Source organism: Haemaphysalis longicornis, unplaced genomic scaffold, assembly GCF_048455015.1.
Source record: "Haemaphysalis longicornis isolate Haplotype H1 unplaced genomic scaffold, Haemaphysalis longicornis Haplotype H1 scaffold_5, whole genome shotgun sequence".
Taxonomy (NCBI): domain Eukaryota; kingdom Metazoa; phylum Arthropoda; class Arachnida; order Ixodida; family Ixodidae; genus Haemaphysalis; species Haemaphysalis longicornis.
Genome location: NW_027526385.1, coordinates 62,036,926 through 62,181,104, shown reverse-complemented (window position 1 = coordinate 62,181,104; position 144,179 = coordinate 62,036,926). Strand labels below are relative to the sequence as shown.

The 144,179-nt window shown below is 46.8% G+C and overlaps 2 protein-coding genes and 4 long non-coding RNA genes across 12 annotated transcripts; all 6 read left to right on the top strand.

Annotated features, from left to right (window-relative positions):
* The first annotated feature begins 5,303 nt into the window (after nt 1-5,303).
* Nucleotides 5,304-26,010, top strand: LOC144138312 (8.6 kDa transglutaminase substrate-like). Of its 5 annotated transcripts, none has more exons than XM_077670525.1 (4): nt 5,304-5,447; nt 7,473-7,527; nt 8,554-8,677; nt 10,527-10,810. In XM_077670525.1, the coding sequence occupies exons 2-4, from the start codon at nt 7,478-7,480 to the stop codon at nt 10,689-10,691; spliced, it is 339 nt and encodes a 112-aa protein (XP_077526651.1). In that variant the 5' UTR covers nt 5,304-5,447; nt 7,473-7,477; the 3' UTR covers nt 10,692-10,810. The 5 variants fall into 5 exon arrangements, with proteins under 5 accessions (XP_077526651.1, XP_077526652.1, XP_077526653.1 ...); XM_077670526.1 differs by having other exon boundaries at nt 5,334-5,450; XM_077670527.1 differs by lacking the exons at nt 7,473-7,527; nt 8,554-8,677; nt 10,527-10,810 and adding exons at nt 20,661-20,715; nt 24,689-24,812; nt 25,731-26,010 and having other exon boundaries at nt 5,374-5,447.
* Nucleotides 26,011-45,608: 19,598 nt separating this feature from the next.
* On the top strand, nt 45,609-52,761 carry LOC144138310 (uncharacterized). Its single transcript, XR_013315868.1, has 4 exons — nt 45,609-45,767; nt 47,123-47,177; nt 48,055-48,151; nt 52,491-52,761. It is a non-coding gene; the product is annotated as an uncharacterized LOC144138310 (long non-coding RNA).
* A 20,968-nt stretch (nt 52,762-73,729) lies between these two features.
* LOC144138309 (uncharacterized) lies at nt 73,730-82,071 on the top strand. The gene is made up of 4 exons (XR_013315867.1): nt 73,730-73,887; nt 75,235-75,289; nt 76,323-76,413; nt 81,841-82,071. It is a non-coding gene; the product is annotated as an uncharacterized LOC144138309 (long non-coding RNA).
* Nucleotides 82,072-90,562: 8,491 nt separating this feature from the next.
* Nucleotides 90,563-102,834, top strand: LOC144139258 (uncharacterized). Of its 3 annotated transcripts, XR_013316121.1 has the most exons (5): nt 90,563-90,707; nt 95,544-95,613; nt 97,465-97,519; nt 98,432-98,483; nt 102,582-102,834. It is a non-coding gene; the product is annotated as an uncharacterized LOC144139258 (long non-coding RNA). The 3 variants fall into 3 exon arrangements; XR_013316122.1 differs by lacking the exon at nt 90,563-90,707 and having other exon boundaries at nt 95,341-95,613; nt 97,465-97,637; XR_013316123.1 differs by lacking the exons at nt 90,563-90,707; nt 97,465-97,519 and having other exon boundaries at nt 95,341-95,613.
* Nucleotides 102,835-109,381: 6,547 nt separating this feature from the next.
* Nucleotides 109,382-117,718, top strand: LOC144138316 (uncharacterized). The gene is made up of 4 exons (XM_077670534.1): nt 109,382-109,667; nt 114,223-114,285; nt 114,344-114,473; nt 117,383-117,718. The coding sequence occupies exons 2-4, from the start codon at nt 114,230-114,232 to the stop codon at nt 117,527-117,529; spliced, it is 333 nt and encodes a 110-aa protein (XP_077526660.1). The 5' UTR covers nt 109,382-109,667; nt 114,223-114,229; the 3' UTR covers nt 117,530-117,718.
* A 14,241-nt stretch (nt 117,719-131,959) lies between these two features.
* Nucleotides 131,960-137,568, top strand: LOC144138317 (uncharacterized). Its single transcript, XR_013315869.1, has 3 exons — nt 131,960-132,109; nt 133,059-133,170; nt 136,617-137,568. It is a non-coding gene; the product is annotated as an uncharacterized LOC144138317 (long non-coding RNA).
* Nucleotides 137,569-144,179: the final 6,611 nt, after the last annotated feature.

Below are 144,179 nucleotides of genomic sequence, written 5' to 3'. Positions count from 1 at the left end.
TTACACGGTCCGCCATTTGCCGTAATTATTTTTTTTTCTGATTTTTTGTTTTTGTTTTTCAAAATTTCGTTCGACAGATTATCTCCATTTACGTTAATAGAAGTATTGCATTTGGAAGTTTCCCGAAACCTGCGTTATAGTGGAAATGGAGGGCGTTACAAGTTTCGGCATTTTCCATAATATATATTTTTTTATATTCTGGTTATTTTTTAGTTTTTCAAAATTTTCTGCGACCAGTTATCTCCATTTACGGCGTTATTGCGGTTGGTGGTGGAACTGTGACGAAAATCGGCATTTTTGCGGTGGATTGCTCGTGGAACACTCTGGTGGAACTGGTGGAACTCTCACGATTGCTGGTGGATCTGTGACGATATCTGCACTATGTACGCAGGGCGTTCCATGGTCCTGGCTGTGGTGATACTCGAAAAAAAATGCTACGCATTCATATTAGTATCCATTCATTCTGGGAAGAACGATGACTTGTGAAGCTGGACGCAGCCCACGGAGTGTACAAAACAGAACAAAACACTTGTTTGGAATTAGAGATTGAGCATACTTCCAAGCCCATTAGCTGAATGAAACTTGTAACGACTCCAGCATATATTCTAGCGGTCAAACCTGAGGCTTTCCCTTTCCCTCCCATGTCGTATAGACATCTTACTGTCTTCATCAGGGAGGGCATGAAACCCATACACCATTTTTCTTGCTAGAGGTGGGCGCCGCCATTTGCTTTTTCTGACCAGACGCTAGCGCCGTCTATGAAGCGACCGCCGAAACCGCCGCGCTGGGCTGGTAAGTGCTCCATCCTTTCCGTGCGCCTCCTCGGTACCCGTGCATTACCGAGTGAACCGTAGTGGTTTGGCGTTACGTTAGCGGTCGCAGTGCTTGTGTGGGTGTGTGTTATTTTAAGTGCGAATGCACTTTATAAGCGACCCCAAACCATCCACCGCTGGCGGCGGCGGCGGCGGCGGCGGCGTCGGCGTCCGCAGTGCTCCTCTATATTTAAAAAAGAAACAGCATCCGGCGCCAGGTTTCGATCCGAGGACTTTGCGGCCGCAGCGCGACGCGCTACCGACTAAGCCACGGACGCCACGCTGATATCAGTGTGAGTAACGCGCCTTATATCTTTAACGCATTCAAACTACGTCGTCAGCGGCGTGCGTTGGCGACTCAGCGGCGTTATAGCGGCTTGATAACTGCGTGGTGTACACGTGATACTACAAACCCGATGGAAGAGATGGAAGAGAAGGCGGCGAGGCGGTGGGCTGCGGGGGCCGAGCGCAAGCGCCGCAAGCGGGCCGACAACCGTGCATTCGCACTTTCACATTCTCCCCCTCGGGGAAATGCGGGGGAATTTTTTTGTTTTCATCATCTGCGGACGGATTTTAGGTCCCAATCTGCTGCCAGAGCGGGAAATGCCGACCCCGGCTGTTGCGTGCAGCAGTAGCATTGGTGGTGGTGGTGCCGGTGGTGCTCCGCAGTTCCGCGATGCAAACGTACTGGTATGGCACCGACTGACACAGAAATCGATATCAGGGAGTAAATACGTGTTTTCAATGCCACCGTGCTTGTAATGGTCACCGTTTAGTCATGTTTACGGAAGCGCGGACGTCGAATGCGGAGCGCGCACAGCATATGTGGGTCACGCTGATCTGCGCTCGCGATGGACTTTCGACGAGGCGATTGCTACGCTGTTGACATTGCAATGCAATATAATCTTTCTTAACTAGACTTATGGCGGTTACTGACGAAACGAAATTACCTTGGCGAGAAAATAACACGACCGCACACACAGTCAAACTACTATTTGAAGGTTGAGCAGAGGGACCGACATTTGAGCGAGTTTATATTGGTTGATCACGATCGGTATCATGATTGGCCTAACTCTGCGAAGCGCATGTGGCCTGTCGCTTGGAGCCCACCTTTGTGAAACCGCTGCTTGCACCACAAATGCACTACGCGACCAGCAGTAACTGTTTTGTAATTGTAGTACTTTAGGTTCTGTAACAACGCAAAAGGATTAGAAGCTTTTCCTTTGACCGCGTTGTGAACAGGTTGAGCTATTTTCCAAATGAAGCGTTCACGTATCTCGAGCTGCGTTTCCACATTGTGCTGCCTTCTTATCCTGCTATCGACCAACAGTGTGCAATGGAGAGAGTTATTTTTTGATATCGTTTGGCAGTGTAATGCGTTCGCCTTAAAAAAAGTAAACAAAACGCCGTGATTGTAAAGGTTATATTAGATGAAAAGCGGATTGTTTAATGCCAATCGGCTATAATGACCAAACAATATACGGTATTTTAAATTGACTACAAGGAACCAGAAGTTATTGTAATGTATTGTATCGGCGCTCGTACGTGAGAGATCCCCAGGTGGTCAAAATTAATCCGGAGCCCTCCACTACCTCGCGCCTCAACGTGCACCTACGAAGCGCGGCGCGTTAAACCCCATAATCAATCAATTAATCAATCAACCAATGAATCAATGCTGTATTGTAAAGGATAAAGTTACTTCTAAAATTTCAGGGGGTTCCGTTCCCTGTCGCAGCTTTGCATGTGATAAATGAATGCTGCCCGTCTCCTTGCCGTCCAAGTGCACCCAACAAACCCTAGAGTTGGTCGTTGGTACAAAGTCGTTGCGAGTTATCAACGGCGTCCACCGATATCTCAACTCGGTGTCCGTTGGGAAGCGATGCAGCAAAAACACGTCGCAACCGCACTGCATTTTCTCCAGGCAGTGTCGTGCAGATGCGTGCGGTCGGCGACTTTTCTCTCGCTTTCTCTGGTTGTGTGATAACCCACCAACACACAGTGCTCACCAAGCGATGTTTGCGCCTTGAACGGCATCGCAGCATTGGCTAAAACAGTTGAAAGTTACGCAAAACTACGCACATGGTGCGAGACACTCCTGAAGTACGCAGCGGAGCACACCGCGCCGAGCGATGTTAGCAGCCCAGCCCGCACAGGCAACGCTGGTCGGCCGCCGAGAGAACTGGTTTGAGAGTATTTTCCTCCTTTCCCGGCTGCGAATTGAAAATGGTGTATAAATGCCGCGTGATCACCCACTCCCTCCTGTCCACCCGCCACGTGCACGCATAAACCGGCAACCGGTTATGTGCGCGTGCTTAGACGTGAGACATCGACGAAGATGTCGGTCTGAAAGTCACTCAAGCTAACAATTATCTATGGCTCGCGTCGGCCTTTCAAGCGGTTCATCCGGGAGGGATTCGCAGCTACTCAACACAAAATCCTAAATTTCTCCACGTACCCAATGCTACCCTATGGGGAAGGCGTTCGGCCGACTTTACCGGGGAAGTGCAAATGACACTGAACGCGCAGGTATGGGCCTGTCGGCCATCCCGGGAGCTCCTGACTAGGGGTTTATTGTGAAAATAAGTTCCTTTCTCCTTCTTAAAAGAGTTGGAACTTGTGGTGGCGACGGCGGCAGCAGCGGTTTTTCATTGTTTTCAAGCCCATTCGCGTTTCCGTTCGGGCAAACGCTTCTTTAATTCCCGCTGTCCTTCCTCCGAGTGAACGACATGCGTCCGTCCTATAGCAAGGTAGAACCTGGAAGGACTCGAGCTTTATTCTAGGGGACAAAGATCTCGCTGTACGTTGCCCTTTCGCGTCATAGGCATCTTACTGTCTCTGTAACACACTAACCCAAGCCCAAACCGCTCGAACACGGAGGAGACCTGACAGTTGGGATTGAGTTGTGAGACTTTCGCGTTTGAATCTCCCACCAGCACAACGAACGTGTCATCGGTACCGGCATGAAGCCTGGTTCTTCGTGCATGCCCCCCTCCTTCCATCCCCTACCCGTGCACGCATACACCGGCAGCCCGTGAAGGGCGCGTGCTTAGGCATGAAAGACACTGGCGAAAATGTTGCTGGAAAGTCTTTCAAGCTGAAGAAAAACTATCGGCTTACGTCGTCATTCAAAGCGGGCGAGTTGCTCTTCATTCGAAACGGAGTCGCAGGTACTCGACGAGGTGGCATTTGAGGCAGAAGCTGCAGCGGGTACTCCTTCTATGGCAGCGGCCTTTCGTCGCTTTAACGCTCATTCGGGCTTCTGGTGTATTTTCGCAACCATCTGATTACAGTGCTACGGTCGTTACCATCCGATTGCGCAAGTTATGAGAGAATCAGCGTTGGTGGCGAGGAGAATAACAGTTGTGAAAGAGAGGTAAACGGTGGCGCGGAAGAGTGCCGGAGAAGTGCGGAATAAATCGGCTTCACCGGATTTGAAACTGTGGTGGGGGGTTGGGGGGCTTTTGACACTGCTTCGCAGTGAAATAAAAATGTGCAGACATTGTTTTTGTGACATTATCAGTGAAGAAGGGCCTACCTTACAATTTCTAAGTGAGTGGCGGCAGTGTTGTAATGACAGTTTCATTCATTTGTTTTCGCGGGTTTTGTGCACTTTTTGCGGTTTGTTGTGCAGTGATCTGATGAATAATTGTGGTAAACTGGACGGTGAGTAGACCTTGGATAAGAAAGTCCTTTTAGAGCTTCAGAGCATCCAGTAAGGATGCGAAGTTTGGACGGAATGGCGAAGTGGCAATCGTAAATAAAGTCGTTGAGGGCGTCGTCGATGACGATGAGTTCCGCGTCTGTCGAAGTAATATTGGGGAGACGTTGATGTTACTCGCATTGATCTAATGAGCCGTGTAGGCTGCTCCATGCTCTGTCGATACATATTATGGATAATGTGGTTAGCGTTTGTATGGATATCAATTTCACTGGTTTCTTGGTTACGGCGAGGGTCGGCAGCACTGCTGTCGAAGCTTGGGCTTCGCGCGTGCGACGGGCTCTGACATGGCGGGTTTAGTGAAAAGGAGCCGTTGAACCTTGCCGAAAAAGTATCTGGCTCGCTGGCTAGAACGCGAGCGTGCTTCGCATATAAGAATTTAAGATCCGCAAAAAAACACAGAAAACAAAATGGGTTCAAGGGCAACAATTCTACAGCAGCGACGTAACTTAGCGACACAGAGTTGGGATAACAGCGGCTAAAAGTAAATGCACACGATTGTGTGCAGCGTTTGTAGAACCGAGCTTGGTTCTATAAACGTTGATTGTGTGTAAGTGACCCCGAAAGGAAGCGTCGCCCTTGTATGTATATACCGTAGGAACGCATGCGCTGTTCGGACTTATTTTTAGTAGGGTGAAGAGGTGCTTTAAACAGGTCGGTAATTAGACACAAGTGTTGCGCGGCTTGCACTATCTGTGTGCGAACGAACCCAAACATCTCAAGTTGCCTTTCGTGGCTCGTAAGTATATACGCTGCAGATACGCCTCTGACCTCGGGCTTCAAATCTCGCGTGGTGTCAAGGCTGTTTGAGCGCTAGTATAAAATAGGCTGCTCGCATAGTTCTCGGCAGAGTCGAGAAAAGCGGCAACTACCAGAAGGAGCCCTTTGAACAACGACAGCGCACATCGAAAAGCAAGGTGGTAAGCCTTTAACTTTTTGTCGGGAATTTGGGATAGAGAATCGTTTTTTGTCATTGCAAGCAATACTGGGATGGTTTCAAGAAGGTTCCGCGGTTCTGGAGTCTAATTTCTCGTGTCGGATCTTGTTTTCTCTCTAAGTTGACCTTGGACTTAGTATACACGCCGATCAGCTCTTTTTAAAGCCAACGTCCACTTCTGCGGCTCAATAAAACATCGAAGAACAAAAAGTGCTGGAATAGAACTGCCGCCTAAATGGTGCGACGTCACAGGTAGTTTCAGAAGCCAGACGTTTAGGCAAAGACGACCCTCGTTAGGCACGACTGAAAGAAAATGAATTCCCCTACGAAGGTTCCTTCAGGTATTGTGTGCCGATTTTGCGCTGTAAAATTTTTGTTGGCATTTTTTATATACGTAACATATGAACAAGGCAGAATTATTAAAACAGAGTGTAAAACTGTAGCCGAAGTCAGCGTTGAGCGCAAAGAGAAGTCTCGAATTTTTGTTTAGAGAGAAGTAATTTAAACAATGATTTGAGCGGTCCCGAGCCAATTGCATTATAGATGTGCGAAAGACTGCCTGGATATAGCAGTTCGTTCACAGCTCCTCAATTTTTTGTTTTGACCTGCTAATTCATTGTGTCTGATTTGCAATTTAGAAGAAACATTTGGAGCCTATGGGGCCGAGCTGCGACAAAAAAAATTCCCAGTTTTTAATTGTTAATAGTAGCCTAAAGCTTGAATTTTGAATGTAATATATTTGTTAAGACATGCATGTGTCTCCTTAATTTGTTTTGCCTTTAAATGGAATAAAGCACCTTGGCAGATGCGCGGTGGTCTACCGCTGCATATAATGTCGAACAAGAAGTCATGAAGCTCTAATATTTCGAGTTACTTTTTATATATAAAAATTAGAACACCTGTTCAGATTTTCATGTTCACGTTGTAATTTTCGATGTAGCATTATCAACTGTACGGAACTATTTTCATGTACTCTTCCAGTACAACTTATATGGAGGTTCGGCTTAACGGGGTGTTTCGGAAACATGCTTTTACTTTTTACGAAGTGCATGTGCTTTGTCTTGACATCGTTCGTGTTAAGGAAAGCCGCTAAATTAAGCCAGCTATGTAAGGTTTTCTAATTGGTGGCATACAATGGCGTGACTAGAAATACTTTTCGAAGGGTGCTATACGCCACAGGTAACAAAATAAAATAAGAAGGGCGAGCGCCCGAACAGCACCTTAGTCATTTTTATGCTTTAATAAAGACGAAGGGTCGGTTGCTACTGTAACATCTACGTAAATACACGTCTGCACCATGGAATTCAAGGAACTATTTCTGTCAACAAATAGAGACTTCTGAGACAGAGAGAGAGAGAGAGAGAGAGAGAGAGAGAGAGAGAGAGAGAGAGAGAGAGAGAGAGAGAGAGAGAGAGAGAGAGAGAGAGATTACTTTATTTGATGCCCGAGATGGGTTCTGAAGGGTAGACGACACAGACGGTCTCCCTCCCTCATCCGTCAGCCAGGATTCCTTGGATCCTCGCGGCGGCTTCGGCCATCCGGACTGCTGTCAGTTGTGCCTACGGTGTGCAGCTGAGCAGAACAGTCTCCCATTGTTCTGCAGTGTTATGAGTTTCATCTTGTTATTTTAATATTTGAAAGAGGTGTGTAACTAGTATGCGGGAAAAATGGCGAAAGAAGCGTGTAATAACACTCCCAAAATTTCTGGAGGTGTTTTGACATCCAAACTCCCCCAATGGCCCTTGGTGGAATGCGAAAGATTCTGTCCCCGCCTTTGATTTTCATCTTGAAACGTTACTTGAATGGCTTCAGGCGGCCTCTTGCCCTACGGAAGCGTTAAGAAAAATTTGCCAGGTACGTCTACCTGGTTTGTGCATCTCTGGCAAAGAATGAAACAGTCATTCGTATGCCAAAAGATTTTCTTTGGCTTCCACACGTTTTTTCAACATGAGGAAAGAGATGTATGACTCAGAAAAGCAGGTAACAGCCTCTCTCTCAATTGCAGGAGACATGAACGGGTTCACGGTGATTCTTTTGATGGTCGGAATCGCCATCGTCGGGTGAGTACTCATTAAAAGTCTCGGTTAGGCCTCTCCAATGGCGACGGCCGCTAAGAGAAGCAGCATGTTTCGACTGTCCGCGTGTGATGCTGCTGTGCGTCGGGCGCTAGAGAAACTTTTAAAATGCGCGCACGGAAATGCTTCTGGTGCCCTGGGAATATTGAGCCCGGCATTTCTGTGTTGCAATAAAGCGGCCTTGTTCAGGTTTAATGTTAAACGGCTACTCCTTGTTGAGTGTAGGGGCAAGTTGAAAAACCTAGTGTCAATATAAAATGTTGGGAAATCGGCCAACCACTTTTCATGAGGATATTGTGCCTAGAACCCCACACTCGAAATAAAGGCGTTCAGGGGAGTACTTTGAATTCTATAACTGAAGGGTTTAAATAAAGTGTGGAATCCGAGATTTAAAAAGAAGGTATGATCGAAAAAATTGTGTTTTATCAACAATTATAGCACTGTATTACATAAGCGCTCTACTACACATGTTAGAACATTTTTGTTTCGTCATTATTCACGCTTCCGTTCCAGATCTGTAGAAAATGTTACACCGATGTTAACGGCAGCCGTTATTTGTATACACATCACTACTGAATGAAACGATCGTTTGTTGTCGAGGGCAGATCGCTCCAGAGGAGATGTTTTTGTCGATGGAGGCGCAGCAATAAGTCCGATCTTTCCGACAATGAAGTTGAGGCAGTGCTAACTCACCGGTGGCCCACCAAAAACCGCAGAAGTGTGGTAGAAGTAGACCCATGTTCATTTCCTCACAGGGAATAGAGCGGCTTCGGCGCGTAAAGACCCCTACATGAAATCAAAGAATAAAAGCGCTGAACTACTTGCAGCGTTTAAAATGATGCCATAGCACTGTCCTGATCTTTTTTCCGAGCGTTTTACTAACCTGCGACCCAAAAATCCGTAGAAGCATAGGACCATGTCGTCTACATGAAATCTATAATACGTTGCGCTGCAGTTCTTCCGCGTTTCAAGCCATGTTGTTACACTGCCTCCATATTTTTTTTTCCCCAGCGTTTCTGCGACGTCTTTGCCCGACTGCTCATCTTACACGTGCGCAGAAGTAAATTGCGCGCAGCCACAATGTCTTTGCGGAAGCTACAAGGACTACTGCGGATGCTGCGACATTTGCTACAAGGTGAGTGGAGGCTAAGTATCATCACATAACTTCGATAGCCCTTAATATGAGGGGCTGTATCACCTGCATTCAGGAAAAGTAGCTGCCACAGTGCCTATAAAGGCGCCCTGAAGGAGGTTAAGCCCACACATGGGTGTTGACATTTCCAAATAATTCAATGCTCCAGTAATCACTTCCTTCAAGAATTTTGTTAAAGCGATAAGTATTAGTCGATATATTGCGAATCAAAACGTGACATTTACACCCGCGCCGAGATTCTGCCTGGTTTCGTCCTCCACCATGATGCCTGGCTTCTCAGTGACGTCTGCAATAACATCCTGTTGTGGGCGTCGCCTGCTGCTGCGATTTTCTGCGGCGCAGCCTTTGGGACGGGGCCGTCTGCATTTCTGCGTTGTGTTTTACGCTGGTTTTTATCATTTGGCTTATGAATCCTGCCCTCCGCTCACGGCCGAAAAAGCTGACGGAAAGAATGGAGCGGGACTGATACGCTTCCACAACACGCCGAAAGATCGTGCAAAAAAAGAACGACCCTGTCACTGCGCTTACGCGGCGACAACTTGTATTGGCCATGGGAGTTTAAAATATGTGAGCGAATGACTAAAAACTTGCCTAAAAATTTGTTACAGCGACCACGGACATGCGTTCCTAAGCGACCCCAGTTTATATATCGCTAATTTGGCCACTCGTTAGCACCGATGTCGAGCTCGGTCGTGCTGGGGTCCTCGCTTGCGAAATACTAACGCTGATATCTTCTCCGACCACACTCTGGCGCTAGTAAAGCTGTTGGAGCACTATAGGCCATGTGAGCTGCCATGGTACTTTCTGTACCACGTGATAAAAACGTGCTCGGCTCTATTGAGACATGCGCCTTGAAAGGCAACATAATGAGCGGCCATATACTTTTAATTTGAAATAAAAGTACTCCGTCAGTACCCGCTCAACTAAATTCCAACACCCTTAGGTACTTCCTTCCCCCGCTTAATAAAAATGTGACAAGTAATGGAGATCTTTAAATTTCCTAGGACGCAGCTATAGCAATGAAAAAGCAAAGGCACGTACCAACAGACCAGGGGATAGAAAAAACTACTGCCAGCATTCACGCGGTGGAGTCAAGCGGAACGAGAGAAAGGAGGAGGATGAATGCCTCTAATGATGAAGAGAAGTCAGCCTGGAAGCGAGCTTGGGTTGCTACTCCCCATGAACATGAGATGTGCGAAACTGAAAGGAAGGGATGACACAAAAACTCATACAGACACTATAGGCGCAAATAAGCACACAGAAACTGACAGACGCAGGATTACGTACGCAGCACACGCACAGTAGTAAAGTTACGGCAAACGTTCATACCGGAGTCATGGAGAAATCACACCAAGGCTCGTGTACTCCGCCTTGCCGCGGAAGTTGAGTGGCATGGACCAATGGCGTCACAAAGTTTCAGTGATGCATCAGCACGCAGTCCCAAAGTCGCCTTCATGGTTAGCCGCGAGGTGTCATAACGGTTAAACACACATAGTACACCTTCTATGTTCTCACGAACACTGCAAACGTGGCAGTGAGGGGAGGCAACTCACCATTACAATGGCGCAATTCATATTCATCGAGGGTAGCTCCTGTCAGCGGCCCATAACAACCTGAACTATCCCTGTGACTAATTTATACAGTGCGAGGAAGTAGCCGGCGGGATGGTAAGCCACCATTTTTTTATTTGACTTTGAACTTTGTCAGGATCAATTTCGAACTGACAACGCGGTATCGTGTGTGGCGATCTCTTGAATAAACCGAAATTGTATTTCGTTTTAAGGACATGTTTACAACCCGGATGACATCCATGCACTTTGTTCCCTTACAGTGCGCGAATGATACCTGCAACACATGGATTCAAAATCGGTGCGAGGAAGGCTACAAATGCGTCCTGGACGACGGGTCAACATCGTTCCCGACCGGCGGCATTGGTCACTGTATACCTGATCACAACACCACAGCAGCAGTGCCCGAACAGCAGTCGCACGTTTAGCGTACAACTGTGCAACTCAGGGGCAATCAAAGCGTTGCAATAAAAGTCCGTTGTAAATTGCGACAAATCAGGATATGTTGAAAGGGCAAAGGAGAAATAAACATGCTTTTTGGTTACAACGTCTGAAGTGTAATGATACGACCTATCCCTGGCACGCAGTGGTCCTGAGTGGGCCACTGAGTGGTCCTCAAATTGCCTGAGTGGTCCTCAAATAACCGAATAGTTCGCCTCATCAATTACCCGTCCCGGAACGTCAGGCGACAGTCCAGGACATGACCCGCTGCCCGATTTTTCTATGACCTCTGATGGGACAATCGGTACAGACGTAGTCTGCGTAGTGGCCGTGGATTATACAGGACTGGTAAATCGAATATGGTTAGTAGACTCCACATGGGAATTAGGTGCGGCACACCGATGGTCGCGCGGAGAGCTCGTTGGAAAATTATAGGGCATGTTTCATCGCAACATTCATTGCGGTTTGTTGCGTGGGCTAGGTGGTTTCTCCAGTGGTATGGGCTTCTGCTTGGTTGCGCACAGATCCCCGTACATCACGCCCTGCAAGGTTGAATTTCTGCTCAGGTAATAACGAAGGAGTCAAGTGTGAGGGCTTGCAAATTTTAGCCCCAGTGTACTACGGTTGAGTTCTTGGCACTAAGCGTGTGCGGGAAGATGGAAAGAAGTATGACGTCGTCTGAAACCTGTTAGACTGCGGTAGGCTCGTAACGCCATACCACCAGGTCCCTCCCTCGTGAAATGGGGTGTGTCCTCCTGTCGAATGGTGAAGCCTGCTAATCAGGGTCACAAAGCGAAAGAATTTCGCACAACCAGGATAAAGGGTTAGTTGGGAAAGAATTCTTTTCCCCTACACTTTAACATGAATTTACTACTTCTCGTCCAGTACGATTCTCCATGCAAATTTTGTGGAAAACCAGAAACGCTTCCTGGGAGAGCAAGGACAACCCAGGTCTACCATTCCATGCCCCTTTTAACTACCTTCGAGGAGTGGGAGGTCATGCTGTTTAGATCGCACCCTCCCGACCGGGCTCTTCTAGTGCAAAAAACTGCGCTGGCGTAGACGGCACATAGACTCCTCAAGTGCGGAGCTACGGCCGCCGAACACCACGTTGAATAAAAGTTTTCCTCCTTCTCCTCAAGTAGCGTCGTGCATGGTAAACAAAGTGTATCCAAATTAAAGACTTCGTATCTGTACAGTAAGCAGAGAGGCCGACAGTGTGAAGTGGAGGTTAGCGCCTATAAAACCTAATGACTGATTACCGGTTCTTAATTCCTCGGGTTTGTCAAGCGTATCGGTATTCTATCCATTATGATTCCTCCCTGATTTCGGAAAATGGACGGGCCAAATTCTTGGACTCATGTTCATGCTCAGCGTCACCCTTGTCGGTCTGACTAACAGTGTAAACGACGCCAAGCTCAACGTGCCTAGTTTAAAACAACGTATAGGTGGGTTTATGGAGTGTATTGAGACGTATGTTGTAATACAGCAGCAGGTACAGAAGATACGAAAGTAGCCTCAGTGGCACATGAAAGGGAGTACAACAGTATTAAATTTTAAGATGGATGTCAAAATAAAAGAATGATGAAAAACAAACGAAATTACGCAAATCTTCCTTCGAACAGGTTGTAAGCCAGGTTGGGCCATCAAGTCTACACTCCTATAACAGCCACGGACACGTTCGTTTACAGCCTTCTAGAAAGAGACTCCGTTACGCGAGAAGAGCCCGTAAGGGAGAAAGAGATAGAGAAAGAGAGAGAGAGAGAGAGAGAGAGAGAGAGAGAGAGAGAGAGAGAGAGAGAGAGAGAGAGAGAGAGAGAGAGAGAGAGAGAGAGAAACTGTATTGTCTGCCCGGTGGGAAAAGGAAGAGGTTGGATATCCTCCTCAGTCCTCTTCTCCCCTTTAGGCGGCAGCCAGGAGTAGTTGGACTCCGGCGGCATCTTCAGCCATCCTGACGAGTTTGACTTGAGAAGTAGCTAATATTTAAGGTTTGTGGGATGGACCGGTTGTCGTAGACATTTTGAATCCTGCTGTACGAACCGATTCCTTCTTCGCACGCAAACGTAGCACGGGGAGCCCAGTTTAGGGTTTATTTTGTGGTGTACTGCAACTGGCGGCAGTGCCCAGGAAGATATTTTTTAAAGGAAGGAAAACAAGCTTACACCTGGGGGGCAAAATACTTCCGACGGCTGTTTTGCAAGACGGAGGGCATAAAAAATCTAAGAGTCAACCATTGCTGGCCGCGAACATGAAAAATATAGGTGCAATATAGAAACAACGACGGGAGAGATGGCAAATGTACATGGCGTGCAGCATAGGAATACAAAGCAGCTCAATGACATCCAAGTGTAGTTTGCGGTTTCCAAAATTCCTGAGGCAGCGATGCTTCGCAATCGCTGGCGCTATTCGTCCGTATTACAACAAAAGATCGCTCTTAAAACAATTTTGTTAGCGCGCATTGGCGTTCGGGTAAAGCTCAGAGAATTCAAAGGTATCATCGTTTCGGTCGATCGGTGATGTTGCGTTTTCAATTAGGTCATCGTGTTTCGATTTTGGTAGAAGTGTTTTCGTTGTTGTTTTGCTGTCATTGCGTTTAGATTTTGGTTGTTTTCGTTTCTAGTGAGGTCAAGTGTTGCGTGCATCCGTTTCCGGTAAGAAGGGGTAATCTTGCTAAAAAAACGGAGCGGAAAAATTGGACGAAGCACAACGAGAAGCGCTGCTCGTTGTATTCTATTTATTCCAAGCCTTCAGCGTGGTTTTTAAAGCCAGAATCGATACGCGAACACTTTCCAGGACGGCGGCGCATTTAGCACCCGTTTCTCCAGCCGGACGCCTGCGTGGTACTTTCCGGTCGTGCTTCCCCTGGTCCTGGTTAAAAAAAATAGCACTGCTCGCTGTGCCAGGATATACGTAGCGTGAACTAAGGTTCAGATGGTTATTCTTAGGTTTCCTGCTTGTCTAGGATTGGCTGATTATCATGCTTACTGGTGGTAAAACGATGTCTGATCCAATCCAATCCAATACAATCCAATTTAATCAAATCCAGTCCAATCCAACCCAATCCAGTCGCGGCGGCGGCGGCTCCAGCGCGCTAGGTGTGCGCCGTGAGAGGTTACTGCTCCTCGCACATGCGCAGCACGGTTCTCCAGGAGCCACGCGAAACTGCTCAACCTCGGCCAGTGTAGCTCACGCTACTGCATGCGAAGAGCGCATCCGCCCGCAGCGACGCAGCATGAGTACAGCTTCCCTCCTTTACGTTTCGCCAGGGTTTACTAACCACCTTTCCGGCAATAAAAAGGGGAATAAGGACCTTAAGCTATTTGGGGATAGTTAAAATGGCTTTGTCGTTAAAGGAACTGGCGGCCTTTGCATTATTTTGAGGTACCAGGGTTAAGCCACGTCGAGGCATTAGAAGGGCTTCAGTAACGAATTAATGAAATTCAATAAACTCTCGCTGTAACAAAGTCGTTTTATTGAAAACGTCGCTTGATACGAAGTTTTTCCAAGGGCGCCTCTGCAATGCTGGGCGGTGACAGTAGATCATACAGGCTTTTAAAGAAATGTCGCTTATAGTGAACTTTGCTTCTTGTAACGAGGGGCTTTGATATAACCAGGGCTTAGTGCGCTTTCAGGCAAGGGACAGGAATTCCATTTATATTCCCACTACCGCTAAGAATGAACGTAGTTGAGCGATCATAGTTTTGCGTCTCGTGAATCATGTCGTGATTATTTCCTCGCTCCTGGCTAACCTCACAAGACTGAGAAGGTGTGGTGTCGTGTTCGTGTTTCCGACAAGATATAGAGGCACGTGCTGAGGCAAGCATATAAGAGCAGACATGTCAGTCATTGTCCCTGAAGAAGAAAGTATATGACAGCTGCATCTTACCGGTACTCACTTACGGGGAAGAAACTTGGAGGGTCACTAAGAGGGTTCAACTTAAATTGAGGACGACTCAGCGAGCAATGGAATGGAAGGTGATAGGTGTCACATTAACGGACAAGAAGAGAGCTGAGTGGTTCAGGGAACAAACGCGTGTTAAGACATATTAGTAGAAATTAAGAAGAAATGGACATGGGCCGGGAATGTAATGCGAAGGCAGGATAACCGTTGGTCATGAAGGGTAACAGAGTGGATCCCTACAGAAGGCAAGCGTGGCAGGGGGCGGCAGGAAGTTAGATGGTCACATGAGACCAAGACGTTTGCAGGGATAAATTGGTCGCAGTAGCACAGGACTGGGGTAATTGGAGATTAATGGGAGAGGCCTTTGCCCTGCAGTGGGCGTAGATAGGCTGGGGATGCTGATGATGACGTCAAAGTAGCGCTGCTCTTAAACTGCTCTCAAAGTTTGGCCTTTAGAGGCAATTTTCAAGTGGGTATGCGGCAAGTGTCCTCCAGTGCTCAATGTTCACACGCGCTGAAGCAAAATGTCCGTCTAAACAATGTGCCGGCGAAAGCTGCAAGGTTATCTGCGAGCGCTACGACTATTGCTACCAGGTGACCGAAAGCTACCTAACAGGAGCCTACTTTCGTTGCATTTGACAAGGGTACTGTGTTACGTGCATTTAGATTGGAAACAGAAGTAGGTGGCACAGCCTCATTCCAAGCACGAAGAAAATTGTTCCGGTTCTTACTACGTTGTTAATTTGCTGCCTAAAACTCTCCCTCACGGTTGAGATCGAAAAGATTACCATTACCAGTGATGGGATAGATCGGTATAGGCAACGTATATTACAAAACCGGGGAATGTATTTGAATAAAATTCATGGAAGCGTGCACTCACGCGCAAGACTTTAACGGCGAAACTGTTGTAGAAGGATAATTTACGGACACTAAGTTGAGTTTTAGTATCGTCGTGGTGTCGTAGTTGACGTCGGTGGCATGGCATCTAAATGACCTTTGGTTGAGGAAGGCCAGAGTGAGCTCTTCGCTTCGGTGGATGTTTTCGTACGCCACTCTTAAAGCGGGACTAATCGCCTATAGCAGATGCTTTGCACGGCGAGCCTATTCAAGCGGGGCCTCTACCTCGACCATGCGAACTATCCTTGGCCGGGCCATGTGGGGTCCATGATCACCTACAACAGCTTCGGAATTCAAGTCGCGATTTTTCTCATGTCGTCCTCATGTCGCATGCTCACGGCGACATGAGGACGAACGAACGAAGGGCGTAGGTTATGACATGTCTGTGTCGTTCCTAGTAAGTGTTGTGTCGATATGGCGAACGCGGGAGTTCATTTGTTGCTAATTAATATCACCCAAACGTCCTAGGTGGGTATGCTTGGCTTGAGGAACGTGCGCGCGAGGCACGTGGAGAACGCTGGAGCTTGTTTTTTATCCAATACGTATTCCCAATCTCCCGGAGTTGGTATGCTTAGTTTGACGAACGAGCGCTTGAGGCACGCGCGCACGAGCGCTCGGCATTTTCTTGGCACTTTTAACTGCGGGCACCATACACAAACTATTTGCTCAACAATTTTGCTCTTTAAGATTACACGCATGGCCAAGCTTTCTGTTTGCCCCCCCCCCCCCCCCCTGTGTATTTGCTGCTTATGCGTTTGATCTCCAACTGCGTCATTACGTTGTTGAGCTTGAATGTAAACCTCACAATGTGCTTGACCATGGTGTCATTACCTGCTTCAGTTAGGTGGACGATTGTTACGTGGTGGTTTTATACTTACGCGATTTTTGAACCCTCAATTGGGTAATGTAATAAAATACGGACACACTTCAACCACGTAGTTCCGTCCAACGACCGGGCTTGTACCACGCAGCTTTGAATCTTAATTTTGAGAATCTATTTAGCCTATTCATTGGTAAAAATTCATTCACAGGCAACCGTAAAAAAAAGAAGACACCTACAGTTGAATAATTTCAGATGGGGTTGCAAAACCTATTCCAGTCACAACAGAGACAAAAGATCCTAAAAGACGGCACGCGGAGAGTTGCGATGGCGGGAAAATTGAATCGCATTGAAGAAACCTCCATTGCACTTATCGGGGCAGGAACAAGCGGGGAAGGAAGAGCGGGCTAGGTGCGTGGGGGAAAAGAGAGGGTGTTATGTGGCGGAAGGCTAGCGTTTGTCAGCGACATGTTGCAGCGGAGCAAACAGATACGCGGGCATTTCTTAACAGTGGAGCTGTTGTAGGTAGACGATTTTCTTCAATCTGCTGTAGGTCTCGCGTCACGCAGCGGCAGGGGCAGGTTCCCGAACCCACCGATAGAAGGACAGCGGTTTCGCAGTTCCGTGTACTCTCCCGCCCGCAAGCGCAGAGAGAGGAGAAGGAACCTCCCACTGCTGACGTTTCACTGCCCCTTTATTTGCCCAAACTGTCCAAAACGTTGGCGTTCGAGCCGACACAAGAGACCCCCTGTTCCACTGCAGTAGCAGATTTCCTACTGGGTGGAACTGGGTTTAATTTTGTAGCGTAAGCTACACTGGCTGGGGTTGAGCAGTTTCGCGTGGACACTGAAGGGCCGTGCTGCGCAAGCGCGAGGAGCATTGGATTGGATTGGATTGGATTTGGATTTTATTGGATTGGATTGGAAATCCAATCCATTTGAAGCACGCGTGGGTAGAGAATTGGGCCTGCACATTCGCCGGTCTGCGCATTCCAGAGGAGTGGCGTCATAGCCGCGGCAGACGCACTGGCTATGACGGACTGGACTGGATTGCATTGTATTCAATTGCATTGCTGAACCTTATCTCACGCTACGTATATCCTGGCATAGCCGAGCTAAGCCACTGGTATTTTGTTTTCGTTTTTACGGCTAAATTGTTTGAATTTGCCGTTAAACCTGGCGCGAGTGTTACTCACACGTGACACCATTCGAGTGAATGTTGCTTGTAGTTTGTCTTAATGACCGGTTTAGAAACAGTCGCTAGCATACCATTTTCAACTTTTTTTCTCTTACAGTGCGCGAATGATACCTGGAACAGCGGGTTTCCGATCTGTGCCAGAAAAACTGCTCATGTGTCGTGGTAGACCTGGAGCTGAATCTATGGATGATATTAGGATTGTGAAGCCGCAGCTACAGGCGTTTGGTGTTGAGAAATACCGGGGTGCACTAGTGCGGGCGAGGTCACAGCGCTCTACTAAAGTGCAACTCTGTCGCCTGTCTTAGGCAATGAGTGCCATCATGCCCTGTCTAAACAAGTACTTGAACCAGACTACAATGAAAAAATTATTGATGACACTAATGTGATAATGACAGAATTCTTCTATTACTAGAGAACTCTATTCCAAGCTCTCAAACAAGTGGTGAATGAGGAGTTTTTTGAAAAATTCATTAGTTTGCTTCCCAAATTAAACCAGGACGAGTGTGAGCCTATCGACCAGGACATTGGCATCCAGAAATTGGTGTCTAGCATTGAATCTTTCGCGAAAGGCAGTACCCCAACACCTGATGGTCTTACTGCAGAATTTTACCAGACATTCTGTTCTTTACTGGCCTCACTTTTACTTAAGGTTTACCGCGAGGCTTAAAAGACTGGATATCTCACCCTCTATAGCCCCACCTGCCCATATTGCCATGAGATCTGTACTTCTACCACATGGTCTGGTCCCGACAACGAAGCCCAAACGTTCACCCACTCTGCAACCCTTCCCATGAGCAGTCGGAGAGAGAACTGGCCAGTACCGGAAGAAAGCTAACCAGTTCAAGCATAGTTTTTTTCCACGTACCATTTCTGAATGAAATGGGCGTCCGGTAACCGTTATTCAGGCCAGAAATTTTCTGAAGCGCTCCATGAGAGCATTTGTCATTGAGTATATGCATTGTACGGTGTGCTATGCCTTTACCGATGTGCCTCGTACATTTTATTTTCGTTTGTTTGTTTTCTTATTTGCCAAAAAGTTTTTGATCGTTGTATGAATGTTTTGTTATTGCCCGTTTGCCACTCCTGCTTGGGCCAGAAAATCTTACTTGCAGTATTAGCAATAAATCAATAAATAAAAACTGAGCGTTGGCTGGTTGAACGCGCGGAGAATGTAGCAAGGTCAAACGGGATCCTGATATGAGGAACTCGACGACGAGCTCTTTTTTTGCACTATCTCTCTCTCTCTCTCTCTCTCTCTCTCTCTCTCTCTCTCTCTCTCTCTCTCTCTCTCTCTCTCTCTCTCTCTCTCTCTCTCTCTCTCTCTCTCTCTCTCTCTCTCTCTATCTATCTCTCTCTCTCAAAGCAATGCGGATAACGGCTGAACTAAAAAAGGGTCTCCTGCTATAGCGAGAAGCGGCGAGGCGGTAGAAAGAGCGGCGCCGTGTTTGGTATTATGGAAGTATGCTCCGCCTAATGGAAACCTAACGCCACAAAAACTTCGGAAGACAGCATTTAATCAACAGCGACGTAATCTGAGCGACCCAGAGAGAGCGGGAATAAAAGCGGCAAGAAGCAAAGGCTTGGAAAGGGCTGTAAATAGCCGTGATAGAAGACGACCTTGTAGTACCGCAACAACACACACGTTTCTGTTGTTTTTTTTAGCGGGGACGGAGCATTAGCCGTGTGGATAATTTGGAAGGCCGCGAGTGTTGCGCAGCTTTGGCTATCTGTGTCAAAAGGAATCCAGGCTCCTCAAGTTGCGTTTAGGGCCTCGTAAGTAATACGCCGAAGATACGCTTTCGACCTCACGCTACCATGCTCACTGGGCTGCAAGACCTTTATAAGCTCTAGATGAAAATAGCCCGCGACAGATTTTCTTGGCGGAGCAACACGACGCAACGCGACGAGCACCAGAACAATATTTTTGACTAACGACAGAGGACGGAGAAAAGAAAACGTGGTATGCCTCCCGCTTTTTGTCCAAAAATCGAGCTAGGGCAGCTTTTTTTTACGGTGCAAGCCATACTGGGATGGTTGTAAAAAGTGACAGATTGTTTAGCGGCGCAAACAGCGTGATATGCAAAAGCAGCACCCACTGCTGCTTCTAAAGTGTTTGCCAATACCCTACTGCCGGTATGTGCTACGCTCTGGCTATGTAAAAGAGTGCGAGTGCCTGTCTTGTATCGTCACCGTGCTCGTATCATTTGCGCTAAGCCACCCATTCATTGTGAACTAACTCGCCTATCAACGTGTTTTCTTGATGTAAAAGTTAAGTAGGCTTTAAAGTAGGGGCACGGATTTATTTTGGCTGGCCCACCTTTGGTGCCTGAGCTCTAAAAGATTGATTGACTGATTAATTGACTGGTTGGTGCATTCCCAAGGATGCAGTCCGGGTGGCAGCATTTGTAGTCACAGTCACGGAAGCAACATAAATTCTTCATATAAATCATTGTTTACCACAGTCCTGTGGGTATGTGTTACTACTAGTATTTACTACTCCTACTACTACTACTACTACTACTACTGTTTAGGTCATCCGATAGTGAGGGAAAGAGATGAGATGAACATGAAAATGTTCTTAGTTTTCAGTGCGAGTGCTTTCTTTGTCTTAACGTCGACCGTTTTCAGCTGCGTCATTTTGTCAAGAGAGCGAACATAGCTTTATTTGGGCAAAGGAGGGGCCTAGGTCATGGGGAGTTGGAAGTAGAATGCAGGGCATTTGTGGCCTGCGACCAACTTCAAAAATGGTCAGTTCTGCCTGTCAGACAGGTGGACCCCTTGGGAAAACCGTAGAGGCTTTGTGGGGCGTAGCGAGAACTAACGGCCCTAAGCTGCTCGTGTATGGGCTCTCCAAGGTATATACACCATCCGAACCTTTATGTTTAGTGGAGTGTAAAACAAATCATGCCTCTAGCTTGGAGTTTACTCATAACTTTATTGGAAGGTCCCCAGTGAGCCAGACGTCACGCGGAGGCCCAGGAAAATTGTCACCTACGTGGGCCCGGTTTCTACGTCTGTGACGATGCCCGAGACAGGCATTCCTCATGACAATACATTTTTCGTCCACCTTCACTTGCTTCAACACGAGGATTGAGATGTATTACTCAGCAACATGGCTAATATTACGCCTCTCAATTGCAGGAGTGATGAACGCGTTTACAGTAATGCTTTTGACGGTCGCCATTGCCATTGTTGGGTGAGTACGCACAACAATTCGCGGATGCCCTTTTATTTGCCCTGCTGCTTCCTGAAGCTGCATGTTTAGTTTGTGCGCGTGTGCTGCTACACTGCATTATTCGCTAGTAGAGCATGTGAAACACGAATACGGAAGCGCTTCTGCATTGTGTTTGGCTTTCCTCTTCTGCAATTTCTTGTCTCCCGACCTCTAAGCTACTGCTAAATGAATTTCAGACCTGGAGTTGAGACTACGGGCATGAAGAAAGGCCCAGGGGTGACATGAAAGACGACAAAATAAGTCGATCTGTCTTAGAGGGACGTCCTGGCGTAGCGATGAAGGAGAATATTCAGTTTGCCGTTGCGTACGCGTCTTCGGTGCTGAATTAAATTTTGCATTGAGCGATTTTACTTAAGTACAGAACCTGAAGACAAATTTCTCTGCAATAATGAAAGTGTTCAGGGTATAAATCAGAAAATTGTCTTTCTGTGGTATTTAGGGCAGTGCCTGACAGCACAACCTCCTTGTGAGGGCTGAAACCTGGCACAAAGGAGTCATTTTAATGGATGGGTATGAACACACATGCCAGATGATCATTCTTTCTTTATAATTCACGCTCGCCTTCAATATTTCTACGGCAGAGCTGTAAGGATTCCGGTAATCAGAAACTTTGTTTATTCAGGCAGCAGCTAACTCAGGAATTGTGCTATCACGCCTCCCGCAAATATGAAATACTTTTAAGTGCGGTATATGAATGCCGCCGGAGGAGAAACGGCGTGAAATGTATTTGATTTCAAGTTGTGGGGGGATCCATGCAACACAATGTTGCATTGCATATTGCTGAAATAGCGAAGCAAGCTGGGTCGGGGGTTTTAAAAGCCACAGTTATTGGGCATCCTTTTGAAGTAATCTAATGTGTAATATCCTTTGCCGCTCTTGCAGAGCTGTTTGAAAGGAAGCAATAGGGTCGGGCTACGCAACTGGGTTGTGTGCATTAGTTCAGTAGCCATAGAACTCGGAAGTGCGTAAACATTTTAAACAAAAAAATAACCTTACGCTAGAAATCAACGGGAGGAAGAGGCGTATATACACGCCATGCATGGGGTTGTTGGCAACTTAAAATGTCTGGGGAAATCACTCGCTTTTCCCTGCTGAACGTTTAAACGAAAATGGGAGTTTATGTCGTCGTTTAAGCTTTCTAGAGCCTGGCGGCTTACTTCTCTACTTATCTAGGTGTATCTTAATAGTATAACACCTAGCTTCGCCCTTATGCGGGCTGAGTACTCTCGATCAACTTTTAGGCAACCATGCACAACGAAAAGTTCGATCCAGTAGATATTAACGCTATACGCTGCGTCGGCACTGAACCATCAGGGACACACAAAAGCAGATAATCACAAAAAAAAGTAACATTTAGTTGCACCTTGTCCTTACAGAATATTTTGGAGCAAACTCGGCATAATTAATGTGCTACAGGCTCTGTGGCCAATTGTTGCACGATCTGCGTCAGTAAATATTCTGGTGGCACACTAATGGCTCACCGGGAGGCCATGACTGTTTGTCCGCCAGGACCAACTAAAACTCACCTCTTACTCACTTGTGGGTCATTGGTGTAGAACCGGTAGAAAGCTTTCTGTGGTCCACTCGTGGCCCACCGGTTTGTCATCACTGGTTGGTCACTAGTGACCCACCGAAAACGTACTCCCTTGTATTCGTGACTCCCTTGTGGGTCACTGGTGTGCAGTCTGCACCGGTAAGTGTTTTGGTGGCACACTAGTGGCCCATGGGCACCGGTGGGTCGTGACTGGTTGTCCCCCAGTGACCCACCAGAACTTACCCGTTACTCACTCGTGGGCCATAGGTGCATAACGCGCCGTAGCAAGCATTCTGGTGGCCCATTAGTGGCCCACCGGTTTGTCATCATTGTTGGATCAGTAGTGGCCCACCAAAAACTTACCCTAGCTACTTTTGTGACCCACTTATGGGCAACTCTTGTGCAACCTGCACCAGGAAGTATTCGGGTGGCACACTAGTGGAACACCGTTTGGTAATCACTGGTGGGTCACAAGTAACCCACCAAAAGTGTACCTGTGACTCTCTTGTGAGTCATTCGTTGATGATCTGAGGAGTCTGCTCGGTGGTGCGTCCCTAAATTATTGTTGCGGCACTGGTGTACGTGACAGAGGTGACTCAGCACTAACCAATGAGTGACCAACATGCGCTTCCCAGAACGAGTTACAGGTAAGTAATTGTTAGGTCACTGGGGCAAGGTAGTGATTGGGTTACTTGTCGGCCGCTGTGCACTTATCACGCTGACTAGTTAGCGTTCTTCGCACTAGTGAGAATCAGGCTGCGAGAATTAAACTTTTTAGCCTCGCCGAGATTTCTATGGGCGTTGCCATGCTTTCTCCCTGGTTTGCACTAGGAGTGAGAGCTTAAAGTAAATATGAACCCGTTCTTTTTCGGCACCTGTTTAGTTAGACAGCAAGAGAGACAAACGTTTTATTGAGCCTTTAAAGGCCCCTAAGGAGGCGTGGGGACCGCCATACAGGTGACCTCAGCAGCCCTCGTCGTGAATACCCGCTGGTGGTCAGGTAGGAGCTGCCCAGTGCTTGAGGCAAGTGGCCACCGTATGGTAAGGGGGATTAAGGTTGTGGGAACAGTTCCAAGGAGCTGGTCAAGCGTTTAAACTGCTCTGCAGGCAGGGCTATTGGGGGAGGGGTAGATGGAAGGATGGATACTGTATGGGCTGTAGCGACAAGGGAGAGTAGGAGAGTATGTTTTTTCAGCAGTGGCCTTAGCCGTTTTTGGGTGTTGGATGAATCCGGGTGCGCAGAATGAAGGGAGCTGGTTGCCGTAATGTGCCGTTGTGTGTTGGGACGTTCAGACTGTCTGGAGCTAATAGGGCTCCGTGAAGGGTTACAGGCTAAGGCCTGTTTGGATGGTGAGCTCTCGGGCGGCCCCATGTGCTCCCCGATTTCCCCCGGTGGCCGGGTTGGCCGATGTCCAGATCAGCTCGATGGGGACTGTAGGAGGACTTTTGAGAAGAAGCCTGAGTGCGAGGGGAAAAGTCGGGCCACTGGCGTAATTTCGAATGGCTGTTTTCGAATCCGAGATGATAACTGGACGACGTGGCCTGTGTGTAAGGGCTAATGCGGGTGCTGCCTCTTCCGCCTCAGCGGGTCGGCTGGTGCGAACCCGCAGTGGTTTGGCCAGTGGGGTGGCTAATTAGTGAGAAAGCGTAGGCGTCCTGCCATCGATAACCAGCCTAACCCAAGTAAACCGCACTGGTGTGGATGTAGTATTCGAACGGTTAAGATGTTCAAATCCCCGGGAACTGGGCCGAGGTGCAAACCACTAGTCAATCTGTACAGAGCGGTACGTGCAACGTGAAGTCATGAACGACGTCAAAGCGGTTTGGTTTTGAATAGGCAATTTTTCAAATACTACTCGGGAATACCACATTGAGCGCGCATCGATAGACACGCCATCGTGACACGCAAAATGAAGTACCGTTTTCCCCCTTTTCCCCCTTTTACCGTTTTCCCCTTTGTGAAGCTCATCCTCCAATAGATGCAAACAAAATAAATTTGCCAACTTAGGCAGTCCTTCCTGGCTGTTCTAGGAGGCGAACCCGGACAAATCACACGGGCCTCTGTAACGAACGACTTATACGGCTTCATATCTTTTTTTGCTAATGTGAACATTTACCTAAAGAGTGTGATCCAATAGGGCTTCTCATAAAGGACATTGAAGCTTTTTTCTCCCTAACCCACACCAGGGCATCAGGCCTCGTCCTAAATAAAGGTCATTAATTCATCATTCTCACTCCCAACTATTCTCACGAACGCGATAAGGATCGAGGTCTTGTCCCGTTCCTCATACTGCCTGCTAGAGGCGCGTGCAGACTGAGACATCTGTTTTAACAATTAGAGATTTTACTGACCCTAGGGTTTAGAGTTATTTCATAGCAATGTCCCAATTCCTTTTTCAGCGTGTCTGCGACTTCTTTGCCCGATTGTTTACCCGTACCGTGCGACCAATCAACTTGTTCGCCGGCAGAATGTCCTTGCGGAACTTACAAGGGTCACTGCGGATGCTGCGACATTTGCTACAAGGTCAGTGGCCGATAAATAACCTTACGAAACTTCGGTAGTGTTTTAGATGGGCAGCTGGGTTACCTGAATTCAGCTGGGCAACAAAAGTACCCACCACAGTGCCCCGATAAGCACTCACGAGATGTTTTGGTTTTGACAGGAGCGGTAACTTGCTGTCTTACATTTCTCGCCTACAACAGGCGGTGAAGAAAAAACACCAGAGAGCAAAGATAAAAAAGACGGATAAAAATATAAATGTTGAACATATCCTTGAATGGTACTACACAACTTTTCGTTCGGGTATCCCTAGTGCATAGCATCAAAGGCCTGCTGTTGGAGAAAAGCCAACCTCTTTCGGCGCTGTTGACTGTTATCGCGAAATTGGGGTGAGCGAAAAATCTCCTAGTGCCACCTTGCGGCACCCACTGAAACCACGGGGATCGCTAAAAACTTGTCGCTAAACTCTGCTCCAGCAGTGAAGGACGAAGACCGCGACAAGAAATCGCAAATATTGAAGACATTTCAAATTTCCCGCTATGCGGCGTTAACAGTGACGTGATAGTGGAGGGGAGGTTGCAAGAGAAAAACGATCAGATAGAAAATTTTATTAAGGCATTCAAGCGGTGTGGTCAAAGCAAATCAGAGACACTGATACAGCTGCACAGTGCAGATTCATCGGCGGTAGCTTTTCTCGACAGCAGCCGATCACCCAAACTTACCCTGTTACGACGTAGCGGCAGTGCGATGAAGTTGCTGGCGAGTTGGCTTGTCACAGCTCGTCCACCGGTTTCCCTAGCTTAATTGCTTAACGTTGGCGTTGTAATTGACCCTAGAGTTATTTTGACGGTGCTCTCTTATGAATGAAGAACACTTGTATTTGCGTCTTTATGGCCCCGTTTTAACTGGTCGCATGTTTTCATGCCCCTTGTTTTCTTCCAGTGCGCTAATGCTGAATGCAACAGCTGGATTCTAGATGAGTGCCAGGAAAACTACGAGTGCATTCTGGACAACCCGGCAGAAGATTTTGCGACTGGCGGCGTTGGTCACTGTAGGCTTCATACCAACAACACTGCCCAAGTGTCTGAACACCACTAGCAGCTCCTAGCAGCGCCAGGAGCAATGTAATAGTCAAAAAGGGAAGACCCCGCTCAGTTACGGCGTAGCTGGGTATGGTTGACGAAAAAAGAGAAAATAATAAAGACGTTTGTTTCTCACAAAGTCTAATGTGCAATGATACAAGCATCCGCCGTTATGTATTCGACGCGGTGATTCAGGAAAGACCGGATAAGGAGTTTCCCATTAGAACTGGGATTGACGCGTTTGTGGGAAGGGTTATTTTGTCACAACGTCGTTTGCTGTTTGCTGGTGCAACTGGTTTCGGCTGCTTCTTGGTCACGTATAGGGCCGCATGCACAGCGCCCTGTGTGGGTGAAGTTAGGCTTTGGTTACGACGAAAGAGCAAGTGCGATGAAGTGGGAAAGTTCAAGCACTGTGTACGATGGTTGCGTCCTTTAGTACTCAGGTTCCACACTTTGAAGAGAGTAGGAATCTGAGTCAGACGTTTTTTCTTTGTGTGTAAGGTAGAGCTGTCAGAACAACGACAAGGTTGCCAATACAACATGACATATCTATTCTATGCAGTCGTTTCGTCTTTGTAGTAATTTATCAACACATATTTTTTAAACAGCCGAGCTTTGGAATTCAAGCTTGACCTTGGTTCCGTGGGATCCGAAAAAAAAATGGCAAGAAAAAACGGATGGTGCATCGTAGAGAAGTTTTAGAGAAAAAATTAAATCCGTTCCACTCAATGTAAAAGCGGTCGGAAGTGTATAGCAGTGATTCGCCAAAATGAGATGTAGCGCCGTTATCCGCTCCTTGCTACCACCCAATGCAATTCAAATTTCCCGCCTTCGCAGTGCTCGCGTGCCCCTGCATCAAGATGCGCAAGCGGGAGTTCACTCTCTTTGGTCTTGCTTTTCCTTTCGCACAGGCCGGCGTCGCACTGACACTTTTTTTACATTGCTATAGTAAAACCAACCCAACGAGCGTTACTAACTAAATGACAGCGGGCGCTGCCGGTTAATTACGCATATTTTGCCTAAAAAATACCTCCAGTTTTTTTGCGCTAAAAACGGGGAGATGTATGACAAACGCCTGCAGTTCACGAGTGCCGAGCACATATGACTATATAAACCGCTTGGCTTTCGAAGCCTCTGGGTGACGCCGCGACGACAGCCGCTACTACGGAACGCCGTGTGGCTTTACTTGGGTCCAGCGAGCAAGCGACGACGACAAGGCGATGTCCTAAAGTGCTCTGCACTGGAAAAAAACTTCCTTGGCGCCAGGCGCCCGGCACGACCTTCGTGCATCTGCGTGGGGAAAGACAAGCCTCGCCTAGGTATGACGTCACTACGCCGACGCGTCATCATGCGGGCCTGCACCACTCGATCTTCGAGAACAGTCTGCCCAGCGTTCGTGGCCTGATCTCATGCGTGCTCTTCCCCTTCTCAGTTCACGAGTGTTCGCGCCTCAAGCGGGAAGCACAGGAAAGCTCGAGCTACAGACGCCGAGTTCGCGAATGTGGTTGTCGCCGGGCCTAGCTTATGCTAACGCGGCCCAATGTGGGAGGGATTTGAAAGCCTGTGGACAAAGTGATCTGGGCCTGCCAGTCATACAGAACTGTCACCGGCTAGTTTCGAAAACAGTGTCACGTGCAAAAGCCGGGTCCCCGATGAAGGGAGAGATGGAGCGAGAGAAGAGCGTCACTCCCGCAGAAGCACGACGCGAGAGCCACCGCACTCCTCCTCGAGAGAGGGTGCAACAAATTCGGATGAATTCAGAGTATTGCGCCGGTGAAGGGGCGGCGAAATGTCCGCTGATTGCAGGAGATCCGGAGTCACGAGCTCGCGTACATTGTACATATTTTAGTGACCGAGTGTTCGTTGCTTTTTGGGGGGCTAAGTACGACAACCCGCAGATAACTTGACCGAGTCTCAAAACAACTCCACGCAGGAAACTTGGCTGGATCTTCAAGAATAGCCAGGTATTAACGTAGCCTAAGGAAGCATAAACTAGGCGGGGCCAACAGATTCGTCGTTTGCCCAGTCCTCGCTCCACCATCGCGAAGCTGCCGCGTTTTCTTTTTTTTTTTTTGTTTTTACGTGGCCACACAAGTGTCGTAAACAGTTCGGAAAGACGCGAGTGCTGCCTGGCTTGGACTGTCTGTGAGCCAAGGAATCCCGCCCGATCAAGTTGCTTTTAGAAATTTTCAAGTATATACGCTGAAGGTAAGCCTTTGACTTCAACGTTCGCGCGGTCGCATGGCCTTCGCTATAAACGCTAGCACAAAATAGCAGGCGACACATCCGGTCTTGGAGACGCACGGCAAGGCACGAAGCATCAGAAAAAAAAGCACCTCAAGACAAACTTCAAAGCCCGCACAGAAAGAAACGTGGTAAGCCCGCCGCTTCTTGTCCAAAAATTGAAGTAGCAAAATATTTTTTACGCGTAATCAATACCGAGATGGTTATAAAATTACATTTAAGGCACTTAATTCTGCTTAGATGCTTTAAATGCGAAAACCTGATACGCTTTTTCGTTTACGGCTACACCCTGTTCGCGCCTCTTCCTTCGCTTTCGTTTCCCTGTCTTTTGGCACCAATTCCTTCGACCGGCTTCCGTTCTGCTAAATCGAGCCTGCGTATGTTTCTTCGCTTGCTTTTTAACGTCTTCTATCGACAAATACTTCAACAGGCAAACGTATGACACATCATCATCATCATCATCATCACCAGCCTATCTACGCCCACTACAGGGCAAAAGCCTCTCCCATTAATCTCCAATTATCCCGGTCCTGTGCCACCTGCGACCAATTTATCCCCGCAAACTTCTTGATCCTATCTGCCCGCCTAACCTTCTGCCACCCCCTGCCACGCTTCCCTTCTCTAGAGATCCACTCTGTTACCCTTAATGACCAGCGGTTATCTTGTCTTCGCATTACATGCCCTGCCTACGTCCATTTCTTCTTCTTAATTTCTACTGATATGTCCTTAACGCGCGCTTGTTCCTTGACCCACTCTGCTCTCTTCTTGTCCCTTAATGTGACACCTATCACCTTCTGTTCCATTGCTCGCTGAGTCGTCCTCAATTCAAGTGGATTATTCTTAGTGAGCCTCCAAGTTTCTGCCCCGTAGGTGAGTACCGGTAAGATGCAGCTGTCGCACTTTCTTCTTAATGGACTATGGTAGGCTGCCATTCATTATCCGAGAATGCCTGCCGAATGCGCTCCACCTCATTCTTATCCTTTCAATTATCTCTGCCTCATGGTTGGGATCCGGGGTCACAACTTGTCCTAAGTAGATATATTCGCTTACCACTTCCACTGCCTCGCCACTTTTTTGTGGCACATGCGTCACAGCTTTCCCAGTTCGTATGAACCTGTACTGCGCACGGGAAAGCACGTTCATTTGTAACGGGGCACGAACTGCTTTAACTATTTTTCCCCCACTGGATGAATCATCATCATCAGTTTCTGCAGGCGGTCGCGCTTCGCTGATGCTCCTGAGTTCTTCGCTTGTGTTCGCATTTTTTTCTGCGACGCTGGCCCTAATGCAGTGTTCCATAGCTTTCATGAATGTGTGCTGACGCCATTGAACCGAAAATTCGGCCCACTGGATCTTCCAGCCGCCTAAAACCAAGGCTCAACTACCCCAGCCGGCGGTTAGGCCTAAGCTTCCACCGCCTCTCACAGCCTCGCCCCGCTCGGACTGCAGATTTCGGCGAAGAAGCTGCATGCGTGGCTGTCACGGCAGCTGCGGGCAGCCGCACATCTGAGTTGGCGCTTTGTTGGACGCAACTTCAAGACGACACAGCGTCTACAATGGCCAGCGCGACGATCTTGCAAGATGTCTTACTCAACCAGACCCTTATTACCTGACAAGTTTTTGAAATGAATAACTACGAAGAGGACATCATCGAAGACCAAATGCAAGAAGTTGAAGAGGACGACGGAACTACTGACGAAGAGGGTTGGCAACGAGTTCCCCTAGTCAAAAAAAGGCAGCCCCCGCGCACTGATCCGGTGAGTCGATCCCGCCATCTATTACAATTGAGACCTTTAGCCAAGGTTAAAATTAGTAACATCACCCGACACGCTATCGCTAGCGCAATCGGACTCACAGCCCCAGCCCCGAACTAGCTGAAATGGCAGCCGTAACATTTGACGATGCTGCAAACAGCGCGCATATAACGCTGTACGATGAAAGCCATGCAACCAAGCTAGCCAAAATAGATCACCTTTCATTCCGCCAGATCGGGAAGATCGAAACCATCGAATTGACAATAGAACTCATGCCCTCCAACAAGAACACCATACGAGGTGTTATCCGAGTGGACCCAAATGAAAGTAATGAAGCAATTCACAGCTGGATTCAATGTGAACAAGCAGAAGTGCTTCGTGTCCAGAAGATCGGCAAATCGGACAGAGCCATGCTTACATTTAACTCGACTACCTTGCCCAGAGTAGTGAAATACTACGTGGAACTGGTACGCGTAACTGATTACCGCCCCAAAAGGTTGGTGTGCTTCAACTGCCACAGTCTGGGACACATGTCCAAGTACTGTCCGTCACCCAGCGTGTGCAAAGAATGCGGTCGCACCCACGCTGCTGAAGGAGAGTGCGAGTCCACGACTTTTTTCGTCGCGTCTCTAACAGATGGTCACCTAGCGATTAGCAAAGTCTGTATCAGTCGCCTTCCCAAACAGGAAGACAGTGTCTAAAACGGACCCTCAAAACGATCAAGAAACCAAACGCAGAAGTAAAGCCTTGCATCGCCACGTCGCTAGTGGTGTCTCCTGGGCTACCGCCGTCACAGGGTCCACCCAGAAAGCCGGCCATAACCCCATAATGCCGCTACCGAATGGCCATCCCATAGTGCTGGAAAATTCACAGCTAAAACAAAACCTTCAGGAGCTTCGTTCGGAGCTCGAGGCACTGCGTAAAAAGCTTGCATTCCTCTGAAGAGCGGCTACACGTCGTCAGTCTGTTTCCCCTTCCCAATCTGGAGCTAAATCTGCCTGACAGAGCTGTTCTCGCATTTCACGCAAGAAAGCAGATGTAGCTTCGCAATCGACAGGCTTCAGCTCCACGCCTTTCATTACTCAACAAGTGTTGGCGCAACGGGAAGCACAACTAAAGTTTGAAGCATCCAAGGAATAGCAAAAGGCTTTCAACAATATTGCGGATATTCAGGGCCAATTTACCACTCTCAGACAAGACATACAGAAGATCGTGGAGGAAAGGCACAAAGTCCCGCAAATGGTCCCTCCGCATACTACGATAAGTAAAAATAAGCCGCCTCAATTGATTCCCTACTCGATGCCCCCAAGCCGTTTAATAATGCAATTGAACTGTCGTAGTTTCACTCAAAATGGACCGCTACTCACCTCACAGATATCTCCAATTTGTCCACTCGCCATACTTCTCCAGGAGACAAGGGGCTCATGTAGGATTCCCAACTATGCAACGTACATGAATCCTAAAATCACTTACACCCCCAAAAATGCGGGGAAAGTTCCAAATGCACCTGGTCAGACAGCCTTGTTGGTGCATAAGTCTTGCCAATCTGTTCAGCACGGATGGAAAGCAGCAAGTAATCGTAACAGAGAAGTCGTCGTCGTTCGCATGAAACCGCCGTGTGGAAATGCAACTCAGGAACAAGGAACTCATATGATTGAATTTCGCATATATTTTCTCTAAACTTTAACGGCCCGGTTGTTATTAGTGGAACTTTTAATGCTAAAAGCACACTATGGGTTTACTCCCATTGGGATCTCCGTGGAAAGCTTTTGCTACAAACGCTGGAATTTAGCCCCCTACAACTGTGCAATGAACTCTTCGTTCCTACTCGAGTCGGTCTTCACAGCTCACAACAACATAACACTCCGGATCTTACCATCGCTACACTGGGCATTGTAAAAAGATGGCAGGTCCTGACGTGTACGTGGGGCAGCGACAACTTCCCGATTCTAATCCACCTAAACGGTAAGAAATTACGCACTAAGAATACGTATACTGCCATCAACTAGAATGTATTCCGTTCACAATTTCATACGGCTCCTCAACCTGACCTCTCAGAGTTTATCGCCACCCTGAATGAAGCACGCAGCTTGGCTCTCGAGTCCGTGACTAGTACTGTCGAAGTCGATCTACCGGATGCGCACATGCTCGGACTCCTGTGTACTGCTGAACGCCTCATAAAAAAGTATCGAACACATGGAAAACACCACAAAGGTCTCATGAAATTTAAACGCCACTACAAGAAGATAAATGAATACCAGAAAATTCTTGAGTCTGAAAATTGGCAAAATCTTTGTCAACGCCTTAACAGGAGAGAGGTGTTTCGCGCCTATGGGGCGTTTTTCGAATTATAAGCGGTCGAGAAAAGGCAAGACTGCAGATCGTACAAGAAATGTGCTTGTACTCTGACTACCCTTAAGTTGAAAAAAACTCTTTTAACGACCTTTTTCCCTCATGCAACTACCAACAAAGCGGCTCTTCTTCCCCTGCCTGTTATCGAGATTACTACGACCCTTGGAGACCTCGACTCCCCATTCACTTTGAGCGAGCTCCAAGTCGCTAGGTCACAGGGAAAGCCGAAGTCAGCACCAGGTCACTACCGAATTAAATGACAGGATGTCCGTAACCTACCACTTAATGAGGAAGATATACTTTTGGGGCTCGTAAACCAATCCTGGGACACTGGGGAAGTTTCTGAGCACCTCAAAACGTCGATTTTTCATCCTATACCCAAGCCGGGCAAAGACTCTCGTAAACCCGAAAACCTCAGGCCTATTCCATTAACCCCTGTCCTATGCAAATTAATAGAGCGAATGATCAAGAACAGGCTTCAACATTATCTCGAGAACACTGGTTGGTTTCACCCGGCCCTAACTGGCTTCCGCCATAATTTGGGAACGCATGACTATCTATGGGCTTCTCCGTGGAGTAGTGAACGGAAAATCCCGCAAGAGAACTCCTGACTACATCGTCGCTCTCAATGGGAGGTTCCCGTTTGAACCCATTCCCATTTCACCCTTCCCGCTTGTTCCGTCCCGTTTAAACCCGACGCAAAACGACCTTCCCGTTTCGCCCTTTACCACTTGGCCCGTTCCCGTTTGAACCCGTTCCCATTTCAACCTTCCCGTTTGTTCCTTCCCATTTCAACCCGGGGCGAAAGAACCTTCCCGTTTTGTATTTTCTTATTTATCCCGTTCCCGGAATAACGTACCCAGTTTATTAAACGTTATAAAAACATTTTCATATTGTTTGTCATTTATTTCCGTTTGTTCACACCGCTGCGATAGCATGCTTAGTACATCCAGAGTCCTTGACTGCTTTTCAAACCTGGGCTTCACTTTTTGAATCTATAGAGACGACGACATTTGGTTACAATTCGTCATACCAATTAACAAATCTTTTAAATTAACAAAGCCTAACAAACAAATTAATAATTAGCAAATTAATAAACATCTTCTAAATTAACAAACAAATCTTTTAAATTAACAAACCAAAAATAATAAAATCAAGAAGCCCAGAAAAGCGCCGCGGAAGCACAAAAAAAATCGAAAAAATACCCTCTCTTTGAAAGAAATCGTATTTCGTGGACTAACACATTTAATCGTTATAATAACGCAAGTGCACATCAATGTCGAAAAGAAACATATGAAAACTATAAAAGATAAAAAGACGAATAAAAATAAAGTAACCCTATGTATCTGGATACATATGCCACATCTGGCTATAAGAAATCGCAGTCATGAGAAGCGGCGAAAATTATAAACTTAGCTTTGCGTTTTATTGATTCTGTTTATTCCCACCACTCTAGCGTAATCAATTTGCATAATAGGGCAAACTTTCAAAAACTTAAGCAGCGCACGGTCGACTCTAGCGTAAATTTTCTTTACTTCAGAAACTTGAAATTGTCGCGGGAATACTACCTCCAAGGGCCTTTCAGACGTTCAGCGAGAAGAGATATCATAGTAAGACTATTAGGCAGCCAATCAGTTGAATTACTATTAGAAAGTATTCTTTGTTTCCTCATGCAATTTCTTACTGGAATAAGTTAACTGAACGAACAGTGAACTCGGTATCGTTAGAAGTATTTTCCCCACGTATTGTAAATATGTATTCTGGTTGAATCGTCGTATTTTAAAATTGGAATAGTACATTACGAATGCATATCCTTGTTCGGACCCCTTTGCGTCTATTACATATTTATGTCTTTTATTTATTTGTGTGGGGCGTTTTTAAACTACGCCAACCAATGCTGATGTGTTTTTATGTTCACTCCTACATGAGCCCGACCATGCCGTAAAGTATCGGTAAATAAATAAAAATATCTGCCAACTACTCACGTAGGAAAGGCATTAGCATCCAATTCTCAGATTTCTGCACATGTTTTTTCCTTTTTTGAAGTCTCTCCTACGGACATCTTTGATATATAGATCTCTCGAACCCGAAGACAAAGCTACACTCCAAACAATGAGCATAAGAGCGGCTGATAAATAAATTTCAGCCGCACGTACGAACACCAACTGCAGAAAAATCCAATGCGTGCATTACTCAAGATATTGGGTATCTTTATAGTACACTTTCGCCGCTACAAATTTTGTGTCAAGAGGGCAGTATCGGCCTAAGGCATTCGGAAACTTTTATCGGCCGGAAATATCGGTCGATTCCGGAAAATGTGGTGCATACAAGTTTTTAGTGCATGACCCGTTGCTTGTAAGCACATTTTGGGGAACAGTTTCGAAGACGGTAACGCATATTTTCAGAAATTCAAATGGGTTGCAACGATGCGGGTTCAAATGAGAAGGGCGCTTTGGGAGCGGGTTGTAACGGGAAGGGCGTTTTGGGAACGGGCTGAAACAGGAAGCGCCCAAACGGGAAGGTCGTTTCGGGAACGGGCGCACACGGGACGGGTCAAGCGGGAAGGGCGTTTCGGGAATGGGTTCAAACGGGAAGGGGTCAAACGGGAATGGGTTCTTTCGGGCTACACCCCTCTCAATATTCACAAGGCTTTCGACAACGTCAGCCAAGAGGGCATGCTCCGAGAATTGTCCGCTGCCTTCCCTAGTAAAAAGGCGCAGAAATGGGTTCGTTGCTTTCTAGAGCACCGACCCATTCATCTCAACCCGCGGGACGCAACGTCCACAACCTACTACCTTGACAGAGACGTTCCTCAAGGCTCGATTCTTGGGCTTATACTATTCAACCTGGCTATGAACCGCGTTGCTCGCACACTCGAAACAGACTCTGCTGCACGCTTCGCCATGTATGCAGATGATATCGTCGTGTGGACAGAAGCTGCAAACTATGACTCCAAAGAAGGTATGCAAATTGAGCTTCAAGCTGCTGTGTTCAGCTTGGAGCGCACCCTCGCTATATTCAATCTGCAATTATCTGCTAATAAGACAGAATTCCTCAGCGTGGACAGCAAGCGCGCGACGAACCCGGATCAAACCATCGAACTTCATTTGGCCAACAAGGTTATTACCTCTAAAAATGGCAATATTAACCTCCTAGGGTTGTTAAGGAAGAAAAACAAGCTGACTCATACAGGGGAGAAATACTTCGGATGTGTGTTTTGGCAGGCGGGAGCACAAAAAAAAATCGCGCCAATCCACCCCGTGAATGTGGTTGGAAAGCAAAGCTGTAAACGGTACCCATAACGATTACGAATGCGACGTCACTTAAATTAACTCACATTGCTCTACAAATAGTAAAACCAGAGAGAAGTGAAATGCACTTAACCACACCATTTATTACTTCAAAGAGGTATTCTCGGTAAGGTTAAATCAGTGCATGATGCATGAACCGTATTTCGTTGAGTTGTATTGGTGTAGCACAAGAGTGGAAACTTTTTTATAAAATTAAAGTAAGCTCCAACCCGGTGTTAGACGATCTGACTTCTCCGCCTCTGCGCCGCGGACGGAGGCGACGAGATTTGCGGCAGAGAAGGAGGAGGAGGAGAAAGGAGTACTTCTGTTCAGAGTTCTGAACGGCCCAGAGTGAAGCCCTGGGGAGTGATTCCTTCTGTGGGGCCCATATGCAGTCCGCGTGGCCTGTGTTCTGTCCACCCGCTGAAGCTGGGAGGTAGAGAGGGCCTGGACAGCAGCATCTCCCATTGCTCTTGTTGGGTAGTTGACGGAAAGAGAGGAGTGTGCTCAGGACTAAAGTCGCACACCCCGATTACGGGGCGGAGTTATACTTCTGAGCAAAATTTACATTCAGCGGCGTAGCGATTCGGATGCATTAAGTGAAGACACGTAGGCTGTAGGAAGGAGCCCGGATTGTATGAGCCGTATGGTAGTTTGTTATTCTCTGGAAAGGTCAGGGTAAGGCGAAGGTACGGCCTGTCTCAAAAGGCGATAATGCTGGGTTATCTCCCTGAACGTGACAAGCGGGTGACTGTCCTCGTGCAGCTCCATAGCACGGGAGGTAAAAGCGCAAGATTGTTGGGTGGGCGTATTTGTTGCCCTCCATTGAAGCGTGAGGGGGTGTCCAGATGAGCTGAATGGAACCTTTTGAGGAGTGGTTTTTACACGCGCAGTGCAGGTCAGGACACCCAACCCGACTGTTTATTCCAGTAGGCTTGCTGGGAATCTGTGAATACCCTCCGAACCCTTGGTTGAGAGACCCAAGGTGATGGCTGCCTGTTCTGCTGCCGTCATTTATTGGGTCCTAAGCGAGCTACACGCAAGGAGGTTGGTTCTGGAGGTAGCCACGATGATGGCGTATTGCTGCCCTCCATGTTTGGAGGTGTCTGTGTAGATAACTGCATGATCCCCACCGAGGGTGGTGTTTAGCGCTTGACTCCGTGCTTTTTGGTGACCCTCGTCATGTGAGGGGTTCATATTTCTAAGCAAAGGGAGCATCTTTAGTTTTAGTCGCCAAGAGTCTGGGAGTTCGTCAAGCGGAGTGACATTCTGGGCTGCCCAGCCAATCTGTTGAAGCCTGCGGTTACTCACCGCCGTTCTGAGTCGGACCTTCTGGTTAGAGAGATGGCCTTGTATCAGCTCTTGCTCCATGTTGTGGAGCCCCGTGCTAAGCATCCTCTGTGTGGACGCACTGATGAGAAGACCAATGGCCTGCTCGACCGCCTTTCTAATCATTACATAAAGCACCTCTATGTCTTCCTTGTCGAGAAGAAGACACGGTTTTAACGTAAGTGACTCTGGAGAGGACAAACGCTTCAATTAATCGAAAGGTACCGGATTTCTTTAGGCCTCGCTTCTTGGTGGCAACTCGACGATCATGTGTATGATTTGATTAATGCTGTTTTTGAGGCGCTGCAAGGAGACGCCACTCTTGGTGTTAGCCTAGAGATGTAGGCCCAGGATCTTGATGCTGGGGCTTGGAGTGATGGCCTGGCCATCAAGGAGTATTTCAATGTATTCCTTGATTTGGCGTGAGGGCGGACGAAAAGGAGCTGTGATTTTTTACGTGAACAGAAGTGAGATGCCATGCATTGGTGTGAGCTTCCTTTAATTTTTGTTACTCTTAGCACATGAGCAAGGTGCGGACAGCACCGCTATACGGGCGTGAGTGGTCACTTGACGATTTCACGTGGCATCCAGCGAGAACGCAGGGGGTAAACCCGTAAATGTGCTTTGTGAGTACACCACCTATCTTCCCCGTCTTCGCGTGGGTTCGTAGCTAAATCGGTAAGACAACGGGCTCTCGCTTTGCTAGTCTATTAATTCCAGGTTCAATTCCCCGCGGTGGCAGTAAATTATTTTATTTGTTCGCTGGAGTTTTCTGGTGACACCAACGGTCGCGAAAAAACCCTTGGGGGGTAGAGGTAAAAGGCTTTGCTTTAGTAAGCTACACCCAGGCGTGCAGAAGACGGAGGGAGATGATGGTATGGATTGAGCGGTTGGGGAAAAGGAGGGCGCTGTTTGGTGGCGACGCATTAAACAAGATTTAGGGGAAGCAGTGAGAGAGTGGACGCCAAAGACGCGTGTGTCGCCCTCCTCCTCACACTTTAAAGCACGCTAAAAGTTACCCCTACAAAAGCGCGTCCCGAACTGCGCCTTAAGGTGCTGGCACGTGCGTCATGAAAGCAAGCAAAAAAAGAACAGCACTCCCGCTCGCGTTGTTCCAGCCAGGGGGCGCGCGGGCACTGCGATGCGGGAAATTGGAAGTGCAATCTATTAAACTCCGTTCGATTCCTCAAGGGAGGAGTGAGACACCGAGGCGAAGAACGTGAGGTGGTAGCAGCGAGCGGATCCCACATGTGAGAATTCAAGAGACGCCGTCTTGGTAATTGTGGTGGTGTCTTGTACAGTTTCGCAGTTCAAACTACTTCACAGCGTGGATTGGAGCCAATTTTTTAGATGCGACTGCATCTCATTCACTCACCTTGTCCCTCCATACGGCGTTGTTGTTGTCCGTCCACACCCCTCCCCCATTCTCCTCGCCGCGCGAGCTGCGCTCTCCGGCGCTCACCCCCTCTCCTCTCCTATAGCGAACACTCTCTCGCGAGGGGCATTGGATTGGATTCGATTGGGTTGGCGTGGCTTGGCTTGGTTAGGATTGGATTGGATTGGATTGAAATTGGATTGGATTGGAATAAAGTGGATTGTGTTGGATTGTGTTGCGTCATAGCCGCGCCACGTTGCGTCATAGCCGCGGTCGTTCCAGCACCGGCGTTCCGATTTCCATCCATGCGTTGAATGGAGCCTAACAATTCTGCTATCGCCCGCGCAACCGTAACAAGCACCGATCACTGTGATAACAGGAAGACAAGGCGGCGAAGCGGCGTGAACGTGATGCTGAACGCAAACGATTGAAGCGAGCAGCCGATTCCGAACTTCGTAAGCGTGATACCGAACGCAAACAATTGAAGCGAGCAGCCGATGCTGAACAAGTGAACCCCCAAGATGCCTCGCATCCCCACAGGGTTCGCCTCGCGGGAAGGTGGGGTAATTTTTTAACCGCGGAGCTCTTGTTGGTCGAGCCTTTAATCGGAGCTGTTATGGATCCGCACGAATACATTTCACCCTGTGAGGGTGAAGTAGGGCCTAGGTAATGACGAAGGGGTCAGGTGTCGGGAATTATGTAGTACCGAAACGGGGTACAATGCTGCCGTACACAGTACGAAGCTTGTGTGAGAAGACAGAAAAGACTTATTATTGCCTGCCAGCTGTTGAAGTGCGACATAGTGGCTCTTTTACCGAAAGAGCACTAGGTGACCACCACAAAAAATTGTATCTGTGGTTCTGCCGCATTGTAAAGCTTGTACGATTCAATGTACGGTGCGAAGGCAAGAAAGCGCATTGCTAGAGAGCACCCAGAAGGCGGGGAAGGAGGAACAAAGATTTTTATTGTAGGCGAAACTTGAAACAAGTCGCCAGGAGATTGAGCTCTGAGTCCTTGCACGGCCACTGGGCCTTCAAATCGAGTGGCAGTGGTGCTTGCCTGCCGCAAGAGCCAGCTCTACCAATCAAAGCTGGTCGGACAAACATGAGCTGGATAGGGAGCACTTCCAGAGCTCATGAGAGTAGAAAAGTGTCGGTGCGGGAGAGGCTGGGAGGGGAATCCGCCAACCATAAGACACAGCGTGCCTTCCACTCCTAAAAAGAGGCAGCGAGGGAAGTAATTTGTGAGGTGTAGTGGAAGGGCCTCTCAGGTTGTGGAAAGGTGTTCATTTGCAATTAAGGCTCGTTGGTGGTGTTCCTGCTCCATAAGCGGGTGTCGGTAGGGTGGGGAAGGTACTCGGGCAATACGTAGACCTTGGCTGATTTCTGCTTATAGGAGGAGGTGAATGAGTCTGTCAAGGCGGCGTTTTTAAGGTGAAACTATCTATGCCTCACTGATGGCGTCTGAGAGAACGCGCACTGCTGGAAAGCTAACTGTGCACAATGGTTTTTTCTCGAAACGATGAGGATGAAAAGTAAAGCTTTCTATGCCACACTGATGGAATGGCTTCGTTCGATCACTGTTGTCTTCCATCGTCACGACCAAACACACTGCACGAAAGCCACCTTACACAATGGGTTTCTGCAAGGGCAAATAAAGAGCGTCGAGAAAAAAAAAACGCTTCCGGTGGTCGGAATGGAGCCTTGTCCTTTCGCGCTAGGAAGAGGACGTGTAGCCAACGATGCCATTCATACACGCACGGAGAAGTTTTTATTTTGGGCTTTGATTTTACTCAGGTTGCAAAGGAGAAACCTTCGTGTTTCAGCTATCTTTCTCTTAATACATTGGCTTTGATATTCTACACTCCTCGTGCGGTGGATTAATTCTCGCGCGAGGTCACGTGTCGTTTCATTCCAGGCATGCCGTAAATAGCAGGCGTGACGGACCTGTGTGCGCAACAGAGACAGCGCTAGCCGCACAGGATGCACAGATGACGACAGTATGAACCGATTAGTTTTTATATAAGCAGGATCATGTTAATTTGTTCTGAACTTCGGGACGTTTCTGAAGCCTATCACGGCTGTTGTCCTCCTCGGTTAGCAATAGCTTCAGGGCACGTTTTTCAGTCTATGCCGATGCTCCTCTTCGCGGTCGTCGAGCTGAACGAAGGCGTAAACGACGATAACTCAGCGTGCATCGCCGAACCAAGGATACAAATTAATAAAAGACAAGTAATGTATAATAAGAACCAAAAGTTTGAAAATAATAAGATCACCTCCACCATGTGGGGAGGGAAATGCAGCAAAACTACACTCTCTTGGGATTTGCTTTCTTGGGGTTTATTCATATTGGGAATTTGCTATATTGAATTATAAGGACAGTGGCGCCCTCTTCACGTTGTATTACAATACAACGTGAACTGTTGTTGTAATACAATGGCGTTGTATTATTACAGTGCTGCTACGCCAATCTCAGTGCTAAGGGGCCGTCGAAGAGCGCGTGGAATTGCGCAGTGATAAGGGAGAAAGAGACGCAGCGTGTGGGGAAGCGTATGCACAACTCATGATCGGAGTGTAAACTGGGGCTGTAACCGTACCCACATTTTAGATGTCTATGCTTGACTGCGCAACATACAACGTGGGAAGGCCAGCTTGCAAAGACCAAGCTTACACCGAGCCTTTAAAGTCACCTTCAGCTACAAAGAGAATCGCACTGCTCGAAGGAAATATTTACGGGAGCGAAGTTATCCATTTTATATCAATATGTAAAGACTCTAATACGTTTTTTATTTTGATAAATTTCAGACACACGTTGAAACCTACGCTGAGTCTCACACCGAAGACGATCTCCTGGTTCATAGACACACTGAGTGTCGCCGAAACAAAGAACAGCTACTCGAATACGTTAGGACGCTGTCCCTGCACAAGTTCTAGCACTCGCATTCCATTTGGAGAAATGGCATCCAATCTGTAGCCTATGTGTACAGCGGGGATAAGCTAACAGGGCTGGAAAAACCGTATGTCATGCGTAGGCCTATATGTGTTGATGACCGTGAAGCAGGAGCTTCCCGTTTTACGAAACCCACAAAACCACGTAAAAGAAAAAAACCACGTAAAAGAAGGGTGAGGTCAGTGAAATACGCCTCTAGCGATCATTTCCGCACACAACGGGTGGCTCACGACTGGTGGCGGTCGATGGTTCGGTCCCGTGGAAGCTGCCACCGCGTAAAACAGCAGAGCGCGCAACACTTGCTCCTCGACCGTCATCGAGCGTAAGCCGCCTAGAAAGTCGTCGCAAGCGGGGTTTCGTCGCCATATGAACGCACAACCAATTCACTGTGCTTTCGTAGTGATAGAAACAAGCTCAAATTGTTCTTGCGTTTAAAAGATCTGCCAGTGTTGAAATATAGCTGCTACGGCGACCATGAACAATAAACCACGCTGAAGCAGCGGCTGCCATGAGCGTCACGACTTCAACTCGGCCAAACAAAAACCATTCCCCAGTTTTCTCCGAGTTCGAATGTTAATCCAACACACCCAGACCATTTGTGGAGCGGCGTATCGACCGACGCACATCCACCCATGGCGTCGATGTCGTGGATGGCGTAGCGTTTTAACACGAAGTCGTGATTTGATGCCCGCTAGCAGCGACAAGAACTTAGCATCAAACAAAAATGAAGCACCCAGACCAGTTTAAGCCAGCGGTGCCATAGTCGCGGGGGTGTGTAGTCCGAACTGGGGTTCATTGTTGGAGCCGACAGGAGCACCCAAGACGACACGACGTTCCCACGGGAGCCTTCTTTATACACCGTGAAAATACAGTCAATAACAAGTGGCACAGCTTCAACGTCTAAAACGCACTCGCCAATTCTCAAACACACTCTTGACAAGCTGGATTGGGACCATTTCTGATAAGCGCCCTCCGTTCACACTCAACCGAGCCGTAAGCAAAAGCCATATTTGATGGTCGGGAGCAGGACACGTTCGGTTCGGTGCAGTGAAGCCCTTTGCTTACATGATTTGTGCTTGCGCAGAGCTGCCCTGGGTCTACCCTCAAGCGACATAGACAGCAAACTTCAGTGGAAGAACAGAAAACCAGGGAAAACGGACCGTTCCGCACCATGTTTAGCTAACAGCTTGGCCAGGGATTTTAAAGTTGCAGTGGGGTTATCTAGTTTCTTCTTGGGAATGAATTTTGCAGCTGGATTTCAGATTGCGCTGCATGAGGATGATATCACAAACCCTGCTTTATCACTGTAAGCGTTCGCAAACGGAGCTTGGATAATGCAGGGATGCTGCGCGCGATTGCGGCGGTTTCACTCGAGATGTACCGGATGCTCCACTACCACAACTTTCACAACCCGAGCGAGCAGCTGGAAACTCGGGAGTAGACATAACTCGGGCCTTCTCGAATAGCGCCTGAGGTATGGAAGTCGAAAGTGTTGTGCAGCTTCCACTGTCGATGCGCAAACGAATCCGGACGTCTGAGATTGCTTTAGGGCCTCGAGCGTATATACGCTGCTGATAAAACGCCTTTAACCTCAGCTTCAAAGCTCACGTGGTGGCAAGGCTTCTTCAGTGGTAGTGGGAAACAGTCCGCAACACATACTTTTCGGCAGAGTAGAGCAAAACGCCCAGCATTAGAAAAGGTCTTTTGATCGACAACAGAGCGCGTCGAAAAGCCCAGCAGCGGTAAGCCTATCAATCCTTCTCAAAGAATTTGATTAGCAACTTAGTTAAATCGAACCTAACTGAATTAAGAAATCATGCAGCCCTAAAACGTCAGGGTCAGACCTGGCTACTGCGCAACGGAAGCACACAGCCGGAGCCCTTTAAAGTCAGCTTCAGCTACAAACAGAAGTGCATTGTTCGAAGGAAATTTTTCAAATACCAAAGTCAGCTTTCTTGTATAAAATTGCAAAGACTCGAATACGTTTTCTTCTTTTGATAAATTTTTTACACAAAGTTAAAATTTGTGGTCTACACTCAGTCAAACGCCGAAGTCTATGTTCTGGATCCGAACCATATAGAGCGTCGCCGTAACAAACCTAGAGAAAAACCACTTTAATACGCAACGACGCTGTCCATGCATGAGTGCTAACACTCGCATTCCATTTGGAGAAATGGCATCCAATGTTTAGCTTATCTGTATGGCGGAGATAAGCGAACAGGGTTGGGACAAACATATGGCTTATGTAGGTCTATATATGTTGATGACCGTATGCCAGTAGCTTCCCATTTCAGAACACGCATTACAAGAAATCTTGAGCTACTGAAGAAAACATGGAGAGAAGAATAATAATAGTTCCGGTAGAAACTAGCTTGTGTTAGTGGCGACAGATTTACATCTTTATTTCATGCTGAGAGTAAGTTCATATAAATGGGCAATGATCTTCTGACGGCTGCTGTCCCCATCACGTTCTGATACTCAATCAATCAATCAAAGATGTTTATTTTCGCCATATATACAGCGAAAAAAGGTGGTCTGAGAAAAAGCCGCACTTTCGCAGCTTGGCGAAGCTCCATCCACCCGTACACAGCAGTGGTAGGTGCGAGAAAAAAAGAAAAGAAAAAAAAAGAAAAAAGGGCAAGAAGAAAGGAAATAAAGAAGACGGTGGACAAAAATACAGATTGTAAAATTCGCTTAAAAATGCGCTCAAAGATTCGCTTAAAAATTTCACCCAGGATACAACACGATAAAACCACAATGATGCATGTAAATACAATTTACAGGTCACAATGATATGCATCTCACTCGTGAAGGGAAGCATTATCTTCATCGCTGGAGTAAAAAAGGTAGTGTATATCTACACACACACACACACACGCACACACAGACACATGTATATACATATATACATATATATATTTATATTATATATATATATAATTTATATACAATATATATATATATATATATATATATATATATATATATATATATATATATATATATATATATATATAAAAATATATATATACATATATATAAATAAATATATAAATATTTATATATTACTGAGGAAAGCAAGTTCTCTTTGCTGAAACGTAGGCCACAATTGTGCCTTGTTCGAAGTTTCTCTTCTTTTATATATATATATATATATATGTATATATATATATATATATATATATATATATATATATATATATATATATATATATATATGTGTGTGTGTGTGTGTGTGTGTGTGTACAAGAGCAATAAGTGAGCAACGTGGCAAGGTATTGCCGAACAGCAAAGTATATTTTCAGACATTCTACATTTTTAGAAACATGTGATGAAAGCATAACTTGGTCAAAAATGACATTTTGTGCTAACAAATGTCCTGCGAAGAACAATGCAAACACACCTTTACGAGGCATGTTTAGAACTCTACTCTACTGTATACTCTACTCTATAGTGGGTATATTGATGCCGTAGCCAATCGACTGCGGCTGAGTCTAATTGACCACTCCGATTTTTCTACAGGTTCTTAGCTTCTGCCGGAAGCTGTCATCGTCTCTTGCAGCTCCCCCGAGTGAGCATGGGACAATTCTTCGTGGCTGGTTTGACGTGGCAGACAAATGGCAATAGGGGAATCGGCCATGAAGTTGTGACGGCTGCTGTTATCGTCACTGGTAAATGCCTTTATTGGGTGTGTCAAGACTGCGGTTGAGTAATATTAGTGAATCGGCCGCTATCCTGATACGGCAGTAGTCGTCCCTAGTGGGTGTGTAAGTGGGTTTGAGTGGGTGTGTAAGAAATGAGGGCGGGAAGGTTGGCGTCGAAGTCAATCGGTTCGCGGAGCCAATGTGCACTGGTCCTGCAAATAAAATGCATTGGAGCTGCTCAAAGCTCCTTTGATCAGGCAAAAAAAGAAAGCAATTTTTGTGCTTGCGCAGAGCTGCAGTGGGTCTACCCTTAAACGACGTAGAAAACATAATTCACTGGAAGAACAGAACGCCAAAGAAAACGGGTCGCCCCCCACCGGGTGTGGTCAACAGTTAGGCTGGGGATTTCAAAGTTTTGCTGGGGTTATCTAGTTCCTGCTTTGGAATGAGTATTGCAGCGGGATTTCATACAGCGCTGCATACGGATGATATCACAAGCCGTAGCTTATCAACTTAAGTGGCGGCAATAGAGTGCGCTAATTATAAAACCCGTGCTGCGGGCGACTGCGCCGTTTCGCTCGAGGTGTACCGGATGCTCCGGTATCACTACTTTCATAACCCAGGCAGCTGGAAACTCTGGACTACAAGGAACTCGGGCCGTCTGGAATAGCAGCCCAGTTCCGGAACTCGCAAGTGTTGCACGGCTTCCAGTATGTGTGTGCGTACGAACCGAACATCTCAAGTTGCCTTCATTGCCTGGTGAGGATATACAATGGTATATACAGGATATACAAGCCTCACGCTTGTGACGTGAGGCTTCAAAGATGACGTAGTGTCAAGGCTTTTTAAGCGGTAGTGGAAACCAGTCCGCGACACATACTTCTCGGCAGAGTAGAGCGAAGCCCCGAGTGCCAGAAAAGGTCTTTTGATCAGCGACAGGCAGCGTCGAAAAGCACAGCGGTGAGTCTATCAATCCTTGTCAAAGAGTTTAAATTGGGACAACTTAACTTAAAAAGAAACCATGCAGCACTAAAACGTTCTTCAAGAATACTAAGTTGGTTGCGAAAACACTTGGCTTCCTCGGTGTAAAGTTTCCGTTTCTGACGTTGCTTCCCCTTCAAGTTGATGTTGTTTGACATAAATCAACCCCTCTTCAGAGAAACCGTCGTAAGCTGCGGCTCAGTTTAACCTGGTATAGGAAAGGTCCCTTAGAAGGAACTACCAGAAAAATGAATGATAATTTCAACAGTGTTTGATTCTAAATGAAAGTTTTCAGCAAAAACGGCTGTAATTAAACACAACTGAGAGAGAATACGACAGATTTTGTTAGTCCCTCAACGTTCCGTTTGGCAAACGGACTCCGTGCAATTTTTGAAGTGCATTCGTAAGCTCAAACACGTGTTGGGTTTGCGGAAATGGGAAGTGGGTACTTATACTGTTACGACCTACATAAGCATTAATGAACTGTTCGAAGGTTGTGTTAAGAAAGGAATAATATCGGCACTATTTCAAGCATTGCGTAGCGAGCATGCATTCGAACGATGCGAGAAAGGCGGATAAAATTGAGCGGCTTTTACCATCGCCGCTTTATTTTTACCGATGAGTTGGCAATAAGGCTTGTCTGGGGGGCTCTGTACAAGATAGGTTATGTCATTGCCATAAAAAAGTGTCGGTAAAATATACATGTTTGGAAAAGGAACTGACACTGTGAATTTCTTTGGATTGTGCTGAGAAGATTGAATATATTCTGGCAATTTATTTCGCGGCTTACATAGTGGCCGGTAGATACCCCATGAGCGGCTGCATATAATTTTGAACCGTGATGCATCAAGCTCAAAATTTGATAAATATTGCCTCCTATAAATAACACGAGCACTACTGAATGTTTTGTGTATGTATTGTGTTTTTTTTTCACGTGACAGTATTGTTTGTATTGTACTTCACCTGTCCTTTCTTTTGGAAAACAAGCAAGTTGGTTGAAAATTAGTTTCCGTACTTCGTTTTGTAGTGCTAAGGTTTTTTTTTTTTTTCAAAAGTATTTTGGAAAATGTCACGCGCTAGCGTGTTATTCATGATTACTGAATATCAACCTTCCCGTCTCCGGCTTGGATTTTAACGCAGTACACTATTCAAATAATCACAGGGTTTGAGGGTGCGAGATGCCACGGAGGCTTAGAAATATTTGTCATTAGCGTAAACGTGGCTTCTGCGTCGCTGTTGACCCACGGGAGAGGCAATGCGCTCTGCTTATAGATATCTTGGATTGATATGTTTGACTCATAAGCACGGCTTATATGACACCCTCTTTTTTGCAGGAGAGATGAACAAGTTTACTGTGATTATTTTCACGGTCGCAATTGCCGTCGCTTGGTGAGTACACATTAAAGGTTGAATGGAGCTTTGTAATTGCTACAGCCACTTTGAGAAGCAGGAAGTCCGCGCGTGCTACTGCAGTGCGTGGTGCTTTAGGGGAGCCTGCAAAAGGCGGTTGAGAAAGCTCTTCCTGTGCCGAGCGATTATTGCATCTGGCATTGTTATTTTCCAGTGCAGTGGTGTGATTCCGGTCTAATGGTAAACGATTACTGCCACTTTAGTGTAGCGGAAAGGTGAAAACCGTAGTGGCAACATAAAATCTCGGAAACTAGGGTGACCGGCCTGAGAGCGAATTTTTGGTGGCGTCATAAAGGAGGCGTATGGGTCTGAAAGTCCATACTCAAAGTTAGCTTTTTCCGGGTCGCAATTGTAATTCTGTATCCCAGAGGTTCAATTGAAGTTGGGATTCTTAATTCATGCATGTAATCGTTCAATTTAAAATTGGTGAGAACGGAAAATTTGTGTTTCATCTGTATTCCGAGTGCAGCACAACAGAAGCACTCGTATCTTTAGCTTTCGTTACTATTTCTGCTTCCATTTCAAATCTGTAGTACCGGTCGCCCAACATTGACGGCAGCCATGATGTGTACACTTCGAAAAGGAATGAACTACAGCTTTCTTTCGCTTTCGAGGGCGGAAAATTCGCGGTCGGGTGGTTTTGTCGGTGCATACGCAGCAACCAGTCTAATTGAGTCGGCAATGCCGTTGAGGCAAAAAACCTGAGAAGTGTAATTGTAGGAGGACCATGTTGATTTGCTTACAGAGAATAACGCGGCACGTGCAGACACCTTCATGACAGATATAGTAAAAAAGTGTTGCACAACGTTCAGAGATACAAATGACGTCATAAAACTTTCCACCCTTGTTTTCCCAGCGTTTCTGCACAACGCGGACTAGTGCACGTCCCGCGTTTTCCATGTCCTTGCGGAAGCCACAAGGCGGCTTTGGGAGTTACTGACGTTTGCAATAAGGTGAGTGGACGCTAAGTATCATCGCGTAACAATGATAGTACTTAATATGAAGGGCTATGTCACCTGCATTAAGCTGAGGAGCAAAAGTAGCTGCTAGAGTGCAAATAAAGGTCCTAATGGCATTTTTCGGAACTAACTGATTCAATAACTTGCCGCCTTAGGTTTTACGCTCAAATGAGGTCGAAAAGAACACAATACAGAAAAATAAAATAATTATGAGACACTTGCTGCTATACGTTTAGAATCCTTAACGACTGAAAATGTGCCTATGACCTGAAAAAAAACAATAATTTTGATGCTCAAGAAGAGAGATGCCAAAAACCTTAAAGGCCAACTGCAACGAAAATTTACCTGCCCTAAATTCTGCTTCAATGTGTGGTATGTACCTCTAAAGTCCCTTGTGACCTAATTTTAAACTCCACAAACGCGCAGTTTTTTTTTATTAAAACCGTTCGAAAACACGCCACTTCAGCCGACGCAGCACCTAGCGGAGTGTCGCCGCAACTTGTCGCCACTGCGGCGGACTTCCGGATGTGACGTGCCAGTCAGGACTCCCGTGCGGCCGTCGCCTCTCCTCAGTAGCGTTTTTACGTGCGGCCTCGCGCGAGTGATCGGTGTAATTCGTGTGTCTTGCATGAATAATTGCTTTCACGCGTTTCCGCAATGCGAGAAGCTGAAGAAACTCTGGGTTGCCGATACATAAAGAGCAAATTCGTAAAGTGCCGGGACCGGTCTAGAGCGAATACGGCAGTAGCACAACGGCCGATTTCGTGGTCGCGACGGCGGCAGCAGGCTCTCGGTCGACTCGATGAGCACGCGAAACGCGTGTACGGCCTACGTGAGGCGATACGCTGTTGGCGCGGCTGGTCGGTGCGGCGGCGCGCGAACGACTACGGCAGATGTGCGGCGCACTGCAAGCTCGCGGCCGGGCATCTCTACGAGTGCGCAATGCGTAGAACGGCCGACGCAAGACGATACGCTGTTGTCGCGGCCGCTCGGTGCGTGAGCGAGTACGGCAGCTAGCTGTGCGGCCCACTGCACGATGGGCCGGTCGACTTTTCGAGAGCGCGAGTATGCCGACGCCATCGAAGAGCTCTGCGCCGACGCGAGGTCGCGAGGTGATACGCTGTTGTCAATGTTATCGGGCCGGTCGGTGCGCGGACGAGGTCAGCACGCGGCGCACTGCACGGAATCGATTCAGCTCAAACAACTTCGTCAACAAAGAAAGAAATACTAGCCGCTCTTGGCAACATTTCACTCGCCAGTTAGAAAAAAAACAAAAAAAAAAAAAAAACGAGGCCACATTTCCCAACACTGAGCCTCGGGGGAGGTCACTGCTTCACGAGTGGACACTGCAGTGCTTTCGTCGCTGCATGGCATTTTTATCTAAAAATTTGGCGCTGGCACCCTGATAACAGAAACAAAACTGCCCGAAGTAAACAAAAATAATAAAGTTCTGTATTTTAACTTTCACAACATGCGCTGAAACCGAAATCTTACACCCTAGCCGGTATGTTTTGACACTTCCCTCCCACGGTAGCATTTTTTTTTTCTTTTGTCACAAACACAGGATGGTTCGATCGGCACAAGGTATATTAGCTGTGCCGGCGCCCATCTAGCGCTCAACACGGCCTTTCGTGCACCCAGCGTCGCCACGACGTCTCGCGATGCCTGTGTTTTCGTTTTACCGGACGACTACAGGCACGTCTCAGCAGCTCACAACGAAGTAATAATGGTTGCACGAACTTCCCAACCCCTTTTCGCGCATGTTTTAAATGTCTGAGGCAACAGACGACCCGAAACACATCGAATGCGCGCCGCCCACTCGATTCGTGAGTGTAACGTCACTTCCGGCCGTCCGTAATAGCCGCCCTTTTTTTCCAGTTTCGGTTTGAAAAGAGCGTTTTTGATCTTCGTTCACGATGCAGCGAAGCACATTTGGGCCTCCAAATTTTGGAGGTAGCAACATTTAAGGTTATACAACCGGAAAATAGTGCATTTAAAGAGACGAAAATTTCGTTGCAGTTGGCCTTTAAGAATCACGCATTCATCAGCCTTACTGTCAGGTGTATGCAAGCGGTTTGCCAAAGTACTAGTTAATGGTATAATAATAGCCTAGAATACAACAATCCGAAAAGAAGCCTGGATTTAGGAACGGACGCTCTGCAATGGATCTCAACCATGTCGTGAGTGAAACAATAGGGAAATCGATAGAGTACTCTGAACCTCTTTACATAGAATTTATAGAGTGTGAAAAAGCATTTTATTCAGTGCACAATGCAGGAGTGCTAGACGCACACGAAAACCTGTGAATACAGAAGACGTACATACGATTTCTAAACGACGTATATATATATAAGGTGCGTTCGGGGAGGGTACTTACTCACAAGCAATGCGACAAATTCCCTGTCTGGAAGAGATTATGACAGGAGGCAATCATCTTGCAAAGCTGTTCACTGCATGTCTATGCGAGGTATTCAGGAGGCTTAACTGGGAAAATACAGGATTACGGAAGAACGAAGCATACGTGAGTGATCTGAGGTTTACAGGCGACAGATAATTTGTGCGGGAATCTGCAGAACTCGAAAAAATGATTGAAGAACTAGTAAAAAAAAAATTGTGCACGCAAAAAATTGCGTGCACAATTTTTGTTCAGGTGCTCACTCATACCATTACTTTCCAAAATATCACGTACTTGTAAATTTCAGAAGATTATAGAAAACAAAAGGATAAGCAGCTGAGGGGTCCACCACGCTGTCCGTGCGCTTTTACAGCACAGTCCTCAATTTTAAAATTGCGTACCGGTGCGGAGTGCGAACAGCGGAGACAAAACAAGACCGAAATGCAGAGGGGACAGAGGGGGATGCCCCACTCAGACAATTTTGTATCCCGTGATCCAAGTAGATAAGCGCGGAAAGCCGGCATCAGCCTGCGGCAGCACAAGTGATTTTGCTCCGAGGGACAGGAGGTTTTATCAGCGACAGACCACCACAGGCAGGCATGGTGAAAAAGAAGACGTAGAAGCGCCGCCTGGGGAACGCTAAACAAACTGTCAACTATTTTGCATAGTTTCCGAGAAGCGGCGCTGGCCGGCGGACATGAAAGCACACAGGAATGCAAGGGCGCGGAGAAGGGCAGGAGAGAGCAATAGGAGAGTAGCTGTTTGGCGATTTTTCACTCACGCGTTAGGCAATGTTTATATAGGCGGCGTTGCCTCACCTAACATTGTTAACGATAAAATCTGAGTAGAATCCTTACCTTACAGTAGTTATCGGATTTATATTGTTGCAATGTTCCTGGTTTCACTTCTGAGTGCATACAATCAATCATACCTTAATCCGCTTCTCTTTTAATGTTTCCTCACGTGTTGCCGAAAAGTGGGCATGGAGGTCTCAGTTCTTGCTTCTCCTAATGCATTGTGCCACCCTCACCAATTCTACTTGCTCTCCTTGTTTTTACACTTGCATATTCTGAAGAATTTCTGTCGTTTTGCTATTGGTAACTTAGTGGTTTACGCTGTTTTATTAAGCCCAGTTTTGAGTAGCAAAACCCTAACACTGAAGTGTCCGCTCACTACACCCAAGCGCTTGTAAAACTGTTGGAGCTTAATTGAGTTCTCTGTATCATGGGGGAGGAAGGGGCTAGGCTCTGTTTAAAAAATGTTTTTTTGAAAGCAGCATAAAAAAAAACAGCCAATAATTTCGAATTTTAAGTAACCTTGTTTTTTTAGTACGCGTTAAACTCCATTCCAGCATAAAAACAGTAGCCAATAATTTTGAATTTTAAGTAACTAAGCCTTGAGGACATTAAATAAACACAAAAACAAAGAGTAACATTATTCTTCTAGTACTCGCTAAACTCCATTTCAGCACCGTGGAGTATGATTGGCTCCACCCATCTAATAAATAAGGTTGACAGGTACTTCTGATCTTTAAATTATTCGCAATGCAATAAGAATAAAAATATTACTCAGCAAATAAAAAAGACCGAAGAATAGGAAAATTTCCTTTCATAGCATTTAGGCGGTGGGACCAAGCGCAACCACAGACGCCACTAAAACGACCAAATTCATATTCAACGGCGACAACTCCTGTGTGCGCCCCGCAATAACCCCAGCCTGTTACTGTGATGCAATTTTTGCAGCGCGAGGAGATAGCTGGTGTGTTGATGAGCCATCCGCTTGTTATTTATTCCAAGCATTACCAAGCTTAGTTTCGGAGTGAAAACATGTTGACTGTTAATCGTACGTGGCAGCCTTTCTTATAAATCGAATGTGTAATTCATTTTCATGACCCGCTTAAAGACCCGGATGACCTGCATGTACTTTACTCCCTTTCAGTGCGCGAATGATGCCTGCCTACCCTGGCTTGGTCTAGATCGTTGCGAGGAAGGCTACACATGCGTCCGGGATTCGTTCATCAGTGGTCACTGTACACGTTGACAACACGTTGACAACAGTCGCAGTGCCTGAACAGCAGTCGCACGTTTTGCGCAAAACTGTGAAATCCAGGAGCAATGTAATCTTTGAACTGAAAAGTCCGTGATCAATTTTGACAATGCCGGGACTTGTTGGAAAGGTAGAGAACCAATAAAACTTTTTTTCTTACAAAGTCTGAAGTGTGATGATACGGCGTACTCCTTGCACGCAATTGACTTGGTTGTCCCGGAACGACCGAGCAGTAAGTCTCCTTATGTATCCGTCCACGGACGTGCGTGGACTTCGCCGGACATGAGCCTGCGCTCGATGTTTTCATTGGTAATTGCGATGGGACACTTGGAACGAATGCAGCCGTCCTACGTGCAGCGGATTATGCGTGACTAGAAAATCGAAGATGGATAATAGCCTCATCGGAGAGATGGGAGCGATACACCGATGATAGAACACGGCGTTCATGCAAAAAATTCCAGCGAGCGTTTTATCGCAACATGTATTGCGGTTTATTGATAGGGCTTCGTGGTTTCTGCGAATGGAATGGGCTTCTACTTAGTTCCGCTCAGGCCTCCATACACTGCGTCTTGTAAGGTAGAAGGGCTGCTCAAGTAATGAAGAATAGGTCAATTGTGAGGAATTGCAAACGTTAGCCGCAGTGTGCGAAAGTTTAGTCCCTGGCAGTAGGCGTGTGCGAGGAGGTAGAAAAGAGTATGATGTCGTCTGGAAGCTGTGAAACGGGGGCAGACTCTTAACGCGATACATCTACTTCCCCACCTCGTGAAATCGGGTGTGTCTTTCTTCGACTTGTGAAGCCTTCTAATCAAGGTCGCAACACGAAAGAATACTGTCGAACCAGGAAAGGGCGTGGGTGAGAAATGAATACTTTCCCCAACAAAATTAATAGAAATACATTTCTCGCCGAATACGATCCTCACCGCAAAATTTGTTGACAAGTATGCACATTCCCTCACATCATCTGGGAGTGCCAGGAATACCTACCCGGATTTTCCACACCCCGCCCCTTCACCTACAACGACCACGCTGTCAAGCTCGCAACTTCCCGACCGGGCTCTTCGGGTGGACTGAGCGGCGTTGTCGAAGTAGCCCACGAAACGGAGTAAAAAAGAAATAAAACATATAAGATGGATAAAACAAAAAAGACATAAAAAACAAGCACAATTACTTGCACCTTCTTTAGACCAGGTTGTAGGGCAAGTTTTGCCATCGTGTTTACACTGCGAATAGCCACGACACGTTCGGGAAGAGCATCAAGCTTTTTGAAAGAGACATTTTTACGCGAGAAGAGCCCGTGGGAGAAACGTAGGAAGTTTTAAGGTTTGTGGGGTTGACCTGTCGCCATCGACATTTTTAATCCTGCTGTACGAACCGATTGCTTCTTCGCACGCACACTTTGCATGGAGACCACAGTTCAGGGCTTATTTTTTGGTGGCCTGCGACTGGAAGCAGAGCTCAGAAACGTATATTGTTACAAAAATCAAGCTTACTCCTAGAGGGGAAAATACTTCCGATGGGTGTTTTGGTAGGTGGGGAGCATTAAAATTCCGTTTCAGGAAATGCAGGACCAGAATGCAATACATATTAGTGCAATTCAGAAACAATCAATTAGAAAGGCAGAAGATCATCGTGGAGTGCACAATAGGATCGCAAAGCAGCTCGCTTACGTGCAACCGTACTTTGGAGTCCAGTAAAATCTCGAGGCAGCGATGGCGACAGGAAAGCTTCGCCATCGCCGTCCATCTTCGTCCGTAGAACCAAATAAAGTTTGCTTATTCCTCAAATTTGTTAGAAAACGTTTGCGTTCGGGTAAAACTGAGGGAAATTAAAGGATTTAATTTCAATCGTACTAGTAGTATGAATTGTTGAATGAGGCGGACTTAGCCTTGCAAAATTACCGGGCAATTGCTTCGGGTAATCGTTATTCGTGCCCAATATTATATCATATGCAAGAAATATCACCACACTTCACTTAGACCTATTATAACAGAGACACACAATGTCACCACACCTCACTTAGTGCTGTGGACCACAATAATCCAAGCGGGAGACGCAACACCTCTCTTCGCACAATCTAGTGGTCCCTAGGAAAAAAAGTCTTATGTTGTAGCATGGGACACTCATAGCTTCTAGAGATCACTAAGAAAGTTCGTCCGCTCAAGGTTGGTTTTGGAGCAGTCCCTAATGTAGTGATCAATGTCACAGGTCACACTGCAGAAGGGGGACAAACGGGACGAAAAAATTATTCCCACCTCCCCTCGCGGGAACCCCTGTGTAGATGCGACGCATAGGGGGTTCCGTTGTTTCCGTCAGGTTGATTCTCCCATCACGTGAAACGTGCAGTATATAGAGGTGTGCGCCGTGTCGGTTTTGACTGGTGGCGGCGTGGTGGTCGTTTTTTGTCGGCGGCGGCGGCGTCAGCGGCGTCGGCGGCGCGGCGCCGGGTATTCATCGGCGGCGGCGCGGAAACCGGAACCGAAAATTAAAAAAAGGCAAGCCATTAAAAGAATCGTTTCGCTACATCCAACGCGATTTGGACAACATTCAGCTGTGGTGTCACAAGTAGCACATGACACTAAACCTGAAAAAAAAAAAAAAACTGTACTCATGTGTTTTACGAAGAAAAGAAATTCCTCGAAAAGTGTTTACGCTATAGACGGGTACTCGGTGCTAACTGTTAGTGAATTTAAGTTTCTAGGTGTTTTCCTTACTCCGACACTGTGCTGGCATCTGCATGTTGATTTTATAACTTCAAAAGCCTGTCGCATGTTGGCATTTCTGCGTGGAAACACCAAAGAGTTCCCCCAAAGTTCACGAGAGCTATTATATAAAACCTACGTCAGAACGGGATTGAAATATTCATCTACTGTGTGGGACCCGCCAAGAACAATGGATAAAACAAAATTAGAAAAAGTACAGAACCTAGAAGCTCGTTATGTTTCTGGAAATTACGCGAGACTTCAAAGTATGACAAGTTTAAAAGAGTCCTTGGGGTGAGAATTGCTAGAGCTAAGAAGGAAGAAGTTGAGGTTAAAGATATTTTATATATACTACAATCAAGTTGAGATACCCCGCGAGTACTTACTTTCACCGCACTACATATCGCAGCGACACGACCAAAAGTACGTGAATATCGCAGCCAAACTGAGTTGTTTAAGTTGTCTTTCGTTCCCAAAACTATCCGGGAATGGAACGCCCTGCCATCTGCAAGTCAGTATTGTTGATAATGAAACGTTTGTCAAGGCTTTGTGAAAATGTGTGTGCGCATGTATTAGTGTAAACTGGACTCTGTTTTTTGCTTGCATTGTAATCTTTCATGTATGTACCCCTCCACTGTAATGCCAGTAATGGCGATGTGGATAAACGAATAAATAAATAAATAGATCCTTCTTTGCTAAACTGAATAACAATTCTGGGATTTTCATAATGAGGGCTGAGAGGACCCAATACAGAGGTGCTGAAAGTGAGAGAAGTAAACGTTTTCGTAAATACCTTGTTTTGCAGCCGACATATTTGAAAAAAATATTGGGCACATATCTGAAGGCGCGTATGTTGTGTTCGTGTGTTTCTTCGCCCACGAATATGTATAGCTTTATTATTTCTTGCGTCGCATAGTCGCTATTGGTTTCTTGGTGCTATGTCTCGGTTTAGACGAGATATTTTTCTATTGAGCAAATAAGTGAATTCTTCTAGAATTGCCAAGCCAACACCAACACACGTGACACTCCCTAGATATGTTAATCTTGAGTCCACTTGTTCCGAATTCTTTACGTAAACAAAAAACAAAACAGTGCTCGTATATGAGTATATATTTTGCTGGGTTCAGCTGTTTAGCTGTCATCCAATCACCAGATGTTACAAGCAACGTAAATTCCCAACTGGACAATAAGCCAAATCAATTTGTATATTAGTCTGTAATTCTATATACTTGCCACCCTTTTCTCATAAGGCGTTTCTGCAGGAAGAAAAATGAATCAAAATACTCGTTTTGTCTTTGCAGCCGGTGAACATTTTATTCAACTTAAACATGTTATGATGAGGTAGAAAACAGATTTGCTCAATGAACTCACCATCACCCGGTTGAATGAGCCAAGTGTGGATTAGTATAAACGCAGGCATTGCTCGGAGGCACAATTATTTCAGGAAAAAAAAAATATTTTTTTAACCTGTACTGTCTTATATACTTCAGTGCAGCTACAGGTGTCGCTGCATTCGTTTTTTCATATAAATGTTCCAAAGCAGCAGCACGTGAATTTAGGAAACGAACAAACTGGGAACGACGCAATGATTGGATAGAACAATTCCGTTCAGAGGCAAGCTTTGCAAAGACTATAGTAGTCATGAATGAACAAGAGTTTATCTACCGTGAGCGGGTGCAAACTGGCTCTTCGAGTTCGAATGACAAGTCCAGCCACGGAGAACACTCGCTCACTCGAGGTGCTCGTGGCTGGGATACAAGGAATTTTTTTAGCCAGGCATGAGAGCCACGGTAGATCTTTATTAGCCCCCTTCCAAAATTTCAATGCGTCGTTCACTTGCGCGCAAGTTTTACTTAAAAGTGCGTGACACTCCGCATTGACTTCGTTAGTCCAGTGCTGTGGAGCACTAGAATGGCGTCGTGCTAAGGACGTCAAAGCGTCGTTAGGGCGCGTGTCACATTCAATCGGGTTTGTGACGTCGCATTCCCTGATATAGCGACGCACCTGCTTCGCAAGAAATTCAAGTTTAGATGTACCCCTTTGTGTCACACTCTTCAACAGCTTTGAGATTCTGAAATCTAGGATCAAGGAGCGATGCTATAACCATAACATCGGTCAGAGGAAACCTACGTTCAAATCTCTCCAGCATCTCTCTTTTGAGTTCTTGCACTACGCTACCTCCGGACATGTCATCTTGCAGCGAGGCGAGAAGTTCGCCTCGGATAACGATGAGCACATTAAACGTGCTCGATTTTTGCTGCGAAAGCAGCTCAACCGCGCATTTAAACTGGCTCAGGAATTTAACGATCTCTTCAATGAGACACCAGTCTTCAACACAAGGGAACGGGCGCCAAAGCCGAGCCAACAACTTCCTGGGCGCAGCCTTGTTCGCTACGAGGCTCTCAAACATCGCTAATATGCAATGCCACCTGGTCGGTGTGTCCAGTTTAACTATTACTGCCCCTCCCCGCGCTACAGGAGCGGCGTTGTATGCGTGGTCACTGTTTTGACAGCCTTCATCAAGTACAGGATCGTTTTCGTCATGTTCAAGAGCTTCGGCAGTACTGACAAACGACTGTACTGCAGCATTCAGTTCCGAGTGCGCGAGCTCCTCAAGGTCGGAGACCCGGTAGTGCACAGTCTTTACAATGTCATGGCAGTTGACCAGCAAATCATGGAGTCTTGGGACGCTTCCAAATCCGTCCTTGATGATCAGGTTGTGTAGGCCGTGCCCAACACACAGGTGATGTTCCGTGCATGCGAGACTCGCTGCGCGCTTCAAGTTCGAGCCGGCATCAGTGACTGCACAAACTTCCTTTCCCACCATGTTGAATTCTTCGAGGCACCTTTGAAACTCATTCATGATGGCAGCACCGGTATGTCTCTCGGTCATGTGTCTCGTGCTCAGAGTCAACGATACGAGCTTGAAGTTCTCTGAAATAAAAACAGCAACCATGACACCCTAAAACAGCGTGGTCATAAAAAGATCTAAGAAATCTAAATCAGGATACTTACGTGAATTATTCTGTTCTCGCTAAATCACTCCCTGGCTATAACCTCACACCTCCTCAACAAAACTGAACACATTTCAGTGTTCGCTGCACACGCCCAGTATTAATGGGATCATTTAATGCTTTCATGACACAATACATGTATTTTTCAAGATACAAAACAAACAAAACCGAAGAATGCGGGGTTTTTTCGCCTTGTTGTCTGAAAGCTCAGGTAAGTATAAGGTAAATTAAAACTTTCAAAAAGTATTTTGGAAGCACACGCCGTAAGTTACTACATGGGTTGAGGCATGCGCTTATTGGTACCAGCACTCTGAAAACAACAGGCTAAACCTACCATCAATATGGTGACAGGTGGACGTTATGTAGGTTCGCCACCTGGAGTTGTCAGTCCACAGATCGTATGTGACGGCACAGAACCTAGACCCCTCAGCCACCATCTTCTTCACCTGTCCGTGCATGGCACGGTAAACATCATCCAAGGTGGCTCTCGACAAGGTCGTCCGGTCAGGAAGCTCTTGGGGCACTTTGATCACTTCATATTTTATGAGGAAGTCCTACAGAGGAGAAATGGGTCACGTTTTGTTCAGACGTATATTATTATCATAAAATGAATGTCAATGAACAAAGTGCGTTATATTTGTCACCAACCTGTAATCCTTCGCCGTTCGGCATGTTGAAAGGCAGCAAGTCCCTGGCGATGAAAAGGACCAAGTCTCTAGCAAGCAAGCTTTTTCTTGATGGCGTTGTCGTATTGCGCCTGGGAACCATTCGGAAATAATCTTTCACTGTCGCCGCCTTCTTGCAGTCATCTTGCAGTTTATGGACATCCATCAAATGTCTCTGCATGTTCGACGTGCTTACGGTGCACGCACACCCCGAACGACGCGGATATTCGTCTAGGAATTTGTGCAATAATCGCGGCACTGTTTTTTTGGCTGCCACTGGTGTGCATTAAGTGTATTGCAGAACACGAGTAGCGTTTCACTTTGCAGGTGCAGAGGAAAAAGGAGGGTATTTAAACTCTCAGAATTAAACGATTAAGCTGCTCTGAGCAAACGGTTTGGCAGGCGCCTTGTAGGCGTTACAAAATCCCCCCCCCCCCGTTCCCCCACTCACCCGAAACTATGTTAATTCCTGCGAGGTAATATGCGCGTATTTCACCGTCCGTCAATTTCGACGTATGGGAACTCTGAACTCTACACGGGCGTCCTGATACGCGTGCCGTACTCTTGAAGGTCCGCAACAAAACCAGGCGTCGTGAAATTGCCGTACTTGCTCGCTGGCGCGCGGCTCGAACTCTCTCATCGGATCCTCCCCTTGCAGATTCTGACTACTTTTCTTCCAGCACAACCCCGCCGGCAGCCGGTCGACGCGTACGCTGTCGGGGCGCATTGGGACCGAGTACGGCAATTTACGACGCCTGACTGTTGCCGAGCTTCACGAGTAACGGCAGGCATAACACGACGCCCGTCTTCGGGCCACGAGGCGGACGGTCGCGACAACGGCAGCCGGTCTCGCGAGCACAACAGCTGATGAGCGCACTGCACAGTATTAAGTCTCACAAATTTCACAATTCCTACGAGGCGCCAGCCAACGGTTCAGTTACATAGAGAAACAAAGGAGCGCTACTTACGATTCGAAAGGCTTTGAGTGTTCCTTCTTTGAGGAGTTGGTCAAGCAGCTCTTGCAGTAGTAGTCCGTTCCAACTGTCTTCTGCTTTCCCCCCGTGATGTATGCTAGGCGTCCAAAATGTTTCCAAACAAAACTAGACTTCCCCTTCGAATGCAAAGGAATAATCCGAAAACTTCCAATCGGCATCTTAAACACATCGGGGCCAGGAATTTCTTCCTCGCAACAAGTTGCAGATATGTCGCCGATTCCATCCGCAACCTCAATACACGCGACCGCCAAGTCGTCATTCCGGCATTTCGAGGCCGCGGCAGAGGCCGCTGCTTCTCGTTGCGCCATTTTGCGCGCGAAAGAGTACCGTATTTACCCGATTCTAACGCGCCCCCGATTCTAACGCGCACCCGATTTATCCTGGCAAAAAAAAAAAAACGAAAAAACTTGCACCTCAGATTGTAACGCGCACGGGACTTTGTGACCCCGACAAACGAATGCGAGAGAAACGGGCGATTTATTTCACGACGTAATCTCACTCATCTCACTCCTCGTCGCTCTCCGCTGACCACGACATCTCGTCCTCGGTGCCGTCAAGTACGTTCGCGATGCCACACTTCTCAACGAACCTTCAACCATGGTCGATGGGATCGTGGCCCACGCCTCGCACGCCCATCCCGAGAGCTTCTCCAGAGGTGCCCGCTTCAGCCGACCGCTAGTTTTGAACGCCTGGGAGCCGCTGCTGCCATTGCTGTTATCAAGCGCGCAAGTGAAACGATTTGACGGTTTGTGTGAACGCCAATAGAAAAGCCTAGGCTTCCTGCGTCCGAAAAATCGGTGCTAAAAGTTTTGGCGCCATCTTGAGATGGCGATGGCGATGGGTGGACCGAAATTTCCGCTGTTTCGGCAGTTTCGGTTTCGTATCCGATTCTAACGCGCATGCGATTTTTCGGCCTATTTTTCCGGAAAAAAGTGCGCGTTAGAATCGGGTAAATACGGTAGTTGGGCCGGTGGGGAAATCCCACGTTGCTCTGGCTAGAGACGACACGCGTGCGCAGGCGCGCGGAGAGCAGGGTTGCTTTCGTTTTCCGTTGCTTCATTATTCTCCTCCGTGACATTGAAAAATGCCCGAGGCATGAAAAAAATTGAACGGAACACGAAATCTCAAACAAAGCTGGATTAATTTTTAAAAGCCATTTTTATTCTATATACGTAAATGCAGCGCCGATCACGCCGGGAAAATACGTCGGCGGCGGCGGCGGCGGCGCGCCGATCAGTTAGTGTCGGCGGCGGCGGCGCGGCGGGAACAGTCGGCGGCGGCGCGCCGATGTCTCGGCGCACAGCTTTAGCCGTGAACCCCCTGCCGCGGCTATGACGCAACGTGGCGCGGCTATGACGCAACACAATACAACACAATCCACTTTAATCCAATCCAATCAAAATCCAATCCGATCCAAATCCAATCCAATCCAATCCAATCCAATCCAAATGCAAATCCAATCCAATTCAATCCGATCCGATCCGATCCAATCCAAGCCACATCCGATCCGATCGAATCCAATCCAATTCAAGCCAAGCCAAGCCAAGCCAAGCCAATCCAATCGAATCCAATCCAATGACCCTCGCGAGAGAGTGTTCGCTATCGGAGAGGAGTGGGGGTGAGCGGCGGAGAGCGCAGCTCGCGCGGGGAAGAAAATGGGGGAGGGGGGTGGACGGACAACAACGCCGTATGGAGGGACAAGGCGAGTGAATGAGATGCAGTCGCATCTAAAAAATGTTGATTTTTTGCAGCCAAGTTCTAACATAATTTTTCACAGCGTCTGCGAGGAATGCCCTTAATGGTTCAAACTTTATGTGCTCTGAAGCTAGATGCCCACATATACAATGTGCCTGTGGAAGCAACAAGGTTCAGTGCGAATGGTGCGGCCGTTGCAACAAACACGCCGCGGTGGTTCAGTGGCTACGGCATTCGCTACTTAGCCCAAGGACGCGGGTTCGATCATCGGTCACGGTGGCTGCTTTTCTGATAGAGGCGGAGAACGAAAACGCCCGTGTGTTCGGGATTTCTGCGTGCATTAAAAATCCTCATGTGGCCAAAATTATTCTGGAGCCCTCCACTACGGTGAGCTTTATCGCCTGGGTACCGTCGTCACGTTAAACTTCAGGATAATCAAGCAACTCTAGAAACATGGTGATGGATTGTTAGCAACTTTTGCTAACTTTAGTTGCATTTTAAAGGGGGACTGTGTTACGTGCATTTAATTTGGAAACAGAAGCAGCTGGTGCAGTCTCAATCAACGCACGAAGAAAATGGTTTCGGTTCTCTCTATGCCGTTAATTAGCTACCTGAAGTTTTCACGCAGAATGAGACCAAAATAACACAATGATAACAAGTAATGGGGTGGGTCGCAAGGCAAGTTCAAATAAAAAGCCGCGTGATGTATTTGTATAAAACCAGAAAATAGTTGGGCTATCTGTTATCTCCTAGTTAAGCTATCTTGTGCATTCGATCTCTGTCTGCGTCATTATCTTCTTGAGATCGAAGTTAAGCCATAAAACGTGTTTGAACATGCTGTCATCCACTGCTTAAGTTAGGTTGATTATTGTTGCGTGATGGTTTTATACCTTCGTAATCATAGTAACCTCAATTTGGAAATGCGTTAAAGTGCAGGAATTTTCCAGCTGTGGGGTTCTAAGAATTTATATTGCGCCACTTCACTGCAAATTTAACTTTGAAAATGTCCTAAGCATTTTGTGTGTACGAAATTAATGCCCAGATAAATTACCGAGACAACGGACATCTACTTTGAGTGGCTTTAGATGTGATTGCGAGACCTGCTCCAAACACAACGGCAAAAAAAAAGGTCCCAATAGATTGCATGACAAAAGTTGCGAATGCGGTAAAATTGAAATGAATTGGACAAACCTGCATTGCACTCATCATGGGACGAATTAGCTGAGAAGAGTGTGAAAGGTTCATTATCATCACCAGCCTATCTACGCCCACTGCAGGGCCACTCCCATTATTCTCCAATTACCCGGTCCTGTGCTAACTGTGACCAATTTATACCCGCAAACGTCTTGATCTCATCTGCCCATCTAACCTTCTGCCACCCCCTGCAGCGCTTGCCTTCTCTAGGGATCCACTCTGTTACCCTAATGACGAACGGTTATCTTGCCTTCGCATTACATGCCCTGCCCACGTCCATTTCTTCTTAATTTCTACTAATATGTCCTTAACACGCGTTTGTTCCCTGACCCACTCCGCTCTCTTCTTGTCCCTTAATGTTACACCTATCATCTTCCGCTCCATTGCCCGCTGAGTCGTTCTCAATTTAGGTTGAACCCTCTTAGTGGTCGCGGGTTCGTTTCCCGGCCGCGGCGGCCGCTTTTCTGATGGAGGCGAAAAGCAAAAACGCCCGTGTGTACGAGATTTCGGCGCACGATAAAGATCCCCAGGTGGTCAAAATTAATCCGGAGCCCTCTACGGCGCGCCTCATCGCCTGCGTTGCGTCGGCGCATTAAACCCCACAATCTATCTGAACCCTCTTAGTGAGCCTCCAAGTTTCTGCCCCTTAGGTGAGTACCGGTAAGATGCAGCTGTCATGCACGTTTTAGGCGCGAAGCTCCTTAAGGCGTGGGTCTGTCCATCCTCGACGTATGTATGTAGCCACCTCTAGTTTAGTTCTTGGATTGTTTACTAGATGGCGGTACTTGTATATGATGAAAAGATGCGCTTGGATTGTTTACTAGATGGCGTGGCTACCTCTAGTTTAGTTCTTGGATTGTTTACTAGATGGCGGGGAGCGTTGTAATAAAATCCGTTCGCTGTTGGCGCGCGCTCGGAGTCGCCCGATGGATAAGGCTGCAGATGTGCGAGCCCGCGAGGCAGAAGCGCTCCGTGAAGCTGCGCGACGCCGCCGCCAAGATCCCAGCGTTCGAGAAGGAGAGGCCCAAGCGGCACGGCTGCGGCGCGAAGAGGATCTCCAAAACGTCAGAGAACGGGAAGCGGCGAGAAAGCGCGCGTATCGGCAGGCAGACCCCGATGCAGTGAGAGCTCGTGAGGCGTCTGCAAAACGCATCAGGCGAGCTCAGCCCCAAGGTGCCGACGCGCGGTTTAAGCGAGACTTTCTAGACGTTACGTTCGGACACAGATGTAGTGCGCGAACTTTCACTGAAGAGTCGCGGTTTTACCGATGATTTCCCCTCAGGAGCTTCGCCCACTCATCATCATTCACCCCGTGGATATGCTGTGAATTTTTTCTTCAGGGACAATGGTAGGCGCGCCATTCATTATCTGAGAATGCCTGCCGTAGGCATTCAACCCTATTCTTATCCAACTAATTATCTCTGCCTCATGGTTGGGATCCGGGATCACAACTTGCCCTAAGTAGATATATTCGCTTACCCCTTCCGCTGCCTCGCAACATATCTGAAACCACTCTGCTGTCCCGAGGTTATTGATGATAACTTTAGTTTTCTGCGTATTAATATTCAAGCCCACGGTACTACTCTGCTTGTTCAGTGTGGTAGGCATGCTGTGCAATCGCCCGCCGAGTTACTTAGCAAGGCAACGTCATCAGCAAATCGGAGGTTACTGAGGTGTTCTCCATTAACTCTTTCTCCCACCTATTCTCAATCCAATGTTCTGAATACCCCTTGTAAACATGCTGTGAATAACATTGGAGAGATTGTGTCTCCTTGTCTGACGCCCTTCCTTATAGGTATTTTACTGCTCTCCTTATGGAGGGTGATGGTAGCTGTGGACCCATGGTAGATATCCTCTATTATTCTTGCATAATGCTCATCTACCCCCTGGTTCCGTAATGCCTGAATGACTGCTGAGGTTTCGACCGAGTCCAATGCTTTCTCATAATCTATGAAGGCTATATATAGGGGTTCAGTATACTCAGTGCACTTCTCTATCACCTGATTGTGAGTGTGAAAGGTGCGAGGGCGAAAATAGAGGGTGTTACGTTGCGGAAGTGTATCGTTCATCTACATTAGCAGCGGAGCGAGCACATACGGGGGCGTTTCACTGCAAGGCAGTATACCTCTAACCAGCCAAGGAAGTTTTCTTGTTCGCGTAAGCAGAAAACTCCCAGGCTACTACTGGCTACTGGCTGTACCCCGGCTACACAAATAAGCTGCTGGAACCGCCGGGGATCGAACCTGAGCCCGCAAAAGGAAGAGAAGAGAGACCCTGTCGTCTTGCCCACTAAGCTACACCACTTTTTTTCTTTATTAGCTTTTTTTGCACACAATACACGTCACGGATGGATTAAAAACCGTCGGCCAAACTTCGGCTGACAGATAAACTTAAAATAAACATCAAACCTAACCCGTTCTGCTAGAACAGGTTAGGAAAAGCCATTCCATATCGGCGTCTGCAATTTGTGCACTTCGTAGAGCAAAGTAATACTCTGTGCAAAGTATTTGCTCACATCGGGGGCATGCGGGTCAGCATGCCGCACCGCCATCCTCGACCTCCAAATTGCATGCAATCCTAGAGCCATGATGAGGTCATACGGCACACTGTTGTCACTAGGTACGCAAGGAAATCGTATGCCTTGGGGTGAAACGGGCAGGTCTATCTTTATGGTCCTTTGTTGCACTTCCCACAAAAAGATGCCGTCCCAGCACTCCGCGAAAACGTTCTGAAAGGTTTTTGGTTTGTTGCGCAAAGTGCACGTTGTAGGATCAGCGACAAACAAACCTTTCTTCTGCATCCACGTCTTAACGGGAAGTGTACCGGTGTGTAGTTTAAAGAAAAAGGTTTTCACGGATTCTGGGACGGCCATCTTTTTAACACGAGATAACACGTCCTGGCCAGGAACAGATCTATACACTGATCGGTAAAGTGGCACAGATAACAACACATTCTTCAAGTCTTTAGTAAGTGCCTTTCTTGACACAGTTGCTGAGTACTCCAGTGAAAACCATACTGCTAGAAACCTGAAAGAGTATACAACCTCCTTTAATCAGGAGAGGAGTTCGACACGCAGGCGAAAAGTGTGATGGGAGGCAGCTGTGAGCGGATCCCACTTCTGTGAATTAAATTGACACCGCAGTTCAATCAACTTTACAGCGGGGATTGTTGTTGTTGGTGGTGGTAAAAACATTTATTTGAGCTTGAGGGAAAGGGAAGGGGCAGTTGTCAGCCTCCCATGTCCGGGAGGCCGCGAGCCAGCGCCGATAGCAGAACTCGTTTCATCAGGGCGAGTTGCTGCTCCGGTGCCGAGCTGGTCAGAGCGGACTCCCATTGCTCATGGGTGGGGGAGTGAAGGGGCGTTGGGTGCTGCGGGCAGGAGAAGGCTAGGTGGAAGGTGGTAAGAGAAAGGTCACACGGTGGGTAATTATGGGGGAAGATTGATGGGGAGATGTGTGAGGGAATCGTGTGATTATAGAAAGTTTCTGTCTGAAGGCAATGATAGACATAGGCTTCATGTGGGGTAAGGGAAGTGTGGGGAGGAGGGTACCTTCTTCGGTTGTTTGTATAGAGGGAAAGGAGGGAGCTATAGGTCGAGTCGAGCGGTGTTAAGGTGGTGCTTGCGGAATCTGGACGTCCTGTGGTGTCTAGCCTCGCAGAGGGGAGTGCCCGGTTATGGAGAGCGCGGGCTGCGGCATGGGCCGCTTCATTCCCAGCAAGACCAGAGTGGCCAGGGGTGCAAACTATTGTTATGTCTATTTCTTCGGGGAGACAGTGAAAAAAGGGAAGAGCTTGAGGGCCTGCCAGGCCAGCTTGATACCACCGGCATGCTTGCTGAGAATCGGTGATGATGGTCAGGTAGGGCTGTTTCTGGTGGGTGGTGGTCGCGTGAGTGACGGCGAGTGCCTCTGCTGTGGGAACTGGTAGCTGCTTGTAGGTGGCTGCCGTGGCGAGATGGCCGGTAGAGTCCAGGGTGACGAGGATGGTGTGTGAACCGTTGGAAGTACGGGCGATATCCGTGTAGCGCGTTTGGGCGTCGGTTCCATGTCGTCTTGGAGCTTACTTTTTAAACAGCGGAGCTCTTGTGGGTCGAGCATTTATTTGGAGCTCTTATGGATCGAGGCCGAGAATACGCTTCACCGTGTGAAGTTGAAGTAGTGCCCAGGTAATGATGAAGGTGTCAGGTGCTGGTAATTACGTAGTTCATAAACGGTTTACAGTGGTGCCGTTCACAGTACTAAGCTTCAGAGAGAAGATGGAAAGGACCTAATATAGTCTGCCAGCAGTTGAAGAGCGACATAGTGGCTCTTTTACCGAAAGAGCACTAGGTGACCACCTCGAAAAATTGTATCTGTCGTTCTGCCGCATTCTGAAGCCGGTTGGATTCAATGCACGGTGCGGAGGGAAGAAACGGCATTGCTAGGGAACAGCCAGAATGAGGAGAAAGAGGAACAAACATTTTTATAGCAGGCGAAATGTGAAAGGCAGACATCAGGAGTTTGATCCCTGAGTCCTTGCACGGGAACTGAGCCTCCAAATCGAGTGGCCGTGGTCCTTGCCTGCCGCAACAGACAGCTCTACCAGGTAAAGCTGGTCGGACAGGTATGTGCTGCACAGGGCGCACTTAGATAGCTCGTGAGAGTTGAAAAGTTTCGGTGGGGGAGAGGGTGGGAGGGGATCCGCCAACCATGTGAACCTAGTGGCCTGCGCTCCTACAGAAAAGGCAGCTAGGGCCGGTAAATTTGGGCAGTGTAGTGGAAGACCCTTTCTGGGTATGGAAAGGTATTCATTTGCAATTCAGGCTCGGTGGTGGTGAGCCTGCTCCATAGGCAGCTGTTGGTAGGGTGGGGAAAGGTACGTTGGGCCAGATGTAGACTTTGGCTTATTTCTGTGGATGTGAGGACAGGAGGTCAACGATCCTGCCAAGGCGGCGTTTTTAATGTGAAGCTTTCTATACCCCACTGATGTCATGGTGTCCTTCGTCTCACTGGTGTCATTCATCTTTACGCCCACAACGCACTGCACGAGAGCCAAATTACACAATGGGTTTCCGGAAGGGCACGGCCTCAAGATAAAAAAAACGCTTCCGGTGCTCGGACTGTAGCCTTATCCCCTCGCGTTATGAAGGCGACGTCTACCCTAGTGCGCTATTCCTACACGCTCGAAGAAGTCTGGATTTTGGATTTAAATTTCATTCAGGTTGCATTGGAGGAAACTTCGTGTTTTAGCTATCTTTCTTTTAAGAAATGGCCTTTGAGTTTCTTTCCTCCTTGTCAGGCGGGTTATTTCTCACTCGTGGTCGTGTGTCGTCTCGTTCCAGGCGATCCGTGAATAGTAGGCGCGGCGGAAGCTGTACACGCCAACAGCGACAGCGCTAGCCGCACAGGGTGCACAGATGGCGACAGTATGAAGCGAAGGTTAGCTTTTATATAAGCAGGATAATGTTAGCGGGGTCGGACCTCGACGTTTGTGCATCCTATCACGTCTATTGTCCTTATCGTTTACCAATAGCGTCAGGCCGAGTTGTTTAGGCTATACCGATGCTTCGCTTCGCGTTCGAGGAGTTGGCCGCCGGAGTAAACGACGATATTTCAGCTTACGTCCCAGAAACAAGGATACAGAAGTAATAAAGTGCAAGTAATGTAAGCATAGAACAAAGAGTTTTTAAAATGTTCAGAGCTCCTCCACCGTGTGGGGAAGGAAGTACAGTGAAGCTGCGCATTAATCGGATTTCCTATGTGGGGGATCATTCATTTTGGGGATTTGCTATATTGAATTGTAAGGACATAGGCGCGCTCTCCACGTCCCACTCTAACCGCACACAGGATTGGTGGGTTGAGACAATGATGTTTTAATATAGTGTGGCTACGCCAATCACAGTGCATAGGGGGCCGTCAGAGAGCGCGTGGAATCGCGCAATGCCAACGGGAGAGAGACGCCGCGCGTGGCGAAGAGCATGCACAACTGGGGATAGGAGTGTAAACTGGGCTCTACCCGCACCGCCTCCGTAGATATTTATGCTTCACTGCTCAACCCACAATGTGGGAAAGCCAGCTTGCAAAGACCAAGTTTACACTGGGCTTTTTAAAGGCAGCTTCAGCTACCAGCAGAAATGCAATGCTAGAAGGAAATTTTTCGAGGAGCAAAGTTAGTCGTCTTATATCGATATGTAAATACTCTAAAACTTTTTCTAGTTTATATAAATTTTTACACACGCTAAATTTTTTGGTCTACGCTCAGTCTTTCGCCGAAAACGATGTCCCGGATCCTAGTTATAGGGATCGTCGCCGTAACAAACACCGAGAAAAGCAACTTGAATACGCAATGAGGCTGTCCCTGCGTGAGTGCTAACACTCGCATTCCATTTGCAGAAATGCCATCTAATGCTTTGCCTATGTGTATAGCGGGGAGCACCTTAAGAGGGCTGGAACAAGCGTATGTCACATGTAGGTCTGTGTATGTTGATAACCGTGTCGCAGTAGCTTCGCCTTTAAGGAAACACCTTAGGAAAAATCTTAAGCTAGCTGAAGGAAACACGGAATGAAGAAGAATAATAGCTACGGTACAGACTAACGTGGTTTAGTAGCGACAGATTTACTTGCATATTTCACGCTGAGAGTAAGTTCATATGAATCGGCCATGAGTTTCTGACGGCTGCTGTCCCCATCACGTCCTGATAGTCTAGAGTGGGTATATTGATGTCGTAGCCAATCTACTGCCGCTGAGTCTAATTGACCACTCCGATTTTTCAATATGTCCTAAGCTTCTGCCGGAAGCTGTCATCGTCCCTTGCCACTCCCCCGAGTGAGCATGTGCCAATAATTCGTGGCTGTTTTGACGTCTCAGAAAAATGGCAATAGGGGAATCGGCCATGATGTTGTCGCGGCTGCTGTTATCTTCACTGGTAAATGTCTTTCTGGGGTTTGTGAAAACTGTGGTTGGTAGAAAACTGTGAAAAACGGAGTCACCTACTGTTCAATCCTTCTGAGAGCCAATTAAACATTCGTCCCAATATTGAAAGAAGCAAATTAGAACCTTACCGAACATATGCCTAGCGAGTGGGCTAGAATACGAGTATGCTTCACTGATTAGAATTACAGATGCGCAATCAAAACCTAAAATAAGAAATGAGATGGCAAGACTTATAAAACAGCTACGCAATTTCAGCCACTCCATAAGAGCGGTAAGAAGCAAGTGTACGTAGCTGTGTGTTAATAACCACGACCAGCCAAGATTTTGTAGCTTACCGTAGCAGCACTTGTGGTTCTGTTTGTACTTGCGTTCAGTATCAGTGTAGCAGTGCTTTAAAGCGGGGTGCTATTCCAGAAGGCCGGAGATTGAGCAGAGTTCGGGTCGGGAGAGACGAGCTCTAGCGACGCCCACGTAACATTAAAATATTTCGATGTGGAGTCCAACCACTTAAAAATGCGATTTATGCCATTTGCTGGTTATTGAAGAAGAAGAAGAAGAAGAAGAAGAAGAAGAAGAAGAAGACGAAGAAGAAGAAGAAGAAGAAAGTTTATTGAAATGCCGTAGGCAAGTGATACAACAGTACAAAATGTTTCAGACAAGGGTCCCAAAGTCGAAGACGTATTGAGGTGACGTAACTGGTCCAGTGCAGCGCGATCCAAAGATGCGTGACTAGGGCGTTGCGCATCTTTCAGTGCGTTCTCTCGCTCCACTGTTGCACTAGTGGCTACTGGGGTCAAGTAAATCCAGCTACTTTGCTTTATTACGCTTTTATTTCACTCATCTGTATTGCACTACAAAGTTGATTTAGTTTGTAACTTTTTATGTGATCGTTTTGCGGGACATTTTTCGTTCTCAGAAGCAGTTTCTGCCCATATCTGCCGTCGGTGGCAGACAATGCAACCACGTAACTAGGGCTGACTAGCAAAAGAAAAAAATGGGCGTGATGGAAACTCACATTGAAATTAATTGCTGCTGGGTGTTAGGTTATTCAAATCATTCGTGTGCTTTTCGATACAAAACTTCCTTGGGGAACTTAAGTCGGCTTGAGAAAGCTTGGTGATACTTATTTAAAACGTTCTTACTAATACATTGTACTTGCGTCATTTTCCTCGCTTTCGTTTATTTCTTTATCTTTTGGCACTAATTAGTTCGACTGGCTTCTTTTCCGCGATACCGGGTTTGCGGCAGTTTCTTCTCTTTTATTTCTTAATGGAGTACGTCAGCAAGCAGACTGGCACACACCACGGCCTCCCTAGAATCGGGGTTCTGAGAGGCTGGCGTGAACCTGTCCTGCTTCCGTGCCATCACGTTCCAGTGTCACGCGGCACGCACTATTCTGCAACTTTTGCTATTCAAAGTCACAGCGTGATGCGTTTTGCGAACCGGGCACGTTCACTACTCAATGTTCCCGATTGCGGGGCAATCCCCCAAGCGAGCATATGCTAAGGAGGAAGGATTAGCATTAACAACTTTTCATAATTGTTTGCTTAAGTGATTTCGTTCTTCACCACTCTTGTTCGAGAAATTTTGTTACAGGGGGTATTTTTTTCATTAAATCCAATCTTTTCCCTCCCCTCTGTTCTTTCGTCCTCTTCCCACCCTTGCTTACCCTCCCTCTGGCGTCACGCGGTTACTTTAATTCTGAACTATCCCCTTTAGTCGCTTTCCATGCTCGTCTTCTTGGTATACGTCGGCAACGCTGACGAAAACCGCTTGAAATGTGTAGAGAACGCCTGCAATAATAGATAGGCCCCTTTGATTGGCTTTGCATACACGAACGAGCTATCCTGCCAGGTACATTTTCACAAAATATATGTGACGCGCCACGCCTCTACCGCGCTGACGATATATGAAACGCACGGAAATGCAACGCCTCGTCCGAAATTGTTTTGCGAATAGACGATAACTGAAGCGCACAATCTGGCTGCAGACGGATAGACGCGCGGTAGACCCTGCGGAACCCACGTCTGGCGAACCGCCTAAAGTAAAGGCGAGGTCAGCGAAACACGCCTCACTAGCGATCATTTGCGCACACACCTGCCGACTGACGGCTGCTGGCGGTCGATTGTGCGGTCACTACCAACGCTTCCGTAGAAGTTGCGCGTCGCGTCATACTGCAGAGCTAACAAATTTTGCTCCTTGACGGTCATCGAGCAAATTACGCCCCGAAATCGTCGCAAACTCGGTCGCCAGATGATTGTCCAGTCAATGAATAGTATTTTCTTAGAGATAAAAACAAGCTCAAATTTCTCCTGTGTTTAAAAGATCTGGCGCACTAGAAATAAAGCTGCTACGGCGACCATGAACAATAAACCACGCCGAAGCAGCGGTTGCCACGAGCGTCGCGAGTTCAACTCGGCCGTGCAAAGCCATTCCCGAGTTTTCTAAGAGTTCGAATCCCATTGAAACCCACCCAGCCCATTTTTTGGGGCGGCGTAGTGACCGAAGTCACACCCACCCATGGCGCCGACGTTGCCGACGGCGTAGCGTCACCGCCACGAATTCGTCATTTGATGCCCACTAGTAGAGACAAGGCACAAAAAAAAAAGTCGTTAGTCCACTGTGAGCCAATGGAGCCTAGTTGCGAGGATGATCGGCCCGAAGTGTGGTTCATTCTTGTCCGAGCCGATAGGAGCCGCGAAGGCGACACGACTTTCTCGTGGGATCCTTCCTAATACACTGAGAAAACGAAGTCAATAGCAAATGATACAACTTCAACGTCTAAAACGCACTCGCCATTACTCAAACACGCCGTTGACACGCCGGATTGGGACGATTTCTGATAGGTACCCACCGTACACTTTCAACTGGGGGAATGCTCAATTATTCCCGCATTCCTCCAAAGTGGTCCCGCTCTCGCGACGGGTGTCGCGGCGTGCATGAGCGGCGGGAGGCGAGACACGGCTGTTTCGTTTTCCCGTGCGCCGGGTAGCGCGCGGGGGCGCGCTACTGTCCGTCGAGGGAGTGTTTTCGGCCCCTTGTGTTTTCGGCCAAAAAACTCGAGGTGACGCTCTCTCTGGTCCGGACCACGGAAGGAGGCAGAAGGAGGCCACCCCGCTCCGTCGACCAGGGTCCCTTTGTTCTTTGTTGAAGCATCCCCAGCCCGGGTAAGCCTGACCGACCTTTCTATTTTTTATGTACGCGTAATCAGAGTTATATAGCGTGTTTTGTACGTTTTAGTGATTCATTAAATGTGTTTGGTAGAGTCCGGATCTCCGTTTTCGCCCGGACCCGCCGTGGCCGCTGCCCGGCACGCCGCGGGTTAGGATCGCTACCTTTCTCGCGCGGGAGCCGCTAGGCGAAGCCCGCTTGCCAGGCTGAGCGAGTAAGGCGACCCCATACAACCAAGCCGTAAACAAAAGCCACATTTCATGGTCGGGAGCAGGGCGCGCTCCTTTCGCTACGGTGGACCCCTTTGCTTACATGGTTTGTGCTTGCGGAGAGCTGCACAGGGTCTATCCTCAGGCGACGTAGAAAACATAATTAAGTAAAAGAACAGAATACCATCGAAAACAGACCGCCACGCACCGGGCGGGACCAACCGCGAGGCTGGGGATTTCAAAGAGGTAGTCGGGTAATCTAGTTCCTGCTTGGGAATGAGTATTGCAGCCGGATTTCAAATTGCACTGCATGCGGTGATATCACAAGCCGTACTTTATCTAGGCGTGCTGCGCGCAATTGCGCCGTTTCACTCGAGGTTTATAGGATGCTCCGTGATTACTACTTTCATACCCAAGTAGCTGGAAACTCAGGAGTAGGCGGAACTCAGGCCATCTGGAATAGCGCCTCAGGTCTGGAAACGGCGATTTTTCCGCGTCTTCCGCTATCAGTGTGTGAACGAATCCGAACAGCTCAAGTTGCTTTCTTTGCCTGGTGAGCATATACGCTGGTGATAAGCTTGTGACCTCAGGCTTCGAAGCTGACGTGGTGCCAAGGCTTTTTAAGCGGTAGTGGAAACAAGTCCGCGGCACATACTTCTGAGCAGAGTACAGCGAAGCGCCCAGGCCCAGAAAAGGCTCTTTGATCAACGACACAGTGCGTCGAAAAACACAGCGGTAAGTCTACCAGTCCTTGTCAAAGAATTTAAGTTGGAACTTAGTTAAATGGAACCTAACTGAATTAAGAAACCATGCAGCCCAAAAACGTTCTTCAAGAATACCAAGTTGGTGGTGAAAACGCTCGGCCTCCTCGGCGTAGACTTTCCGTTTCTGACCTTGTTTCCCCTTCACGCTGACGTTGTTTGATACACAATCAATCCCTCTTCAGAGCCAACGTCGTAAGCTGCGGCTCAGTTGAACCAGAAGGAACTGCCGGGAAAATACACGACAATTTCAGGAGTGTTCCTTTCTTAAGTGAGGGTTTTCAGCAAAAAGTGATGTAATTAAACACAACTTAGAGAAAATACAACATATTTTGTTAATCCCTCAATGTTCCGTTGGGCGAGTTGACTCCGTGTAATTTTTGAAGTACATTCATAAGCTCAAGCACGTGGAGTGTTTGTGGAAACTGGAACAGGGTACATTTACTGTTACGACCTACATAAGCATCAATGAACAGTTTGAAGGTTGTGTTTAGAAAGGAATAATATCAGCACTGTTTAAGGTGTTTCGCAGCGAGCTTGCATTCGAACTATACAAAAGGCGGATAAATTGATGGGGCTTTTCCCATCGCCGCTTTATTTTGATCGATGAGTTGGCAATTAGGCTTGTCTGGGGGCCTGTGTACAAGCAATTTTGATATGTCATTGCGATCCAACATTGTCGGTAAAATATACAAGTTTTGAAAACCCACTGACACTGCGAATTTTTCTGAATTGTGCAGAGGAGATTGAATACATTTTTGGAATTTATTTCGCGGCTTACATAGTGGCTGGTAGATGCCCCATGGGCGGCTGCATATAATTTTGAACCGAGATTCATCATGCTCAAAATGTTAGAATTATTGCCTATTATAACACAACGTCTACTGAATGTTTTGTGCATATATTGTGTTTTTTTCACGTGACAGTAACGTTTGTATTGAACTTCATCTGTGCTCTCTTTTTGGGAAACAAGCATTTGGTTGACAATAAGTTCCCGTGCTTCGTTTTGTATTGCTAAGGTTTTCTGTTTTTGAAAAGTATGTTGGAAGATTTCAGGCGCTAGCTGGTTCTTCATGATTACTGAATATAAAACTTCCCGTCTCCGGCTTGGACTTTAACGCAGTACCCTATTCAAATAATCACGGGGTTTGAAGGGGCCAGATGCCACGCGAGTTGCCACGGCTTCCGCGTCACTGGTGACACACGAGAGAGACAATCATGGCTGCTAATAGACACCTTGGGCTCCGCCACGTTGTTTCAACGCAAGAATTGAGATGGTTGACGGAATAACACGGCTTATATTACGCCCTTTCTTTTGCAGGAGACATGAACAAGTTTACTGTGATTATTTTCACGGTTGCGATTGCCATCGTTTGGTGAGTACACATTAAAAGCTCAATGGAGCTTTGTAATGGCGACAGCCTCTTTGAGAACATCTGGCGTATTGAAGCGCAGCAAAGACGAGGCCAGGAACACAGGCTCTGTGTGTCGTCGTCTGTGTTCCCGTCCTCGTCTTTGCTGCGCTTCAATACGCCAGATGTACCAACTCGCCCAAACAAATACTCTCCTGAACTCTTTGAGAAGCAGGAAGTCCGCGCGTGCTACTGCAGTGCGGCGTGGTTTGGGGGAGCCTGTAAAACACGGCTGAGAAAGCGCTTCCGGTGGCTTGCAGATATTGTGTTTGGCATTGTTATATTACAGTACACTGGTCTGATTCGGATCTAATGGTAGGCGGTTACTCCTACTTCAGTGTAGCGGCAAGTTGGAAATCGTGGTGTCAATATAAAATCTTGAAAACTAAGAGGACCGTTCTTAGAAGGAATTGTTGGTAAGGTCATAAAGGAGGCGGCTGTGTCTGAAAGTCCATACTTAAAATTAGCGCTTTCAGGGTCGCAATTTTAATTCTATATTTGAGAGTTTCAACTGAAGTGGGGAGTCGTACGACATGCGTGTAATCGTTCGATTTGAAATTTGAATGAACGGAAAAATTGCGTTTTCCCAGTATTTCGAGCACTGCACTTGAGAAGCACTCGTATCTTACAAAATTTTTCTTTGGTTATTATTCTCACTTTTGTTTCAAATCTGTAGTACGTGTTATACCGAGATTTACGGCAGCCATCCTTTGTATGTCTCGCAATAGAGCGAAATCCATCCTTCTTTCCATAAGGAGGGCGGAACAATCGTTATTTCTATTTTTGGTCGGTGCAGACGCAGTAAAAGTCTGATTAACTTGGCAGTGCCGTTGTGGCAAAAAACCGGAGAAGTGTAACAGCTGGAGGAACATATCCCTTTCCTTACAGCGCATAGCGCGGCCCGGACAAACGCACACACGAAATACATAAAAAAAACTGCAGTACTTGTTATAGCGTTTAGTATCACATCCTAGCGCTGTCCCCATCTTTCTTGCAGCGTTTCTGCGACGCCTTTTCTCCCCTGCTGTCCCTGCGGTTCCTGCAAAAGCTGGGGAGATCACATGGCATGCTTGGAAATTTGCTACGACGTGAGTGGACGCTAAGTATCACCACGTAACCTTGATAGCGTTTTAGATGAGGGGCTATTTCTCCTTCATTGGGCTGAGCAGCAAAAGTAGCTGCGAGAGTGCCATTAAAAACCCTAAATACATTTTTTGTACTATCTGATTCAATAACCTGCGTCCTTACATTTTACGCGCAAATCAGGTCGGAAAGAACACAATAACAAAAAACTAAATAATAATGAGTCACTTGCTGGCTTTCTGCACTACTTTTAGAATGCTTAACGTCGCTAATTGTGCCCGTTGCCTGAAAAAACGCCAACATAATTCTCACCCGCAAGAAGGGAGATACCTAAAACCTTAAGAATTATACACCCATCAGTCTACTCTTAGATGTATGCAAGCGGTTTGCAAAGTAATGGTTAGCTGCAAAAGTGTGAGAATTGATTACAAACAACCCCAAAAGAAGGCTGGATTATGAACGGGCACTCTACAATGGATCGTAACCACGTCGTCAGTCGAGCAATAGAGAAATCTATAGAGCACATTATACTTCTTTGCATAGAATTTCCAGTGTATGAACAAGAGTTTGATTCCGTACACACCGCAGCTGTTCTAGACGCACTCAAAAACCAGTGAATACCGAAGAGCTACATAAGGTTTCTAAACGACGTATATATAAGGTGCGTATGGTAGGATACTTACTCACAAGCAAAGGACTAATTCCCGATGCGAAAGAGGGTATGACAAAAAGAACCATCTTGCCAAAACTGTTCACAGCATGTCTACACGAGGTATTCAGGAGGCGTAAGTGGGGCAACACAGGATTACGGACAAACGAAAAGTACTTAAGTCATCCGAGTTTTTCAGACGACATAGTATTGGTCAGTGAATCTGCAAAGCTGAAAAAATTGACTGAACAACTACAATCAGAAAGCATGGGCGTCGGGCTAAAAACAAATATGGATAAAGCTAAAGTAATTATGAGTAAACCTGCCAAAAGCATCCTCTTCATGATATGTAACCAAACCCTAGAATAAATGGAAGAATATAACAACCTCGGACATGTTGTCCGTGATGAACCCTTTTGATTGATTATGAGTTTTAATGCGCCGACGCTCAACACGTCGTTAGGCGCGCCGTAATGGAGTAAGCCGGAGAAATTTTGACAACCTCGGCGTATATAACGTAATCCGATATCTCGAACACACAGGCGTTTTCCCTTTTAGCCCCCACCAGAATAGTGGCCACCGCAGCCGGGAATCAAACACGCGTCGTTAGGCTAAGCAGCACAAAGTGCTGATCCCAACCGCAAGAGAGAAATCCAGCGCAGAATAGGTATGGGATGGTGTGCACTCTGGAAACTCGCCCAAATATTGAAAAGTAGGCTTCCCTGTTTCATAAAAGAAGAATATCTGATGTGGGCTCCCGGTAATAACATTTCCACCGGCAACTTGGAGCTCTACTAAACGAATGGGAACCAAACTTAGGCCGGCTCAAAGGGCGATGTAAAAAAATGGTAGGAGTTACGTTAAGGTGGAGGAAACAAGTTTACTGGACCAGAGAGCAAACTCCAGTAGAACATACAGGGTGTCCCAGCTATCATGCACCAAGATTTAAAAAAAGAGCAATGGCGATACTCGAAGAAAACCTAGTGCGTAATGTTTGCAGAATTGTGGAGAAGCGGACAGTAATTTTTTCGTTAATGATACTTCAATAATTAATTGTAATTAATTATCTAACTCGATAAGTACTGTCCCAATCACTGAAGTGTCAATGAGGCACCTGTAGGTACCCACGAGGGGCATCTAACTTCGGCATTTTCAGCGACGAACTAATTGCGTACTCATTTATTCTGACTGATAAAGAAAACCCGCGAAATATGAAAAATACCACGTGACGGCGCCTCCGCGCGCATTGTAAAGCAGCGTCCCCAAATAAGCGGATTGAAAGCAACTGCTTCGCCTGTCACCCGCCTGAAGAGACAGCGCATCACCTTGATAATGGCATGCATCGAAGGAGCAGCAACAGCAAGATTCGCGGGGCGCGTGTGCAGATAAGGCACAAATACGGTCGCGATTTCATCTTTCTTTCTTTTATTTATTTCATTCTGGTTAACTCAAAAGCCGCCTGTTTGAGGGCATTGCTTTACAATGCGCGCTAATGCGCGCGGAGGCGCCGTCACGTGGTATTTTTCATATTTCGCGGGTTTTCTTTATCAGTCAGAATAAATGAGTACGCAATTAGTTCGTCGCTGAAAACACCGAAGTTAGATGCCCCTAGTGGGTACCTACAGGTGCCTCATTGACACTTCAGTGATTAGGACAGTACTTCTCGAGTTAGATAATTAATTACAATTAATTAGTGAAGTATCATTAACGAAAAAATTACTGTCCGCTTCTCCACAGTACTGCAAACATTACGCACTAGTTTTTTTTCGAGTAACGCCATTGCTCTTTTTTTAAAGCTTGGTGCATGATAGCTGGGACACCCTGTATAGTGCAAGTAAAGGAAAATAAATTGTCTTGGGCTGGCCACATCGTGAGGCGAAATGGAAACCGGTTGAGCACCAGGATAATAAAGTTGTTGCAGAGCGTGAAACTGGAAGGCCCTTAATTCGGTGGAGGGACAAAATAAGAAAATTCGGCGTCAAAAACTGGACTCTGACTTTGCAGGACGGGCGCGGTTGGAGGCGAATTGAATATTCGTTCGTCCTACAGTGGACACAAGTAGGTTGTAATGGTCAGGATGACTGGAATAACAGTACAAAACCTCCAGCTAGCCTTGCAAAGGACCACAAAGAAGTGAAGCTTTGTGCTGGCGTCCCCCTGAGCTTCTGCTTTTGTATTTCATTTGTAAGTGAAGCGTAAAGCGTAAGTGAAGTGCAGTTGCCACGGCTCACGGCTACCACGAAACAGGGAGCATTTCAGCTACCTCGTAGCTTGTAGACGTGGTAATGCAGAGTAAAAAAAGAAAATAAAAAAAACGCCCAAGAAATCACTTTTCTTGACAACCCCAAGGCAGAACCGGGGGTGTTGCCATAACCATCCCCCGACAACATGGGTTCCCCGGTGCAGTTCCCTCTCAAGTATACCTACTTGGAAATTATGACGTGCCGGACTCACGTTAGTCCTAGCGATATGCTTTGACCTTCAGTGCTGTCACGTGCTACAAACAGCTTTACCTACCCTTAGTTTTAGGATGCTTGGCATGTTTTATGCTGAACGTTAGCCTAAAAAGGAGACTTACCTAAGTTTTGAAGCAGAGTTACTGAACTGCAAAAACACGCATAGTAAAGTAATTATAACGGTTCCGCATTCTGTGTACTCGCACATGTGTTCAGATGTCCTCCTAAGTTTCTTACGAAATTTTGAATTCCCAAATTCGCGCCATATATGCGATGTACAGTTCAGCAGCCGATCTCAAATCCCACCGGTTCCCTCGGTCTTTGGTATTGAGGATGCACCTGATAAGGTTGAATGGTAAACAACTTGTAAACAAGCAACGACAATGGTGTGTGCAGAATTTAAAAGCTATTTGATATCGTCTTTGCTTAGAAACCTAATTTCGGTTGACACTTTTAAGGGCTAGTAGTACCGTTATGTACTGAGGCAGTCTCAGGGCTGTTTTACTAGGTTTCTTGGTACATCACCACCGTGTTTAAGAAGATATCCCAGCTTTTCCCGTCGTCACTTGTGTTTTCGATCAAGACTGGAAAGAAAATATGTAATGAATAATCATCTTTACATTCCCTTGACTTCTTTCGTGCCTCGTTTATGCTACTGCTTGAATCAACCAAGATTGTCCGTTCGTAATTTCCTCACGTAACGTTGTTAACGTGAAAATCTACATCGAATCCTTATGTTAGTGTAGTTATGTAATTTATAACGTTGCAATGTTCCTGGTTTCACCTCTATCTGCATAAAATCCTTATGTTAGTGTAGTTATGTAATTTATAATGTCGCAATGTTCCTGGTTTCACCTCTAAGGGAGTATAATCAACCATTGCTGAGAGCCTGAAGCTTGTTGTCCTTAAGCTGCTTCTCAGTTAATGTTTTGTCAGGTCTTGCTGAGTGGTGGGGGTGGATGTGTCCGTTATTACTTCTCCTAATGCATTGTGCCAGATTTACCAATTCAGCTTGTGCTCCTAGTTTTTTACACTTGCGTATTATCTGGAATTTTTGTTGTTTTCCTAGTGGTAACTTAGTGGTTTACGCTCTTTCATTAGTCGCGGGTCTCATTAGCAAAACATTGACACTGATATCTCCACTCAACACACTCAAGCGGTAATAAAGCTGTTGGAGCACTAAGGCGGTTCTCTCTGAACCACGGGAGGAGGATCAGGAGAATGGAAAACGTTTATTTATATTTTTTAGTGGTTGGGCGGCACTCCACCGAGGGCTCGTGCCCCATGCGACAGTTCCCTAAGGGGTCAGCAGGTGTGGTACCCTTGGTCCAGGGCTCCAACGGCCTCTGCTGCTTTGTGTGCCCGCTGAATCAGGCCGATGTAGTCTGCACAGCAGGTGCAGTCCAGCAGTGCCTCCCGTTGCTGCGCGTTAGGGTTTCTGATTTTGGGGACAGCCGTTGTGCTTTGGCATTCCGATGTGTTGTGGTAGAGGGTGGGTTTTTCTTGATGGCACAATGGGCATGCGTCTGCATATCGAGTCGGATAAATTTTACTCAGATGTTTAGGTTTGTGAAAGTGCCTGTCTGCAGCTGTCTCCAGTTGGAGGCTTCTGCCCTGGTCAGAGATTCGTGTGGCGGAGGGTATACCTTTTCCTGATACCCCTGTAGTATGCCAACGTGGCCGAGTATTCCGAGGGAACTGGAGTGGGTTCTTCGAGGTAGTAAGAGAAAGATGCTGGGCTCTATTTAGACATGCTTCTTTAACGGCAACATAAAAAAAAACGGACGCTCGTTTTTTTATTTGAAGTAACACTATTCGTCGGGGATTCGCTAAACTCCATTTAGCACCGTTGAGTATTATTGCCTGCACCCGTCTAACAAATAATGTTGACACGTGCTTAAGATCTTGACAATTTCGGTTACGTAATACGAACAAATATATTACTGCAAATAAAAAAAGACCGACGTATAGGGAAATTTTATTTCATAGCATTTAGTCGGTGGGATCAAGCTCAACCGGATACACTAGTGAAATGTCGAAATGTCGAGTTACCGCGATTGATAATCAATCGCGGTAACTCATGTTAGCGCCCCGCAGTAGAACGAACTGTCCCTCCGAAGTCATTTCTGCAGTGCCAGAAACTGCCTGGTGTGTTGAGGAGCCACCCGTTTGTTATTTCTTTTGAGCATTACCAAGCTTAATTTCGGAGTGACAACATCGTGAATGTTAATCGTTCGTGGCGATCTTTCATACAAACCGAAATTGTATTTTGTTTTAATGACCCGTTTAAAACCACGGATGACAGCACGTACTTTGTTTCCTTACAGTGCACGAATGCTACCTGCAGCACCTCGTTTCGAAGTCTGTGCGATGAATGCTACCCATTGTACTTGTACGTGTAGTCGACAAATTTCAAGACCGGCGGCATTGGACACTCTATACCTGGTAACACCACAACAGCCGCAGTGCCTAACAGCAGTCCCACGTATAGCGCAAAACTGTGAAACTCCGGAGCAATGTAATCTTTGAAATAAAAAGTCCGTGATCAATTGCAACAATGAAGTACATGTTGGAAGGGAAAAGAACAAATAACGATTTTTTTGTTACAAAGTCTGCTGAGAAGGCCTATTCCTTGCATGAAATTGACTTGGTTGGCCCGCAACGACCAACTTATAAGCCTCCTCAGTTATCCATCCGGGAACCTGTGTGGACTTCCCAGGACATATGCCGGCGTTCGGTGTTTCCATTGTACACTCGGGAATACATGGTACACTCGGGAAGAATGCAGCCCGCCTACTGGACACGGACTATGCAGGACTGGGAAATTTGAGGATGCTTAATAGGTTCCTGACGTGAAATGGGAGTGAAACACCGATGGTGGCACGCAGAGTTAGTGGAAAAAATTCTAGCGCATGTTTTATCCCAACATCTATGGCGATTTGTTTCTAAGGCTTGGTGATTTTTGCGACGAGAATGGGCTTGTGCTTGAGCGCATATAAATCCCCATACACTGCGGCTTGCAAGGTAGAAGTGCTGCTCAGGTAATAACGAAGGGGTCAAGTGTGACGCATTGCAAAGTTTTGTCGCAGTGTACGAGGGTTTACTTCTTGGCACTAAGCGTGTGCGAGAAGGTGAAAATGAGAATGACGTCGTCGTAAATCTATTAGCGCGGTAGGCTCTTAACGCGATACCGCTAGTTTTCTACCTCGTGAAATACGGTGTGTCTTCCTTCGAAATGTGGAGCCTTTTATTCAAGATCAGAAAGCAGAGGACTATTGTCGAATAAGGAAAGAGCTTTGCTGAGAAACAAATACTTTCCCCAACCAATTAAATGAAATAAATTTATCTCCGAATACGACCCTCTATGCAGAATTTGTGGACAACCGTGCAGATCCCCTCACATCATCTGGGAGTGCAAGGACTACCCAGATCTACCACACTTCGCCCCTTCACCTACACCGATCAGTGGGACATCACGCGGTCATTCTTGCACTTTACCGACCAGGCTTTTCAAGCGGAGACAACTGCTCTCTTGAAGCTCTCTGCTGAACTCCTGATCTGAGGAGCCATTCCCGGCGAACACCCCATCCGATAAAATGTCTTCCTTCGCGTCAACTCACGTCGGCACCGTTAAGCACGGAACGTGGCAACGGCGAACGCTTGAGCTGCCCAGGACGAACACAGGACGAAATTCTGAAGTGTTTGTTGGCGCATATAAAAGCGAATTACAGATTAAGAGGTCTTGTCTCCTCAGGTTAGTCAAGAGTATCGTCTTCACAATCCTTGTAACTCCCCGTTAATTTAGGAGAAATGACAAGCCGAATTCATCGACCGATGTTGATGCTCAGATGGAGGCTTCCTGGCCTGACCAACGGCGTAAACGGAGCCAAGATCAATGTGGCTGTTCTAAAACCCCAAATAGGTGGGTTTTTGAATGTTTATTGCGACGTGTGTTGCAATATAGCGGGAAGTCCAGAATATCAGTAAGTAGCGAAAGTGACGCACGAAACCAAGTAAAACCGTAATAAAACATAATGTGGATGAAATAGAATTTTTTATGAAAAACAATTAGAATTACGTGCACCTTCCTTAGAACAGGTTGTAAGACAAGTTTCGCATCATGTTTACACGGCTCAATGCACGGACACGGTCGGTAAGAGCATGAACCTTTCTAGAAAGAGTCATGTTTACGCGAGAAGGTCCGGTGGGAGAGAAGTCGGTAGTATTTAAGGTTTGTGGGGTTGACCGGCTGTCGTAGACATTGTAGATCCTGCTGTACGAACCGATTGCTTCTTTGCGTGCATACATTGCATGGAGACCGCAGTTCAGGGCTTATTTTGTGGTGGCCTGCGACTTCAAGTAGTGCTCAGAAAGGTATTTTGTAGCAAAAAAATCAAGCTTACTCCTAGAGAGGAAAATACTTCCGATGGGTTTTTTTGAAGGTAGGGAGCATTAAAAGTTTGTTTTAGACAATGCTGAAACTGAATGCGGAAAATATTAGTGCAATTCAGAAACAATCGACGAGGGAGGCAGCAAATCATCGTGGTGTGCACAATAGGATTGCAAAGAAGCTCGCTGCTATGCAACGGTACATTGGATTCCCGTAAGAAACAATCGATGAGGGAGGCACCAAATCATCGTGTAGTACACAATAGGATTACAAAGCAGCTCGCTGACATGCAACAGTACATTGGAGTCCCGTAAGAAACAATCGACGAGGGAGGCAGCAAATCATCGTGTAGTACACAATAGGATACCAAAGCAGCTCGCTGCTATGCAACGGTACATTGGAGTCCCGTAAGAAACAATCGACGAGGGAGGCACCAAATCATCGTGTAGTACACAATAGGGTTGCAAAGCAGCTCGCTGACATGCAACAGTACATTGGAGTGCCGTAAGAAACAATCGACGAGGGAGGCACCAAATCATCGTGGAGTGCACAACAGGATTGCAAGCAGCTCGCTGACACGTAACTGCACATCGGAGTCTCTTAAAATCTCGAGGCAACAATGGTGACAGGAAAGCTTTGCCATCGCTGTCGCTCTGCGTCCGTATTACATAAGAAAGTTCACTTACTACTAAACTTTATTAGAAAACGTTTGCGTTCGAGTAAAACTGAGGGAAATTAAAGGATTTAATTTTGGTCGTACTAGTAGTATGAATTGTTGAATGAGGCGGGCATAGCCTTGCATAACTTCCCGGCAATTGCAGCGTGTAATCGTTAATCGTCCTCAGTAGTATATCAGATAAACGAAATATCACCACACTTTACTTAGACCTAAATAACAGAGACACACAATGTCACGACACCTCACTTAGTCCTGTGGACCGCAAGAACTCCAGCAGGAGACGAGACACCTCTCTTCGCACAATCCTGTGGTTCCTAGGAAAAATGATGTCCTCCGTTGTAGCATGAGACACTCCTAGCTTCTGCAGATCACTGGAAAAGTTCGTTTGTTCAAGGTTAGTTTTGGACCAATTCATAATGTAGTGATTCATATCACAGGTCACACTGCACAATGGGCCCAAAGGGGATGAAACAATGTTGATTTTATGTAGCCAAGCTGTTGTACGGGCTGAGTCTGTTCTTGCTCGGTGGAGGAGACAGGCTTCGGATTTCTTCAGCCTTTCGTCCCAATTGGTTGATATACAGGTCTCCACAGCCGAATAAAGTGCTCGGGAATGGTCCGTTTTTCTATGCGTTGGAAATCGCACCGATCGATGGATTTGCCAATTTATTTCAGTCAATCCTCTAGTTTTTAGCACAAGGGTTCTCGAGTTCATCTTGCGGTCATTGCGTTTGTTTTCCACTTCGTCCAAGTCTTCAGCGGTATTTTTCAAGCAAGAATCACTACGCAAACGTCTTTCCGAGCCAGCGGCGCATTGACCTGATGTTTCAACCGCAGGACGCCTCTGTACTACTTGCAGTCGGGCTTCCCAGTGCCCTCCTAAATATGCGATACCGCATGCGCCTGTAGGGGCGAAGTTCGAGTGCAGCTTCTTATCTCTACGCTTTACCGAGTGAGTACTAACGTCATCTACGGCGAAAAATAGGAGAATAAGGGCCTCAAGCCATCTATATACCATCAGTATGTCTTCTTCTGGAATTGTGGCCGCATTTACATTCTTTTGGGGCTGTGTGGTGAAGCAACATAGGGACATTTAACGACTTTTAGTGAGGAATCAAGACTCGAATCATACAATCAAGACTCGATGTAACTAAAATATGCAAAATAAAGTGTAGCTTGATTTAAGTTTTTTTTTAAACGTACTGTTTTCAAAATGCCTGTTATAACGAAGTTTGTTTGTTATTGCGAAGGCTTTGATCTGATGAGGGCATATTTTGCTTTTGAGCAAAAGACAGGATAAAATCAATGAATGAATATGGACCAGAGCGCTCATCACAAATTAAAGGTCATTTTCTCACTCCTGACTATTGTCACGAGCGTAGTAAAGCATTGGGTCACGTTGTGTTTCTCACAACATATGGAAACGTTCGTTTAGGCAAGGCATGTTGCGGCAGGCATGTAAAATAACGCTTCTTTCAAACTGTTTGCAGAGTGTGGCCTTGCTATGTAATTTTTAACAGCGTCTGCGACGAATGCCATTAATAGTTCAAACTTTAGGTGCGCTGCAGCAACATGCCCACATAACCAATGTGTCTGTGGAAGCCTCAAGGTTCTGTGCGAGTGCTGCGACCATTGCAACAAACACGCCGCAGTTGTTCAGTGGCTGAGGCGTAGCGCTGCTTATGCAATAGACACGGGTTCGATTCCCGGTCACGGTGGCCGCTTTTCTGACAAAGGCAAAAAGCGAAAACGCCGGTGTTTTGGGAATTTGTGCGCCCATTAAAGATCTCCAAGTGGTCAATAGTATTCCGGAGCCCTCTACTACGGCGCGCCTTATCGCCTGTGTAGCGTCGTCGCGTTAAGCTTCAGGATAGCAATCAAGTCAACTATTGCAACAAGGTGACGTAATGTTACGTAACTTTTGGAAAGTTTAGTTGCATTTTAAGGGGGGACTATGTTACGTGCATTTAGATTTGAAACAGAATCAGCTAGCACAGTCTCAACCAAAGCACGACGGAATTAGTTCCGGTTCTCTTTATGTTGTTAATTTGGTACCTAAATCTTTCACGCACAAGTGAGACCTAAATAACACAATGATCTCAAGCAATTGGGTGTGTCAAAGGGCAAATTAGAATAGAAACCTCCCTATGTATTTGAATAAAACCAGAAAATATTGGGGCTTTTTGCTATATCCTAGTTTAGCTACCTCCTTCTGTATTCGATCTCTATCGGCGTCATTACGTTCGTAAGCGGAAATATATAACGTGTTTGAACTTGCTTGCATCTACTGCTTCAGTCTGGTTTATTATTGTTGCGTCATGTTTTTATACCTACGCAACCATAATAACCTCATTTTTGAAATGCGATGAGCTACATTAATATTTGGGCTTCGGAGTTCTGTCTAAGAATTTAGATTGCACTACGTTGCTGCAAATCTTAACTTTGAAAATGCTTCTAAGAGAGAGAGAGAGAGAGAAATTTATTCTTTAAACAGCCCTAGTCCTGGTCGTGGTGCCACAGTCTCTTCATTATGAGACGACTGGTCCGTAGAACTCCCAGAGGTCTGCACGAACACGAAGGCAGTGGGCCGCCAAAAGTTTTTGCGTCGTTTGGACATCTACGCCAGGACCCGGGTTCAGCCAGTCCTCCAAGGAAGCGATGCGGGAACGCAGGTGTGGCGGTAGGTCTGGCGGATGGCACTCCCAGTAAAGGTGTCGTACTGATAGGTAGGATTTATGTTCGAAAATCATTGATAGTCACCCTTATAAAGACTGCGGACATCTACTTTGAGTGCCTTGAGATGTGATTGCGAGACCTGCTCCAAACCAAATGGAAGCAAAAGGTCCCAATGGACGGCAAAAGAAAAGTGGCGAATGCGGTGAAATTGAGTTGAATTGGGCAAACGTGCATTGCACTCAGCATAGGAGGAACTTGCTGGGAAGATGGTTATTGTTGCGAGGGCAAACAGAGAGGGTGTTACGTTGCGGAAAGGTATCATTTCTTGAAATTTGCAGTGGAGCAAGCAGATACGCGGGAATTTTTTACCGTGGAGGTATTGTGGGTCAAGCCTTTTCGTCCGTCTGCTGTAGGCCCTACGTCACGCAGGGTTAGGCAGAGTTACTTGATATATGAGTTGCAAAACTCCCCATAGGCCCCTTGCATCAAAAAGTGGCCTTACGATTGGTCCACTGTTTTGGGTCTTGTTTTAGTGGCACCATCTGTTGGTGACAAAATAAACTACACAACGCGGTTCGCCGCTCGACAATCTGGGCAAAAAATAGTATTTGGTTGCTTACATAATTTTTTTGTGCCGAAAAAGCCCAACGTGTACAACCACGCAAGCGTTTCATAGGCATTTCAACCAAGAGTAGTAAAAAAATGCGGCCCTGTGGCCAGCAAGATGCGTTGTGGCCTGCGCATTGTCGTCGGCTGCGCGTCATCTGCGGTCTTCCGGCTACAAAAGAAGTTAAAAATTCCCTTCTAGGACTTTCCGCAAGCTTTAAAGGAATATATATTTGCGGAAACCGTGTTGGCTGAATGTCGACGGGTGAGCGCCCGTCGACATTCGAGCTGGCACAAGAGAACCCCTGCTCCTGTGTATTAGCAGATTTCACACTGGGTGTAACGGGGTTTAGTTTTTTCCGTTTTTAGGGCTAAATTGTTTGAACTTGCCGTTAACCTTGGCGCGAGAGTTATTCAGACGTAACGCCATTCGATCATATATTGGTTGTAGTTTGTATTCATGGGCGCTTTAAAAAGAGCCGTTGGCATAGCCTCATGGAACGTTTGCCCTTACTGTGCCCGAGTGATCATTACAACAGCTGCTGTCATCGTGTGTGCCAGGAAAAACTACACATTTGCCGTGGAGGACCGGCATCGCGGCTTTCAGACTGGTGGCTCCGGTTATTGTAGGCCTCTTCACAACAACTCGAAGGCTTAGTGCATTGACGTCGAAAAGAAAGTACTAGGTTAAGTGCGACGTACATTGGTGTGGTAAAACAACACAGGGAGCAAATAAACATTCGTGATTTTCACCAAGTCTGGAACGTTTTGATACAACCAACCACGTTACCTAGTTGACGCTGTTCACGACAAACGATTTGCCAATGTCTCCTACATTGGGGAAGGGAGTAAGCAATACGGGATGAACAGGCAGTGTTCTTGCGAGTAGGTGTAGCGTATGTTTCCTCGCCACAAATTTTACGGTTAGTTGCTCGTGCCTGTACAATCAGTCTCGATGGCTAGAGGCCTGAATACACCCCACATTTCCGAAAAAAAAGTGTGGTTGATTCTTCTGTCATAGGAGTCGGTAAAACACGAAACTGAAATGTGCAGCGAAATCTGCAGCTGAGCATGATCTGCGGGTCGGCTGCTGTCTTGTGGGTGTGCTTGGCGAGAGAGGTCCTGCTGCCGGGTCGCTTCGGAGAAGGTGTACCGCGTCATTTCCGTGACGGATATGACGTCACTGAAATATTGGTGTAGCCCGGAGTACAACACTTTCGTGCTAAAATATAAAACCCGAAAACGAACAACCCTCAGTATAACGTACTCTTTAGTTCTAAAGGTTGCTTCCTCGCATAAAGACCCTGTGTGCGGGGGTGGACCCTTTACAGGCCGCTTGCTTCGTGGTACTGGTGTCGGTTACTGGACGGATATGACGTCAGTTGGCCTTGCGCAGTAAACATACAACCATCATCATCATCCCGGAATAAAACACTTTCGTGTTAAAAAGGCAAGCTAGCGATGCACCACGTATTCGCGATGGCGGCGCGAACGGGCTGCAGTATTTAATGAAAGTGAACTCATAAGTGCACAGGTGCACAAAAATGCGGCGCACCGCAGCAGACGAGGACGTATAAGGTGGCCGCTGGAGGGCGCGCGGCATGGCGCAATGCCCGGAGGTATACAGACACCACGCGTGACGAACACTACTCACAACTCAGGAAAGATGCGGGCGCCGTGGAGATGAATATAAGATGAGGCTGTAACCGTAGATCCTTAAAGGGGCCATGAAGACAAAAAACAGGTATGTTTTATTCGAAAGATTTTGTGTTCCATAGGGCCCCCAGCGCAATTGGCTGTAAGCAAACGATGCTTTATTCACTGCGAAATTAATCAATTTAAGCTAAAATTTTTATTCTCGCGCCACAACGTGTCTTTGAACGACGTTTGCAATGACATCATACGAACAGGCCTTTCTGCTAAACTTGGTGTGGAGAGGAGACTTGTTTACTTTTAGTCAACCTAGATGGCCCCACCATACCACGGCAAGCCGTTTTCTGCCTCTGGTTTGTTTGTGGCCGTATTCAAACCTGGCTTGTTTTTGTTCATAGAGGAAATAATCGTTTCGCGAAACATAGTGCTCGCTCGACAAATACGGTCTCGTAAGACACCGTCGCTTGCGTCAGTCGGCCAGTGTCGTCTGGGATAACCACAAAGCCCCGCAGTGCTGTGCACCTAAACCAAGCATAGTGCGCGCAGTACCAAGAACAGTACACATCGGTACTTCCATATTTACGGGAGGTTTTGTAACTTCCACTGTTTATTCCCCCATTCCTAATGCTATAATAAGAATGGGCCATAAATAAAAGCGCAAATAGCTCGGCTGGTATGACATCAGAGGTTCTGTGGCGGGAAATAAGGTAGTGGGTCACATGGCCATTCCATTTATTCCTAATTATACAGCTTGTTTCAGCGAAGTGGTGTTGGTATTATTCTAACGAACCAATAATGTGCATGAACCAAACTTGCATTTTGTCTTAATGGCCCCTTTAAATGGGCATGCTTCACTGTGCACCACACAATGGGTGAAAGCTGGCTTACAAAGACCGCGCTTGCAGCGATCCCCTAAAGTCGGCTTTACATCGGTACTCTGTACAAACATTGCTGAGAAGAAGCTTTCCCAGGGCGACATAAGCAGTTTTGTATAAATTATGCTGGCCGTGACACATCTTTTTTTCATTTTAACACGAAAGTGTTTCATGCCCGGGTACACCAAGATCTGACCGGCATCATAGCTTTCACGGGAATGACATCGCCAGAAAGCCCGAATTCGAGCCAAGAACTGTCTCGCCGCAACGGGAGGTACACAGCGTTCTGCCCATTGCGCTTCGAATTAACCGCAAGTAAGTCTACGAACGCGCCTTATATCTTTCCCACTACTTCCTTCATTCAGGTGCCGTCTAGTAGACGCACCCCTATAGGAGAAATGGGGGTGGTGGTAACACGCATGAGGTAGTTCATCATGACACTAATGAGCGCCGACAGTTGGCGCCTCAATGCCAGCGTCTTCGTGGACGCGGGTGAATTGAGGCAGCCTCCGCCACCTACTGCTTTAGGTTTCGGTTTCATTTCCTTCGCACGGTTTTCGAATGCCTGTGATTTCAGTCAGATTTGCGCAATGTCCCGGTGCGTGCAATCAAGTGTCTAACGTTGATGCGTCTAACGGTGCCATACCGACGTAATATAAATAGCGATGAGCAAGTTCACATGGATGCACAATAAATGCTCCTGTGAAGGCACCTTTCACTTTCGTGTTTTACCGATTCCTACGAAAGAGGCATCAGCCACATTTCTTTATATGTTTTTTTTTAAATGCAGAGCATTTCAGTAACTCACGATCTCACCCGCGTTGACGTCCGTAGTCCGCACCGTCGTTGTCCCTACTATATAAAAAAATACTATCCGGCGCCCGGTTTCGATCCCTCGACCCTGCGGGCGGAACGCAATGTACATGGTGCTCTACCCACTGCGCCACAAAGCCGACACAGAATGGGACGCTACGAACGCGCCTTATATCGTTGACTCATTCAAATTACTGCTGACGAGCGCTCTCTCGTCAGCAGTTGCCACAAGTGCAACAACATTAACGTAACGCAAACTACTTAACGTCGTGCGCCCCCGGGAAATGCTCTGCATTTGATCGTCCCCCTCGCGAGGGGGATGTTTCACTGCGTCTTCTCTCGGTCGCGGGACCCGTGGCGCCATCTGGCGGAGGCGCGGCACAATTCGTAGCACTTTGAAAAGATGCGGCGCCGGCCAGCTGTGTGTGTGCGTGCCGCACTTGTACAAATGGCGAGTGCATTGGCTGTCCACAGAGCAAAGCATTCGTGCAAGTAAGCCGTTGCAGTCAGTCAGTCAGACAGTCAGTGAGTCAGTCAGTCAGTCAGTCAGTCAGTAAGTTAGTTAACAACTCCGCAAGCATTTGCGTTTCTTGCTTAACTTGCACCGCTCTAATCTGGCCCTGTCGCCGTTATGCGCCTTTTGCAAAGAACCATAAATAATCCACCATTTTGATACACTGAAATTGGTTGATCTACGCAAGGTCTGTCTCTGGCGGCTGGATATTACCTTCTAGATCCCAGCCATAGAGAGCTTTGTTGTAATAAACACACATAGAGATGAAAAACAGGGGAACTTGTTTAACCCAAGGGGGCTAACCCTCGAATTTTATTTTGACAAATGACGAGAATCAGGAGAAAGAGGAAAAAAAAAGTGTTTATATTTGATAAATGATGTCCATTTCTTTCTCCTTTTTTCCATTTTTTTCCTCGTAATAGCGGGGTGTAGTTTATTACAGTGCTGCCGAGGACGTATGCCATATGTAGGCGTATACATGGTGATGGCCATGTGGAACGAGCTTGGAGTTTTCGCAAACACATTAGAAGAAACGTTAAGCTAGCTGCACCAAACTTGGGAAAAGTAATAAAACGTTACGGTACAAGAATGCGTTATTGGTGACAGATTTATAAGATTCATTTATATTTCGCGTTGAGTACGTTCACACGAATAGGCCATGAGTTTCCGACGGCTGCTGCCCCTGTCACGTTGTGATACTCTCGAGTGTATATTTGTTTAATGTGATAGATTGCCCTACGGTATAACAGGGAGGTTTATAAGTACAACATTGCACCGCTTGCACGCAGAAAGCCAAGAAGAGACCGGCACTGGGGTCCCCATTTCCAACGCTTAAGATCGGGGGGTCTCCCAGGGTGGAGCCCTGTGCCTCGGAGGTGTTGGATTCCGGCGTTTCTAAGACCTGAACATGTCCACAACAGGTGTTCAACGTCAGCTTCTGGCGCAGGAGTCCCACAGAAGGGGCAGGTGTCCGCAAACGGGGCGTGGTATCGGGCAGGCCAAGCGTGAGTAACTGCTGGGGAAAACGCCACCCCAACTAGAAGCCTCCGCAGCAAGACCTCCTCCCAGCGAGCGAGCCCACTGGGCAGGTCATTTCCACGCGGTGGAAGTAAAGCACGCGTGTCGAGGCGGAAGGTCTCTATTTCCAGCAGCAGTTCGTCTAGCGTAGAAACTCGAATTAGTTGTAGTGGCTGTGGGAGGTCTCTTCGGTGGCAGGCGCGATCTGCCACAGTGTGAGCAGGAAGCGTGTCCCGGCGAGTCCATGAAATGCGGACAGGGCATGGATAAGTGTCCGTAATCACGTGAATGCGTGCCACCAGGCTTGTACAACGCGCAACGCGACGCAAAGCCCGAGTCGCTGTCGTTGAGTCCGTGTAAAGTTCCAGCTTGTCCCCAGTAGTCAAAGTCGATGCAAGCGCCTGCAGGCCATCCCTAATGGCAGTAAGTTCTGCTAGCAGGCTTGGGAGTGCACGGAGTGACTCGTACGCGCAGCTTTGATTTAGTTAAAGGTAGGAGGGACACGTCAAGGCCGTGGTGACGAAGCAGTCGTATGCCCCGGCGTCGACAAAAGCCTAGACAACCAGCGGTTGCGTCTCAGGCGCCCAGTCAGGGACATGAAGGACGGCATCTGGAGGCTAGTGAAGTCCCGAGGTACGGGCGTACAGCCTTATCAGAGGCTTGTTGTCCGTCACCTGATGGAACAGCCAGGGCGGCCTTGCGGCGGAAAAGGCTGGAATATATTTGATGCCACAACCAATCGCCTGAGGCCGATCCCATTTGATTACTTGGTTGGCCAATCGGCCATGTGCTTCTGCCGGAAACCGCCACGGTCGTTGGCCACTGCCCCTGAGTGGGCATGTTACAACAGTGGGTGGCTATTTTAACATCGTAGGCAAATGGAAATAGGTGAATCGGCCATAAGCTTGTGGCCGCGGTGTTATCTTCACGGGTCAATGCTTTCATTGGGAATGGGATAATTGTGGTCGGGTATGTAAACATCACAGTCAATTGGAAATTAGGGCATCGGCCGAGAGCCGAAGACGACATTTGGAATCATCATTGGGAAATGCACTTCAATGGATTGCCCAGGGATGATAACAACCGTGTGATTACCCAGTGAAAGAAACTGAAACATTACTTATTTTGATCAGTACAATATAGTGAAGCGTCTATATGCAATTTTTTTTCTGTGACAGTGTATGTTCGACTGATTATATAATCATTTTTTTATTCCGTTTACATGTTTTGAACTTGTAACTACAACTACAGTTCTGTTTGTTTACAGCGGAGTCTCGTTAAACCGTACCCGCATAAACCGTAGTTTCTTTTAGTTAAGGCGAATCCCCACCTCTGTTTTCCTTTAGCCTAATGCAATCGGATAAACCGTAGCGCCAGTTAGTACGTACTCTCTAGGTGTCTCCTCAGGTACGGTTTAACGAGGTTTTATTGTATTTGTATAGCAGCTCCAGAATGCTAGTTTTTTTTCTCTTTGGGACCTCCTCCTGGATATGTTACGTACCTATCTCATGCTGCTTAAAATTAATAGTGAAGGGAGCTCACACTAACGCGTAAGACCTAAAGGTACCGAAGCTTTACGCAACCTTCACGACCATCCCGAAGGTTTAAGTACACGATTGCAGGCGATTTGCTTCTTCTTCGCTGCCGCAACGACATTTACTCCGTCATTGTTGCTATAAGTGTGAGCTTTAATTTTTTTTGGATGTGATAATTTTTGGACACTACCTTGTAGAGGTGTAGGCTATGACGTGTCTTTCCCGTTCCGAACAACTGTTGCCGTGATTACGGCAAACGCTGACACTGGAGTCTTTTTTAAAAAAAAAATCTTGGCCAATCTCCCTAAGTGGGTATGCCTGGCTTGACAAACGCGCGCAGGAGACGCTGGATGGTCGCCACGTTTCACGCCCACATGAGCACTAGGCATTTTGTTGGATTTGGTAACTGCCGGGTTGTCGTCAGGAGGCCCGCACTCACTAGCACGCTCTCTGCGATTTCTTCGTAGTGTTAACGGCGGAGACGAAAAAGTACGATTTGATAAACAGCTTCGCTGTTAAAGGGTATTTTTAATTCAGTGTTTGTAAGAAAGGTGGCCGCAAATGTTGTTTAAGGGATTCTCGGTACCACTGTAGAACTTTTGGTATTATCGTAGTCACGCCGATACCACAGTGCTTGTTGCTTTTGTTGTTGACAGGGCATTCGTATTGCTACATTTGAGGCCCGAGAACAAACAGCTTGCCCCAGACAAAAAATGGAGTCGCGTACTGCTAAATCCGGTACTGAGAGAAGACTCAACATTCGCTACAATCAAGGAAAAACGAGTTAGAACCTTGCCGTGAATATCTCTGGCACGTTGGCTGGAATACCAGGAAGCTTCACTGATAAGAATTCAAGATGCGTAATCAAAATCAAATAAAATAAAAATGGGTTAAAGGGAAATATTTCATCATCAGCGACGGAGTTTCAGCCCCACGGAGTTGCGATAAGAGGGGCTAGAAGCAAACGTACACTATTGGGTGTAAGCGACCACCATGGGCGACGTACTTGTGCTACACTGCAGGAACACACACGCTGTTTTGACTTGTTTTCAGTGTGGTGCAGCAACGCTTTCAACAGGTCGGGAAGTCGCAAGTGTTATGCGGCCTCTACTATCTCTTTGTGAACGATGCCAAACATCTCAAGTTGCCTTTACTGCCTGCTGAGTATATACGGTGCAGATACGGCTGTGACCTCAGTCTTCGAAGCTCGCGTAGTGTCAAGGCTTTTTGAGCGCTAGCAGAAAACCGCCGGCGGCACATATTTTTCCGCAGAGTCGAGCAAAGCGCCAAGGAGGAGAAAAAGTGGTGCGATCAACGACAAAGCGCGTCGAAAAGCACAGCGGTAAGTCCATAACTTCTTCTCGAAGAATTTAAATAGGAACTTAGTTAACATAAAATTAATTTAAATAGGCAATCATGCAGAACTAAAACGTTCTTGAAAAAATGCTGAGTTGGTTGTGAAAACGCTCGACTTCCTCGGCGCACAGTTTCCGTTTTTGGGTCTGTTCCCCCTCCAAGTTGACCTTGTATTTACACGCCAACGAACCTTTCTTCGGATCCAATGTCCACCTCTGCGGCTCGATTGATTGATCGATTTATTGATCGATTTATTGATTGATTGAGTGATTGGTTGATTGATTGATTGATTGATTGATTGATTGATTGATTGATTGATTGATTGATTGATTGATTGATTGATTGATTGATTGATTGATTGATTGATTGATTGATTGATTGATTGATTGATTGATTGTGCGGTTTAACGTACCGACGCTACATAGGCGATGAGGTGTGCCGTAGTAACTGGCTCCGGAATAATTCTGACCACCTGGGGATCTTTAACGTGCGCCTAAATCTCGTACACACGGCCGTTTTCGCTTTTAGCTTCCATCAGAAAAGCGGCCGCCGCGGCCGGGTATCGAGCTCGTGTCCTTGGGCTCAGCAGCATGACTGAGTCAGCAGTTGGGCCACCCCCCGCGGTGACTCAGCAGTGAGCCACCGCGGGGGGTGGCCCAATAGAACATGATCTTAGGAAATTCGCCTGACTTGAGCTGCCGCTAAAATTGACAACTTCAGCAGTCGTTTGTTTCCCAAATAACAGTTTCCAGAAAGAAAGGGTTCCCAATAAACCGAAATAAGGAAAATGGAACAGCCTTCATTAGCCAATGAAGGTTCTATTTGCGATTTCACTCTGCGTAATTTTTGCTAGTTTTTTTCGAAAGCGCAAACATGTCGACGAGGTAGTGCTACCGGAAAGGGAAACAGGGTTCTTTTAGTGTCACAATCCACATGTGCACCAATGAACAGTTGAAAGGTTGTGCTTAGATTGGAACTACATAAGGCTTTTCTCGGGCATCACGGAGCCACCTTGCTTTCGAAATATACGAAAGGCGGCTCAAGTGGAGCGCTTTGTGCCATCGCCTCTTTATTTTTTATGTATGAGTTGGCAATAAGGTTAGTCTGGTGGTCTTTTTACAAGCAATTTTCGGAGCCGATTGTGACTCAATACCGACAGCCAAGTATTCAAGTACCGAAACGCAAATGGCACAGCGAATTTTGAGTTGTGTAGCTAAAAAGTGAATGTATTTTTGTAATTTGTTTGGTTCTTTACACAGTGGCCCGTAGGTACGGCATAGTAGGAATGTGGATACAATTTTGAAAACAGAGGACATCATGCCCAAACTTTTCAGATTACTGACTATAGACAATAACCCGAACACTCCTTGATGTTTTTGCAGATATTGCGGTTACCTAAGTAACATGATTGTTCGTATCGCACCACTCCTCTGCCCTCCTAGTTCGGAAACATGCATTCAGTAAAAACCAATTGCACACGCTTTATTTTGTTTTTGTTCGTTTTTATTTACGCCATTTTCTCCAGTGGATTTTCACAGTTTGTAGCACTAGCCAAGCCGTCATGATCAGTGGAAGATAAAACATCCTGTCTTTGGGTCGAATTTCAACGCACAACTTTATTCAAGTATTAAAAGAGTTTCAGACGGCGAGATACCACACGTAGGCGAACAAACAAAATTGCCACATGCGTAGACGTGGTTTCTGCGTCTCCGGCAATGCATTGGATAGACGTTCCTCGCTTCTAATAGATCTCTTCGGCTCCCACACGTTGTTTAAATATGAAGGTCGAGATGTGTGATTTAGTAACACGGCTTATATCAGCGCTTTTCAATTGCAGGGGAGACGAACACGTTTACGGCGATTCTTTTGACGGTCGTAATCGCCGCTGTTTGGTGAGCACGTATAAACAGTTTCGCAGAGCTCCGTAATTGCGACAGCCCCTATCAGAATGAGCATGTACGCGCGCCTGCTACTTCCCTGCGTCGGGCGTTACAGGAACCTGTATAAAAGGTGCGTGAAAAAGCTCTTCTGGTGCCCTCCGTATATTCTGTCATGCTTTTTATGTTTTGCACTACAGTGGCCTGGTTCAGGGCTAACGGCAAATGGCTACTCCTACTTGGATGCATACGGTCAAGAGGAAAGGCGTGGCGTCAAAATAAAACGTCGATTAATAGGCCGACCGGTCTCGGACGGAGATCTTGGTGGAGTTAAAAAGGAGGCGATGGCGTCTCAAAGTTCGTACTCAAAGTAAACGCTTTTAGGGTCGCGATTTTAATTCTATATCCAAGAGGTTTCACTGAATTGGGGAATACTGAGTCGTACGTGTAATCGTGCAATTAAAAAATCGTATGGATGGAAAATTTGTGTTTCATCAGAATTTCGGGCACTTGATTGCAGAAGCGCTCTGACTCGTATGTCAGGCAGTTGTTCTTTCGTTATTATTCATGCTTCTGTTCCAAATCTGTATCTCATTTTACGCCGAAATGGACGGCAGCCATTATCGGTGTACTTCCCAATTGAATGAAAACCAGCTTTTTCAGTCGAGGGCAGAACACTCCCGATCGGGTGTTGTTGTTGGTGCAGGCACACCAACAAGTCCTATGCCGTCGACAATGGCGCTGAGACAGCGATTCATCACCGTGATTCATCACCCAAACCCCTCCAAAAAAAGATAACCAGAGAAAAACCTGGATTGGTGTACTTGAAGTAGGAACATATCCGTTTTCTCACGGGGCCAATGGCGGAAGCCTATGAAAGGAAGTGCTTTATGATAATCCCAGTGCTGTCCCCATCTTTTTTTGCAGCCTTTCTGCGACGTCTTTGTCACACTGCGGATGTTGCGACATTTGCTACAAGGTGAGTGAAGGCTAAGTATCATCACATAACTTCGATTGCGCTTCAGACGAGGGGCTGTGTCACCTGCATTGAGATGTGGGACAATAGCAACTGCCAGAGTGCCATTGAAAGCACTGAGGACAATGTTTCGGTTTCAGCTGTGCGTATGTAACAGGTCGAAAAGAAAGCAATTAAAAATAAAATAATAATAAGTCACTTGCTTGCTTGCTGCAATACATTCAGAATACCTGAGGACTCTGAAAGTGCCCACAGCCTGGAAAAATACCCACTGTCTTTTGATTAACAAGAAGGGAAATACCAAAGGCCTTAGGAATTACAGACCCATCAGCCCACTCTCAGATGTATACAAGCTGTTTACCAAAGTAATAATTGACTGCATAAGCGACAGCCTCGATTCCCAACAACGCAGAGCGCAGTTGAGTTTAGGAAAGGATACTCAACAATGGATCACATCCACGTCGTCAATGAGGGGATAGAAAATCAATAGAGTACAGTAAACCCCTTTACGTGGCATTTTTAAACTATGAACAAAAGTTTGATTCCGTGCAGACCGGAGCAGTGCAGGACGCATTGAAAAACGAGGCAACAGAGGACTCGGTGAAGCGAGTGCGGGTGAATGCGTGCGGCATTCTCGTACGTCGCTGGCTCAGTAGACGGCGCTCGCGCAGTGCGGTAGCGGGTACGTGCCAGACTCACGTGAGGACAGCGATAAGCTTTGAGCGCTAATGGAGAGCAAACCCCTGCCCAAAAACATGAGACCGGGTCGCAACGACGGGCGCAGAAAGGCCAGGGTCAAGGCCCTCATCGAAACGCTGAGACAAGCGGAAGAAAAAGAAGGTGGAACGGGGATCACCCTCTACACGGACGCCTCTCTACCCAAGTTTTCGACACGAGCCGCGATCTCGGTCACGACGAAAGACGCTCTGGTGACGTGCGCATCTGTCAAAACGGCGTTCCCGGAAGAAGCGGAAGAGGCGGCAATAGCCTTGGCGCTCACGTTGCCTAACGCGAGCAAAATAATCACGGACTCGCAAAAAGCATATGCCAGCTATAGAAAAGGGCAGGTGTCTCTGACGGCACTCAGAATACTAGAGGGAGGAATACGCCGCATACCCGAGCAGAAAGTCGAACTTATATGGACACCGGCTCACTCAGGGCTGGAGGGCAACGAACTCGCCCACCAGCTTGCCCGAGAACTTGAACACCGGGCAGACGAGCACGAGCCGCAGCCCATAACGACCTACAAGGACATCACCAGCCACTGGAAGGAAGACGGCGGTACCCTGACCCGCACAAGTCGCTCAGCAGAGCACAGCAAACGATCTACCGCGAAATACAAGCAGGATCCTTCCCGCACCCCTATCTCCAAAGCAGAATGTACCCCGAGATATACGAGAAAGAGTGTAGATTCTGCGGGCAATTGGGCACGCTCCGGCACGTCATCGGAGAGTGCGATTTCACCGAGGCAATCCCCCCACCCCTTACCCAACCCTCAATCACCCTTCCCACGCCCTTTAACGAGCGAAGGGAGACCATGCTAACCAGCCCCGCCTTGGAAGACCAGCTCGTTCTGATCTCCAGGGGCCAGGCAGCCGCGGTAGCATATGGGTCCCGTGAAGAGGGAACCACCCCATCCGGCACGTAGTCGCCGCAATTTTGTGTGGCTAAATAAAGTTGTTCTCTCTCTCTCTCTCTGTCAAGTTGAACCCACAGCTTTTTCTATGCTTAGTTTTACGTTATTTGGCGCGTTTTAATGCTGAGCGTTATCCTAAAAATGAGACTGGCCAAAGGTTTGAGTCAGAGTTACTGAAAGATTAATTTTAATGGTTCTGCGTTTGCTGCATTAACAGGGGTGTTCAGGGATTTTCTTGCCAAGATTACAAATTACCTAGTTCGAGCCACAAAAGCGATCTACGGTTGAGGAGCTATTTTCAGATCAAGATGCCCCTCCGTTGTTCGGTATCGATGATGCAACTTCTATAGTTGATTATAATCGTAAAAACAATGATAATGGTGGGTGTGTAATTTCGAAGCTATGGGATATTGTCTTTTTTGGACACTAAACTCAGGTCAAAATTTTAAAGCCAGTAGCACAATTATGGTCTGAGGCACTCTGAGAGGAGTAGGAGTAGGAATAAATGTTTATTCCACGAGCGCTGGTGCTGCTGTTAGGGCACCCGCCTGGGGGGTGGGGGGGGGCGAGGAGGGCGTGGCGTTGCTAGTCCGGGATGCCCTCGCATTGGCTTGAAGTCCAGGCCCTCTTCACCAGCATGCAGGTGGCCGGGTATATGGTGGGGTAGATACTCTGAGGACTATTTTTTTAGGTTGTTTGGCATTAAACGTTATACCTCGGTGGAACGGGAAGGGTTTCAGTTCACGAACCCGTTTAATAAGGTTGTTTGGCATACAGCGGCGTTGTTTAACAATACATCCAGGCTTACTCCGCCGTAGCTTGCGGTTTTCGATTAAGACTCGAAATAATGAAGAGATGAATAACCGACTCTACATTCCCATAAGCTCTTCTGTACCTAATTTTATGCTCCTATTGGAATGAACCAAGGTAGGCCGTTGGTCGTTCCCTAAGCCAACGTTGTTATGGTTAAAATCTGCGTTGCACCTTTAGGTTGCTGTCGTTATGTGATTTATATGGTTGTGATGTTCCTGGTTTCACCTTTAGCCTACACTGATTGCTCGCAGAAACCTGCTCGCTGCCCTTAATCTGCTCCTCTGTTAACGTGTCTTCAGGTCTTGCCGTGTAGTGTCCGTGGATGTTACCCTTTGTTTTCTCTTAATGAGTCGTGTTAACTACGCAAATTCAACTTGCTCTCCTCGTCTTTGCGGGTTTACATTTTGAAGAAGTTCTGTCGTTTTTTCTAATGGTAACATACTGGTTTAAGTTCTTTTATTAGGCACAGTTTCAAGCGTTTGTCGCTTGAGCACTGAAGTATACATTGGCCTCGTTCAAGCGCGTAATAAAACTGTTGGAACACTAAAACTGTTCTCTCTGTGCCATGTAAGGAAACGCTGGTAGGCTGTATCCTAACACGCGCCTTTAGAGTCACCATAAAGTTGGTCATTGACTTTGTGGGTAGGTCTTTGGCTTGGAAGATCCTCCACATGCGGCTTCCCTGTAGACGGCACCGGCGTGCCAGGCAGGCACGAGACAGAGGCAACCGACGCCTGAAGCCTTCAAGAGGGTTTATTCCCAAAACCGCCCTAGCGCTCTCGTCTTCTAGGTTGTCGACGGGTCCCGCGTTGTTCGAGCTGCCGGAGTCGTGCTACTGCGGCGCTACCAGTGGACGATGGTCGGTTCAGGGCGGGAGAGGAAGTTGCCGGGCCGCCCCGCCGCCGCACGCCGTGTTGTCCCTGCTTGGGGCGGCCAGCCGCCCCCACCGAGCCCCTCAGCAGAAGTCTCCTGGTGCAACAGGCTCCCGCCGAAGAGACTCTCGGGTTACCCCCTGCTTCCAAACGCGCCGGTGCACGCGCCTTCTCATGAGGCGCGAGCGAACTCCCCTATTGTTGCCAGCGTACTGCACGTCGTCGTCGACGGGACTCGGAGCGCTGCCGCGTACCGAGTCGAGATCGCGGGTTTCCACAAGTCCCACAACTTTTCATTTTAAGGAACACTACGCTTGAAGTACTGGCTAAACCATTCCAGCACCCTTGGGTATTATTGCCTCTCCCCGCTTAATGAAAAAAGGTGGTAAGCACTGAACCGCTTTCAATTTCCCGCCATTCAACACGTACACTGATAATAATAAGCAAATACCAGCAAGCCATGGGATAGGAAAATCAATCACTATCATTCAAGTGGCAGTATAAAGTGGAACCAGGGACGCTATTAAAACGGCGCGATTCCCAATCAACGGCGTTAACTCATGTTAGCGCCCTGCAGTAGCCCGAACTGTCACTGTGACGTCATTCCTGCAGTGCGAGAATGTAGTAGGCGTGTTGATGAGCCACTGATTTGTTAATTTGAGCATTACCAAGCTTAGTTTCAGAGTAACAATATCGTGATTGTTAATCGTACGTGGCGATCTTTCAAAATAAATTGAAATCATAACGCTTATGACATCCATGCACTTTGTTCCATTACAGTGCGCGAATGAATCCTGCAATGGCTGGATCTTAAATCGGTGTGAGGAAGGCTACTTATGCGACCTGGACGACCCCTCAACACGGTTAGAGACCGGCGGCGTTGGTCACTGTAGACCTCTTCACAACTACACAACCGTAGTGCCTGAGCAGCAGTCCCACTTTTAGACCAAAGCCGTGGAACTCACGAGAAATTTAGGCGTTACAATGAAAAGTGCATGATAAATTGCGACTTGGAGGACGTGTCGAAATGGAAAAGAACAAATAAAGATGTTTTTGCTTACGAAGTCTGAAGTGTGATGCTACGACCTGGCACGCAATTAACTTAGTTGTGCAGGAACGTCCGAATAGTAAGCCTCCTGAATTACCCGTCCGGGGACGTTTGGGGACTGCGTCGGAGACGAGCCCGTGTTAGAAGTTTCCACGCGTTCTCGTGGCAACACTCGACCTGAAGGCAGTCCGCGCACTGCCCGCGCTACAACCAGCGCTGATCAATGGAGGATGCCCAACGAGCTCCATACATGAAATGGGCGTGACCCCCCGGCGGCCACCCGAAGGGCTCGTTGGAAAAAAAATTAGCGCACGTTAATTCTCAGCTATTAATGCGGCTTGTAGTTCGTACTTGGTGGTTTCTGCGGCTAGTATGGGCTTCTGCTTGGTTGCGCAAAGATCCCTATGCATCGCGCTCTCAAGGTTGAAGTTCGGCGCAGGTAGAACGGATGGATCAATTGTGAGGAATTGCAGTGCACGACGGTGTAGTCCTTGGCACTAAGCGTGTGCGATGAGGCGGAAATGTGTACGACGGGGTATAAATGTTGTTGAAGTGCAGTGGACGTAATTTAGAAGAACTGTTTTTTATTTTTTTTATTTATTTATTTATGACATACTGCAGACCCCACAAGGGGTCCAAGCAGGAGGGGCAGAATCACTGCAGTGTAACACACTGACAACATAGGGTAAAAATATAGCAACAGAGGAAAAAGAAAAACACACACACAAAGCGACATCACTTCAACTTTCCAAATGGTCGATTTCATCTATGCAGCTGATAGCAGATATGGGCAGATCGTTCCACTCAGAGATTGTGCGCGGAAAGAAAGAAAATTTAAACACGTTTGTCCTGGCACTGTAGGGAGTTAGTGATGCGCTGTGTCGATGCCGTGTACGTCGAGCTGTCAATGGTTGAATATACTCGTCAGGGTTAATTCCAAGTTTGTTGGTCTTGAGGTGGTGAAGAAATTTTAGTCTCTCTATTTTACGACGTGCTTGCAGTGTTTGGATGCCATGTTCTTTCATCAGATTAGTGGGAGAGTCAGTCATGCGATACTTCGAGTAGATAAATCGAACAGCCTTGCGCTGTATCATTTCAAGAGCCCGAATGTTTTTTTGCTTGTGCGGGTCCCAGACTGAGCATGCGTATTCAAGTTTTGGTCTTACCATCGAGGTGTATGCGAGTAGTTTAATACTTGGCGGAGCCAATTTAAGTTTATGTCGAAGAAGGCAAAGTTTGCGAAATGAAGAAGTACAGATGTTAGAAACGTGTTCGTTCCAGCTTAATTTGTTTGTAATCGTAACACCAAGATACTTATAAGCAATCACCTCGAACAGCGGTTGTTCTGGAAGCTCGTACGAAAATGACAAACTATGTTTCTTTTTGGTAATTTTCATAAAAACAGATTTTTCTGCATTTAACTGCATATTCCACTTTGTGCACCATGTATGAACGTTAAGAAGGTTTGAATTAAGTTTGATTTGGTCCTCGGGGCAAGTTATTTCGTTAAACAGAATGCAATCGTCTGCAAACAATCTGATTTGAACTGGGTGAGTGATTACATTAACAATATCATTGATATATATTAAAAACAATAAGGGACCTAGCACGCTGCCTTGCGGCACACCGGATGTAACAGGTAAAGATTTGGAACAACCATTTTCAACACTGACATATTGCATGCGGTTGGATAGATAGGAAGAAATCCAGTTTGTTATGAACGCAGGAAGTCCGATTGACTGCAGTTTGCGCATAAGATGTGCGTGGGAAACAAGGTCAAAAGCTTTGCGGAAATCTAAGAAAATTACGTCTACCTGGCCGGACTTGTCAAGGACGCTCGCAAAACTGTGAACAATAGAGGTTAGTTGGGTGACAGTAGAAAAACCTTTTCGGAAGCCATGCTGGAAGGGAGATAATAAACCGTTGTCGTTAAGAAATTTAGTAATGTAGTTAGCTATAATGTGCTCCAAAATTTTGCAACAAGATGACGTTATGGAAATGGGACGATAATTACCAGGAATCAAGGAGTCGCCCTTTTTAAACACAGGTGCAATGCGTCCAACTTTCCAGTCAGGAGGTAATACACCAGAAGTTAATGAAGCATTGAAGACTGCTACAAGAAAATGTGATAACATTTCAGCGTATCGAGAAAGAAACGCGTTCGGTATCCCATCAGGGCCAGTTGATGTCTTAGTTTTTAAGTTAAGCAGCATTGAAATTACACCCGACATGGACACAATATCAGTATTAGCTCTGCAAAGAGGAACAAGTTCAGGCATTGGTTCAGTAACTAAAGAAAAGACACTATGAAAATAGGTGTTGAAATGGTCAGCGATGTCCGCCTTCTCAACGAGGAGCGCGTCGCCATGACGCAATTTTTCGATGGGTTTTCTTTTGTTGGACAAGAAATTCCAAAATTTTTGTGGGGCAGATTTAATAAAGTTGGGCAACCTGTGTTCAAAATATTTACGTTTAGCAGTTGCCATGGCTTGATTGAGGGCTACTTGGGTGGTTTGAATAATGTCACGAGACGACGCTCCTCGCTTCAGGCGTTTTAATTTCCTTTTCAAATGTATAATATCACGAGAGACCCAAGGGGTTTGTTTACACGTCTTTTTCACCTTGTCCGGAACAAAATTATCAATACAATGCAAGCACAAGTGTTTGAATGTCTCCCACATTTGAAGGACATCAGAACCGTGAAAGTTGCTCAGGTGTAGGTCTAAAAAATCTAATACAGTTTCATCCTGTGCACGAGAAAAATCTTTGACGCGGATACATTTAGCTCGACCAGCGGTAGACACAGTTTCAACAAGGCATGAAAATGACACAATACAGTGATCAGAAAGGCCATTTTCAACGGAGACAGCAAATTGTTCAATTGAATTACTCACAAAAATAAGATCAAGTATAGAAGCACTGGTCGCGTCGATGCGTGTCGGATTGTTTACTACTTGGCGCAAATTATGACACATCATAATATCGAGAAGGTATGAAGCATGCGGGGATTGTACGAGAGTAGGGAAAGGAGAGTCCCAGTTAACGCCAGGCAAATTAAAATCGCCCACCAGGAATATGCTATCATGCCTAAATGATATCATGTGCTCGTGTAAGTCATGCAGAAACCGGGGAGGGGAATCAGGAGCACGATAAACAGCAAAAATAAGGAAGGAACGCCCACAGTAGGATACCTTTATGGTAAGGCTTTCATGATTGTCGATCTGATGCAAAAGTGTCGCATCAAGAGCAAGATTTATGAGGACGGCAACACCGCCCCCCCTACGGTTTCTATCACGACGATACACACGATAAGAGGGGGGAAAAACAACGTCATCTGTGATTTCGTCACTCAGCCAAGTCTCTGTTATCACGACAATATGCGGGCTATTACCAAGAAGAATAGACTCCAATTGAACGGATTTATTTACGATGCTGCGTGCGTTAATGTTTAAAAGCCGAAGCTGCTTAGGGTTAGGGCGTTCGGGTCATAGTTTTTGTTTACTAGGCTGGGAACTGCCAATTTTGGTTCTTGAGTTTTTTTAATCATCCCACACAAACTTCTCTCGATCTACGATAAGTTTGTCGTGCACTAAGGTAACTTTTTTGCCACGTTTCTTTTCATCTTTCGCGCTATCCCAAAGCAGCTTCCGTTTGCGGAGCGTTTCCTTTGAGTAATCGTTTTGAACCGATATGTCTGTCCCTTTTAGCTTATGGGCATTCGAGATGATTTGCTGCTTTTCGTTATAATCTTGGAAATATACGATAACTGGCCGGTCACCCCCGGGCTTGCCAATCCTATGTTCACTTAGCACGTGACTGCTATGACCATAGCTCGTGAAATCTGGTGTATTATCTGGTCGAATTGTGAAGCCTACTAATCAAGCTCACAAAGCGAACGAATTCTGCCCAACGAGGGAGACGAATGCTTTCGCCAACCTTTTAACATGAATTTACTACTTCCCCTCCAGTACAATTCTCCATGCAAATAGAGTTCAATAAAAAATCACAGCCCTTCCAGAAGAGACAGATGATCAAACCGAGAATGTTTCTCTCATGCTACCTGAGTCGAGTCCAAGTCTAAACTCCAAACTGGTTCTACCGTGTCGCAATGGGGCCGGTTAGATGTCGGCTTAATAACGCGAGGGACCCAGGTTCGATACCGATCCCGCGAAGCGTGTTTTTTTTCTTGAGGAGCTTGATGTGCCACGCTCATTATCATCATCGCTTTGTGAATCCCATCGTGTAAAGTATACTTTCCTGCCATGCGTTCTGGCCCGACATCGAACGCCATCAATAAGGCATCTAAAGCTTCGCAATAATAAATTTGCATTCTGAACTTAAAGGAGTACTGACACCAATTTTCGGCCTTAATATTATTGCACAGTTCGATTCCTCTGCTGAACAGAATACCCTGGCTTAAATATCAGTGGCCTGCGACCCGAAGAACATACTATGATTGGACCTCATTTATCGCACCGACGGAACAGCACGCAGAGCGGCACTCAGGAAATGGGCATCAGCGTAACATCATCCCGTGGTACTAAAAAAAAGAGACACGGACACCACTCGTCAAAAACTCGTGACGTCACTTCACACGCGCGGCCCCGCTATCGGCGACTGGGCGCTGGCGCATTCAAAAACGAGTGCACGTAGCCAGAGATACGGGCACAACCGCCGCCCACAAAGGCACTGTCGGCAAAAATAATGTTCCTCACGGTGGAAAGAAAGCGATAATATAGCCCGGAATCGCAACAGAAGTCACGGGACTTTCGTTGAAAGCGATCATCGAATTTCCGCCGCAATGTTAGGCCTAGTACCTTCAGGCAGCTCAGCCGGCACAGCCGGCTCAGCCGTTCAGCTACGGCGGCGTTGCGGTTGAAACAACGCCCCTACCGGCCTCCGCAGTGTTTTGACGTCCGCACAAAGCGGTGAGGTCATGCCGGGATTCGGTCATATGCGCCTTTCGGGCTGAAAGCGCGGGAAATTGAAACGAACAATTTTCAGGCCGTTCAATGTAATTAATTATTGCGCGCTCAAGTATTTAAAGGGCTGTGTCGCGTTTCCACACCATTAAGCATCGATAAAAGCAATAAAAATGTATCACAAAATTGTCGCGTCGGTACTCCTTTAAGAGAGGAAAGGTGGCGCACGTATGCTGAACGGCCGCCCAATTACCAGAATCTCAGAGAAAGCAGTAGCTGAAGCGGAAGGGCAACGTGGAAAAGGAACAGCAAAACCATTTTAAAGAAGAATAAGCTCCTTGAAACTGTCAGCTCAACAAATTGACGCCGATCACCAACTCAGCCGGACATATGTGCCGCAGTCACGACTGGCGATACACGTGCTTCCTGCTGTGCGGGGTTTCCAGTGGCTCGGCTGGTGACTCACTGGTGAACCACACAGCGGTGGGCCATTGGTATTTAGACAGTGGGCTGGGGTCCGGAATCAGTAATGATCATTACCGACCCCCAGGTATATAAACTAATGGGTAACCAACGAGTGATAACCCAAGTGTGAGCGAAAAATCGATAGCGGTTGGTCACTTTTTTGTGGGTCACAGATCATTGAACAGTGACCAGCCCGTGGGTAACTTATAATTTGTAGTGCCACGGGTAGGTCCTCGAGCGCGGGACCTCGAGTTGGTTGCTTACGGTCACTAGTTAGTGACATTAGTGAGATACTAGTTACAGGTTACTAGTGATGACTGGTCAGGTGGTTCCCTGACTGGGCCACTAGAACTCAATCACTGGGACCCTAGCCGAGGGGTTCCCGATACCTCAGTGGTTGGTTACCAGTAATTGGTTACCAGATGGTTACCAGATGGCTAACAGTAATGACCCATGGGTGCCTGACGGGTCGGTAACTACAGAGTCACCTGAGAAACTAGTAATTTATTTTTCCCGAGTAACCTGTGGGCGGGCCAGCTGTGGGTCCCGAATAAGTTACTGGTTGGTACCAGTGATGACCTTCGGGTTATTCATGTCTGGTACCTTGTTGGTCGTCCGCTTCACAGCCACCAGTGACCTACGTGTGAGCAGATCTGCCCTCCCTGATTCGGGTGACGGACGGACGCACGGAGAGATTTCTGCCTTCCTTTCTCACAAGAAAACCATCGTCATTAAATAAGCGGGAAGGATTAAACTGTATACTGTTTAATCCTTCCCGGGATCTGCCTCAGCTAATACATAGCGGGAAACCGGTTCAGGCTTAAGATGTGTTTACTACGCGGCACCTCCACGATGAAAAAATCACACACCGCAAATTACGACTTCTTCGCCCCTGCTACACCCCTACTCTCTTTTTACGGCCTAAATAGAACACTTGCGTCTAAGGCAGTTGTGACGGAAGCACGCCAGAACCGCAATCATAACGAAAGTATGCCCGGCACCTCTACCCCTTCGTCCTACTGCCCAGAACCGGCCGAATCGCGGTTTATCGTCTCGGCACCCAAGGTTACCACGAGAGAGTGCCGTGATGTCGGGTCGTCTGGGGTCTCAGATTCCGGCCTGTTGCTAGCTGCATCGGGTTACTTTTCGGGCAGTGCGCATGCCCATGAGGTTCTCTCTTGGAAGGAGTCCTAGCGTTCGCGGCCTTTCTCAATCTGTGCTGAGACCGAAATAATATATCGTGTAGCTATTTATGTGGGTAATGAGGTCTCCCTTCTCCTAGAGAGGCTGTCCACTGTTTCAGCCTACTTTTCGGCTTGGCTTTAGACGGAGTATCCCCGGAGGAATCGTCGATGGTAGAGAGCTTTTCGCAACCCTACTGGAGTTTTAGTGCCGATGAAAAGGTTTTGGAGTATCCGCAGAACACACTAGGTAAGCATTCACTTCGTTGTATAGAGTCTAAGAGAAGCAAAAAGGGGTTCGAAGTGGCCTTTTGAGAGTTTGTTTTCAGCATTGTAATGGTTGTATGCAGTAGAAAGGCAAAGGTAACAAAATTTGTATTGTCTTAACTATAGCTCCTTATCGCCATGTTCACTACCCAGTCGAAAAACACAACAGAGAAATACGACAGAATGATCCTGTGAGGGGATGGGACATTCTGTAGTCTGTAGTAAATCCTGTCCTGTAGTCTGTAGTAAACCCTGTCCTGTAGTCTGTAGTAAATCCTGTCCTGTAGTCTGTGGTAAATCCTGTCCTGTAGTCTGTAGTAAACCCTGTCCTGTAGTCTGTAGTAAATCCTGTCCTGTAGTCTGTAGTAAATCCTGTCCTGTAGTTTGTCGTAAATCCTGTCATGTAGTCTGTAGTAAATCCTGTCCTGTAGTCTGTAGTAAATCCTGTTCTGTAGTCTGTAGTAAATCCTGTCATGTCTGTTTTCGTAGTAAATCCTGTCATGTCTCGAATGTCAACTTGTTTTGCATAAGAAATTTACTACCCGTGATGTTTTTTCTATTAAGTACCTGAAGTATGCAGGATATGCATAACAATTTCAATAAAAATATGACCAACAAACATAACCATTTGGGGGAATTTTTGCCTTTCTGGAACAAGCTTAAAATTGTTTTCACTGAATAATTGATTTCAGAAAGCTGTACAAAAGGCAATGTAAGCAATGCAACAAGTGGTACATTCATGCATGCAATACAAAAGTTTGATGTTACGCAGATTGCACATGCCTGATGCATGTGCAGTCGCGGAAACTCGTGCACACGCACACTGCACACGCGGAAACTCGTGGATCCGGCAGCCGCAGAACGTAACGCTGGAACACGCCGGAGACAACGTGGTCTCCAGATGCTCGCGGTAGGCCTTTTTTCTTTAATAGCCGTGTAATTACAAACCCGCGTAGCTGTTAAGAAGAAATACAGAAGTATTTCCTTCAGGGACACTTAAGTAGCGCTACAAAATTTAGCTAGAGTCATTTGGGCACTTTTCAGCTGATTTGGCCGTGCTTCTGAAGCAGGGCCAAAACGCGTCCCATCAATGACGCTCAATCTGTTCATGAAAGCAAATTTATTCACCCGGATAGAAAAAAAAACTATTACACGAGCATGGACAATAACCGTTCGAAAATTCGTTCCTTATACTAGTTACGACCATTAAAACACAAGCAAACAAATATTTCTTGAACCTGATTTATTTAAACAGCAAAACGCGAGAGAACGTGAGAGAATTAAAATGGAAAGTCAATATTTAGCTGGAATGCTTGCCTTGGTGAACCTTGATCCGTTGACAATGCATTCGCACAGCAAAACGTGGAGGGGTATCCTGTGGCGAAAAGCGCACGTTTCTGTGGTGCTGCACTATCTCGATGAGTATGCACGCCCGATACCTGCCGAAGTCACGCAGGGGTCATTGCAAGTTCAGTCGATTGTCGAAGCACATCGCACGTATTCGAGATCACACTGCCTGCGAAATTCGTCGTATTCACTCGCATCAGTGTGCCAATAATCTCAAGCACCACGGTTAGTCGTGGCTAGAGGAGTCCTCACTTCGAGATGCTTGAAATCCGGACCACTGATCTTGCTTTTACCACACCTTCCGAAGCTTCAAATGTTGCTGCTGATACTTCGCGGAGACATCATATGCACGTTTTTAGAAAAAGTTAGGCGTAACTTCAGCTAGGCAAAGCGCCGATGTTAAATGTGAACGAGCCACTCGGCCACGCTGCCACCGCCAAACTTTGACCGAAAGACGAAAAGCAGGAATGAACAAAGCAGGAGGGAACAAAGGAAGGGTAAGGAGGGAACCGGCCGATCACGAGAAGTTGTTTCGCGACCCCTCCGCACCCCTCTCGATTCTTCGTATTGTGGTCTCCCCGTCCCGCGAGTGCTGTCGCGCCGCGACATGCCTTCAGTGGTGACGATGCTTCCCCGAACTTCTTCCGAAGGGCCGGGCTAGAGGGAAGGCGTGCGTTTTCTTTCTTTCTACATTTATTTTTTTAACACATCTCGGTAATGCAACGAGTTCACTGGCGCCGTTTCTTTTTTTTTTTTTCACACAGGTAGCGGCAACTGGTTCGCTGTTTTTAAAATCTTTAACTATTTAGGCTTGATTGGACACAAGTTTCGCGTTAAAATAAACAAATTGCCTGCTAAAAAAATAAAACAACAGCACGCAGATTGAAACAATGGGGCTCTCAAAGACACCCAGAAATACGTGTCAGAATGTGCACTGCAATTATTACACCACGTCTTCAAAAAGCATGTCTTGCTTGTCCTTTATGCGTCCGTTTGCCGACGGGCTACCCTTATTGCCTCATTCTTTTATCAAAGATTGTCCACAGTACAATATATGCAATTGCAATTCCCTCAAAGAATTAAAGGAATTTGCGAAGTTCTTTATGTATCCATTTCTTTGGTTATACGCTTAGATGTTGCAACATTACACTGATTTGGGCTAAGTTGCGTTGTTAATTGCAAATTTGTAACGAAGGTTTTTTCAAACACGGCCGGAATGCTAATGGCATTAATGCAACAAACGTTCATTACAACAGACGCTTGCGATGCAATTCAACGAGATGACCGTCACTCGCACGCACCATTGTTTTCGTGCAGCGCACGCTAAAAAAGTGGGAATTCGAGGCACCGCACAGGCCGAAAATACCAAGTTTCGGAGCATCTGCGTCGTTCGCGGTACTGGAATACAACCAGTCCACCCCTTAAGCGGCGCGCGGCATTCCCGTGTCTAGCCAAGCAGCGGTACCACACTAACTATCCTGTTCGTGCTGTCCCGTTTGTCCTGCCTGAAGCTCTGTCCTCAAAGGCAATGGCCCCGTGTGTGTTATTCGATGCTCTCCAGCAACCACCCCGCGTTGCTGTCGTTCAGCGCGGCGTTTTCCAATGTTTTCTGTTGTCTCCAGCGTATTACATCGCTCTCTCGATGGAAAATGCGGTCCCCGCGTTGATGTGGTCCAGCTCTGCGTTTTCCAGTGTATTCCGTTCTTTCCGGCGTATTCCATCGCTCTCCTAATCCTGGAAAACGCGGGGTTTGCCGACAGGGTAAGCAAGAGATTTTGTAGCAATACTGAACGGTCTGTCGTGTGACACTTTTGCAATGAATCTAAAATTCTCTTTCAGACTGTAAAAATCTGCAGGGACTACAAAATGTTCGGTCGCATGGCAGATAATAATAGTAATTACGGAATCCAGTCGTAGTTGCTGAAGGACAGTCTGTGGTGCAACAGAAATTTGTGTATAGTGCCTACAGGGTGTTGCACAACAGAAGTTTCTGTAGTACAACAGAAATGTCTCATGCGACAGACATTTCGTAGTTCTACTACAAAGTTTTTTGTAGTGGGGCTACACAATGTCTGTCGCATGATAGATATGTGTGTTGTACTACATAAATTTCTGTCGTACGACAGACATTCTGTCGTCCTACTACAGAGATTCCTGTCTCACAACGGACCATCCTGCATTCCCAACAGAAATTCCTGTTGTGCGACAGAAATGCCTGTCGTACGACAGATTTTCTGTAGTTGTACTACAGAAATTCCTGTCGCACGACTGACCATCCTGTAGTCCCAACAGAAATCCCTGTCGTGCGACAGAAATGCCTGTCGTACGACAGATTTTCTGTAGTTGTACTACAAAAATTTCTGTCGCACGACAGACCATTCTGTAGTCCTAACAGAAATCTCTGTCGTGCGACAGAAATCCCTGTCGTGCGACAGAAATTTCTGTTGTGCGACAGAAATTCCTGTTGTGTTTTTCGACTGGGTAGGGTCATTTTTTGCGAGTCCCGGCATAGTTGTGTTGGTTCTTCTTATTATGATCATAAAGCAACGATGACCACGCGAAGTGCTGCGTTATTAGAAAGGCAGTGTATATTCTCAGTGGCCCCGTGAGAATTGCCGCAAGAAATTTCTCACGACAGTTTTCACAAAAGCCTGGCAGGTGATCAGCAAATGCAACCAGTACATGTCATGTGCGTCGATCGCGTGATGATTGAAGGAATAATATCGCAAATTAATTCGCTAAAATAATACCGATTAATGAAATTTTTTTCAAAATTCTTCAAAATGCAGAAAAAAAGGCACAGTCGGGATTGTAACCGAAGTTCCTTTGTCTCAACGCGGATACTACACCATAACGCCACGGAAGCAGTTGGCACAGTGGGTCTGCTCGGTATGTTTGATTAACGATGCTCTAGGTGGCGGGCGTAGCAATGCAAAAACGATGGCAGTGAGGATATTGAAAGTGTAATTCTGACGGCTTCCGTCAGAATAGACACTGCCGGTTAAAACGAACATGAATTAATGGGATTTTACGTGTCAAAGCTGCCCCGCGTGATGAGATAGGCCATAGCTATGGCACGTGAGAACGTCAGCCCCAGCAAACATGGGCCTCAGTTGCACTGTTGGGCGCGTAAAGGGCGATTTCGTAGTATGAATATCATCTCGTGCGAAACGATGTGATTGTTCTTTCAGGAGCAAGATGAGGATAAACTCTGCTTCTTTGGTCATCCTCCTGATAGCTGTGGTCATTGTCAGGTGAGCGAACCGGTTGAAGTTGGTGAAACAATTACGAATATCCGCTCTGTTTATCCAGTCGGAGCGTTTCGACGACAACGATACCCGGATGTTCGACGTACTCGTGCGACCACGCCGGATGCCGTGATGTGGAATGCACTTGCGGGAGCTACAAGGGCCGCTGCGGGTGCTGCGACATTTGCTACAAGGTGAAAAGATAGCGCCTGCGTTCTTAAGAATGTATAAACACAATGCCTTAACATTATTTTTCTTACAGGAATCACTAGAGCCAAAAATCTGAATGTTCTATTGCCTTTAGGTCTGATATGGACGCGATACCAAGATGGAATATTAATTGGGGTTCTTTTTTGCTGTCGCTCAATTGGTGGTTGCGCCGATTGTGTCGCCAGGTAAAACGACACTGCCCGAGCGGGACAGTTGCCTAGTGTTAAGGTCAGTTTGTCATTTGCGCAATCAATTTTTCGCATTTGCAATCAATTTGTCACAGTTGACGCACTAGTCAGGGCTTCTCTTTTAAATTTAGTGTTAGGTGATTTAAAGAATCTATAGTAAATCACCAAACCTTTGCTTAAAAATTGCCTCTAGCGTGATTAATATGGTCCTTTAATGCAAAGGTGCAAAGTAAAGAATGGAAACATGTACGAAAGAAACACGTCTATGAAACATATGCTATTTGATCCAACGCACCACTACACACACAAACGCATATCTTATTACTACCTGCCCAACATACCTAAATTGTAGTGCTCGAGGCGTATTTGCACTGGGGGCAGTCCCAGCTGCACCAAGTGATTATGAAAAGATAATTTCATCTCCGTTGCCTAGACACCTGCAGGAGTGTTGTAAGCTGGGCTATAGTTGGCACTGTTCCATGGCGGGTAACCGAGCACACTGGACGAAACACGAAAAGGGAGGGACACAAACCAGCGCTGTTTTTGTCTCTCCCTTTCCGTATTTTGTCCAGTTCCTAGAAAGCTATTTTTTACCGCCATTTCTCGTTCGAGTGCTGACGTCATACCCAATTAATAGACCACGCCGCTTTAAGATTGTTCAGTGATCGACCACTGGAAACACGGCGCGCTAACAACGCATAACCCTGGGTTTTCGCTGAGCGTGTAGTTGCTAAACATCACTTTCACTCCTCTCAAACTGTTTTTTTTTATGCGGATTATCTGTTGTAAAATATGTTACGGGATAGCAGAAAAAAAAACGGGAGTGGCTTAGCTCGGCTATGCCAGGATATACCTAGCGTGAGCTAAGGTTCAGCTGGTTATTCTTAGGTTTCCTGGTTGTCTAGGATTAGCTGATTATCATGCTTACTGTTGCTGAAACGATTTCCAATCCAATCCAATACAATACAATCCGATTTAATCCAATCCAATCCAATCCAGCCCAGCCCAGTCAAGTCCAGTTCAGTCGCGACGGCGGCGGCTCTGCCGCGCCAGTTGTGCGCTGTGTGAAGTCACTGCTCCTCGCTCATGCGCAGCACGGCTCTCCAGGAGCCACGCGAAACTGCTCAACCTCGGCCAGTGTAGCTCACGCTACAAAAAAAAAAAAAAAAACGAAGATGGCTGCCACGGTGATCCGCTCTTGCCGTCTTTGACGGTCGTAAGGCTGGGCAAGAGAGGAGTAGAGCCGCTGGTGGCCAAGAATTTTCCATATGTTATGATCAGGTATCCTTACAAACAGTATACATATTATTATTGTGGTCACCCTCCCGTCAGTAACGTGACCGATGACGATGATTCTGTCAAATAAAATTAAATTATAACTATTATAAATACGCCTTCTTCATAAATCGTCATACGTATTATAATAAATACGCATGCGTATTTGTGTATACGCGTGTATACGGCAGTGATATTGTGTGACCAAACAGCACGCAAAAAAGTTAATCCCGTGGAACCCAAGGTCCCCGAGAAAAAGAGGAACGCAATTTCAGCCATAATTCTCTATTTATCAGTTGTGTGCAGTTGCGAGAGCCGGTTTGCACTCGCATGCAGTGAAGCGATCTTCAGACAATTATCAGTTTCAGTCGTGTAGCAGATTGGTGGCCTCCACAAAATGAAGAAGTAATTTAGTAATTTAAATTCCGTCCCACAAACGTTCTCTCCTGCTGCACATTCACATCAGGGTATTATCTTTGGACATTTATCAATTTTATTATTTGTAATATAGATACACGGCCTTTGATAGATACACAGTCTGCACGGTACAGGGCGGATTAAAAGAAACACAAATAACGGAGCACACAGCCTCCGACGCATGCTGCACTGTCTGGCAGCAAACTCGGTCAACTGCGGGCATGCATGCGCGCTTCTTCGAAAGCATTTGAGAGTGTGGCCTACATTTATGGGAAATGCTTGACAAAGAATCAGCGCCTGTCATGTATTTTCAGGCTGCATTTTATGCTCTGTCGCGACCTAGCAGCCTGTTATCTACTAGACTCGCGAGGCAAGAGCGCAGCAGGCTGATTGCAGCTAGGATGATGCTATTCCACGATCAACTTGCTCAGTAGCGACGCAGCCTGAAAATGCGCCTCAAAATAAATAACCTGCTTCGCTTCTTGGTCAAGCATTTCCCGTAAATGTAGGCCACACTATCAAACGCTCTATAGTTCATACCACGAGCTGCATACAGCACTGTGCGGGCTACGTTGTTGTCAATAGAGCGTCCACTGAGGGCGCCTAACTCACAGCGAAGGGGGTTTTGAAAGGACCTTTAAGTCTCACCTCTCGGACGGTGGAACCGCAAGGGCCAGGCGCCTACTCTAGCTTTCCTTCGCGGTGAGTTAGGCCCCCTTAGTGGGCGCTTTATTAACAACAATGTAGCTACCACAGGGCTGCGTGCAGCTTCTCGAATGAACTATAGAAGAAGTGCGCATGCGCGCAGTTTACTGACTTTGCAGCCAGGCTGTGCAGCATGCTTCGGAGGTTGTGCGCTCCGTTGTTCGTACTTATTTTAATCCCCTTGTAGTTTACAGGTAGTTTAAAGCCAGTTCCAGAGAGATTAGCGCATATGGTATGTAGACAACTGAGTCAATTGAACAGCAAGCAAGGTTCCGCCCATCTAAAGTTTACCTTCTGTGCTTACGCAGTGCCCTGGTGAGGCGTGCAACAGCTGGTCGCAGGATTTTTGCATGAACGGATACCGCTGTGTCCTGGACCATCCAGGTGACCTGTTCGAGACCGGCGGCATGGGACACTGCGTGCCCCGCTCAAACACATCGTTGCCGGCTGCCTGACGATGAGTGTCGTATTGAGATCAAGCTACGCAAGAGGAATTGACACTCTCGTTAATTAAAAAAAGCATGGTTTCTTGTGGTGAAAGAAATTAGGTGCTGCGCATTTTTCTATGCGCTAGGATTGGTTGTAAACGAAAAGGGAGAAGATGCGTTTCTGCGATGGCGAGTAAATACTCGTGATCTTGCTGAGACGCTTTGTGGAGCTGTGCGTTAATAGAGTAGCGCTTGCGCGCGTCAAAGAAGTATGACTAGGCGCCAACGCTACGATTCCTTCTTTGGAGGCTCTGGCTTCACACATATGCTGCGACCGCTAGTCAGGTAAGGTACGTACGCCCTTTGTAAAACTTTTTTGGCCCATGCCAAGCCTTGTGAACCACAAAGAATTCAAAGAATTCGCTTAACGTTTGAATGTAAAAATATATTGTCTGGCATAAAACGCTTCAGCCTCGACCGCGACGTAAGCTTTTACATTAATTTTTTTGCGGCCAGTGCACTTTCGGCAGGGCCTAGAAAAGTTTGACAAACACTGTACATGCAGAACAGTGCTCAAGGAGGCGGTACGTTGATACATTATTTCAAGCGCAACAACAATGGGGTCGATGACGGAAACAACGGGGCTGAGCAGACGACACGCCCGCAACAAAATGATAGTTCGTAAACGCTTCGTCTCTTCATTCCTGCTATCGTGTTCATGACATGATCTCACGTGTTATAACATAGGAGGCTATGGTCATAAAGAGACCATATACGCGCATCCAACGTTGGCACAAGTGATTGTGGGTTGGTCATTTGCGCGCTTACAATATTCCCCCTCTATTTAAAGCATGAGGATGAAACAACCCCCATCATTGTGGCTTTGATTTTTATTGTTTCCTTCTGCGCTCTGTTTAAAAAAGCTGTGGAACGGAAACAGTTCCAGTTATTCAATGGAGTAGCTATTTCTGCTGATATATCCTCTGGGAAGCCACAAAAAAATATTTCCCTGCTGTTCAATGAAACTACGGCTCAACTAGAGGCGAACGGATCAATATATGAGGGAGTATTAAGGCTCTTAAGCCTTTCTGTATGCAATTCAGGTGGTTAGAAAAGTGAAAAATGAAATTCACCAGCGGACGTCAAACTAAGCGCAAAAGCTTTTAGAGGTAACTAATACACGATAGGTTACACTTACCCAGTAGCCACATTTCAGGTTTGCAGCCGAAGCCAACATGGCCCAATGCAGGAATGTCCACAAGCAGCGAAGCGACGGACAACTGGCCATGCTTTAAGCGAGATGGTCAAAACGCCTGGCGATCGTTGAGAGGCCGTAGCAACACACAAACGCGCAAATGAGGTTTCTGTTGGCACAGGTAGCAAATTCTGTCAGGCCGCGTTTCTGGCGTACCTTTCGTGGAGCCAAACTAACCATACACACGGGGCCTTAGCCACGCGGCGCCTTTTTGGCGTAAGTGGCGTCGGCGACGTCTCATCTAGTCCCGAGTAGCACGGCGGGAACGTGAGAGACATTCGAGAGCTCTCTTCCTGTGACCGCACTCCGTGGAATGGTGTCGCAATAACAATGCCCCTACACTGTCGCGCGGAAGACTGTACATGTAGCGTTGTATGCGACACCTAAAAGGGAAAAAAAATCTGGTTGATCCCTATTTCATTAGAATCGATAACACACGAAAGCGAAATTTGAATTCAAAGGCGCAGTTGAATGTTTATGGTGCATCGATATGAACTTGCACATCACTATTTATATTTTGTCGGTATGGCACCGTTAGATGCGTCAACATTAGACACTGTATTACACGCGCCGGAGCATTGTGTAAATCCGATCGGAACCGCAGGCGCTCGGAAACCGTAGGAATGAAACCGAACGGGTTGTCAGTGATTTGTTTGGTGAAGTAACAGTACGCTACAAAGCAAGCAGCATGATTTGCGGGCCGGTAGCAGTCTTGTGGGTGTGCTTGGCTATGGAAGTCCGGCTGCCGGGTCGTTTAGGCAAAGATGCAGCCACATTGGTCCTTCTCCTTGGCATCTACGCCAGACTCTTTAGTTGCGACGAGCTAAGCTTGTGGAACACATTGGTGGCGTTCCACAAGCTGAGCGGCGTTCCACATACTTGGCGGACGGTTAAACACAGCACCTTCCGCAGCTACACGCTGCCATATCGAGACGCCAATTATCGGCGCTCGCTAGGGTCGACACAATACTTCGCTTCACCTCTTCTAGACGGCAGCACCATGCGAATGGACAAGTTAGAGGGAAGGACATCAGGCGCGTTCTTACAGCTATCCGGGCATGATTTCATGGCTCAGTTGGCAGACCGGTTTCACACCTCCCGTTGCTGCTAGGCTGATCGCGGGTTCGAATCGTAGCGCCGCTACGCCAATGGATGTTTTTCTGGTGATGTCATTTCCGAAACGGATATGACATCGGCGAGGATTGTGTACCCCGGCGTAAAACACTTTCGTGCTAAAAAACTGTGGTCACTTCAATGGTGGGGCAATCCAATTGACATTTAAGGCCTGGCGTATTTTCTACGGGTGATACTTAAAGCTACGAAAACGCATAGAAGGGAACAAAACTGCCTAAAGATTAGAACGAACTAATTTTTGTGTGTTATCATCCCCGTGAATTCGTTTGACATTGTATTTCTGTGGTGGATTTTTAATGACTACTGGAACCTGAATAGTTGTAGGTAGTGGCACTAGACAAGTTTGCAGAGTATCGGCACTCTTTTTCCTACTGTTCCAAGCGGCCGCCATGATAACTGGTGAGTTGGCATCACGTGACATTTGTTTACGCGGCGACGTTTCGTGGGCGCTGCCATTTCGTTGTTTATGCCGTTTATATGCGTCTTAGTCGGTCAACTCTGGCAGGATTAGCTTGTCCTCCCTGCTCTGCTGTTGCGCGCTACTGAGGTCGTTAAAACGCTAGTCAAAGATAACGCGTGTAGCAGGATTTCAGCAGCAGAACTGTGTCCGAAGATGCCGTTTTGCTGCATCTTCGGAAGTGTTGTTAACAAAAGACCCGGTCGAGGTTAGCGGCGAGGCCTTAGATGCGGCAATTAAGCAACATGGATGAACGCCAAAATGGCTGCCGTTGCAGACTTGCGTGCGTGAGTAGCGGTACTCTAACATCTTATCTAGTGACACTGGTTCTAGGCTGTGTCTGGATTGCCACGTGAGGGTAATATAGCACACCACTGAAGCTGCCACAACCGGCATTTGGGATAAAAATAGCCCGTGTGAGAATACTCCGTTTTACGCAATGTAAAGTAGCATAATTTAGCCTAACCTAACGTTGATGAAGGAACCAAAATCTGTCATTTAAAACACCATACGCTAACCTGGGGCATCTAAATTGTAATTGAAAATAGCGATGGAAAACGTGGCGGCGTATCGGCGTATCGGCCCACTTTGTTGGAAATGTCGTCAAAAGACAAAAGCTTTCTACCACCCACGCCACGAAAATGCGTCCCTGCTCTTCCCGCCCCTACCACGCTGTTCCCCACCCGTATTGCTGCTACCGCAATAAACGCAATGAAAAATTGATCAAGTCGATTTAATTTCACCGCGTTTCACTGCTCGCGCGCTGTCTACTGCGGCCTTCCGCTGCTGTAGAACATGGAATGCTGCCACGAGGCCTAAATTTGGTCGCGAGCTCATTGGGTATTTTCTGTAAAACATTTGCCTTTGATTAGTTTTTGTATTTGCTACTGCAGAAATCAAGTGCGTATTATTTCGAATTTAACGAAAACACTCGTACAAACATGATGTGTTGCGTCAGATACGACTAATGTTTCCTTTTTGCTCAACAACGCTGACAAGCACATTACAGAATTCAATGGTTTGGAGAGCTTTTATGTAGAAACTTGTCTCTTAAGAATTATGCTGTGTTTTCGCTGAGTGACTGAATCTAGGGACACAGATACATACATACAGACCGAAATTCCTGAATTTATATTTCCGAAGAAGACCATTGTCATTAAAAATAAAAGCAGGGATACTTGCTGTGACGCCAAAGGAAAGCCAACCGGCGCGCACTTGGGCCGTGGTAGCAATTCTACAAACTGATTTGTTCCATCGCACTTCTTTTTGTCGTTTTTTTAAATGCGGAGCATTTCTTAGGCTCGCCTAGTCCTCCGTCGTTAATAGCGGCGCCGTCCACACGCTCACTGCGCATGCGCAACTCTCCTCCTTATACCCACAGCTCGGCGATACTACACTACAAAAAAAAAAGAAATAGTTAGCAGCGCCCGGTTTCGATCTCATGACTCTCTGGCCGCAACGGGAGGTACGCGGTGCTTCTCCGACTACGCTACAAATCCGGGACAGGAGCAAGTGCTACGAACGCGCCTTAAGTCCTTAACTCATTCAAACTACGTCAAGAAGCTACTGATACAACGAAGGCACGCGAAGCTGAACGTCAACGGAAACGACGAACTGAAAACTTTAGAGGAGGATGCTGAATTTCCCGTGGAAAAGCTGTGGCGGGAAGCGCCACGCGCCTTGCAGCTCAACCAGCCCCGTCCGCTGCGCCTCTGATGCTGATTGTGGCAGGATGCCCCTAGGGATTGGCCAACCAAAGAATCCATCACGAGATAGGTTCGCGTTCAACCACCGTCGTCATCTTCCCGTAGAGGAACCGCCGAAGAAGAAGAAGAACGAGAAGACAAAGCTGCGAAGAGGAGGGCGTGTACATTGCTCTCAGCCGGTGCACCAATGTAAACAATATTTACCTCACCAAAGCTGACGGAGACTACCGATTCTACCAGAGGCGACAACATCGACAAGAACATGATGGACGAGTTTCGGCGCCTCGAGAACCACCGCCTACTCACCGTAACACAACAGCGCTTGTGTGCCTTTGCCACCGGTGTGGACCCGGACGCGGAATTCCCTCTGGCGCTAGTAAAAACCAGATCACTCAACATAACGGCAACACAATGGAACCACACGGAACCGCCACGATGCTTCGCATCCTCATCAGGGTTCCCCACGGGAAGATGGTGTAATTTTTTTTAAATGTCAGTCTACTCCTTTGAGAACACCAATTCCACCTTCGCTGTACTCGTTTCAGTGCGCTGCTAGCGAAGCCTAAGCTTAAGGCGAAACTGTCACGCCATGGCTATTTCGAGACCCTAGCAGGTGCGCCCGACATCAAGGCGATAAAAAGAACGCATAGCACGTCAATCATCGAACACTACGTATACACGCAGGATCAGAAACTTCCCCAACAGCAATTTTACGCTACAGTAGAATATCGATAAACGGTAATCGCTTAAACGGAATTGTCGCTTAAACGGAAAATTAGGCTGCAGGTCGGTTGGTTTTGTATTCGGATAACGTGAAAAAACTTTCGGTAATCGTAACTAAAATTTCAGCGTCACCGTGTAAACGTAACCGAAAATAGGATTTCTAGTCAGACCCATCGCCATGAGCATCAGCTGCTGAAGATCCTCATCCTGAATATGCAGTTGAAATGCCTCAAACGAAAAAAAAAATGATGCATTTCTTAGTGCACAATGATTGATTGTTGCCAAATAAACTTTTTGAACGCTGTGCATTCACATTCCACTGATTAGAGTCCCATGAAATGGCATTAAGAGAGTGTGCGCACACAAATTTGCACTATTGCGCATCTCTCGAAGTAAATAGAACTCCTGTTAAACGGAACTAATTTTTTTGGTTCCTTGAAGTTCCGTTTATTGAGAGTTTACTGTACTTAGTACAGCGGGGCCCGGAATGTCTGAGGGCTGGAAAATATGGATGTCAGAGGGGCTAGTGTGGCGGAAGTTCCTAGATCATGTCCCCGACTGGAAGCGAGCGTTGCGATCTCCTTAGCTGCTTCCAGCGTTGCACATGCTTTGCTACTGTACGGTGAGCCAATGTCGCTTGTGAGAATGGTGCATTCAACCCAGGTTTCACTTCAGTGCGGCGGCCGGCACGGTGGCTCCTAGACGAGTAACAGGTTCCTTCCCCATTAGGAAAGGTGTGCACTTCTTTGTTTATACTTACAGCACTGCAGTATCCATGGATACCATAGCCGGTGGGCCCGGCAATTTGGGTATGCAAACACCTAACACTACAAATATGGAACACTTCATATAAAGTGACAACCAGAAAATAGGCGCAACAGCAATTCTGCACTATACACGAAACATGCAAGTGTATGCTACTTCCATGATCAAATCATGTTTACAGCTCTAAAAGTTGCGAAGGAAATATAGATCGTTTAGTTTGCGGCTTTTTGCAGGCAATATTTATTAAGTCGAGAAGGCAGACTTGCAGGAAACTCTGCTTAGGTGCCAAAACTCTAACACGTCTAAGCAGGGTTGGGCTGGCTGGATGCAGGATCTCGCGGAAAGCGCGTGCATCCGGCACCCTAAACAAGGAAGGCCCGCAGCGCCAGCCGCTAGCAGTGGCTCCAGTTTGGAACTAGGGCTCTCCACGATGTAAAAACACGCACAGAGTTAAGCCTTAACGTGCTTATAGGTTGCATACTTTTATGACCGCTGGACAGGCTATCACTTCATTATGAACTGCTCCAAAACCAACCCTGAGCGGACGAACTTTTTTCGTGATCTCCAGAAGTTAGGAGTGCCCCATGCTACATCGGAGGACATTATTTTTCCTAGGGACCACTGGATTGTGCGAAGAGATGTGTCTCATCTCCTACTCGGATTCTTGCAGTCCACAGGACTAAGTGAGGTGTGGTGACATTGCGTGTCTGTTATTTTAGGACTAAGTGATGTGTTATGACTGAGAGATTTGATATGGTATTGGGGACGATTAGGCGGAGCAATTGCCGGCAGCTATGCAAGGCTAAGTCCGCCTTATTCAACAATACTTACTACTACTACTACCAAAGAAAAAAAAAAGATAGTTAGGGGGTGGTGGATGAACATTTATTGGTATACAACAATAGCACGAGTGCCCGGTGATGCCCGAGTGGGCCACCATACTAATGACACTATTGGGTATAACTAGTGTTGGGTTGTTTCTTGTCGTAACTAGTTCACAGCGAAGTTGCACACAGTTAGGAAGTCCTACGTGCTGTAAACACATGGGCTCCAACAGGAGGCGTATGGAAAAAAATTGGTCGCCCATCCCGCCCTGCGAACGTGGATGTCCAGCAAGGCTGTTGTGAACCACTACAGATGGTGCTGAAGGAAGGCAAGAAATATTCCTCATCGTCTCGGCGGGCTTGTCGCTTGCGCTCGGCTAGTGTCAGTAGATAAGGGAACATAGTATCGGCACTGTTTTCTCCTATTGTTCCGTGCCGCCGCCGCCGTGACCACTAAGCGACATTTGTTTACACTGCGACGGTTAATCAGCTCCAACATTTAGTTATTTATGGGTTTTACTCGGTCAACTCTGGTAAGCTTAGCTTGTCCTCCCTGATCGCAAGCTGTGCGTGACTGACGTCGTTCTGGATGCGAATCAAAGCAAACGCGTGTAACAGCTTTTCAGCGGCACAAGTGTGTCCAAAGATGCGGCAAATGCAGGTTCCAGCTTAGCCTGATGTATGCGCTCGGCGTCTTGGGCAAGAACTGCTCTATTTAGTGACAATAGTCCTGCCTAGCCTTCAAAGATAATCTGCAAGCGTAATCTTCACCAGAACACATGGGGGGGAGGGGGGGTCCCTTGTTCAGAGGCGCCCTATAATCCATAATGCGGTTTATTTAAACGAATTCTGAACTCAATACTGCATGCCTGCGGAGTCCGACTTGGCGCCTTGGCGTTTTCGCCCTTGGAGATGAAATTGTTGGAGGGGTAGAGGTATACAGCTTTGGTGTAAAACGGCGGGAACTCGTGTCCCATTGGAACTATCTCGAAGCAAATAGTTCCAAGATATTGTGCGTAACCGGCCGGTTACACATGGGTAGCATTATTTTAGTAGGTACGATGAATAACTATCAGTTACAGTTTTTTAGTAACGCGGAATCCTACGGGAGGCGCGTGGTAACGGAAAGACCGAACAGATGATAACCCAGGCTGGTTATCACCACCATTCATGTTATTTCTGCTTCCTTGTATTTTTTCACTGTCAGCGTATATATGTGACATGCCGAAGAATAAATTTCAGTTGTAAGTCAGCGCTCGCGGTTGTCACTTTCTTGATGCGTTTCTTCTGTGTCACGTTTGTTCTTCCCTTTCTAATTGAAATAATAAGTTGTTTGACCAGTTTGGAAAGTTTTTTGAGCGTGTCTAGGAAAACATCGCCTTCGTGGTGAACCAGTGAACCGACCGTCAGCTACAGTTTACCAAAACCTGCTGAGGAGAGAGTTGGTTTATACTTGAAGAAAAAAGAAAACGATAAACAGTCGTGGACGATGGCGAGATAGGACGGATACAGGCGCCCGTATCTGTCGTATCTAGGCTTCGTCAAAGTACGCCTTGTTTCCTTCTTTTTTGTCAGCTACGAATTTCGCGGCGGCATATTACCCGCTCAGTCATACGTTCTTCGACTGCGGGGTGACCAGCGTCAAGTACGATCATGCACTGTTGGCTGTTTTACCGAACACGGCTACCACAGAACAGGGAAGATTTCGGCTTCCTCGTAACTCGTACACGTGTAATGCGTAGTGATGAACTAAAAGCCCCAAAACCGCATAAAAGTCTAATGCCACGCCAAGCCCAAGGCAATAGCGGAGGTCTTCCCTTGAACCCCCACGGCAACATGGCTTACCAGGCGCAGTTTCCTCATTAGCATACTTACGAAGAAACTCTATGCGCAATAGAAAGGTGGTGAAACTGCTCGGTCTACTAAAAGCGTCCTAGCACTTACACATGCCGTACGCTGTGCCCCCACGGCTTTACGACAATAGCGCTAGAGGGTAGCGCAATTCCTATGCAGGCAGGTGTCCAAAGGCGAATTGCAAGACTTCAGACTTGCGGATTCCATATTTGAGGAACATGGTAGAAGGAACACATCTTTCGGGTGATGTCGCGCAAGAAACACAAAAAAAATGGCTGACGAATGCTATACTTCCTAATTCGAAATTTCCGCACAGCGCGATCTGCAGTCTGCTCGGTGACGGCGGACTGCTGCTAAGTCTCAGCAAGTGATCGCGTGATCAGCGAGCGCACGCCGTCGCGCGCTGCTCTGCCATTATTTCGCAGCACGTCATCGCCGCGGAGCGTGCGCTCGCAAATCATTTGAACCTTCCGCAAAAATGTCACGATGTTTGGATGAGCTACGCAATGACGAGCATGTCTCACTGCATCCCCCTCACACTTGCGCCATGCCTCGCCGCCGCTCAGCTTACTATCCTCCCCTCAAACTTTCGCAAGAATTTTCTCTGCCGTTTTTTTTTCTGTCTTCGCTTGCTCGGTTTCGACGTCGTCGCCGCCGCCAGACAACAGTAGCGGCCGCCAAAGTGCTGCGCACTAAAATGGTTGTTGCTTTCAGTATTATCTGTGCGAAAAGAGCTTCGAAGACCGGTAACGGTCATTCGACAGCGACTAACGGTTGAGAAATATGACTCACAGTGCCATATATATGATGTGGTAGAGCAGAATGTATTAGGCCACTTCAACAGTATTATCGTAATATTATCGCTGACATTTCACAATAAAAATATCAAAAGGTAAACAAAGCAGCTAGAACCGTGTTACAGGGAAGGCAGCATCTTAGCGGGACATAAAACAGTGCACCACTAGTTCGCCCTCACAAAAATGAATTACGAATTTCTGAAGAGTTTTCACGGAGATCTTATGGAGACACAAGAAATACGACAGAAACTCGTCAGGAACTCTGAGCTTATGGAGTTACCCCCATAAAAAATCTACAAAATTTTTATAGCTACTTCTCCACAGAAATTCATTAAGAGCTAACTCTTTAACACCTCTATAAATATTCTGCAGAATTTCTACCGTCACTTCTCCATAGAAACTCTGTGAACTTAAACAACTCAAGGCCTCTATGAAGACTCTGTAGAATTTTTGTTGACTTCCCCATAAAAGTTCATTAAGAGCGAACTCTTCAACATCTCTATGAATTATCTGTAGAATTTCTACCGTTACTTCTCCATAGAAACTCTGTGAACTTAAACAACTCAAGGCCTCTGTGAAGACTCTGTAGAATTTTCGTTGTGACTTCCCCATAACAGTTCATTAAAGGGACACTGAAGTGAATTTGTCAAGCACCCGGTTTTGCTTGCACTGCATAGACTGGCTCAAATTACCACACTTTTCATCGTTTATCTGGTTGACAAGTCGTTATTTATTTCATAAAGCGGGAAAGAAGAAAAACTACCATGCGCGGTCAGTGGCGACCGCACCAACTAGAGCTGTGACATCGCGAGGAGATGGCACCGTGATTGGACGGTGTCCGAGGTTAGCATTCAAACAAGTTTCGGTTTCGGTTCTGTAAAACAACATGCTTGACATCCGACGGCATCGTTGGATGGGCATTCTCGATATCTCAGTAATCGCCGTACCGTCCTTCTGCCATATTGTCGGCTGTAAAATGCCTGAGATAAGCCTCCCAGGACGGCTTGGAATAGTAAAAATCACTCGCCGAGGCCTACGCAGTGGATGAACGCCCTCCGCGTCACCGCTGACGTTCAAATGCCATGCGCTTTTCCCGCATATTCGGAGCTTGCCTCACTCATGCCTGTATCGTAAAAAGCGTGTTCGCACCAGGCCAAGGGTGTGCTGATTCAGGCCTGTGCCCACTGCCCGCAAGCAGTCGGTGCTTGTGGCAACAGCACGCTAACGAGAACTCGCTAGCGCGTCAGTTGCAGTAGCGCGCGTTCTGCGAACTCGCTCGTGGAGCAGTGAACTTTACGGCCCAAAAATGGTGAATTCAGTTCAGAAAACATCGGCCGAGAACAAAAAATCAACTGGCAAAAAAAATAAAAAACGACGTACTCTTGGGGATTCGAACTTGCGACTTGCAAAACAATAACCTGGCGCCTCAGACCATTCAGGCACAGGCCGGCTTGCCCAGGCTGAATATATAAGGTATATAATGTATAACCAGTTTACACTTTTATTTAGTCTTATCATTTGAAGTACTTTAGGTGACTATTTGTTGTATAGCGCCCGTGCAGTAAGCATCCCCCAAGTTTCCACAATATCTCACGTCTAGCCATTGCATTTCTTAGACTGAAAAGCGTTCGCAGATGCGTAGTCGTGCTGCTGGTCGCTGTGCGTGTTCTCCCAGCGCAAAAAAGTGCTTCCCGCACCCTAGTTTTACGCTGTACGGTAAAAATAGCAGTTGATTTTATTTCCTTAGTACCTATACTGACTTCGCTGACTCTTCTCCCGCCTTCAAGAGGCCTTATATTTTCCTACTGGCGAACCAGTCAGCGAAGCGTCGCATGTGCGCTTGTGCAGCGCTTGTGTGAAGCGACCTTGACTTGGAGCTAGATACAGTGTACAAACTAACCAAGTAAAGAAAGGCACATTCTTCCATTCACAAACGTGTCCTGGCTTCGTTTCAACTGAGCGAACGAATTGCGACGACCCGTCGGCGGCCGGCGGGCGAAACGCTGGGCCGAGTGACTCCGGGGAGCCGTGCAGTAGCGCAGCCAATTGCGAGCTCGGCTCCTCCCGACGTCACACGAAAACGCCACAGAAAATGGGCGAGCGTAAAGAGGAGGACAGCATTTTCCAATTAATTTTTCTACTAAATAAAATCGCGTAAACGCGTCCAGAGTGGTCGAAACGTGGCCTGGGGACTCCGGACTACAATTTGCGCCAGTAATCCCGCAATGTTTACATATCATTTCAGTGTCCCTTTAAGAGCAAACTCTTCAACATCTCAATGAATATTCTGTAGAATTTCTGCCATCACTTCTCCATAGAAGCTCTGTGAACTTAAACAACTCAAGGCCTCTATGAAGACTCTGTAGAATTTTTGTTGTGACTTCACCATAAAAGTTCATTAAGCTTCCACTCATCAAAGCCTCCAAAAAGACTAGTAGAATTTCCATAGTTAGTTCTCCATGGAAACTCTGTGAACTTTAACTCAATTATAAGCCAGCTCCCCAGCACTTGTATTGTTTGCCATCATAACTCCTGTGTACCAGCGGCCGTCCTTCCATCCAGGCAATACGATACACGCGCGCACACAAACGTACACGCGATTCACGCGTCGCGCGAGCGTCGGCATTGATCAGCGTCGCCGCACCATCACGCAGGAGAGCTGCGAGAAGCCGCAACCACATGCAAACGCATGGAACAGGCGAAGTCATGCGTCAACCGCTGCTTCGACGAACGTTGCTGGACACGTTTCAATGAACTCGATCTGCACGATTTTTGAATTATTTTTGATCGTTTACGAGCAGTTATTTCAATTGTTTAAATGCAGTAATTGGCAATCTAGATTTGTCATACAAAATGCACTTTCTTTGCTCTCCTCATTCCTAAGAATGCTTGCGGGCCATTTTTGAAATGTTGCAAAATGTATTTTATGTTATCGCAGTCACATCTGAACAAAACAACACAGCCTCATGAGCAAAGACGCACTTCGAAAAAATTCCTTACAACTTGATGTCCTACCTAGAAGTAATGTACAGACTGCCTCATAAATTTAAAGCGTGAGCAAAACAAATTTTCAGCGCCGCCTTGCTACTGAGGTTAGTCAGACTTCACTTGCAGATTAAAGGCAAGTTGTCCTGGTACCCTTTGTTTAAGCCGGTAAAAAAAAGATGATCTAACTATCAACAAAAATAACTAGGAGAGTGCAGAACTTCGTATACAAGCGACGTTGCCAACGAGCCTTGTACGGTTTTTTTTTCTTTTTTTTGTGCGGAGGGGGGGGGGGGGGTGGTTTGTCGTCAAAATTGAACAAAATAAGATAGGATGATGAACGAAGACGCAATTAGCACAACTTTACTTGCTACTTGATTTAACCTGAGTGTTATGTACCGACTGCAGCTTCATGAATTCAAAGTGTGAGCAAAGCAAATTTCGGGGCTGCCTTGAAGCTGAGGTTACCGTCGAACGTCACTTGTAGGTTAAACTGCAAGGTACTCTGCCTTTTTTTTTGCGTTGGAAAAAAAAAGCCGATGACACCCTCATTGCAAAAAAAAGAAAGAAAACAGTGAGGTTTTGCCACGATTCTAACCATGGACTTTCAAAACATAACGCAATCGGCCAAGCTCCCAACCACTCGACCACGCCTTTTATTTTTTTTTCTTAATTGCCTGTCTTCAGTATACACAATAAGAACAAAAAAAAAGGATTACAAAGCGCGAAAAGACATCAGCACGCCACTTGCTAGTGCGCTTTTGTTAAAAAGGCCGACGCCATGCCACACTTTCCAACACATTTAACCAGTCAGGTGGAGATGGTTGGGCTTTATACACTTCTAAGATGTCCCGTACACTCTGGCAGAACAACTCTCTGCTCGGTTTCACATCTACATCATTATGGCGAACTGCCATTCGACCACTCGACCACGCCGGAAGGTACGCGTTGACGCAAGAATTTGGTACCCTAACAAAGGCTGCCACCGAATATTGCCGGGTGATTCGTTTTGGTCGTATTTGACAAATTTCAGCAGTGTTAACGCTTTTTTCTTCCGCACCGATCTTGGAGGCGAGGCCAATTATGCTAATACGGCGAGTGATGTAACCAAACCTCCCTTATTTGAGCCAAGAAAAGCTATCGCGCTTCACGGTCCCCTTATGGAAGCTACGGTAGACGCGAATGAATTTGAATGCCGCGCTAGATTTCTGGCGTTGATAAACTTTGTTCGTTACGCACCGATCTTGCAGACATGCCCATCATGCTAACACTACAAGCGATGTAGCCAGAGCTCCCGTATTTAACTCACAAAAAGCTATCCCGAACCCCCCATCACCCCGATGAAAGCCAAGCTAGGCTAGACACGAAGGAATGCGCACTTTCGAACAGAAATAGCTTGTAATTTGCCTCAAGGCACCGATTACCGCAGGTCAAAAAGAAATTGATTGTTTTCTGCGAAAGTAACGACCCCAAACCAGGAGATGGACATGGAATCCGGACGATGACGCCTGCTTTCGTATGCATTCTGGCGCTGGCTTGACGCTGATATCTGGCGAGCATAGACGGCGGCGTAACTTCCGCGTAAGCTCGCATCGCCGTGAATTTCGCCGACGCCGTCACCGCGGGGCGATGTCAACGCCGAAAGAGCGGAAAATACGCTGCAAGTGGTTGCGGCCTCAGAACAAACCGTAAAATTACGGCGCCGCAACCCCACGCCAGCTGTATTTCCACCGTAGACCCTGAAATTGCTGTAACTGTCGGTACAATTACTGTTTTCTTTAAAAAAAACCATGCTCAAGCTTTTCTTTTATATAATTGGCAACTAATATCTGTATTTACCAATAACTTGGGCATCTTTTTCGCAACGCATTTTTATCAAGGTGGGTGTCACTTCAGGAACTAGTTTTTCCCTCGGACGAACATGAGACAGGAAAATGCTGCGCGGCGAGCCCGACCGTCCTATCTGCACTCCGTATCGGTGCGCGTGCTACTGGCCGGTGACGGCACGGGCGTGAACGGGCGTGCATGCCTTCAACTTTAGTTGTTTCGGTGATTTGACTACCGTGGATTTATTTACCGGACGAAGAAATACTGCGAAGCAGTGAAGGTGAGTACTAGTGAACTTTGTTTTCTGGTCATATGCATTTATCGTAGCAGAGTTGCTCTCGAACTGCGGTCCGCGTAAGTGGTTAGCCCTAACGACTTCAGTGACTCGCTTTGTGCGTTCCGCAGATGTGTCGGTAGACCTTTGTACATACCTGGCTGCTGCGTGTGTAAACAATCAATTCTCGCGCAATTTCTATCCCTGTGTTCGGTGAAGTGTGTGTGTCCTGTTCTGTTTAGCTAGCCGAATGTTTTGATATGAAGTGAAATAAGGGAAGCAGGAGAGTGCGAATATATGTGCGTGTGCGAATATACTATGTGCCTGTGCAAATGTAAGTGCGTGTATGCATTACACGCACATCGTGTACTGTTAGCGTGATATTATGTGCTCTTTGTTTTTATTTCGTTTCAGCAGATGCCGTTTTTTTCCGGCATAATAGTTCAGTTAAAAAACGTGCACAATAAATTGAATTATTGCCGTGCGTGCAGCAATAGAATAAAATAATAAATCGAGTGATTTCCGAGCGTACAGCATTAGATTAAAATGCCATCTGGATGTTTTTTTTTCGCGTTTCGATTGAATGATTATTCTTTTTGAACGCTCAGTTTGGTCGTGAAATGTTGAAATGCACAAAATGTATGGAACCCGAATTTATTTGTAACGTCAGAACTACACGCATGTCGTAACTGGTACAGTAGTATGAGTAGCGCTGGTTGCGCTTCGTACTCTTACTGTAGGATCGCAAACGTAAATTAACCATTCAGAACCAAGTAAAAATATTCAAGAATGGCTGTTAAATTTCTGTTACTTACGGAATTTCCAGCTTAATGAATTTTAGTGTGCAACACACCTTGGTGATCATAGTAACGCAGCATTTGGGACTTCGGAGGTTTAAGACAGAGTATGATTCTGGTGTCGGGCCTGTCGTTTGCTAATAACTTACATGTTGCAGGCTGCTGACTGGTGCAACTTGCATTCAAAATGACTTATTGGTGCGGCCTACTTCAAGGACCGAGGCTGTTTCCTCATCGGGCATCGCCGAATGTTTGGCAGTCTATGCAAAAGTGGGTAAACACGTTTGTTTTATGGTTTTTACGGACTTCGTCTTGCTGGTACATGCACAATGAAATTTCAGTAATCTGAAGTCATCTTTTTTCGCTAGAGACTCTTTAGAAGGTGTTTAAGCAGTCTTACACCAGTGCCGTTTTTGGTGACTATTTGTGCAGATTAGAATTTTGCCGACACAACGTAGCACTGCGAATGCTTGAGTAGATTTACAATCTAAACAACACAAGGTACGAGCTGACTCTCATTTGTTTATTGCACAATAAATGTATGTATATACTGAACTTTTGTGGAGACGCAGATGTGCTGCTGAACCTCGAATGATGCCAATCATTTCGAGAGGTTGTTTTGGCCACAGCAGCCAATTTTGGAATGAAAAAAAAAAAACAAAGTGGCGGTAATTCACTACTGCACCCCTCAAGACCAGCTATAGCTTCAGCGCGTAGAACCCCCAAGTTGAATTTATAAAGGCAGATCATCCCTCTCGTCAACCGAAGCAGGTGCGCGTAATGATAAAAAAAACTTAAATATGCACGAAAAAACTTCAGACCGATTCAACGTAACAGTAGTGCCCTGCTGAGCATCCCTTCATAAAAGCTTTAATGACCTTGTGGGCTGGTTGGTACCTTCTTTGCCATAAAATCCTAGCCCCACTGAATTGCTGGTCACGATTGCACTCCCCACAACGGGGAGGAAATGGGGGAAAGTGGGCCAAATCGCAATTTTACCTGTCGCAAGTGGTCAGTGCCCATTTCGTTGGCTATATCATTAATGAATTGTGTGACACAAAGAGAGAAAAATAAACCTTGGTTCAACACCTTACACACAATATTTTCTTTTGGATGCACATAGGGATGTCGGGAAGAGGCGTTGCCTGTTCGAATGAAGGGCATTATTGAAGCATTTGGGCACCAGTGCGATATTTCGGGGCATATGTACATTCTTTGTGTTGATGAACAGCTGAGAATTAGCACTTGTTCCTGTCCTGTGTTTTTGCGATTGTGAACTTAGGTTCAATTTTCATGCTGTTGTTTTTTTCATGTTTTAAAAACGGCAATTTGTCTGGTAACATATTCTTTTGCTAGAAAACGTTTTCAAGCAAGTTATAGGTTTTTGCAAAATTTACTTGAAGGATTTTTTGCTCTATTTATTAGGGTTGACGGGATTTGACTACTGTATTTAATGTAAATTGTGAACACTTTCTACTCAATATTTAGTGCTAGTGTACATTTGGCTGCTCCAATAAGAGCATGAACAGTAAAGAAAAGGAAATAATTCACATACATATTTGTGCCTGATGACTATTCTGTGGGCGTGCGAAGTTTGGTTGGTTGTAATTGTCAGGTGACGACTTATCCGTAGCTGTGCACGTTGATAGGGACATTTGAAACTTGAAAAATTACTCAAATTTTTTATTGTCTTTTTTGCTGCTATTAAAGCCATAAATATGACAACATGCATTATCTGTACCTGTTACTGTTCAAACTTCCTTGACAGATCTCTTCATACACAGTAAGCTGTTAGTATAGCTTCAGCTTTGAAATATTTGGTTCAATGCTTATTTAAAAATGTTTGGATAGAACTCCTTGTTAGGGACTTTCACGTAGTGTGTAACAATTATTCGTCCTCATTGCGTTTCTTGCAATTGTACATGTCTATATCCTCAGCACAAAACCGACAGGACAGAGGGAAAAGAAAACATGGGACAAGCTCTGAATGTCAACTGAAATAAACTCATTGGAGTTGCACAAAAATGTATACCGAGCATGCATTCAAAAAATGAGAGAAACTTAACCCAATAACGCCCGAGGCTTTCATCGGGTTAAATTTCGGTTTTTGTGCATCTATTGGCGGCATATTTTTGTGTAACTTCAGAGCCTGTCATGTGGTTTCTTGTCCCTTTGTGCTGTATGTTTTGCACTGTGGAGCTGATTATTTACCAGCATTGCTACAGTTGTACATTTTGGTTTGTCGTCGCTGCTCATGACAAAATAGTTCACCCCGTTGCTTATTTTTGCTCTGCTTTGGCTCACGTCTCCCCACACGGACAGCAGCCTTTGTTTTATTTTTGTTGTATTTGGCACTCTTTACGGCAGCACAAGGCAGGTCGTTTTCTGTGCCGCTTAGTCTCTCCTCCTTTCAACAGTTTTTAAACCTGCAATAATTTTTCCGTTGAAACGAACCGAACATATTTAAGGAAGCTCTGTAACTTTTCTTTGTGCATTTGTGGTTTTCCTTATGTCTGCCCAAGGCCGCCTTGCCAGCATACTAAGCAGTGTTGACATGAACCACGCAACCAATGGTAGTAGGTTGGAAGAGTTTTGCTTATATGTATTTAGTCTTCAGGCTAACTATTATGGAATGTCCATCATGGCATTAGTAGTTTTTTGCAGTGGAAAAAGCTGCTGTGGTGAAAAACCATGCATGAAAATTTGCTCGAAGCCGTACAACACTTCGTGTTGCTAGCCATAGAATACTATGTATTCAAAACAGCTGACATCTGAGCATAAATTGTCCATCAATTACAGCAACTTGTTTCCTGCACATCGTTCAGAACAGTGGTTTTTAATGTGGGTAGTATTTTGTATTTTTCTCGTCTATCAAAGAAATAAGCGGGGGATCCACATGTTCACCTGCTTAAGAGGGGAATCAAACTTTCCTTCGCACGTCTCAGTAATGAATGAATTTGAAAGTTAAAAAAACTTCGAGGCATTGAAAAGGCATTGCAAAATAGCTGATGGTAATTTATAGAGAGCAGACATCGAAGCTGCATAATAGCTGGCTACAAGAAAATAATAATCAGTACTTTTTACAGTTAGTGAGCCTCCCTTGTAGCAGTGGTCCTGTGGACATCTATATTGCCTAAAACATATTGTTGGGCTTCTCATGTGTCCAGCTACTTACAACTGCACAAGACATGACAACGGACATAGGCAGAGAATGAGAAGGACAACCGCATAGGTGTCCTGTGTATACAGGCACACAAGCTATTTAGGTGTCCAAACATTATTCATAAGTGAACTCGTCATTAGTGCTTTTATTTCATAGGTTTGGATTCAGATAAAACTTTATTAGCCTTCAGTCACTTTTGCTGGTGCCGAACGTCTAGAGACATGAGGTGGCTTTTTAAACTGAGATCATGTATATGTGAGCAAAATCTTTTGAATTACTACCACTGCTGGTACGCTTCATGTAAAAATAATTTAGCACACATGCAACCCTAAAAAATTCAAGCAATAACACAAGTATTCAAATGAGAATTAGTGTATTCTTGCCAAGAATTTATCATCAAATTAGCATTTAAGGAAAATAAAAATGGGCTAAAACTCAGCATCGAAGAGAGTCAAACGAAAAATATAACTTTAGCAAAAAAAAGATATTTAAAAAAAATGTTACTTTTGATATGTTGTATTCTCATATCAGCTTCCTTTTTCTTTCTTTCCAGCCTGCACATGTGCCAAGTTTGCCGTGCCACAGCAGCTAATCAAGGCGACCCTCTTGTCCGTAGTGTCATGGGAAATCAAGGCTGTCGGTCAGTCAGCTGCATAGCGCTGTCTCAAAATTAAATCGATCGTGAGTCGCCGAGTTTTGTCTCTGCTTATATATTTCAGCAGCTTTGACTGGCTGGCCTTTCAGCTAGCTGTCGCTGTCTGACTAAATTTATGTGTGACTATCAATGCTGCCGATTTACATCTTGTGACTGCCAAAAATGCCCCTATTTTGCCCATTAACACTTGCCGCAAAGCGTAAAATGCGTAATTATGTATCAATTTGCTGACCTAAAATATTCACATTGTTCAAGAAACGCGTTATAAAAAGTACGCAGAAAAGGAAGTACGCAGAAACAAATGAAGAAGGTCCGTAAGAATACGTCATGAAGTACATAAGATGTCATCATAAAAGCCATAGAAGTGCATCAAGAAGTACACATAAATCTACTTAAAAAGGCTGCAAAAATACATCAGAAGTTCTACAGAAAATCACTCGTCAAACTCTCTACATAAACTCCATGAGAAGTGCATCAAGGCGTACGCATAAATCTACTTAAAAAGGCTGCAAAAATACATCATAAGTTCTGCAGAAAATCACTCGTCAAACTCTCTACAGAAACTCCGTGGTCAAATACTTGTTGAAACACGTCATGAGCTCGTCAAAAAAATTCTTCACAAACTCTACAAAATCTCTATACAAGATACTCTACAGAAGTACATCAAAAACACAACAGGATTTTTTTATCCGGGCCCCGGGCCCCGCCTGAACGCTTTAACATTGGTGCAGTCCGGCTTCTTCGATGGGCTGGTGTACTTGTCTCGTAGGAAATTACGCAGGGCCACGAGCAGTCGCAATCGCACGTCACTGTCGTCAACTGTTAACGCCCGGCAACTTCTGTCTACGTTAACAGCTTGTTTCCACACGTCAAACTCTGTGTCATATGCAGCCACACTGACGTTCATGCCCAGGATGTTCTTCATCGTGTCGCAAAACTGCGCAGAAAACCAAAATTGTCTTGAGAACATTGGAAACATGTCTATATCGTAAACGCCATGTTGAGCGGGCTAAATAATAAGAGGGTTACAGTAGATGCAAAATAAAGGTCCCAGTCGGAAAAGACAAGAAAAATATCTGTAGTTTGTCGTATTTTGTCGTACTGTCTTCTTGTCCTATTCTTGTTGCGTCGCGATTCTGATGTTCTGTCGTGTGTCGCATTCCTGTCCTGATTTTGATGTTCCGTCATGCCTAAATCCTGTCTGGTTGTGATCCTGATGTTCCGTCAGTATTTGCACATGGTTTGGATGTTATTGCTCACTGTGAAGAGTAGCGCAAATTGAAGTTGTGTAATAGTTAGCACAGGAAAGTTTGCGTTGAGAAAAATGACTTTGTCGTTACGACTGAAATGTGTGTCGTAGCAACAAATGGCTTTGTCCTAACAACAGGTTGTCTGTCGTCACAACAAAGTTTTTTTGTCGTATGATAGGAATTGTTGTTAGCTTTTTGCGGTACTCCTGTTGTGAATTTAGACTGGGGTTTGTTCGTTTTGGAGGAATAGCCTTTAATGACTCTACCTGCTGTATTTGAGCTAGGTAACAGGCTTTCGTTTAATTTAAAAAAAAAAAAAAACGTCAACAAGCATTTTAAAATGTAGAAAATTTCTTCTTACGGTGTTTCAACGTTGTCCATCACTAAAAGCATCGCTAGACTGCTAAAAGCACAACTGTATTATAGCGCTGTAGTAATACGATCAAATGAAAATAGAGGCCAAGCGACAGTCGCCCAGCCGTTTCTCGGTGGTAGCTCAGGTCGACAGCCATAAAAATATTATGTGACGTCATAGTGAAATGGTCGAAAAAAGTGTCTGAGGAGTAGTCTGAGGAGTTGTTACTGATTCATTGGCTTTGCCTAATATCTTGATTATTTGTCCGTAGTGTGTGATACAATAGGTATCGTTATCTGCGGGCAGAAGTCTTGCAATGAACCAAACTAGTATTTTGCCTTCATGGGCCCTGTAGAGTGCACGTACAGCGTAAGGTAAACCTTGTAAAAATGATTTGGCGAAAAAGAAATAGCCCTTCTCAGTTAACGTGCCAATTGCCGCGGCACGGTACCGTTCAAAGGCTCTCTCCACCATGTACGGTGTTGCGGATCTGGTAGCGTGAGCGGTGATGGCGTTCGTTGATCCGGAGTTGGGGCAAACATTGGGACCGCCTATGGCGAAGAAAGAAACTTTATATGCAGATATTTACATGGCGTTTGACTGAGTGAACAGGGTTCTGCGCTCCCGCGCGCACGAGATTAAATAACCATGTTTTGTCCACCCCCTTTTCCCCTTTTTTTCGGCTGCCGTCAGGACGCACCGATCCAGGGCACTGATACGGATGTCGACACACTCACAAAAAGAAGGCACTTTCCCTCTTACAGGTCAGTCGGTTGGCTTCGGTGGTGCAACATTCCTTGAACAGCGCCGTCTCGGATCCACTACAAAGCGGCCACACGATGCTCGGCTCGCAGCTGAAGATTGCCGTCGGAAGAGCAACGCAGCACGCCAGTGTTAATCCCTCCCTGCACCATTATCGGGCATTGCGACTTGCCTTGCCGGTGGGCGCTTGGGTTCCCGTGAAGCCGCGGAAGGCGGCTTGTGTCCAGTAGCGAAATTAGTTGCCCCGCGTCCCTGCGCAAAAAGCCTGGTCGCTCCCCGTCGATGCGGGGGGGGGGGGGGGGGCGGAGGAACCGGCGAAAACCAGACGACGGGAGCGTTGGGCGATTGAACCCAATAATATTGCAGACGGTCGTGGAAATTTCCAATACGCCGATCGTAACAGCATCTCCGGCCGGCGGGAAGCTCCCGACGACATTAGTTTCCAGCTCGTGTAGGAGGGAGTCTTGTCCCTGGTAGAGACTTCGGGCCGACACACAAACACCTCACTAAGTCCTTCCAGAGGGTAACTCATTGTTTTAACACGACGAAACGGTCAGAATCAGGGCCAGACACTTGCGGGTACACTCCTGGCCTTCCATGTCGCGGAGGGCTTCATGGCGCTCTCACGTGCACTCCGCGAAAAACACAAAAAACACAGGTACAAAGCAAGTGGGTGCAAGGACAATCGCCTGAAAGACCACCAGGCTGCCTCTAAAGTCCAACAAACATACTGACTAAAACCCATCTAACGTGCAATACTCAACACGAGAATACGAACTGAATAAAAATAAATCTGGTATGCAAAACGCATCAACAAAGGAACTCACAATCACACCAACCGCAGAACTCAATACTGGTAATAAAAACATACTTCAGGAAAAAAATGAAACCACATTCCTCGAGGCCATCTATGCACTAAGGGCAGCGGCTTAGGCCGTCAGCGTTGCCATTGAGCTTCCCTTTTTTTTGTAACGGACCTCAAATGAGTACTGCTGCGAAGCGAGGCTCTAGCGCAGGAGGCAGACGTTCTTAGCGGACATTGTCTGCAACCACGTGAGGGGACAGGGGTCAGTTTCTATAACAAAATGCGAGCCGGCGATGTAGCAAGCTAGCTTTTGAAGTGCCCGCACGCACAAGGCACGCGCATTCCTTTTCGGAGGCGCTGTATGCTTCCTCACACACTGTCAGCTTCCGACTGGCGTAAAGCACGGGGTGCTCGTCACCCGTCTCCCCTTTCTGGCGCAATACCACCCCCATGCCTCGGTCACTAGCGTCGCACTGAATGACAAAAGGTTTGTTGTAGTCAGGGGCTGCAAGCAGCGGCTGGCTCGTTAGCGCTCTTTTCAAATCTTTGAAAGCCTGCTCCTTCTTCTCATCCCATTTTATCGTGAGGGGCTCAGATTTCCGAAGGGCGTCAGTGAGGGGGCTGGCTAACACAGAATACCTGTGAATGTATACCTGGTAGTAGCCCGCTATGCCCAAAAAGGAGCGGATGTTGGCGTTAGTACGGGGCTGCGGAAAATCGCGAATCGCAGCTACCTTGACCATGGAAGGCCGTCGGTGCCTTTGACCAATCAAGTGGCCATGAACCAGGTGCGAGACGTTCGTACGATAAGCCTCTGGCGAACCCAACTTACTCCCTTCTTGTCCCTGTACTTACGGTAGTGTGTACCATTCCCTTCCGGATACAGAACATTTTCCTTTGCAACTCCCTCGCTTCCGTCCAACTTATTGTTCTGAAGCGTGGCGTCTCTTTGTTCAGCTATCAGTGCAGCTCTGTTTGCTCCTAACAACTTCTGCGAACTCTCGGAAGTGGGTAGGACAAACACCTCACCTAAGTCTTAAAACTCTTCCTCGTCTCCGGGGTTTTCCTTGAGTTTAGGGTCTTGCGATGTCACCTCAATTCCCGTGGCAGGCGACGGCACCTCTACGCTTGGAGTGCTGCTCTCTCACACGCACTGACTATGGGGTGCCACCTCGTCTGAACTAGGCGCTCTCGCCGCCAACTCCTCGGCTTTTGAGCATGTCACTGCTTGAACAACTACAGCAAATGTCAAGCCCTTTTGACGCAACTTTTCACTCGAACGGTTTGAAAATAGGTAGGGATATTCGGGCGGCAAAATAGGCGACACAGCAGCCTCCGTGTCAAGCGTCCCGAATGGACCCTCGATACGTATTCGCGCGATCGGAAGACCCACGCTGTTTGCCTGAACCACCTGACTGATCCATGCACACTCGCCGGAAATCTGCTCTGGTGCTACGTAGGATAGATGCACCACATCCACCGTTGAAGCGAAATCACGGAGTACTCGGCAGCATTTACCATTCACCGTCATCTCCTGAATGTACGGTACCAGCACCTTCCTATTTACATCGTCTTTACCGGCCGCCAGAAAAGCTACCCTTGGAATTCCGACACCCGGCTGCCACATCACCCGGCTGCTGACAATTGAATCAAATCAGTGGTTGTCTCTTTTCGAAAACTTTTTTCTGATGCTTTGCCTGGTCCTCCTTTGTCTCCGCTTTCTCAACGTCACGGTGCTTCAAATCTTCGTCGCCAGTGCCCTCGGCATCTCGGGAGACGCTGTCTTTTTGCCATTTGGGTTTGGACTCCCGCTTCGGACCGTCCCTCATTTCACTAGCATGACGCGACAAGAACTCGTCAGCGAGATCAGCGGCTCATGTCACCGTTGTGACATCTGATTTGTCCATTACCCAGCTACGCATGCTTGCGGGGATCCGGCGGTAGAACTGCTCCAAACCTAGGCGTTGCACCACTTTATTGTGGTCGCCAAACGCGCCCTCCTCCTGTAGCCACTCCAGGAAATTCGCCATCAATTTATGCGCAAACTCCGAGTATGACTCATTTCTTCCTCTTTTACTTTCTCGAAACCGCTGCCTGTAGGCTTCCGCTGACAACCCGCACTTCTTTAGAAGACACGCTTTTACTTTGCTGTAATCTTCTCCTCATGTCTAGACAAGCGGCTACCACATCGGCGGCTTCACACGGTAACAAAGACAGTAAACGTTGCGGCCAAGTGTCTCTAGGGAAATCCACTTTCTCGCATGTGTGTTCAAAATTTACCAAAAATAAACCCATGCCCTCTCCAACCTTAAATGGTTGCATGAGGTCGTTCATTTTTAACGACAGCTTTACTCCTCCACCACTTAAGGCCTCGCCAACACAACTATCGCCTCGGGCTTTCAAAATTTCATGTTCAAGCCGCTTCATCTGTAGCTCATCTGCCCGACGTTGTGCTTCGGCTTCCTTTCTCTCTAGCTCATCTGCACGACGTTGTGTTTCCGCTTCCATTTTCTTTCTCTCTAGCTCCTACGCTTTCTTTTTCTCATCTTGCTCCCGCTCCTTCATAAGCTCCAGGCACTCTGAGAGCTCATCGTCGTCTGCCCCCACTGCTTCGATAGCCTCGATGATTTCTGGCTTTCTTTTCTCTTCGCCCAAGCTTAACCCCAACATTTTTGCCAACTCTAGGAGTTGAGGCTTTCGTAGCGACTTCAGGTTCATGTCTGTATCGAGTGGTGCACAACTGTTTCTACAAAAAACCTTTTACCCCGACGCACCATAGAAACCTAGCGTCAAAAGAGTAATACATTTACGAAAAATACTTTACCCTGACGCACCAAAGCAACCTCGCGTCAAAAGAGTACTCCTTTATCAGCCTCGCTACACTTTGTAAGCAGTGCCTGGTAATCCCACAGACAGAATGGCCTCGCCCTCACCAAACTTTGCCGTCATGCTTCCTTGAAGCCGGTTCCGATGCTCTGGAGTCGACCCATGCCTCGTGGAGACGATCCCGTCCGCAGTGGAGATGATCTCGGCGTGGTGAAGACGATCCCACTTGCTGCCAACCAGTGTTGCGGATCTGGTAGCGTGACCGGTGATAGCGTTCGTTGATCCGGAGTTGGGGCAAACATTGGGGCCGCGTAGGGCGAAGAAAGAAACTTTATGTAAGAAGAAACTTTATGGAGTTTGACTGAGTGAACAGGGTTCTGCGCTCCTGCGCGCACAAGATTAGATAACCATGTTTTGTCCACCCCCTTTTCCCCTTTTTCTGGGCTGACGTCAGGACGCACCAATCCGGGGCACTGAAACGGTTCACCACACACTCACAAAGAGAAGGCACTTTCCCTCTCACAGGTCAGTCGGTTGGCTTCGGTGGTGCAACATTCCTTGAACAGCGCCGTCTCGGATCAACTACAAAGCGGCCACACGATGGTCGGCTCACAGCTGAAGATTGCCGTCGGAGGAGCAACGCAGCACGCCATGGTTCATCCCTCCCTGCACCATTATCGCGCATTGTGACTTGCCTTGCCGGTGGGCGCTTGGCTCCCGTGAAGCCGCGGAAAGCGGCTTGTGTCCAGTAGCAGAATTAGTCGCCCCGCGTCCTTGGGCACAAAGCCCGGTCGCTCCTCATCGATGAGGGGGGGGGGGGGGAAGAAACCGGCGAAAACCAGACGACGGGAGGGTTGGGTGATTGAACCCGCAAATATTGCAGACGGTCGTGGCAATTGCCAATACACCGATCGTAACAACGGGAATGTCATTTCAATGTCTCGTAGAGTCGACCGAGAGCCTACTGCCACCGTCGCTACCACGAAAGCAGCCGTTGTACAACTGCCGTACTCGCTGAATGACGGCGTATCGCCTCGCGTCGACCGGCTGCGGAATTCCTCGAATTTGCTCTTCTTGTCTCGGTTACCCAGAGCTACTTCAGCTTCTCGCATTTCGGAAACGCGTCCAAGCGATTATTCACGCGAGAAGCACGAATTACGGTGCTCACTCGCATGAGGCCGCGCTTGAAGGGCTACTGCGGAGAGACGACGGCATCACGGTTGTCCTGACTCTGAGGCTACATCCGGAAGTTCGCCGCAGTGGTGACCAGTTGAGGTGACACTGCGCTCAGGGCTACATCGGCTGGAGCGGCGTGTTTCCACATAATTATAATAAAAATACTGCGCGCGTGTGTACTTTAAAATTAGGTCACAAGAGACTTTTGCGGTAATATCACACGTTGAATCAGAATTGATGCCAGGTAAATTTTTCATGCAGTTGCCCTCTATGTTAGTGTCAATCGT

Excerpts from the sequence above, each read along its gene's own strand:
- LOC144138316 (XM_077670534.1), top strand. The coding sequence starts at position 114,230 with ATGAGGATAAACTCTGCTTCTTTGGTCATCCTCCTGATAGCTGTGGTC. Across the intron at positions 114,286-114,343 it reads ATAGCTGTGGTCATTGTCAG|TCGGAGCGTTTCGACGACAA; the intron begins GTGAGCGAACCG and ends CTGTTTATCCAG. Across the intron at positions 114,474-117,382 it reads GCTGCGACATTTGCTACAAG|TGCCCTGGTGAGGCGTGCAA; the intron begins GTGAAAAGATAG and ends GTGCTTACGCAG.
- LOC144138312 (XM_077670525.1), top strand. The coding sequence starts at position 7,478 with ATGAACGGGTTCACGGTGATTCTTTTGATGGTCGGAATCGCCATCGTC. Across the intron at positions 7,528-8,553 it reads GTCGGAATCGCCATCGTCGG|CGTTTCTGCGACGTCTTTGC; the intron begins GTGAGTACTCAT and ends TTTTTTCCCCAG. Across the intron at positions 8,678-10,526 it reads GCTGCGACATTTGCTACAAG|TGCGCGAATGATACCTGCAA; the intron begins GTGAGTGGAGGC and ends GTTCCCTTACAG.